The sequence below is a fragment of the Bos taurus genome, chromosome 5, assembly GCF_002263795.3.
Source record: "Bos taurus isolate L1 Dominette 01449 registration number 42190680 breed Hereford chromosome 5, ARS-UCD2.0, whole genome shotgun sequence".
Lineage (NCBI taxonomy): Eukaryota > Metazoa > Chordata > Mammalia > Artiodactyla > Bovidae > Bos > Bos taurus.
In genome coordinates, this window is record NC_037332.1 from 25,474,611 (window position 1) to 25,599,094 (window position 124,484).

Sequence of the window (124,484 nt, forward strand, 5' to 3'; positions counted from 1 at the left end):
ACATGCACTCATAGATCTTGAGCACCTCATTCTTCTCGTCAGTGTTTCAGCAACTTCCCCACTTTCTTTCTCCCCTGGTGTTGAAGGTAGAGCTCAAAGTTGGGACAGAAAAGTGGAGGAAGTGAGTGCTGAATTGGACGTAGTATTGATCTGCTAATGCCCCAGGCCAGAAAAGTGAAGTCGCTCAGTTGTCTCTGACTCTTTTCAACCCCATGGACTGTAGCCTGCCAGGCTCTTCCATCGATGGGATGTTCCAGGCAAGGATACTGGAGTGGGTTGCCATTTTCTTCTCCAGGGGATCTTCCTGGCCCAGGGATTGAACCCAGTCTCCCGCACTGCAAGCAGACTCTTTACCATCTGAGACCAGAAACCACCACCATAATAACAGACACATACACACACACACACACACACACACACACACACACACGTACTCAAAAGAATAGGCTCTCTGCTCCCAAAATTCTTATCAAAACAAAAGCTTGAGATTTGCTTACAAGCCATCGTCCTGTCTGCCAAAGAGCATGACAGGAGACGTGATCCTCAACATCTCCAAGTCAGAATGGCTCTAGACATTGGCTTTAAAAATGTGAATTCCTGGGCTGCATCCCAGACTTATTACATGCAAATGAAGGGGAAGTTTTCCAGCGGACCCTGTGTGCACTGAAGTTCAAGGCTAACCAGCCTAATGCTGCTATCCTTCTAGAAATGGCAATCTCCAATAAGCCACTACCCCTGACCCAAGAGGGTGTCAGAGCCTGAAAAACAGGAACCCTAGAGATCCTTGGAGATCCCTTAGGACACTTCCTCTCCCTGCTGGAGGGGAGAACGAGGCCTAGAGACGGGGAGTGGCTGGCCAAGGGCCATACAATGAAGTCATGGCAGATTGACCCTTGGACTTGGGTGTGCCGACTAAAAGCTAATTTTAAAAAACAAAATAGGCTTTTCCAAGTTTATAAGATTCATTCCAGTTACATCAGCTGACACTGGCAGGAAGGGTGATCAGGAAAGCATCTCAGCAGGCCCTGTAGAGTGCTGTGCTGGGGTGGGCTGTGAGCCCCTCCAGCTGCTCCGGCGACACTCGACACTCGTCGTGCCGAGACATCAGCCCCAGGATGGATATGTCAACCTCCCTCTGTCTTGTTCGCATCTCTCTGCCTCCCCCTTCCTCCTCTGCAACTACCGCTTTTACATCTCACTGAGTTTTCATTCTGTCTACCTCACATTCAGAATTCACTGAGCAGGATCTTGTTGACTTGGTTAGAAACCATCCTGTATACCATCCTGTATACCTGTGTACCAGAAGTGGACACGTCTCTCACCCAGGTATCCTCAGAAGCCACTGGTCTTCCTTATGTCCAGCCAGGTGATAGCTCTCTCTGGATAAGACCCAGGCTTCCTCATCAACTATGAGTGGCCAGAGGAACAGGGTCATCTGACACAGTCGGGAACTTGTGCGTTAAGAACCACTGTGACCTCTTTTCTCAGAAGGAAGCTGCAGGCCTGGCACCTGGACTTCACTTGGGTCCATTGTTCCCCTGCCTGTGAGCCCTTAGGCACACAGGACAAAGCTCCAGCTAGAAGGGACAGGTGGCAGAGGGTGGAGGCTTCTCTGGAGTCTTGGGGTAGGATTGCCAAGCTTGGCCAACGAAATACACAACACCCAGTTAAATGTGAATTGAAGAAAAATGATAAACAACTTTTTAGTATGAGCTGGTCCCATGCAATATTTGAATATATACTTACACTAAAAAAATTATTCACTGCTTATCTGAAATTTAACTGAGCAACTTGCATTTTATCTGGCAATCCTATCTAGGAGAGCAGGAATCCCAGAAGTTTTGCTCACTGTTGAAGCTCAAGTATCTATCACATACAATTCTTGTTGGAAGATTCAATTATTAAAGAAGACCTCTCAGAGGTCCCTCCCTCCCCACTAACAGCAAACATATCCTCCAGGGGCCAACTTTGAACAGACAAATTGACTCATTCAATTTACCAAACTGGAGCACTTAGCAAGTGTCAGGATCAGTGCTAAATAAATTGAGATACAGAAATAAACTATGTCTCCTGTCCTCAAAATGGTAATTGACCAGTGGGAGCAATCCATCAAAGCAGAGAATTACAATCAAGTGTGATAAATGCTAGACAACAAAGGCCATTAAGCCAGCACCAGGCGAGTTTGCTCACCACCATATTGCCAAAAATTATAACACAACAGGCACTCAAGAAATAGTACTGGGATGGAATCACAAAAAGACGAAGATGTGAACTTTATCATGGGGACCACAGAGGCGTGGCGATTAACTGAGGGAATCATCATGGTGAGAAGGTGGGGTTCACTCGAGGGAGGAGGTATCATTGATGTGGATTATGGTATAGGAACACAGCTGGCAGACAGAGAAGGAAGAGCGTTCCTGACAGAGGGACAGTTTGAACAAGAAGAACACTCCAGAAGAACAGTCAGTGAGCCAAAGGGCCAAGAGATAAAGTTAGAAAGGTGGAGCACCTTGAACACATGCCCAACGCGTTTGGACTTTACCCTATGGATGGTGGATGGTCATTAGACACTTTTGAGTAGGGAAGAGGGCTTAATCAATCCTCCAGCATTAGCACCAGAGTGGAGACAGACTGGACGCCAGAAGGGCAGTGAGAAACAGTGAGAATTAGCCTAAGCTGGAGATGGTGGAGGCCCGAACCTGCCAATGATGAAGTGTGTAAGGAAACAAGCCCGCAGGGCTACAAACGTGTGCTGGAGAACACAGTGAACACCCTCCTCTGTCCCTGAGTCTGTTCCAAGGTGCCCTCTAAGCGGGGAGGTGGCCCATCAGCCAGGGGAACTGGGGAGGAACGGGAGGTGGGAGGCAGCCCAAGACACACTGCCTTCACTTCACAGCCTCGCTTAAGGAGAGAGCAGCGCCCAAGCCATTGCAGGGGGACTGCTGGCCCCCTGGGCTCTTCCCTCCTGCAGCCAGAGAGAAGAGAAGGCCCTGGCTGACACAGCTCACAGCTCTCTGTGGTCCACAGGTGGGACCTTACGCTCTGTGGGACCCCTACGTGCCCAGCAAGCCATGCTTCCTGCTGAGGACAGGAAGTTCAGTCATAGGGACAGCAGCCCTCACCTTCGTGGACATGATCCAAAAACAGGCTCCAGAGGGATCATCAAATCCTCCAGCCAGAGGAGGGCACAGGAGGTCAACTGGTTCAGTCCCAGGCCCAGGAACAGGCCTCAGGCCCTAGGCGCATCCCCCACCACCTCTCCAGATGCCTCTCTGGGTGTCCAGCTATTCTATCTTGTCTGCTTCTAGAACTACCAGCCACTGCATATATAAGACATAGGCTCTAGAGTGAGACTAACATAGGTTCAAATTCACCCAGATGTGTGACCTTGTGTAAGTTGCCTCACCTCCATGAATGTGTTTTTTTGTTTGATAAATAGCATATATTTTAACAACCATCATGATTTAAATAAAAGATCCCATGTACACACACTCAAGACAATGTCTGGCATATAGCTGGAATCCCTGGGAAAGCCCTGGGACTTCCCTGGAGGTCCAGAGGTTAAGAATTTGCCTTCCAATGCGAGGGATGTAGGTCCAATGCCTGGTGGGGAAACTAAGATCCCACATGCCATGGGGCAAATTAGGCCTGTGCACCGCAACTGGAGAGTCCATGTGCCACAGTTGTAGAGTCCGCATACCACAACTGGAGTATCCACATGTCGCAACGAAAGATCCCGCATGCAACTAAGATCCTGCAACTAAGACCCAGTGCAGCAAATAAATAAATAAAAATAAATTAAAAAAAAAAAAATCCTGGCCCTTCCTTTCCTGAATGCCTGGGAAGTGTTCATCTGTAGCCCCAGAGGATAGCCTAGCCCTTTCTTTATTCATTCACTCTGCTCGTCTAATCTGTCCCTACTCTCCTGGGGAGATAGATATTAATTTAATGATCACTTAAACAAAAATAAAATTCTACCAGTAATAAGTACCGTGAAGGAGGGAAACTCACACCCTGGTAGTTACTGTGAACATGTTTTTTTGTTTGATAAATAGCATGTATTTTAACAACCATCATGATTTAAATAAAAGATCCCATATACACAAAATCAAGACAATGTCTGGCATATAGGGAGCCTGGGGCTGGCTCCCTCGGCACATTCCAGGCCAGGAGGAGTGCTGGGATCTTGCTTTCCTGTTAACTGGTTTCCCAGAAGTTCCAGTTCCCCAAAACAAATGTATTCAGAATAGGGAAATAGGGAGGGGAAACCTGGTTTGTTCCCAGGTCCAATGCTGAACCAGGTTCCCAGAGCCGATCCCTGACCTCAAATAAATAAGGCCCCTGCCAGGCAGCAGCCTCCTCACCAGCACCAAGCAGCCTGCCCGGGGAAAACGGATGCTGCTACAGCCCCACCATGAAATTCCTCTGCGTCCTGCTTCTGGCCAGCTTGGCCGCCACCTCTCTCGCCATCCTTAACAGTGAGTCTGGCTTCCATCAACCTCCCCCCTGGCCCCTGGGGTCATTGAGCCATGGCTGGAGAGACCTCAGTGCTCCAAAGGCCTTTCCTTAATCCTTGTGATGTGTTGTGTGAAGAGGTCGGGAGATGCGTTCAGAGCCAAACATTCACACCTGGATAAACTTAGGGATGGAGGCAGGGGGCTTAGGACACATGACCCCAGGAATCCTGCACCCTAGAAAACCTGCGGCTAGGGCCAGAGGGCCAAATGGAACCCAAATCAGGGCAAACTACGGGTCAACAGAGATTCAGATTAGATTCCAGGTTCAGATGATGCTGGAAACCCCCGGTAGAGTCACTACCCCACCATGGACCTTTCTGCTTTCCTCTGTACAGTGAAGCCAAGACATAGACACACATATATTCAACAGCTATTTATTGAGCACCTAATGTATGCCAGACACATAGTTCTGGATGCTTGGAATACATTCTCAAAATACAGAGATCTCAGTCATCATTGAGATTACACCCTAGGGGAATAAACCAACAGTAAGCACATTTACGGAGAAGGCAATGGCACCCTACTCCAGTACTCTTGCCTGGAAAATCCCATGAACGGAGGAGCCTGGTACGCTGCAGTCCATGGGGTCGCTAAGAGTTGGACACGACTGAGAGACTTCACTTTCACTTTTCACTTTCATGCATCGGAGAAAGAAATGGCAACCCACTCCAGTGTTCTTGCCTGGAGAATCCCAGGGACAGGGGAGCCTGGTGGGCTGCCATCTATGCAGTCATAGAGTCGGACACGACTGACGCGACTTAGCAGCAGCAGCAGCAAGCACATTAAATAAAGGCCAGTGTGTTAGAAGAGCGAAGGAAAACATAAAATATGGTAAGGGAGAGAAGAATGCTGGGGCAAAAGGGGCTGCATAAGAGCATCTCACATGTTAAATGTCTTCAGACCTTCAGAAAATGTAACCGTCTTATTTTTCAGAGCCAGAAGATGAAACCCACCTGGAGGCTCAGCCCACTGATGCCTGTAAGTCTCACACTGGCATCCTTTAAAGTAAGTCAGTGGTGGTAAAAGATTGTTCAGTGAGTGACGAACAACAAATTCTCCATCTGAGAAAGAGGTGGAGCAAAGACAATCCTTTCTGATGTTGGATCTTAATCCTTCCTACAGCACTAACTGGCCAAGCTCTAGGGGCCAGAAGCTCTTTGAACAGCACTTCATGCTGGTTATTCATTGGAGATAGGTATGGGGACTACATCTCACACCTGAATGCTAGCAGGTGAGGAGTTTCAGCTCACCCTGAGGTGAGGATGCTTCTGGGGCTCCTCGGTCCCAAGCTCCCTATCCCAAAAAAACCTTGAACATTGCAGGATTCTGCTTTGTGGATTATCCATAAATACGGTTTAGTCTCAGGCTAACTTCCTACACACACACACACACACACACACACACACACACACACACAATTTATGTGGCAAAAGCCAGAGAAGGCAGACTCAAGCAATACCCAAAATTCAGGAAAAAAAAACTGAACCCCCTCCTATGTGCTAGACAATGGGACAGGTATTTACATAATTATTCTCTTTTCATTAGGAAGGTAAATTTGCTAAAAGTGCAGTTCCTAGTCAAAGGCAGCCAAAACCAGGTGCTTGTGGATTTGGATGCTGGCATGGGACACCAACCCTGCTCTATGATAACTGGGCAATGACTCAACCCTGGTGGCCACCAGTGTTAAGGGAGATAACAGAGCACTGACTGGCTACTCCTCGTGTGCTCTTTCTCTGCCCTCACCTCCTCCATCATCTTGTTCCCAGCTGCTCAGTTCATCAGGAACCTCCAGATCTCCAATGAGGACCTTTCTAAGGAGCCTTCCATCTCCAGAGAAGATTTGATTTCCAAAGAGCAAATTGTGATCAGATCTTCCAGGCAACCACAGAGTCAGAATCCCAAGCTCCCTCTGTCCATACTAAAGGAAAAACATCTCAGAAATGCTACCCTTGGATCAGAAGAGACTACAGAACACACTCCCAGTGATGGTAGGAGATGGGGAAAGTGGGAAGGGGCTGGGCAAACAGTAAGCAGCAAAAGGGGGTGGAAGTGGTTGGATTAGAAAGAGAAAGGAAGCTGTAGCAAAAAGGAATGAGAGAGGAATTGAGAGAGTAGCATTGAAATATATACGGTACTATACAAGTGGACAACTAATGGGAAGTTGCTGTACGACACAGGGAGCTCAACCTAGTGCTCTGCGACAGCCTAGAGGGGTGGGATGCAGTGGGAGGTGGGAGGGAGGGAACATATGTGTACCTATGGCTGATTCATGTCGATGTATAGCAAAAGCCAATACAACCTTGTAAAGCAATTATCCCCCAATTAAAAATAAATGAAAAAAAATTTTTTTAAGAAATGAGAGTTAAAAGCAAGTCAAAGAACCCATTAGTTGCCTTTGCCAGCGCTGTGGAAAGCTGTTGCTGGAGTGTGGGGGAGCAGTGAGGGTGAAGGGCAATAGCTCTACCCTGACTTTTCTCTCCCGATATTCCCCAGCATCCACCACAGAAGGAAAACTGATGGAGCTCGGTCATAAAATCATGAGGAATCTGGAAAACACAGTGAAAGAAACCATAAAATATCTGAAAAGCCTATTCTCTCATGCCTTTGAAGTCGTGAAGACGTAGTAAGGGGGATGCCCACAGCCCAGGTGGGCCGCTGCAAGTGCCTGCAGCACCCACACCACTTGCCCCATCACCACCATCTCTCAGCTCCTCAAGTCCTTTATTAAAGCATTGCATCCCAAGCCTGGCTCTGCGTTGGCTTTGTAGCACCAGGAAGGAAGGCCCAAGGCCCCCACTCTACCAGGACTCTTCCTTTAGTCACCCCATTCTTTTGATTTTAAACTCCTCCTCCTCCACCGGCTTCCCTGGTGGCTCAGTCAGTAAAGAATCTGTCTGCAATGCAGGAGACCTAGGTTCAGTCCCTGGGTGGGGAAGATCCCCTGGAGGTGGGCATGGCAACCCACTCCAGTATTCTTGCCTGGAGAATCCTTATGGACAGAGGAGCCTGGAAGGCTATAGTCCATGGGGTTGCAAAGTGTTGGACACGATTGAGCAACTAACACACACTTACTTACTTACTTACTTACTTCCTCCTCAGTTTACAAATGTGTTCAAGTCTCCATATCCCAAAATATTCTTTGTGAAGTCTTGGCCCTTCTCTCCAGCTTCCCCTCCACCTCACGCACCACTGCCCCCAGGCTCCCTCACCCATGATGCCCACCTCACTGGCCTGCAGTGTGCCTTGCCCCCCCGCCACCAGCCTGCAGCAACTGCTCTCCCAAAGCCCACTGAGCCCAGTGAATCCTGTGCCTGTTTCACAGTCCTGATGCTCTTCACTCTGTCTGTAGAACTGGACAGAACATTCTAGAATGTTCTTCTCAGGGAGATGCTGCACTGTCCTGGTTCTCCAAGCTCCAGGTTCAGGTCCCTGCACATTCTCTGACTGCATGCTGTGCTCCCAGGCCCCATCCAGTGCCTTCTCATTCCTTCTTCACTTTTCTTCCTCATCTATACCCTCATCTGCCAAGACTTCTGCTTCAACTCAGGGTGGGCGACTCCATCTATACACACAACAAACATCCACCAAGTGCTTCCTACGTGCCAGATTCACCTACAAATGTGTGCCAATCTCCCTCAACTGCAGCCAGTTTTCACTGTCAAGGCATATGGAACTCATTGTGGGGGAAAGAGTATGGGAAAATAAAGTAATAAATCTCTTTTTTCTTGCAACTGGAGAGAAGACTCTTCAGGACAGATAGGATGACAGGAAGGGAGACATGAGATAATAGAAAATGTGTATATTGGTCTCTGCCCCTGGTTCTTGGCACAGAGCTCCTGAAACCCTCATAACTTCCTAAGTGATGACCACATTTAGGAGCATCCCTTATTCTAACATTTGGTCTTTGGCCCCATCTATGACACAGGGCCCCTAAAACCCTTGTAAATTCCTAAGTGATAAGGGCACTAGGAACATCTTTCGTTGTATTGAGGCAGCTCTGGGTGAGCTCCTGGATGGCAAACCATGGTTAGAAGCTGGGAATTTTCAGCCCCTCCCCCCACTTGTCCAGAGTGAGGGCAGGGCCTGGAAATGGAGTTAATAATTGATCATGCCTATGTGAGGAAGCCTCCATAAAATCCCAATAGTGCTGGATTCAGAGAATTTCCAGGTTGGCAACACATCCACGGACCAGGAGGGTGTGCAGCCCAACTCCACGGGGATGGAAGCTCCTGCCATCAGGACCCTCCCAGACCTCACCCTGTGTATCTCTCCACCTGGCTGTTCATCAGTATCTTGTATCACATCTTTTAATAAGCTGATAAATGTGTTTTCCTGAGCTCAGACATTAGGGCCATTATGTGTTCAGAATCTAGTGCATGGCTATTTGTAGGGGTTTTTTCAGGGCTAGGGTGGAGGCCAAGAAACTCTTAGTGAGAGTTCAGGGTGCAAGAGAAAGATATTGTGGAAATGCCTCATGAGTGCACAGAGGCTCTCTAGTGCTGCTGCACCTGCTGCTTGGGGAAGAGCCTGTCTGGTTGGTGCTCCTCTTGAATGTGCTCTTCAGTGGGCAGCTCATGGCAGAACAGGGGCAGAAAGCTAGCTTACTCAGTCAGGGCAGAATACAGTTGGAACACAAGAGGTGATGGCCAGGCATCTCCACGAGTTTCCTCCTGACAGGTGGGGGCACTGAGCTCAGCCAATCAAGTTGCCAATGCTTGCACCGCACATAGGAGAAACTCAGTGGTATCTGAGAGAGTAGCACCTCACCAGGATGCTCTCAGTCCATACCATCTCTTTCCCAACATGTGAATTTAAACTCCAACTGAGAGAAACCTCCAACTGTTACGGAGTCCAAGCTCCCTCTGCTAGCCACATGATAGGCCAATGAATCGGAGACAAGGTGTTGAGTCAGCTCACCAAGAAGACGGCAGACTAATGTTTCAAAATAACCACCTTACCAGGGTCTGGATGCCAGGTTCTTTTGCAGATCAGAGATGGGGGGAGATGAGGAAACAAACCATGCTGCTGCTGCTGCTAAGTCGCGTCAGTCGTGTCCAACTCTGTGTGACCCCATGGACGGCAGCCCAACAGGCTCCCCCGTCCCTGGGATTCTCCAGGCAAGAACACTGGAGTGGGTTGCCATTTCCTTCTCCAATGCATGAAAGTGAAAAGTCAAAGTGAAGTCGCTCAGTCGTGACTCTTAGCAATCCCATGGACTGTAGCCTACCAGGCTCCTCCATCCATGGGATTCTCTAGGCAAGAGTACTGGAGTGGGTTGCCATTGCCTTCTCCAAATAAAGGCCATTAATCTTGTAAATATCTCCTAGAATGGCAAGGGGAGGGTGAGGGGAGGAGAGAGGGATGAGTTAGTTTCTTCCTTCCTGCCATCTATACGTAGACAGGGTTCTGAACAAAGGCACTTTAGTTTAACAGCCAGGCAGAGTGGCCAGATTCTGAGGAAGACCATTATGTATGATTATAATAACAAAAGCAATGGAAAGAAAGTTAAAGAAACAGTTCCATCCTGGAGTCAGAATTGGCTTTTTTCTGCAACACAATGGAGGATTGATTTGGGTGTTTATTTTGCCGTAGAGGGATGAGGCCATGCCTACTATGCCTCCTCTCAAAGAGGGGCACTTAAGATATTTTGTCATCCTGCAATACATAGAACTTTAAAATAATTCTGCCGGTAGTCCCAATTTAACTCCGAGGTAACCACATCTATTTCTTTCCTGACTAATTCCCCTTTGTGTATGTTTCATCTTCTCAGTGACTATGTGTCCTGACGCCGCAAATTCCTGGGTGTGGGCATGGGAAATGTACACACCACTCAAATAACCGTGTCCATTCAAAAGTTACCTACCTAATGACACCCACATTGCTCCTACCAAACCACCTGGTCCTTTCCTCCCTCTTGCTGGGCAACTGTCTACACTAGTTTCCTGGGTCCATGCTCCCTCTAGCGGCCTCACTCCACTTTGCATTGTCAAATCTGCCCATTCGTCCTCCTTGATCTAGAAATGAATATTGTGCTCCTTTCTAGTTCTGCCCTTAAAATCATTGAGGTGTGAAAATATTTCCTTTTTCTCTTCATGCATCCCAAGCATACTCTCTAAAAACTCAACATTTTTCTCAAGAAAATCTTCTCTTTTCCCCTAGTTTGAGCAATAGAACTTCCTTCTTTTTCTCCTTCCCCTTACTTGCTGACTTTTCTCAATACGAGACTAAGACTTGTATCTCACATGGACCCCATGCCGCTTGATTTCCTGAATAAGTCTGATTTCTAGAGACAGAATGTTCCAGGTACAAGCTTTGTTCATTTCTCTGTTATCTTTCAGTTTGTGATAATTCCAAATTGAGTTTTTTTTCACTTTCACACACATTAGTATTTTCTCCATAAGAGGGGTCCTGGCCTTTTTATCAGTATGAGGTCCACCACACGTCTGTGGTTAATCCCACAGCAAGTTGAACAATGTCTGAATACACAGGGCCAACTTGATAAAGGTACAACTCCAAGCCAACTTGAAACTGTGTAGCAGGAAATAATTCTAGGAACCTGGGGACAGGCCATAAGCAAAACCCCTCCATGGTTCCTTCTGTGACCCTAAGTGAAATTCATAAGAGCATAGATAATCGGGATCTGGGACACTCAATTGAGCATCACTTACTCATGCTCCTACTAAAGATAAGCACAAATAATCTGAAGTAAAATTAAGTTTTGTGCTCTGTACCCACATGGAACTGTGATAATTTCTTTCCAGCTTCAACTGTACCTATAAAGCTGCAGGCCAGAGGTAACCAGAGCATTTTGCCTTTTTAAATCCACTGTACTGGGTCCTCAAAGACTTCCCCAGTGGCTCAGTTGTAAAGAATCTGCTTGCAGTGAAGGAGACTGAAGAGATGGGAGTTTGATCCCTGAGTCGGGAAGATCCCCTGGAGGAGGCCATGGCAACCCACTCCAGTATTCTTGCCTGGAAAACCCATGGTCAGAGGAGTCTGGCAGGCTACAGAGTCCATAGGTCACCAAGAGTCAGACACGACTGACATGACTGAACACACAAACACGCAGGTACTGGGTCCCCAAAGGCCAGTCCTTGATTTTATCATCAGGGCCATAGGAAGGCCCACCATGTTGTCATCCCTCCCCACTCTGAATCTGGTCAGTGGAGAAAGCACCCAGAGAACAGAGGGCAGAAGGGAGGCAAAGTATCAGTTTATTAATGACCGTACCACAACCCACAGCACTCTGACCTCTCTGGCCAGCTGAGCTGGAGAATACAATTGAGACACAAGACTGAAGGGGGCCTCCTCTCCTTCCTGCCTGCCTAAGCCACTGCCCAGAGAGGGAAACAGCAGACATTCACAGGGGAGAGGCGGGGCGGGGAAGCCTATCCAAGTGTGTATGTTTGCATTAGGAGACGGCAGCAGAGAAAGAGACAGTGCTATTCAGGAACGTTCCTGTTTATGCATCAACTCCACTCCTGGGTGAAACATGGTCCGAGAAATGTTCTGCCTTACCAGCTGCCATAGAGTCTCATCCCACAGCCACTGAGAGAAAACTTTTTTCATCTTTTATTAGTTTTCTCTTTTTTGTTGAAGCATAGTTGATTTACAATGTTGTGTTAGTTTCTGGTGTGCAGCAAAGTGACTCAGGTTTATATAGAGAGATATGTATGTACATCAGTTCAGTTCAGTCGCTCAGTCATGTCCGACTCTTTGCGACCCCATGAATCGCAGCACGCCAGGCCTCCCTGTCCATCACCAACTCTCGGAGTTTACCCAAACTCATGTCCATTGAGTTGGTGATGCCATCCAGCCGTCTCATCCTCTGTCATCCCCTGCTCCTCCTGCCCCCAATCCCTCCCACCATCAGGGTCTTTTCCAGTGAGTCAACTCTTCGCATGAGGTGGCCAAAGTATTGGAGTTTCAGCTTCAGCATCAGTCCTTCCAATGAACACTCAGGACTGATCTCCTTTAGAAAGGACTGGTTGGATCTCCTTGTGGTCCAAGGGACTCTCAAGAGTCTTCTCCAACACCACACTTCAAAAGCATCAATTCTTCAGCACTCAGCTTTCTTCACAGTCCAACTCTCACATCCATACGTGACCACAGGAAAAACCATAGCCTTGACTAGACGGAGGTACATATATACATATATATACAGCAGCTGCTCTTTGCTGGAGCAGCCGTGAAGAGATGCCCCACGTCCAAGGTAAGAGAAACCCAAGTAAGACAGTAGGCGCTGAGAGAGGGCATCAGAGGGCAGAAAGACTGAAACCACAATCTCAGAAAATTAGCCAATCTGATCACATGGACCACAGCCTTGTCTAACTCAATGAAACTAGGCCATGCCATGTGGGGCCACCAAAGATGGACAGGTCATGGTGAAGAGGTCTGACAGAATGTGGTCCACTAGAGAAGGGAATGGCAAACCACTTCAGTGTTCTCACCTTGAGAACCCCATAAACAGTATGAAAAGGCAAAAAGATAAGACACTGAAAGATGAACTCCCCAGGTCGGTAGGTGCCCAATATGCTACTGGAGATCAGTGGAGAAATAACTCCAGGAAGAATGAAGGGGTGGAGCCAAAGCAAAAACAATACCCAGTTGTCAATGTGACTGGTGATAGAATCAAGGTCCAATGCTGTAAAGAGCAATATTGCCTAGGAACCTGGAATGTTAGGTCCATGAATCAAGGCAAACTGGACGTGGTCAAACAGGAGATGGCAAGAATGAACGTCGACATTCTAGGAATCAGTGAACTAAAATGGACTGGAATGGGTGAATTTAACTCAGATGACCCTTATATCTACTACTGTGGGCAGGAATCCCTTAGAAGAAGTGGAGTAGCCATCATAGTCAACAAAAGAGTCCGAAATGCAGTACTTGGATGCAATCTCAAAAACGACAGAATGATCTCTGTTCGTTTCCAGGGCAAACCATTCAGTATCATGGTAATCCAAGTCTATGCCCCGATCAGTAACACTGAAGAAGCTGAAGTTGAATGGTTCTATGAAGACCTACAAGACCTTTTAGAACTAACACCCAAAAAAGATGTCCTTTTCATTACAGGGGACTGGAATGCAAAAGTAGGAAATCAGGAAACACCTGGAGTAACAGGCAAATTTAGCCTTGGAGTACAGAATGAAGCAGGGCAAAGGTTAATAGAATTTTGCCAAGAGAACGCACTGGTCATAGCAAACACCCTCTTCCAACAACACAAGAGAAGACTCTACACATGGACATCACCAGATGGCCAACACTGAAATCAGATTGATTATATTCTTTGCAGCCAAAAATGGAGAAGCTCTATACAGTCAGCAAAAACAAGACTGGGAGCTGACTGTGGCTCAGATCATGAACTCCTTATTGCCAAATTCAGACATTTAAGTGAAGAAAGTGGGAGAACCACTAAACCATTCATGTATGACCTAAATCAAATCCCTTATAATTATACAGGGGAAGTGAGAGATAGTTTTAAGGGACTAGATCTGATAAACAGAGTGCCTGATAAACTATGGACTGAGGTTTGTGACATTGTACATGAGACCAGGATCAAGACCATCCCCATGGAAAAGAAATGCAAAAAAGCAAAATGGCTGTCTGAGGAGGCCTTACAAATAGCTGTGAAAAGAAGAGAAGCAAAAAGCAAAGGAGAAAAGGAAAGATATACCCATTTTAATGCAGAGTTCCAAAGAATAGCAAGGAGAGATAGGAAAGCCTTCCTCAGTGATCACTGCTAAGAAATAGAGGAAAACAATAGAATGGGAAAGACTAGAGATCTCTTCAAGAAAATTAGAGATGCCAAGGGAACATTTCATCCAAAGATGAGCTCAATAAAGTACAGAAATGGTATGGACCTGACAGAAATAGAAGATATTAAGGAGAGGTGGCAAGAATACACAGAAGAACTGTACAAAAAAGGTCTTCATGACCCAGTTAATCATGATGGTGTGATCACTCACCTAGAGCCAGACATCCTGGAATATGAAGTCAAGTAGGCCTTAGGACACATCACTACGAACAAAGCTAGTGGAGGTGATGGAATCCCAGTTGAGCTCTTTCAAATCCTAAAATATGATGCTGTGAAAGTGCTGCACTCAATATGCCAGCAAATTTGGAAAACTCAGCAGCGGCCACAGGACTGGAAAAAGTCCGTTTTCATTCCAATCCCAAAGAAAGGCAATGCCAAAGAATGCTCAACCTACCACACAATTGCACTCATCTCACATGCTAGCAAAGTAATGCTCAAAGCCAGGCTTCAGCAATACGTGAACCGTGAACTTCCAGATGTTCAAGCTGGTTTTAGAAAAGGCAGAGGAACCAGAGATCAAATTGCCAACATCCACTGCATCATTGAAAAAGCAAGAGAGTTCCAGAAAAACATCTATTTCTGCTTTATTGACTATGCCAAAGCCTTTGACTGTGTGAATCACAATAAACTGTGGAAAATTCTGAAAGAGATGGGAATACCAGACCACCTGACCTGCCTCTTGAGAAACCTGTATGCAGGTCAGAAAACAACAGTTAGAACTGGACATGGAACAACAGACTGGCTCCAAATAGTAAAAGGAGTACGTCAAGGCTGTATATTGTCACCCTGCTTATTTAACTTATATGCAGAGTACATCATGAGAAACACTGGGCTGGAGGAAGCACAAGCTGGAATCAAGATTGCCAGGAGAAATATCAGTAACCTCAGATATGCAGATGACACCACCCTATGGCAGAAAGTGAAGAGGATCTCAAAAACCTCTTGATGAAAGTGAAAGAGGAGAGTGAAAAAGTTGGCTTAAAGCTTAACATTCAGAAAACTAAGATTATGCATCCAGTCCCATCACTTCATAGCAAATAGGTGGGGTAACAGTGGAAACAGTGGCTGACTTTATTTTGGGGGGCTCCAAAATCACTGCAGATGGTGACAGCAGCAATGAAATTAAAAGATGCTTACTCCTTGGAAGGAAAGTTATGACCAACCTAGACAGCATATTCAAAAGCAGAGACATTACTTTGCCAACTAAAGTCCGTCTAGTCAAGGCTATGGTTTTTCCAGTAGTCACGTATGGATGTGGGAGTTGGACTATAAAGAAAGCTGAGTGCCGAAGAATTGATGCTTTTGAAGTGTGGTGTTGGAGAAGACTCTTGAGAGTCCCTTGGACTGCAAGGAGATCCAACCAATCCATCCTAAAGGAGATCAGTCCTGGGTGTTCGTTGGAAGGACTGATGAAGCTGAAACTCCAATACTTTGGCTACCTGATGCGATGAGCTGACTCATTTGAGAGAATAGCATTGAAACATGCATATTATCATATGTGAAACAGATTGCCAGTCCAGGTTCGATGCATGAGACAGGGTGCTCAGGGCTGGTGCACTGGGATGACCCAGAGGGATGGGATGGGGAGGGAGGTGGGAGGGAGTTCAGGATGGGGAACACATGTACACCTATGGCTGATTCATGTCAATGTATGACAAAACCACTACAATATTGTAAAGTAATTAACCTCCAATTAAAATAAATAAATTTTTAAAAAAGAAAAGAAAAGACCTTGATGCTGGGAAAGATGGAGGGCAGGAGGAGAAACGGACGACAGAGGATGAGATGGTTGGATGGCATCACTGACTCAATGGACATGAATCATTGGGTGGACTCTGGGAGTTGGTGATGGACAGGGAGGCCTGGGGTGCTGCAGTTCATGGGGTCATAAAGAGTCAGACACAACTGAGTGACTGAACTGAACTGAACTGACTGGTATACATACATATATATCTGTTCTTTTTCATATTCCTTTCCATAACAGTTTATCAAAGGATGCTGAATATAGTCCCCTGTGCTTATACAGTAGGGCTCTGCTGTGTATGTATTTTATATACAGCATGCATCTGCTAATCCCAAACTCCTAATTTATCCATCCCCTACCCACTTTCCTCTTAGTAATCATAAGTTTGTTTTTTATGTCTGTGAGTCTGTTTCTGTTTTGTAAATAAGTTCATTCATATCCTAATTTAGATTCCACATATAAGTGATACCATACTACTGTATGTCGTCCTCTTTCTGACTTATTTCACGAGGTTCATCCATGCTGCTGAAATGGCATTATTTCATTCTTTTTTATGGCTGGATAATATTCATTGTGTGTATGTACCACATCTTCTTTATCCATTCATCTGTTGGTGGACATTTAGATTGCTTCCATGTCTTGGCTATTGTGAATAGTACTGTTATGAACACTGGGGTGCATATATTTTTTCAAATTAGAGTTTCCTCTGGATGTATGCCTAAGAGTGGGATTGCTGGATGGTATGGTAGCTCTATTTTTAGTTTTTCAAGGAATCTTCATGCAATTTTCCATAGCGGTTGCACCAATTTACATTCCTACCAACAGTGTAGGAGGGTTCCCTTTTTTTCACACCTTCTCCAGCATTTGTTATTTGCAGATGACGGCCATTCTGACTGGTGTGAGGTGATACTTCATTGTAGTTTTGACTTGCATTTCTCAAATAATTAGTGATGTTGAGCATCTTCTCATGTGCCTATTGGCCTTCTGTATGTCTTCTTTGGAGAAATCTCTATTTAGATCTTCTGCTCATTTTTTGGTTGGGTTGTTGAACTTTTTTGTTATTGAGTTGTAGGAATTGTTTTTACATTTTGAAAGTTAGGCCTTTGTCGGCCAATCACTTGCAGATGTTTTCTCCATTCTGTACATTATGTTTTCATATTTTTTATGGTTTCTTTTGCTGTGGAAAAATTTATAAGTTTGATTAGGTGCCATTTGGTCTTAGGGTGTTTATTTTTGGTTTTATTTTGGTTTTGATTTTTCTTCTATGGCTTTGGGAGACTGATCTGAGAAAACACTGGTACAATTTATGTCAGAGAAAGTTTTGCTGAGTTCTCTTCTAGGTGTTTTATGGGGTAATCTTACATATTTAGATCTTTAAGTCACTTTGAGTTCATTTGTGTGTATGGTGTGAGGGAGCTGTGTTTGTTTTCTAATTACAAATGACCACAAATGTACTGGCTTAAAACAACACAAATTTATCATCTTGTAGTTCTGGAGTTCAGAGGTGCAAGATGGGTCTCACTCAGGCTAAAACCAAGATGTCAGCAGAGCTACATTCCTTTTTGAAGACTCCAGGGGAGAATGCACTTTTATGTCCTCTCCAGCTTCTGGAGGTCACCCACATTCCCCGGGTCATGGCCCCATTCTCTCACTTTCAAACCCAGCAACATTCAGCCAAGTTCTCACTTTGCTAGCAATCTGTTTCTCTGTTCTGAATCCCTCTTCCGCACTTAAGGTGCCTTATGATTTCACTGAATCCACTCAGATAATCTAGGATAATTTCACTGTTTTAAAGCCAGTTGATCAGCAACCTTAATTCCATCTAAATCCTTATTTCCCCTTTGCCACATAATCTCATATATTCACAGGCTCTGAGAAATCTCCAGTTCAAGAATCTCACCCTCTATCTACAACCTCCTGACAGTCCATCTCCTTTACTCTAGAAGCCCACATGCATTCACCTTGTCCAGACCTCCAATCTACTGATTCTGCCATGATTTCCATGTAGCTAATGACTACATTTCCCAGACTTCCTTGCAGCTAGATACGACCCTGTGACTAGACTGTGGCCAGTAGGGTATAAGCAAATATGACAAAGGCAATTATGGGCGAGGTCCTTGACAAAGGAGTGTGTCCTCCCCTTCTCTCTTCTCCCCTTCCCAATGACTGGAATGAGATGAGGGGTGGGAGTTGGAGCAGCCATCATAAACCACTAAATAGAAACCACATTAAAAAAAAAAAAAGTAGCAGAGACTTCCCTGGTGGTCCAGCAGTTAAGACTCAGAACTCCCAATGCAGGGGACTCAGGTTTGATCACTGGTCAGGGAACTAGATCCCACATGCCACAACTAAAGATCCTGCATGTGGCAACTAAGACCCCACACAGACAAACTGAAAAAAAGAAAAGTTGCAAGACAGAAAGAGCCTGAATCTTGACTACTGCAGAGCCACCACCTTACCCCTGTTTAACTTTTGTTAAAGCTGCAGTATTATGACCTTATTACTGCATCTGAACTAGTATCTTAATATACTTGGCCACTTCATCTTGCTAGCTCACTAAATATAACCTCCATATAATCAATTATTCAAGCCAAAAACCTGAGTCAGTTTTGATTCGTGCTCTTTCTTCAATCTTCACATCAATAAGGCTTTGAATTCTATCTCCAGGATATATCTTGACTTCCTCCCTCTCTCACCTTCTCCTTAGTTCCACCACTGTGATTCATCACTTAGATGTCAGCAACAGCCTCCTGACTAAACCTCTCTACCTCTACTCTTACCCCTTCCAAGCCACCCTCCCTTCAGCATTTAGACAAGTGATATTTTCAAGGTATATATCTAATCAGGCCAGCCAGTCTGCTGCTTAAACACTTAAGTGTTCGTCAGTTGCACTTTCATGTAGAATCCAAACCCTTTCCCTGGGCCAAATGCTCCCAGCTATATCCCCCCAACCTCATCCCGCCCCACTTTCCTACTCCACACCGCACAGCCATGCTGGCCTCCTTCATGGGACACAGTGTTTTGCCCAGCTCAGAGCTTTCACCCTCATGGCCGCTCCCTCTGCTTAGAACCCCATTCTTCTTGCTCTTTGCTTAGCTGACTCCTGCTCATCCTACAAGTCTCAGCTCAAACATCTCTTCTCAGGGAGAGCTTTCTCAGCTACCCGACTCGGTGCCCAGCCCCATCTCCCTTTCCACCCGTTACTTCTGTCACCTCACCCTGTTTATTCCCTCATTGCACTTACTGTGCTCCGACATTATTTATATACTTGTTTACTTGTGTATATGGTTTCCACCTCAGAAAATGTAAGCTCCATGAAGCCTGAGAACTTGTCAACCATTAGCATTCACCATTTTCTCCCTGGTGCCTTGAACAATAATAACTGGGCAAACCGTTGGAGTCCAACGAATGAATTGACTTCTTGAGTGAACTGAATGAATGAATGACTGGATGAATGAGTAGTGAATTTAGCCACTCCTTTCCTAGGAAAGAACAAGTAACAAACCAAGAGAAGCTAGATGTGTTCACTCAAAATCCCATCCCCTGGGGAAGAAGGGAGCAAAGCCATCTAATGGAAAGAGGCACGGGGACACGACTGAAGATAAGGGTCTCCATCCCTGAGAGTGGTTGGGAAGAAAAGATCCCGGGAAGGGCTGAGAAGCCTTTGCTCAGAGATCCAGTGCTCACTTCCCCAGCCTCTATAGGATTAAGGCAGATACGAGACCACCTTCCCAGAGAACAAGGTGCAGCGTCAAATGTACAGGCTCTGCAGCGCGGAAGCCTGAGGTTGTGTCTTAAGAAGGGCTTCTCAACACATTTACAGATAGTTGTTGTTGTTTAGGCTCTAAGTCTTGTCCAACTCTTTGCGACCCCTTGAACTATAGCCCACGGGGCTCCTCTGTCCATGGGATTTCCCAGGCAAGAATACTGGAGTGGGTTACCATTTCCTACTCCAGGGTATCTTCCCTACCCAGGGATCAAACCTGCATCTCCTGCATTGGCAGGGGAATTCTTTACCATGGAGCCGCCAGGGAAGCCTCTGTACAGGTAGGGGAACCCCAGAATTGGGACTTTCTTTTACTGGGGGTGAGGGAAGGGCCTTTAAAAAGAATATCCCCCACTAGACTTCCTACATAGAATATGCAGTTCCATCACGGGGAGACAGTAGTGGGGACAGAACAACCTCCACAGAGCCTCCTGACTGTACTCCCTCACCCAGTGAGACAGGAAAGCTAAGGCTTCTTTCTGGGTGTCTGGCCCAGGACCAGGACAGACACTGGTTCTCTCCACTGTTGGCTTCATCTCCCCTGTCCCAGAGGCCCTTCTCCTCCAAGGGGAATCACGGAAGCTTCCATTCATAGACTCCAATGCACAGTTTCAGAATAACCTAGGATCCCAAAGAAGAGTCCTTAAAGGTCCAGCTCTGCCCAGACAGCCTCCGGGTACTTCCAGAGACTGAGATCTCCTTACACACATGCAGCTTCTTCCAGGTTTGGGCAGCTCTGCTTATTAGAGGTTCTTTCTCCCAGCCAGCTGAAATCTTTCTTTCACACCAGCATCACTAGATCAGGCTGGTTGTTCCCATGTGACAATCTTTGAAACATCTGAAGGCAAGTATCATTCTAATAATAAATGCTGCCATTTAATGATGCTTACCAGGCACTGTGCGGAACATTTTATGTATATTATCTCATTCAATCCTTGCTGCATCCCTATCTTGGAGGAATTATTGGTCCCATTCTGGAGATTAGGGAAAAAGCTTGAGAAGTAATCAGCCCAGGGTCACCCGGGTATTGAAAGAATTGGGATTTGTTCCAAGGCCGATCTGACTCCATGCCCCCGCTTCTCCTGTTATGCAAAGTCATCCATCCCTAACAGAGTCGTCTTTAGTCCTGGCTAGATGACAACAAATCCTTCAAACGTTTCTTCTCTGAGAAGCTCAGGGAACCCATCTCCCCATTTGCTCAGAGAACTTTCAGATTCAATAAAATCCTTGCCATATCTAGCCCCAGACCCTCTTCTGGAGACTGGAGAGTGGAAAGGGAAGCTCTGCTTCTGTGACAGCAGAAAATGGGAGTCTTCCCAAGAGTCCCCCACTGGGCCCCAGTGCCCCCTCAGTCCTCAAACAGCCCTGATGACCCACCAGTTTCCACCACCCCCACTTCCCTTATCACCTATCAACTCCCGTGTCTCCCAGGATTTGTCAGTCTGGCTCCTCCTTATCTCATGCCTCTTCTACCCCAAAGGTCCACTCATCTTTAAACAAACCCAACTCCAATTTCCTCTCCTCCGTGAAGCCTTCTCCAGCTCCTTCCCCTTCCTCAGTGCTCCCAAAGCCCTCACTTTTCCTGTTTCCAGCTTCACGGAGATATAACTGACATATAACACTGTATACACTTAAGGTGTACAATGTAATGACTTGATATATATATATATATTATGAAATAAGTACCACGATAATTTTAGTTAGCACATCCATCACCTCACATTGCTACAATTGTATGTGTGTGTGCGTGATAAGAACATCTGAGATCAATTCTCTTAGCAACTTGCCAACACACAGTACAGTATTGTGAACTGCAGTCACCATGCCGTATGTCACAGACCAGAACTTTTTTATCTCACAGCTGGGAGAAGGCACCTTTGGATCCCCTTCATCCATTTTCGCCTCCCCCACCCCTGGCAACCGTTAGCCTACTCTCTGTTTCTATGGATTTGATACAAAGCCCTTGTTTCTGCCTCTACAGCAGCAGTTGCTCTTCTGCATTGCATCACGTCTCCTGCGGCTCTGGCTAGGCTTCTCTGGGGCAGAAAGTGTGGCTTTAATGACTAGTCCCGATACAGAGTAGGTGTTTGCTAACTGGATGCTACTGTCAAATGCAGACTGACATCTTTGATCCTTCAACTGGAAGAACAGTGGTTAGACTGCAGAAAGTCAGAAAGCAGGGCCAACACTGAAGAAGCAGTTGAGATACCAGAAGAGTGAGCCCCTCCACGTGGCCCAGCACCTGGGCACCCCCTGGTCTCCAAGAATTGAATGAAAGAATCCAGCCTCAATGAGTCCAAGGAGGGAAACAGGGTTTGAAGCAAGATCTGCTTTCCCCTGGTGACCATTCCACCTCAGGGCTATGTGCTTGATATTCTTTCCTTCCTGACACAGAGAAGATGCTGGTATGAATTTAAAACCTAATGGCCCTTTCTCCAGGCACAATCTTAACTGTCCCAAATGATTTTGTAACAGAATATTAAAATCAGAATTTCAACTGGGCACCAAGATACAATAGATGACATTTCAAATCATCATATGAAGAATTTCAAAAGAAATGTTTAAGAACTAGTTTCTGACCCCCAGATCAAAGATACAAAAAGAATCAAGGATACAAAAAGGCATCATTTTAGGGAGAGGAGGTATTAGCGAGACAGTAACAAGGAAGTGTGTGTATGTTTAGTCGCTCAATCGTGTCTGACTCTTTGCAACCCCATGGATTGTAGCCCACCAGGCTCCTTCATCCATGGGGATTCTCCAGAACACTGGAGTGGGTTGCCATGCCCTCCTCCATGGAATCTTCCCAACCCAGGAATCGAACCCAGGTCTCCTGGATTGCAAGCTGATTCTTTACCATCTGAGCCACCAGAGAAGCCCAAGTCGTTAAGTCATGTCTGACTTGTTGGGACACCATGGAATAGTCCATGGAATTCTCCAGGCCAGAATACTGGAGCGGGTAGCCTTTCCCTTCTCCAGGGGATCTTCCCAACCCAGGGATCAAACTCAGGTCTCCCGCATTGCAGGCGGATTCTTTACCAGCTGAGCCACCAGGGAAACCCAAGAATACTGGAGTGGGTAGCCCATCCCTTCTCCAGTGGATCTGCCCAACCCAGGAATCAAGCAGGGTCTGCTGCATTGCAGGCGGATTCTTTACCAGTTGAGCTACCAGGAAGGGATGGGGTTAAACCAGAGTATGTCATATCTTACAGAAGTAGAATACCAGGCAAGAAGAGAAATTGTAACATGCACTGGACAAACTTAAGAACCAGAGCATACATTTCAGAACCCTTCTGTGTTCTCTTTACTGATGCTTAGGAGAAAGGTGAACTATGACCTCCCAGGTCTTCAGGTGGAAAGAGTAAGTCTCAGTAATTAATGATTTTAAAAAGAAAAAGAATGCAGAAACAAACAACTATTTTCAGGAAAAGAAGTAACCATAGGAAAGATAATAAATCAGTCTAAAAACATCCAGTTCAGAGACTCCCTTGGTGGTCCAGTGGTTAAGAATCTGCCTTCCAATGTAAAAGACATGGGTTCGATCCCCAGCTAGGGAACTAAGATCTCACATGCCGCTGGGCAGTTACTGAGCCCGGCACCACAACTAGAGAGAAGCCACAGCAGAAAATCCTGCACGACGCAATGAAGAACCCTCTAGGTACAACTAAGACTGGCACAGCCAAATAAATAAATACATTTTTGAATAGTAATAATAAAGGCACTCAATTGTGTTTCAAAGGTAAAAATCAGCCTGAAGCACAGTCTTGAGCTGTTCTGCAGGATCCAAAGCCCCTCAACCACTCAACCAGCAGATTCACTGCAGCCCAGAGAATGAAGATGCTGACCTTGGCTGACCCTCATGACTTCACTCAATGAGCTGCCTGGATTTTGTCAACTTAGAACATCCCGTGCCTCATTTTAATGCTAAAATTCCCACTCCAAGGGCCGGAATTGCAGCCATTTTTGAACATGCAACCTATGTTTGAACATGTCACACTGCACATGTATGTCTGGAATTCCACGTCTACATGGATGATCACATTCACCCTTTCGTGAATATGCAGGCATTTTAGCTTAAACTTCCCTGATCCTGCTATTATGAGAGACAACCCTTGAGAATTATCTCCATGTCTCCTTACCTGTCACAAGTAATAAATTCTTCTGCTTTAATCAAAAGTACTTGATGTGTTCATTGGCTAAGCACCCCAAGCAATGGACCCATTGCATCCAGTAACAAAGGGAGGATTTTGCAAGGAGGAAATGCATGGAGGAAGCTGTGCTGTGAACCCCATCCCCTCTCTCCCAGGGAAAGGGAGGGGACCTACCCCCTTACAGCAAACCTAGCGGATGCTGGCATGGTTACCCCAACAACAGAATATGTGGCCCCTAGAGTGGGGGGTGGAAGAATCCTGGGGCATGGATGCCTTCCAGAAGTTCAGAAGGAGAGACAAGGACGAGGGACCAGCCTGTGAGCAGGCTAGCTAAGCTGGTGCCTTGTGACAGCCTGGGCTCCCAGAGTTTGCCTGGCCAAGGAAGAACCGAGTTCCCGGTCCTGGGAGAGAAACAGATGTGTCCCCATACATCCATCTTGGGTGCTGCCCAACACGGCTTCCTCAAGGGACAGAGACCCTAGCAGCTGAGGAAGGAGGCTCAAGTTCCCAGGATAAGGAAATACAGGCAGACAGGGCTGCTCACAAAGCTCTGAGGAGCCAGGAAAGCACCCTTGAGAGAACGGTCAGCAGAGAACATCCGAGAGGAAGGGCAGGAACACTGCCAGCTAAGGGAGGAGGAGCTTGAGTGCCAAGCATGTAAAAACTCACCTACCCCTTCCAGTCTGCTCTGCACCACCCCCACCAGGCAGGGCTGGGGCATGGGGGCAGGGGAGGAGGGAGCCGAGAAGCCAGCCACCGGCCGCCAACTGCAGCAAGGCCCAGAGGTCCACAGAAGAGTGGTGCTAAATAGAATATTATGCTTAGTGAAACGAGTCAGAGAATGACAGATACTAAATGACATCACTCATGTGGAATCTGAAATATAATAAAATGAATCTATATGCAAAACAGAAATAGACGCATAGACATTGAGAACAAATTCATGGTTACCAAAGGGGAGAGGAAAGGAGAGAGGGACAAATTACAAGTGTGGGATTAACAGATACACACTACTATACATAAAACAGATAAGCAACAAAGATGTACTGTATAGCACAGAGAATTATACCTAATATCTTGTAACAACCTATAACAGAATGTAACATGCAAAAAAAAAAAGAAACAAAACTGAATCACTATGTTTTATACCTGAAACGAATGCAATATTGTAAATCAATTGGACTTCAATTTTTTTAAAAAAAGACTAAAAGAATAGCGAGCCAAAAAAAAAAATTTTTAAGTTTCAGGTTTTGGTTCATATACTGATTGATGCGGTCATTGTAATTTCTGAATTGAGCCTGTCTCTTATCTGAGAGCAAGCAGAACAGTTAGAAGGCTTTCCTGGGTTTTCTCCAAGGAGCAAGCAAATAAATTCTCCCTGCCCACCAGCCCGATAAAGTATAAAGGATTGCATCATGAAATCAAACTCATCAGGTATTCAAAATGCAACTTTATTCTTTTATTACACAACAAGTTGTGGGTTTCATATAATATATATGACATACACAGTAATACGTGTAATATAGAATATGTACAATGTATAATGTAATAGGGGTTACACTCTCCCCTCCAACGGGACTAAATTACAGGGGCCCAGGGTTTCCCCTTCAAAGTCCCTTCAGCCTTCTTTCCTGCAATTCAGAGCACCCCTACTCCCATCCCTTTGTCTCTGTACCATCAGTAGCCTTTCTTTCTAGGCTTCTTGAGAGCCAGTCCTCCCCCACCCGTGGGTCCTGAGCACTTCCTCTCCTCCTTGGGGACGGGAGAGACCTCCCGGACCGCTCCAGCACAGCCTCCTGGAGCACTCACCACCTCCCTGCCCCTCCAGGCACTCTCACCATCTGTCGTCCATTGAAGAGAGTCTCAAAAAAGTTCATGTCTACCTAGAACCTCAGAATGTGAACATATTTGGAAATAAGGTCTTTGCAGATGTAGTTAATTAATGATCTTGAGTGGAAATTATCCTGGATTTAGGGCGGGTCCCAAATCCAACGACTGATGTCTTTACAGGAAGAGGAGAGGATGCAGAAAGACATACAAGAGGGAAGAAAGCCATGTAAAGAAAGAGGGAGAGACAGGAGTTACATTGCCACAAGCTCAGGAATGCCTGGGGCCATCAGAAGCTGAGCGAGGCAAGGAAGGATTGTCTCTGAGAGACTTCAGAGGGAGCAGGGCCCAGCTGACACCTTGATTCCAGGCTCCTAGCCTCCAGAACCGTAAGAGAATAAATCCCTACTGTTTTAAGCCATCCAGTTAGTGGGACATTGTGACAGCAGCCTGAACTAACACACCATCTCCCCCTGTTCTTCTGGCTGGAGCCGCATTCAAGGGCCAAGCCCTGGCAAGAGGAATGCCAAGGCTTGGGCTGGGGCCCAATGACCTCTGCCAAGCCTGGGAGGAGTGGGGGAGGAGGATGGGCTGTGACTTTCAAATGACCCCTTCCATCCTGCTCTTGCTGAGCAGCCCCAGGAGAAACCAGGCATCTGCTTCCGAGCCATCCACCCTCAACAACGCCCCATCCCTCCTACTCCTAGTAACCTACCTCAGTCCAGTCCTGTGACTGGGGAATTTTCCATCCCACTCCCAAGTCAAAGTCATTAGATTTAATCATTAACAGGGCGGGTGTTAATTAGCAGGACAGGGTGATCATCCATGCTGACGAGGACACAGCTGGCCATCAAGAACAGCTGACCAGACAAGGGTGCAGAGAGCAGGCTCTGGCTAAAAAGGGGCAGGGGGTGTTCTGCAGACCCCTTCCCAAAGCTCCCATTTCTTTTTTTTTTAATTTATTTTAATTGGAAGATAATTACTTTACAATATTTTGATGGTTTTTGCCCTACACCAGTATGAATTGGCCATAGGTATACAGATGTGCCCTGCACCCCAAATCCCCCTCCCACCTCACTCCCCACCCTATCCCTCCAGGTTGTCACGGAGCATCGACTTCGGGTGCCCTGTGAAGCTTCCATTTCTCCATCCCTGCCTTTTCCAGAGTCAAAGGAGAAAACACTAACTAAGATGAGCTCCTTGCTACTCATGTTCATTTCTCAAGAGCTTGATGGGTGCCAGGCACTGAGCTAGTCACTCCTGTGGATATCACCTCATCCCATCATCACTAGGATAATAGAGGCATTAATACCTGTTGTTTACAGATAAAGAAACCAAGGCCCAGAGAGGGTAAGCATCTTGCCCAACATGGCAGAGCTGGGATCTGAACCCAGGAGATTGTTATCTGAGCAATCAGAGGTCACATTGACCTTCTTCCTTCCCCGGATGCACCTCATTCTTGTACTTTCACTTTGCAATATCTATCATTTATAATTGCTTAGTTACCCTACTCCACCCAGAGCCCTGCTAGGCCGTAAGATGCCAGTGGACAGAGATTGTACTTGTTTTGTGCTCCACTGTATCCCCAGCACGGAACACAATGCCTGGGACACACGAATACCTGATAACAATTTGTTGGAAATATAAATTCAACCTGTTAGAGAGTTGAGGTAGAAGGCAAGACATTGGGTCTTCCAGACTGGTGATGATCACAGGGCTAAATCATATCTCAGGAGGTCCTGGGGTCTATGCCTCTGTTTCAGGTCCGGCTGTGGCCCTGCCATAGCCTTCAAATCTGGGGAAAGTATGGCCTCGGGTTTGAGTCCCTGAGAGAGCTGCGTCTTCTCTCTTGGCCTCAGTTTCCCCTCTTGAGCTCAAGGGAGTGGGTTTGGCTGATCTTTAAGTCTCTTCCATCTCTACCAGTCTTGTGGTTCAAGAAGAGGCAAAGCACTTGGGAAATGAGCATCCCTCAGTTTGAATCACCAGCTCTGGCCCCATTCCCAAGAGTGCCAGCTGCAAGGGGGTGTGCACCCAAGCCTGGCAGAATTGCAACGATGGGCTTTTTCACAGGCAAACTAGGACCCATGCAGTTGGAGGAGGCTGGGCCTTCTAAGTCATCCCCCGAGAGGCCACACATCTACCCCAATGGTGCTGCTGGGGCTCACAAGAAGCTCTGGAAACTTCTCTTTCGGAGATGCCTTCTAGATGGGGCTTGGAGCCCAGGGAACAGACAGTTTCACCACAGGGTGCCCACACCTCACCTCTAGGTCCAATTCTGCTCCTCACCTGGTTCCCCTCCTTCTTCATAAGGCACAACCCCTAAAGACTCTCCCTCATTTCCAGAAGAGCAGAGCCACCCCAAAGGAGAAAGATTGGCTCCCCAGTAAGGATTTACAGAGCAGATGCCACACATTCTGAGCTGATTCCAAAAGAATTTCCAGAGATGTTTGAGAAACTGCAGCAAATTGGTGGGAACATATGGCTTCCCAGGGGGACCACTTGGCTAGAGTTCTTACTCCTACGGGTGTGTAAAGCCTCAGCTGAGTGTGTGCAAGTGTGCACGCATCATGTTTTCAACGGACAGGAATTCCGCCCTGCCACACTGGCCAGCAGGGAGACACAAAGATAGAGGTAAGGGCTCCACCTCCTGGGTTCTAACCCTAATTCTGAGACTTCCTGCCTGTGTGACAGTGTGTGTGTTCAGTCGCTTCAGTCGTGTCCGACTCTTTACAACCCTATTGGATGGTTGCCCACCAGGCTCCTCTGTCCATGGAATTTCCCAGGCAAGAATACTGAGTGGGTTGCCATTTCCTTCTCCAAGGGATCTTCCACACCAGGGATCGAACCCGTGTCTCTTATGTCTCCCGCGACAGCAGGCGGCTTCTTCACCATTAGTACCACCTGGGAAGCCCTTGTGTATGCGTGTTAGTCGCTCAGTCACATCCAACTCTTGGCAACCCCATGGACTCTAGCCCACCAGGCTCCTCTGTCCAAGGAATTCTCCAGGCAAGAAGACTGGAGTGGGTTGCCATTCCTTTCTCCAGGGGATCTTCCCAACTCAGGGATCGAACCCAGGTCTCCCGCATTGCAGGTGGATTCTTTACCATCAGAGCTATCTGCGAAGACTGCCCATGTGATGAGAGCAACCCTAACTCAGAATGACAAAAATTAGAACAGGAAGAAACCTGCACAATCACCTGGTCTTCCTCGTTTTACAGATGAGGAAACCAAGCCCAGTGTGTGTGTGTGTGTGCGTGCGTGTGTTGGGGAGAAGGGCTAGTGATTACTCCAGGGTGGCCCAGAGAGTTGGAAGCAGGGGGAGGAACTGAACTCTTACCTCCCAAATCCCAACCCAGATAGACCTTCCCAGCATCACCTCTCTACATGCCCTTGCTTTTGAAAAGTAAAATAAAGATCATAATTCTGCCCTCCTTCCTGGTTGGGTGTGGGGATTAGTGAAGTAACATGGGAGAAGGCTAGTGAGGAACGAAGAAGACAGACAAATAAATGCAGAAAGTGCTGAGAGCCACAGAGAGCAGCCCCCATTAAGCCTGAGTCGGAACGGAGGGAGGTGCAAAGTAATTGCATGGCCGCCACATCCCTGTAACCTTAAATATTTCATGGACCCAGAAGTACACCACGTGGAACAGCCACTGCTCCTCCAGTGGGCCAGGACTGCAGCAGGGATGTGAACGCTTGCACACACACACACATTTACACCTTGCACAGACACATGCAAGCGGGGAAGGGCTGGGACAGGGCAGGCGCTGACTCTCACTCATTCTAGGAAGGGCTCCAAGAGCAGGCATGGCAACTCCCTGCCCCGTGTGCGAGCGACACACGTTGTCTTCTTCCACCCACAAGCAACAGACACCCACAGTCACCCACCCAGCTCTGGGCATTAGAAAGGTCAAAATGACATCACCCAACACCCTCACAGACAGACACCTTCTAGCTCCTGCGGCAACCCCAGCACCCAAGGCTGCAGCCAGCCACACTCCCCTCCCCGCTCCCCATAAGCGCTTGCCCCCGCCATCCCCAGCCTCCTCCCTGAGCCAGAAGCAGGAGTTGCCTCTCCTCCCTCCCGCTCTCGCCTCCTCTGCCTCCACCCCAGCACCGGCTGCTCCCAGGACCCCTCTTCCCACGCAACCCCCATCAGCCATCTCTTCAAAGCCTGAGCGCTCTGGGCCCTCTCCTGACCTGAAGCTTCCAGGGAAGGGAGTCTGAGAATCTGAAGCTTGAGAAGGGAACACGAAGGGTGGATGTGAGGTTTTGAGAGGAATTTCCACGACCAAACCCAAGTTTGAAGGGCATGTAACAAGCTGGGTGACAGAGCCTGGAGAGGTGACTCCCCTAATTCTGCTGTCTGCCAGGAGATAACACGACTAATGGTGTGTGTGTGTGTGTGTGTGTGTGTGTGCATGTGAAGTTGCTTCAGTGGTATCCGACTCTGAGCAGTTATCAGTTAATTGAGGGCCTCCTACATGCTAGATACCTTACCTCCTATGATTGTCAATCCTATCGTAGGGAAAATTCTGCCCATTTTAAATGTGGAAATCAAGGCTCAGTGAGGGGCATCTGAGGGCCTAGATGTGTTGTTGTTGTTCAGTGGCTCAGTCGTGTCCAACTCTTTGTGATCCCATGGAGGGCAGCATGTTGGGCTGCTCTGTAGGGCTGTGGGAATCCTGACTTCAAGTTCTAGGTTCCAGGGTCCTGGCAGAATAGGTGAGGGGAGGGGAGGGACAAGTCACCTATTTAAAGGACACTTTGGCCTTGGTTCTGTGTATGTGTGGTTAGGAGAGAGGTGAGTGGAAGGAAAGCCAGGGAGTGCGTCCTGTTGAGCCCCTGTGTCTCCCACCCTATCCTATCCTCTTCACTTCAGTGCCTGCACATGTACTCCCACCACGGCCACCTGTGCAGAGGAGAGAAGCGACTGGGGGAGGCGGGTATCTGGGGTTCAGAACCAGCTGTTTTCTGGGCTGGCCCTGCTACATCAAAGAGAGCACAAAGGGACCATACAATCATAGGTTGGGTGTAGGGGGTCATTCCTGGAGCAACAGCAAAACAGAGGCTAGTTCACAGCAGACAGAGGTCTGGCTGGCCTACTGGGTCCCTTATAACCCCAGCCTTGCCCTGAGAAAACTGAGCCAGGCCTGTGGTGTGTAAAGGGATACGGTTAGGGGGAAGGCCAGAGGTTATTTTGGGAGGTAAGAGGGAAAGGGGCAATGTGAAATCCAGGCCAGGGAAGGGCTGCCCGGGAGAGGAGGCAACTGAGGATTTAGGCTGACCCCTTAGAGGGGAGGATGATCCCAGGGTCCCCAGAGGACCAGGCGTCAATCTGTGTAGAAGGAGCCAGTGGTTTGGTTTAAGGTTAAAGAAACAGATCTCTGGCCCAGGCCCCTGCTCAGCCCCTCCCTCAGAACTCCCTGTCCGGGCTCCCTGCACCCAGTTCTCCTCCTTGCCTAAAGAGGCATCATCCAGCCTTGCCCGCCCCCAGTGCCCAGCACCTCTTTTCCCTCTACTCGGTGGCCCCCGCCCCTGGCAGAGTGCCCACCAGGTCTGGTGAATATTCCGTCTGCCTCACTCATAGTATTGGCATCTTGGTCCTACACCAAACTAGTGAGTTCTTCGCACAGTCTCACCTCCATCTCCTCAATTACGGCAGATCCTTTTCATTACTCTGCCAACAGTGGAACTTGACACCAAACCCCATCTGTAAACAAGCCACCCCACCAAAGGCGTGTCCCTCTCCACCAGCAAGGAATACTCTCCTCTGGCAGGCCTTCCACCTGCTTTACATCCCCAGAATTTAGCAAGCAGAAAGAGAAACCTATTTCACAAGCATTCCTGGCTCCCCACCCGTTTCTCCTCCTACTGAGTCCCAGATGGTCCTCGCTCCCTGAGCCCTCCACCCACTGCCATCAAGAAAGAGGCTCTGGGGACCCTCTAAGATCTTCGTTTCCCCCTCCTGCCACAGAGTGAAACCAGACCTGTGCCCAGACCCCAGACCTCCCCTCCAAGCAAGCTTTCACCTCCGCGCCAGCGTTTTCCTTTCAATGGAAAGTCCCTCTCCTAGTCTAACTTTAATCCCTCCTGCTGCAAGCCCAGATTCCCTTTCTTTTCTCTTTGAAGCGACCCCTTTAAGATCAGCAAGGAAATCTTCCTCTCGCGTTTGCAGCCTCCTCTCTGGCAGCGCCCCTCCACCTTCCCAGCCCCTCGATTTTGCCCCAGGTTGGAGAAGTTCTTCGAGACCCCTCCGCACCTCCACCCCCCGCCACCTCCCTCCACCCCACTAGAACTCAGGATTCCCCGCCCGAGCCGTGTCTACTGCAACCCGGGCCGGGCCACACCCGCCTCGCCCTTCCGCGGGGCGGTGACCCCCGGCAGCCGGCGGCGCGGCCACGACGGGGTTAAGGCTCCGGGCGGGGGGAGGTGGAGGGGGCCGGGAGGGGCGGGGGCCGAGCCAATCGGCGGCTGCGGAGTCCCCTGGGCCGCGAGCCGGGACCGCTGAGCCGGGAGCCGGGAGCCGAGCGCGCCGGGCTGGGGCCGGGCCGGAGCGGAGCGGAGAGGCAGCGCGCCCGCCCCAGCCCCGAGTCCGCCGCCTGCCCGCCCGCAGCCGCCGCCCCCGCCATGGAGCAAGACCACAGCCCCCGGAAGATCCAGTTCACCGTCCCGCTTCTGGAGCCGCACCTTGACCCCGAGGCGGCCGAGCAGGTGCGGAGCGGGGCGGGGCGGCAGGGGTCTCGCCCGGCAGAGGACGAGGGACCCCGGACTGTGCGACCCCAGACCCCCGCTCAGTCCTCCCTTAGCGGTGCGCCCCTGCGAGGGCCAGCGCTGTGTTGGGGGGGGGGTCTTCTCTCCCCTCCCCCACCGTGGGAGCCCCATCTCCCCATCTGTGCTTCTCCGAGATAGACAGAAGGACGAACGCCTGCCCTCGAAGCCAGTCCTCACGAAAGTCTTTCCCTTCCTTCCCCAGCCCTGGGGGAGGGGGCTTGCCTGAGGACACGACCCCTCCCCCGCTTCACCAGTCTTGCATCCCCCACCCAGTCAAACCCCGCCAGAGTTTCTGAGCTCGGTGGGGACGCCCAAGGGTGTTGGAGGGGTTAAGGGAGAGGACAGGTAACCGAGGGAGTTGAAAGAGGAGAAAGAGCCCCCCCAGCCCTCTCCTAACTGGGGGCGACCCTGCTAGAGTCCAGAGAGTGAGGACGAGAAGGGGTTGAGGAGAACTGCGAGGGCTGGGGCTTTGGGGAGAGGAGTGGTCGTGCGTGCAGGCTGGCTCCCCTCTCTGCAAGTCTGGGCACGTGGGTCCTTGTTCCCAACTCCTGCCCTTTGGATCGGTAGTGGGGGGTGGGGGGTGGGGAGGGCATGGGAGAATGGCCTTCGGGAGGCCGAGGCGGGGGCTTTCTAGGGGCTAGGGTCCAAGCCTGAGCGGAGACACGGTGAAGCACTGTGCTGGCCTGGGCTCAAGGGTGGGAGTCCAGGGCCGTGGCCCAGCCTCCCGTCCTGGCCTATTTTTAGCTCAGAGCAGCCTGGCAGAGGCGGCAGTGTATGAGAGTGTGTGAGCAACTGTGTGTGTCAGGGAGAGTGAGCATGTGTGTGGAGACGGTGACCACCCGCGGTGGCTACTACCACCCATTTGCCAAATATTTGCTCTTTGCTCCATCGCTTTTGGTCTTCTCTGTCCGTTTGCCTAGACATCCCTGCTCCTAAAGAATATTCGTTTCCCACAAGGTCTCTGCCCTGCTTCCCCACCTGGCTGCAGGGGCTCTGGCTGGGCCTCCCCACCTGAAAAAGCTCTGAGCTCTTGGGATGGGCTGGAGAGCGTGTTCTTCCTGCTGCTCCAGCTGTTTGGGGAAATAAGGTCTGGATGTGAAGGTTCAGTACACTCCCTGTAACTTTAGCTTTCCAGAGTGTGGGGAGGGGTTAGGGACCTGCATCTCCATCCTCTCCCTGGCCTGGTGGAAGCCACATCTCCAGACCTCAAAGGTGTGACAGCAGGGAGGGAGGGTGGGGAGACTGCAGACCTCCTGAGGATGAGGAGTGTGGACAGCCAGGAGCATGGGGAGCATTCCTTTGGGGTCAGGAAAAAGGCTGTTATGCCAGGAGGCAGGAGACTGGCTAAAATAACCTCAGATCCAGGGAAAGGGGCCCAAGAGTGTGAGTGAGCCAGGGGCTTAGGGGTGAGGTTCCAAGCAGAAATGCCTGCCACTGACGCAGCAAGTGCCCATGCCTGACACCTGCCTCTGTTTGGTGTTAGAGGAGGCAGGTGGAGGTGTGTGTTGAGAGGAGGAAGGGGTAGGCCAGCTGGCCTAGAGGTCTGGGGGGCAGGGGAGGGGAGGAGGCCATGGTATAGAGCCAGAGAGAAAAAGAGGCTGGGACTTCAGCCTGCTTTTCTCTCCTCTTCAGAAATCTGTGTCTGCTCCACCTGAAATTCTACCTGCAGTCCAACTTCAGCCCCTCTTGCCGTTACCCAAATGTGTAGGCAAAAAACTCCAGGCTTGGCAGGAGCACCTAAGCCAGATCGACCTGAGAGGGTGGCAGGGTTGGAAACTCTGAGTTATGGAGCACAGAGTGGCAGGGCATGGAGGGGTGCCCACAGCTACCAGGTCCTTGGCGTAACTGGTTTGGAAATAAATCAGAGGCAAAGGCACCAAGCGTCCTTGAGAGCTAGAATTTGTGATAGGGGCAAGGAAAATGAAAGAGACCGACACTCGTTTCCTAGTAGTTCAGGGACCTGGGAGTACTTCCAGGAGTCTAACTTCCCTCCTCCTGTAGGACATCAAAATTCTCAAGGACTCTGAGTGCTTAGAAATCTTGTCCAAGGCAAGGGATCTGGTTATGGAAGGGACCTGTCCAAGGTCAGAGTCCTCCTGCCCTCCCAAGGCCCTTCCCATCATACTTGCAGTGTCCTTCTCAGGCTCCCAACTCCCGCTCATCCCCACCCACCACACCCTCTCCCTGCCTCAGCACCCCTCCCCCAGGGCGGGATGAGTTCTCTCCTAGGAGAATGGCCCCACTCCACATGCAGGAAGCACACTTACCCACCTGAGGGCCCCCAGCACGTTTGCACCAGGAATAGCCAGAGGTGGACTCACAAATAATGTCTGTGTAGCACATGCATGTATGTGTGCACGATCACACACGCACATAACTGGTATTGCAGGGACCTTAAAATGTCACCCCAAACAGACACTGCTAGCTTCTCCTGAGAAAACAGTGCCTACCCCAACCTACCCCTATTCTACACACCCATTTCTTCTTTGGGGAGCCTCTCAATAGACTAACCCTGCCCCCTGCTTTGGCTGATACCCACTTTCTGGGCAAAGAAAAGGGCAGGCGTCTTTCCACTCCCACCCCCACCCCTTTACCCGACTCCGGTAATGATTCTAAATAATGGACACAGAGAGATAGGGATGTGATCATTCAGTGTCCTCAGCCTCCTCCTCTCAGCCCTGGATAATTTTAGCCTCTTTCCTAGTCCCATTAGTCTTCCTTCCCCTCCTCTGCCCTGGAGGGAGTTGCAGGGACTCCAACCCCAAGGTTCCAAACCTCCAGAGAAAGGGGAAAAACTACACGCCCCAAGAGTCCTTGGACTGGCTTCTTCAACAATCAACTTTATTGGCAACAAGACCGAAGAACAGAGGCGGGGGAAGAAGGGCTCAGAGGCCTAGCAGTCAATCAGCTCTTATCTGTTAATTTCTTAGACTGGGACCTGGGAGCCCAGGATAAGATTTTTCAGCTTAGCTTTAGTCCCTGGCCATGGTCCTGCCTCAGGCTCCTCCTCATATGATATTTACCATGACAAGGATTTCTCCAGACCGTTATTTCCTGACAAATCAGAAAGGCAGTGTGTCCAAAGATAGAGAGGAAATGAGGGAGGGAGGGGCACAGGCCAGAAGAAGGCGCATTCAGATCAGACCTGCCTTCTCTGTGCTGCCCTCCCAGGCTGGGTGGGGCCGGAGAGGTGCTCTCCACTGGTGCTGGCCCACAACAGGTTCATGTCCTTTTGGGGAGTGGGCTGGGACACTGAGGGCAATGCTTTCTTCCCTCTCGGGTTATTTCTGACCATTGATCCAGGATGGACGGAAGGACAATGGGCTGGAGATCAATGCATTAGCACAGATATAGATGCTGAGATGGAGAGCTGGGCCAGGACCTGGGGAGATACAGAGACAGAAAGGGGGCTGGGGGGAGCAGCAAAGAGTGGGGGAGGTCTTCTGGGTCCCCGGGGCAGAGGGAGGGCCCAAGAATGCCCCCCAGGGATCGAGGGTTCAGTGTAATGTGGCGTGCTAAGTGGGTGGTGTGGATTATGTTGCTGAGTGTGCGTGGGGCCATGACGCTTCCACATGTACTTGACCTCTTCTCTCAGATCCGGAGGCGCCGCCCCACCCCTGCCACCCTTGTGCTGACCAGTGACCAGTCATCCCCAGGTAAACCCCAGGATGGGTCACTAAAGGGAGTGGGGGCTGCTGAAGACAGCTAGGTGCCAGTGAGAGAAGGTGGGTGCTAGATAGATAGCAGGGCAGGTCTGAGGAGCCAGAGGTCTGGTCGGTCCCGGAGGCACGAAAGTAGCAGCTGGATTAGCAGGAGGGTATCCTCTGCTTTGGAAAGACTGAGCAGGAGACCACTTGGTTCCTAAGCCCCCCAGCAGTTGGGGTGGTCAGTGGAGTGCTGGTTGCTGCGGCAACAGCCTTCCAGGTTTCTCCAGCAACCAAGAGGCCGCTGCCCCCATCCCCAGAGGCGGTGACAGCTGTGAGGGGGAGGGACTGCCTCCATCAGCTATTTTCACAGCCCCCAGAGGGGACGGGAAGGTTAGAAACAGCTTAGGGAGCAGCTGGCATTCTGGTCACCAGTGTCCCCATCCAGGTCTGGAGAGACAGCAAGGTCTCAGAGAATGTCAGGGGCGCTGGCGGGAGAGTGGAAGAGAGACAGTGACGCTCAGAAGCCCAACTGGCAATCTGGATGCCTGAGCCTCCAACTTCCCTCCAACTACTTAAAAGGATTGTCCTGTACAGGACAAGTTTGCCGTTCTCTCCTCTGCTCGGTCCAATTCTCGATCCAGGGTAGGGAGAACGGTTGGAAGGAGGCAGAGATGGATACTTCAGGAGGAAAAGAGCAGAAGGACCACAAAGCCTGCCTTCAGGAACCTCCAGGTTTGAGGCAAGGATGTAGATGCAGGCTAACTACAGAGACAAGGACCAGACTAGAAGCAGGAGATAAAGCCAACCGGCAGAGCAGGATGGGGCTGGAGGGAGGAGGCCAGGGCAGCCCATCAGGACCAGCTTCCTAGGGGCAGATGTGAGAGACCAATCACAAGGGAGGTGATTGCAGGGGCTCCTCCCCTTGAGAAGTCAGACTGCCCAGGGCCCCTCTGGATCTCCCATCCCCATCACTTTCTCCTCTCCCTCCTTCCCTCAGAGGTAGATGAAGACCGGATCCCCAACCCACTTCTCAAGGTGAGCTGGCCCCTCCCGCTCAGCCCAGTGCAGAGAACCCCCAGACTTATTAGAGGATTATGCCTCCAGCCACTGCCCCCCACCTGCAGGACCTTTTGTCTCCCCGCTGCTTGTGCCCTTCACATGTTCTTCTTGAGTGGAGGTGCACACTCAGTCCCCTGCATTCCCCCAACACAGTCTTCTTGCTCACCATCATGGGCAGGGTAGGGGCTGGGGAAGCAAGAGTTTCCTTCCCCCCACTTTCTGAAGCCCACGCCTCCCCAGTCTCCATCTACAAGCATGGCAAGGCAGAGGGGAGGGCGAAAAGGGTGGGCGCCCACCTGTGCCCTGCGCCCTTCACAGCCCACTTTGTCCATGTCTCCACGGCAACGGAAGAAGGCGACGAGGACCACACCCACAATGAAAGGTTCGGAAAACCCTTCCCCGCCACACCTGATGCTGAGCAGTAGCCAGGACGACATCCCTTTGGAAGGATCCTTGGGAAATCATTAAACCTGCCTTTGCGAAAGGAGAGTTGCTGGAGCCTGGGGGACGGGGGAGGCGGGGGGAGGCGGGGGAGGTGCTGCATTCCAGCTCTGCCACCGACTAGCTGGGGAGCCTGGGAGAACCCGCTTAACCTCCAGGGCCCCTGAATACTACCTCACTTTGGCCATTAAGTAAAGTATGTGAAGTCACTCAGCACAGTGCACAGCAGAGAAGGTACTCAAATTTTTCTTGAATCTAAATGGAGTCTTTTCTCCTGCCCACAGGGAGACTAGGTATCCCAGCAAGTCAGGAGGATCTTTTGTTCTTAAAGGCTCTCCCCTTCCCCTCTCTCAGCTTTGAAGAAAGTACATTTTATTGTCTAGCTTTAGTCCCTCCTTATTGGCCAATGAATGTCCTTCCTTGAACAGGAAAGTCAAACCACACAGGCCGTGTGCACTGGCCCTCTAGTGGAGCTGTCGAAGCTGAGGGTCCACAGAGGAGACAGGGCAGTCTCGTCCAATGCTCTCCCCCTTTCTCTTCGCCCCCAGAGCTCCAGATGATGGTTGAACATCACCTGGGGCAACAGGAGCCGGGAGAGGAGCCTGAAGGAGCCGCTGAGAGCACAGGGACCCAGGAGTCCTGCCCACCCGGGATCACAGACGCAGCAGTGGAGTCACGGCCGGGCACCTCTGGGAAAACACACAGTACGTTCAGACTGGGGAGGGACCAGCCCTGGGAGGCCAGCATTATTGGCTGTGGGGAGGGGCCTAGCAGTAGCCAGAAACTGTCTTGAGAATATGGATCCTTTGCCTAACCAGCATGTGTTTGCATCTCTTCACCTTTCTTACTGAATGACACCATCCCCTCCCACTTGGACTTCCCAGCTCCCTGATATGTGGTGGGTGGCGGAGGGGTGCCTGCTAGAATGGAAGCAGCTTCCTGGGCTGGAATTCTGGCTCTGCCACTACACCAGCCCCGAGGCTTTGAGCTACTTACTTAACCTCAGTCAGCTAAGTGATAATGATGGCGCCTATTGCATTGGGTTGTTTGTGAAAATTAAATGAGACTGGTCCTTAGCTCGGCAGCGAACACACACAAAGCATGCAAGAAATGGAAGCTGCATGTCCATGGATCCTTATCCCAGATGTGGGCCAGAAGTCAGAATTTTTCCAGCTTTACCAAGGTGACAACGGAATATATACTGTGTGTTCCATCATACTCCCAGCAAAGTCCCCCTATAGTCAAACACATGAATATTTCTGCAGGGAAATGAATGGGCACACTAAGTGGGATACATAAGCTATCAAAAGCCTCCTGTCTGTTCAGGTCAGGTTTAGCCACACATTGAGACCATACCCAAATTTTTAAGCTTTTTTTAGAGGGTTTTTTTTTTTTTTTTTTTTCCTGATTGCAGACTTCAAAACAATAGCGAACCTAAGTAGTCATTATGACCAGAGAAAACTTTGTGGGTCTTGCCCCCTTGCCCTCAGCTGGTCTTGGGCTCTTCTCAAGGGTTGTTGGAGTATGGGACGGGGTAAGCAGAAGCAGCTCCCTCTCTCCAAGCCCTGGTGAACTCTAGCTCTCCCTGCTGCCACCTGCTCTCCCTTCTCAGAGCCTGCAGAGTCCATCCCTAACACTCAGGAGAGGGGCGGTGAGAAACCCAGCACAGAGGGACCCTCAATCCAATGACCACCGCTGGATTCCCAGGGAGCCAACGTGGTAAGACCCCCAGGCTGTGTGCCCAGTCTACAGGGGAGCAGGCTATGTGAGGAGGGCGAGGGCTGAGATCTAGAGTCAGGGAAAGGGAACAAAGGACCGACTCCCGCCTCTGAAAAGCTGTCCCCTATGGCCAGAGGATTTGCATCTCCCCTGATGGACAAATGTGCTTCCCAGGTGGCTCAGTGGTAAAAACTCTGCCTGCCAATGCTTAGGAGAGGCAAGAGACGCAGGTTAGATCAATGGGTCCAGAAGATCCCCTGGAGGAGGAAATGGCAACCCACTCCAGGATTCTTGCCTGGGAAATCTCATAGACAGAAGAGCCCGGTGGGCCACCGTCCGTGGGATCGCAAAGAGTCAGACACGGCTGAGCACGTACACATGATGGATAAAGAGAAATGGGAGTCAGCTGCCGTAGGGGCCACTGAGGTTAGACTCTGAGGACTTCTGGCTCCTGGAATGGATGGTGGAAGTAGACCATGGGTTTTCTGATAAAGGGCATTTGAAACCCAAAGGGAGAGCCTCATCTGTCCAGGCTGGATGACCGCTCCAAGACCGTTCCAAGTGGTCTTGCCTGGAGTGGAGACATGGATGAAATGACCTCATGAACTCTGACAGTCTCCCCTCCCCTGTGTAGACGGGACGAGGGGCCAGGGGCTGGTATGGGACGTCACACTTAGATGCCTGACTAGCGGGATGGCTGGGCACACCAGCAGGGCAAGGGACCGTAGGACCTCAGGCCTCTCACTCACTTTCTCTTTCTACCCGCTTCCCTCGCAACAGGTCTGAGGGTGAGGAGGCGTCTTGGAATCAAGACCACAGTTGAGAATGCATGGACACTGGATTTTGTTTCTTATTTCCTCACTTTGGGGGAAAAAATCTCTTGTTTTTAAAAAGTGATAAATTTGGTGTTAAGTCCTTGACATTTTCCTTCTTTCCCAACTTGAAGAATCTTTTCTCCCTCCCCTCTTGTCCTGCCTTTTCTGCAGCCCCCTCCCTTCTGCCCAACTGCCTCCAGGAAGGAGGAAAAAAGGGAAGCTGGGCAGGAGCCTTGAGAAGGGAGGTGTTTTTCTCCAGCCCTACCCTTACTTGCTGGGAGAAGAGAGGCCTTGGAACCCTAAGGCCCGGCCAGCTGTGATGGTGCTATGGGCGCCCTCTGCTGGACAAAGCCAGGAACTGCACCCTGGCCCTTGGCCCTTGGGAAAGAGAGGGTGTGTAGCTTCGATGCCTCCTTGCCTGCCCTCTGAGACTTGGTGACTCCCAAGCTTCAGGATGTGTTCTCTCTGCAGCTGGGAGGAGACCACCACCCAGATTCCAACCTGTTAGCCAAGCTAGATTGAGGCCACGGGGGCCATTCACGAAGAGGCCCTTGCTGGGAACTGGAAAGGTCACCTCTCCCCTTGTCCTTGACACTGGGGGGCCAGACAAGATTCACCCCTCTTTAGAAGAAGTAGTATGCTGGAGAGAATAAAAAGCACTTCAGAAGAGAAAGGTCCCCTTCTGCCAGCCCTGCTGTGCACCCTCAGGCAGAACCTCACCTCTCTGGCCTCCGTATATAACAGGGCACACACAGCACCAGGGTTCTGTCAGCTTGAAGAGACTTTGCACGTGAAGACGCCCAGTGCACTTTCACCCGGCAAACAACACACGCAGCCAGGCCTGGTCTCCCTTCTTTATTGATCTCTGGCTATAGCAGGGCTCCGAGAGACCGAGGACAGGGGTCAGTCACATGCGTCTCTACCCCTCTCTGGGTGGGGTAGGAGGGACGAGTGGCAGGTGGCAGGTCTGAAAGACCGTGGATACTTCACACGCACAGGGCCCACTGTACAAATGCATGTCTGGTATTTACAAGGAAGGAGGAGGGCAGTCACTGGACTTGGGCCTTTCTGGGACAGAGCGGGGCCGGAGGAGCCTGAGGAGAGGAAGGGGCGGGGGCCTGGCTGGGCTGCTGGCTGCCTTCCACCCGCCACTCCCCACTTGTCCACTCCCCACTTGTCCGAGGAAGGGGCCTCCTGGGCCAGGGCTGGGAGGGGAGGGACCCTCTCTGTCACCCTCCCCATGCGCCCTTGACCCATCCCAGCTCTCCTGCCTGTGCTCTAGGACGCATCCTGAAGGTGCTCTGCTGGGGAGACCTCAAAGCACTTTACAGACATTGGTCGGATGGGAGCCTCCCGGCCCCAGGGGAGGGGAAGGAGGCGACAGGTTCAGGACAGGTGACAAGCCCCAGGGCTGAGACCCGTCCCAAGTCCTTGAGGACCGCCCCCCCTCAGCCCCTGGTGGCTCTGGCTCCTCCTCCCCCATTCGCCATTCTAGAATGGGGGAGAGGGGAGACTGCAGAGTCTGGGCGGGGGTGGGGGTAAAGCAGTGCAGGTCTGGGGTACAGAGGATGCCCCCATTCCCAGGCCCTAGAAAGGTGCCATGCCCTGAAGGAGCCCACACCCCGCCCTGTGCAGAGCTCTGAAAACCCCCAGCTTCCTATCCTGTTCCAGCCCCTCCCAGGGGAGGAAAAGGGGGACCCAGACCTGCCAGCTAAGATCTGGGGTGGGGGCTGAGGAAACCCCCAAAATGTATTGCTTAGAAACTTGGAGGCAAAAAGGATGGGGGAGGGCCCAGGGGGCTGGCATCTCTGACCCTCCCCCCAAGCCCTGGGAAACCTCCAGGAAGCTCCCCTCCAACCAGTCATCTGGCCATGGGGAGAGTCCAGAGGCAGGGGGATGGACACAGTGACCATTGGGAGCCCGAAGTTCCCCAGTCTTGCCACCAGGAGAGTAAAGTGCACCCCAGTGGGTGTCAGGTGGGGAGGGGCCCTTCCCCCAACCCCACAATCTCTAGCATTCGTCCTTCGGGTGGGTTTTCTGTTCCTTGACGTCCATGCTCCCTCGGAGCAGATGGGGGAGCCAGTCCCGATGGATGGTGCTGATGACATCGAACACTCAGGACTCAGTGAGGACCTAAGGGAACAGAAGACCTCAGTGCTCTGATCTCTGCCTTCATCTCCAGCCTGCCTTACCTTCTTCAGGCCTGCCCCCACTCAGCGCCCTGCACGAGGGCACGGGGGGTGCTGGAATGAAGTCACGCCCCGCTGAGCTCCAGAGCCTGGGGCCTGGCTGTGCCTCTCCTGACCCTCACTCAGAGCTGCTCAGCCCCACCCCGAACTGGGGAGCTGCCCCCTCTCTTCCTGGAGGGCCTGGACCAAGAAGCAGGACACCCCCTGCACCCCACTTAGGTCCCAGCTCAGGCCTCTGTGTTCACTTCCTCCAGGTTACCGCCTGGAAGGAGAGAGGGAGAACCTCGCCTCTGCTGAAGCCCAGAGATGCCCCTTCCGAGAGGCCTGTGGGAAGCCCGCCTCGCCCTCCTGCCCGCCCACTGCCATAGGCTCACCTGGGCCAGGCCCCGCTAGTCCAGATTCCCGTTCTGGTTGTGCTCGTCTTCGGCAGGGGAGGCTGGGGCCTCTTCCTCACAAGGGGACAGTTCGTCAATGGACATCTGGTTGGTGATGCCTGCAGGAGAGCGGGAAGGAAGCTGGGACCAGACTGAGCAGTATGTTTTCCCCAAACCCAAGGAATATGTGGAAAGAAGGAAGCGATACTCACACACCCCCCCTTCCTTCAAGCTGAGCTACATTCAACCTGTGCCCACCTGGGGAGAGGCTCCCCAGCCTTGCTAAAATGCACAGCCCTCAGCCCCACGTTAAGGAAGAGATGCCTCAGCCAGGGCCACCAGGTTACCACAGCCTCAGGGCAGTACCAACAGACCGCCCGTGTGCACAGGGCCCCTTGGGCGGTGGAATACTGCTGTCCCTATCTACTCTCCAGCCCCCATTCTAGAACATTCCAGGTGGGTCAGCCTGTGCCTGATTCCTTTTCCCAACTTGGGGAAGGCGTCGGACAAAGGGCTGCTCAAGGCGCTTCGGGAAAATGGACCCACTGCTGCTCAGGCTTCCCTGGTGGGTGGCTCAGGTGGTAAAGAATCCACCTGCAACGCGGGAGACCTGGGTTCGATCCCTGGGTTGGGAAGATCCCCTGAAGGAGGGCATAGCAACCCACTCCAGTACTCCTGCCTGGAGAATCCTCATGGACAGAGGAGCCTGCCGGGCTACAGTCCATGGGGTCGATGGACTGAGCAACTAAGCACAGCACAGTTGCTCCATCAGCCGCCCTCCCAACAAGGCCTTATCCTCCCAGTGGACCCACCGCTCGCCGCCCGTTCCTTCCATTTCTGCTTGTTCTCCTGAATGTATTTGGTCCAGGTGGAGCGGAAGCTGACCACGTCAGGGTTGGGGTCTCCCACTTCTACATCCAGAGAAGGCTGGCGCCACTGGAAGCTATAAGCAGGACCCACCCACATTGTGGAGGTGAGACCCCGCCCACCCCAGGATGGTCTTCCCAGCCCTCAAGAGTAGAGGAGATGGAAGCCTCATCCTTCTCTTTTCCCTCTGCTGAGTACCCCCCAGTCCCCACCCCTCTCCATACCTTCCCTTCCGCTAGAAGGAAAATGAAAACAGCATTAGCCAGAAAGGCAATAAAGACAGCTAATAGGAGAAATTAAAATATGGTGGAGGGGGCGCCGGTGCAGGCCACACCCTCTGCGCCCATCCTTTCACCCCCACGTGTGACCCACAACAGAGGAGTCGCTGTTTCTCACCTCCCCCACCAGTCGGTTCTCTCTGTGGGCCCTCTGGCCACCCCAGCCACCCTCACTCACCTGGGCTGGTTTTTAGACTTCGAGTCGTCGTCCCCGGTGGGCTGGACACTCTTCTCAGCCACATCGGTGAGCACAGAGAACGTGGGCTCCACAATGAAGTCGATGAAACCTGCAGTACAGATAATGCAGGGAGAAGCTGACCTGGGGAGCTGCACAGAGGACTTGGCTGGCACGCCGGTGCCCCCAGCTGCACGGAACAGTCACCTGGGGCTCAAGAGTTCCCAGTGGGGGCAACCTTTGTGATGATATCTGTGTGACCCCAGAGAACTCCACCCCAGCCCTCCACGCTCCAGCATAGCGGCTCGCCTTGACGGGAATGGGGACTGGGAGCCGTCCCGACCCAGCCCAGCCAGCATCCTTGACCTTTCCCAACCCTCTCCTCCCTGCAGGAAGGGACACTCACCAATCTGGGACTGCGCCACGAGGGTGGAAGTGCGGTCACAGAGCGGAGAAAAGGGCAGGCCCAGCTCAGCCTCCTTGTCACCCTGGGGAGCAGACAGGGTGGGGACTTATTTCAGTCTACCCGGTTGGGGTGCAGCTGCGGGTAGAGGGGCTGCCGGGGGAGAAGAGGGAGCTCTGTGCCTTTGACCTGGAAATGAGCAGCATGCAAATGCCACTGCCAGCAATGACTGTTAAGCTTTTCGGAGATGACATTCTATCCCATGGGTCTGGGATCAGGTTGGCAGCTGCAGACAGCTAAACAAGGAGCTGGAGGAGGAACAGGGAACTTGGAAAACATGGAGGAGAGAAGGCCCCGTGGGCAAGGGCAGACAAAGATGCCCCCTACCTGGCGGAAGAATTCCTCCATGAGGGCCTTGGTCCAGCGGCTGTGAACCGACCACTGCTTGGTGGGGTGGCTGATGTCAGCAGCATGAAGCAGCAGAGAGAGGGCCTTGGACTTGTCAATCCTGTCGGGGCAGGTGGCAAGGGAAGGGAGACTGATCGTTTAGGAAAAGGAAGCCTGGACCATTCCTAACTTCCCATCACACTCTGTCTCTCAGATCTAACGTCAAATACCCTCTGAGACAAGATACACATACACACACGCGTGCACACACACACTTACATATGTATAGGAAACAGCACAAGCTCTCAGAATCAAAGGGCCCGGAATCAAATCCCCACTGTATGTTTCACACACTGACTGTGTGATGTACAGCAAGTTACTTAAAATTTCCATATTTCATTTTCCCCAGTCCTAAGCAGAAATCAAAACAGGATCTGCCACAGAGAGTTGTTCTGAGAACTAAATGACATACAACATATAGGTATTTAGAATAGTGTCTGGCACCTAATAAGTGCTCAGTAGACATTACCTATAATTATTATTATAATAATTATTATTATGATTCGCCAACAATGACACGCTCCGACCCTGCCCACTCTCCCACACACAGACACCGTACATTAACACACACCTTCAGGACACACACAAACACAGTCTGTTCTCTCTTACATTTATATACTCCCACCCACTTTTTTTTTTCCCCACCCACTTTTAAGCAACATTAGATGTAATTAGGACATTTGTTCTGTGTTGTTTTTTTTTTTTAACCTCACACAACTCTCCCAGTAGCCCTGTTAGAGTGGGGGCTGGCAGTGAGCTATTGTGGAGGGGGGCATATCATTTTCACTTCTCACACATAGGGAAACGAGTCCAGAGGGCTGAATGATTTTCCATGACATTCCAGAGTATACCTGTCCTGAAGCTTCCCTGAGGACACCAGTCTCAGACCCCCACCTCAAACGCTCTGCAGTAGTCCAGGTGCCTGAGTTGTCCACACACCCAAAGCCAGGTGCGCATCCATCACACACACCAGATACCCTCAGATACCTGGAGCCAGGAGAGTTTCTACATCCTAGTAAGGACTGGGCACACCCATTGCCCTGTGGATGCCCTCCAATTCACATAGCCCTCACTCTGGCCTCTCCCCAGCCACGCCCCACCAGATGTCACCTCTCCAGCTGCTGCAAGGCTGTCTTCATGGACTTCACTTGCTGGAAATGGCAGGACATGTCTGTGGCCAACACCATCTCAATGACCAGAGCCCGCAGCTCTCTGAAGGGACAGAACCCGAGGAGTGATCAGCACTGCTAGACAGGAAGCCTAGGAAGCAGGAAGAGGGGGCTGGGGTGCGGGGTCTCCAGGGATGCCCACGCCTGGCTTCTGCTCACACAAACTCATCCTTGGTGAGGTTGATGAAGATGTTCATCTCGTCGTCCTGCATCATTCGGAAAACCGAGCTGATGTGGTGATTCTCCAGCACTGAGCGGTCGTTGTACAGGATGGCGCATTCCGATCTGCAAAGCACAAGGTCACCACATCCAGCCCCCTGTCCCGCCACCGCCCCCCGCCCTCGCCTGCCGCATCCCCACCCCTCACTTGGTCTGGATGTGGAAGCTGTTGGTAGTGCCAGTGTGCTCATAGTCGTGGATGGCTGCAGCAAAGATGATGGCCAGGACCTCAATCTCCGACAGGCAGTGCTGGGAGAAAGACAGACAATGAGAGGGGGCTGACGCCCTGTCGACTACCCAAAGACCTCCACACACAGGCTGGACCGCTCATCCCAGCCCTTCCATTCTTCACGTCCAGCTCTTGGGCTAAATGCAGTCAGGCTTCTCAGCTCCCAGAACTGCCAAAGACCCTCTTCCATCCCTACTAACAATATTCCCTCTGCATCTGGCCACACAGCCCCAGCGCTGCCCAGGAAGTTACGGTCCACCCAGGAATTCTCTAGAGTGAATAAGTCCAATCCAACTCTGTAAAGACTTTGGGATGCCAAAGAAGAGGACCCGAGGAGAGAAAAACGAAATGAGTGTATCAACTGTAGGCTGGACTCGCCGAGTCTGCAGCCATAAGACCCTGAATCCCAGAAGAGTGACCTCCAGGGTACCTACCACCATCCCTGTGCGGAGCAAGAAGCAGTGGACCGTCTGGGTGACGTCAGCTGCGTGGATCTGGTTGTGGTAAGGGTTCTTGTACTTTCCGTAGCCTGTCTCCAAGGCATCCAGGAAAGTCATCAAAAACACAGTGGGAATCTGCAGTGGGAGAGGGGCAACTGAGATTTGTGGAGGATGTGCAAATGGCAGGCCACCGAGGACAGAGGTCAGTGAGGCCCTTTCATGAAGAGACGGCAGGGCTAGGGGAGCACTGGCCCTGCAGTGAACCGGGCTCGCATCCTGGCTCCACACCCGCTGGCTGCGTGACCTTGGGCAAGCCACGCGCCTCCCTGTGCCTCTGATGCTTAATGGAAGAGTGAAGATACTACCACCTACCTTGAATTTAATGAGATAAGTACAGTACAAGGTACTTAGCAAGTGCTCTCCCAAGAGTAGCTATAATTATTATTATTTCCCTGGAGATTTTTAAGAAGAGGAAAGAAAATTTCCTTCCAATCACCCCACCCCATCCCCAAACCAATACCATGGAGAGGGGCTCAGAAGCAGGGGAAAGAATAAGAAGACCTGGAGAGGACCCTCTAGCCAAGGTAGATCACCCCTACCACTGAGAAGCCTTCCCCCACCCTCTGTCCACTAAACACACACACACACACACACACACAAGCACCAGGAGCCAGAGCTCTATCAGGCTCAATGCTGTCCAGGTCTCTGCATATGCCCTGGGGCATGTTCACCTCCTTCAAAGGCCCAAGGCCCCCAGAGGGCAAGGCTGGTGTCTGCACCTGCCCCTGGATCTCTGAGGCTGCGAGGAGAGCAGGGTTCAGGGCTTGGGGAACCCTCTGTAGAGATGAGCAGCGGTGGCGAGACACAGAGGAGGTGCCCTAGTCAGTCAGACCCTAACATCCCCCGCCCCCACCCCTGGAGGGCTGTGCCCCAAATTCAGGGAATTTTAAAGGACTGTTTCCATGACAACTGCCCTTGCTTTTGCGTTGCCATGGAGTCCCTGGAGGAAGGGAAGGGAAGGGGAGGGGCAGGAGAGGGGCCGGGTGCCCAGAAAGGGAATGTGGAGCTTAAAAGAGCTGCTCCAACTGGGGTCTCTACTGGGCAAGGACTCTAGAGCATGAAGACCCCTCTCTCTAACTGCCTTAAGGCAAGGCAATTTGGGGGTGGGCAAAACCCAACCTGAGGTAGTGACTCTTGGGGTCCCCCAGAACCATCCTTCCTTGGTGTCTGGAGGAAGTCTGAGAGCCAGTTTGGAGAAATGTGAGCTGAGAAAAATCTTAGGAAAAAGAAGACCCTGCTATTCTCTGTCCTGGAGAGGGCAGGATTGCAAAGAAGAAAATGAAATGGCAGAACAGGCCTTAGGGAGGCCTGAAGAGAATCTCAGAGCATCTTACCAAACTTCTGGGAACTCTCTTGAGAGTTGTTGTAAAAGGAGGAGTCAAGGGTCAAGGAAAGGCTCTCACACACCAATACTCTGTTATAGTGAGGTGGAGGCAGAGGGTGGCAGAGGACTTTCCAGAGCCCTCTGGGAGGGCCTTCCTACTGGACTCCTTTGACCACCCCTCAAGCCCCTCCATGGGACGTGGCAACCCATGTCACCAGTATTCTTACCTGAAAATTTCCATGGATGGAGGAGCATGGTGGGCTACAGTCCATGGGGTGGCAAAGTCAGACACAACTGAGCGACTGAGCAACTGAGCACACACCATGCATCCCCCTCAGAACACACGCTTTCTTCTCCGATCTAACGTCTACTGTCACTCCACCCAAGTGCAGACCTAATATCCCCCTCATCCTCCAACTGTGGTTTCTCCACAAGGAAGTGATTTTTTTCCAGCCCCTGTTCCCCAAAGACGCTCTCTCCTGGCACAGGATCTGAAGATTTTAATCCCATATTCTTCCAGGCCAGCCAAGCTGAAGAGCAATTCTCCAGCCCTACCTAGCCTTGCCAAGAGCTGATCCTTTCCATAAAATTCCTTGGACAGAGCCAGAGGGGGAGGGGAGGAGAGGCCCCCCCCCACCACCACCAAAAAAAAAAAAAACAAATGGAGAGACATTAGTCCTGCAGAGCACCAGCTGACAGCCTCTGGACCCCAGGCCTCCAGTGTCCACGGGCAGAAGGGCTGAAACAGGGGGCTGAATTGCAGCCAGGCTGGAAAGGACAAGTTAGGGGACAGAGCAAAGGAGAAGAGGAAAGAACCCTGGGCTGGACAGCCACAGGCTAGAACCTTCCCCTGGAAAGCAGTACCTGAAGCCAGAGGCTGGGACTGCAGCAAGCGGAGGAAAGGCCAGACTGCGGTGGGCACAGGGTGACTTCCCCGACAGTGAGACCGAGCCAGAGAGCCCGTAGAATGTGCCTGTGGGAGCAGGGTGGTGGAAGTGGGGAACCCTGCCCAGAGGCAGAGGGAGGAGGCTGCCCGACCTTAAAGCGGCTGATGAGGTTGTGCCGAGTCAGCAGCTCAAAAACGATGGTCCTCAGGGCGTGGTCATCTGCTGCCCGGTTCAAGGAAAAGACATCAAAGCACCAAAGGTCCACGTTCTATGGAGAAACAAGGAACTAAGCAGGGAGACTCCCAAGACGGACATCCCAGCAGCAGCAAGGGCTGCAGTTAGACTTCAAGGAGGACTTCCCAATGATTACAGACACATGGGAAGCAGGAAAATAAGTAGTAAACAGGCCTCTTTCTTCCTGGATATCATTCAGTATGGGAGAGACAAGAAGTCAGGAGTTTGCCTCTTAAGTGGGTCAAAGTTGTTTTGAGAACCAAGGAAATGACAATTAAAAAAGGAAGTAAAAATCACCCCAGAGGAGTCTGAAAGTCCTGAGGACTATTCCATCCCCCACCCCTAACCTTCTCCCTGGGATCACCTTGAGACAGTTGAGGACGGCAGTGGAGTAGGTGGGGCCCACAGAGGTGTACGTTCTCCTGAACATCCTGAGGGAGAAGAAGGAAAGGAGCCCCTGAGTGAGGTCTGATCATGGGGTCTGATCAGGCGGGGCTGGGCGGTTGGGCCAGGGGCACATGGGCTGGTGATACAGTGGAGTCCTGGAAGACACCCCTGGGAAAGAGGGCCACCGCCAGGGGCCGAGGGAGGCAGGACGTGGGGAGCCTCACCGCTCCACAAAGATGCCAGCCTGCACCGCGTGCACGATGCTCCGGAACTTGGGCTTCTCTTCCGCTCGGCGGCCTTTGGCCCGGGTCTGCTGGGTGAAGGTGGAGGCCAGCCAGTCCCGCACCTCTGAAGGCACCGCATCAGACCGCAGCTCCTGCAGCTCATCCTCCGTGTCCAGGATTTGCCTGAGGCCCCAGAGTGGGAGTCACAGAGGAAAGGCTGCAGGCGCTTCCACAGCCTGGAGACCCTGGGCCCAGCCACACCCCACACCCCGGAAACTCTCACACCAGCCTCTCCCTTCGCTGACCCTCCCTTGACTTTCTTTTGCTAAGCCTTTTTACTTCTGTTTCTGTATCTGATGTTGCCAGTGATGAAACAGGTCACTATGTGAGAGTGAACACCCCAGTTCTGGAAGCATGCAAGCAGCCAGTGGCATGGATATCACCTGTCGAGGATGCTCCAGACCAGCAACACCGTCCAGCAGAAATAAAATGCAAGCCATATATAACTAAGTTTTCTAGTGCTTGTGTGCGTGCTAAGTTGCTTTAGTCACGTCTGACTCTTTGCAACCCCATGGACTGTAGCCCGCCAGGCTCCTCTGTCCATGGGATTCTCCAGGCAAGAATACTGGAGTGGGTTGCCATGCCCTTCTCCAAGAGATCTTCCCAAGCCAGGGGTTGAACCCAGGTCTGCTATGTCTTCTGCATTGACAGGCGGGTTCTTCACCACTAGCGCCACCTGGGAAGCTCAAGTTTTCTAGCAGCCATATTCAAAAGGTAAAATCTCCTTAAATGATAACTTTCCTTTAACCTAATATGCTCAAAGTACTATCATTTCAACATGCAGTCAATATAAAATATATTAATAAGACATTTTACATTCTTTTTTCCAAGTCTTTGAAATCCAGCATGTTTTTCTACATATACATGTACATCTCAGCTCACACTTGCTACATTTGAAGCCCCACTAGCCACGTGTGACCTGGGCAGACCAGGTCTGGAAGGCCTCTGCCCTGGGAAGAAGGTGAGGATGCGATGAGCTTTAAGGTCCCTGCCAGCTCTGGAAAAGTCTTCTCCTCCTGATAATCTGTGTTTGTCTCTCTCTGCAAGTCTGTTCCTCTCCCTCCTTATCTCTGCTGATAATTCTACCTATAGATCTATCTGTCCTCACTCCCCGCCTCCCTCCTCTGGCCCTGTCACGCGTGTCTATCCCCAGCTTTCTGTCTGACTCCCCGTCCCTGGATCACTGTGTCTGGCTGGCATCTTTCTCTTCTGTGTGTGGGTTTTCTCCCCGCCGCTCCGCGTCACCACTCTCACCGAGTCTCATCTATATAGACGGCCTCCAGCAGAGAAGCTGTGTACTCCAGGTTTTTCTTCAGCTCCTCAATGTTTACCTCCCCGTTCTCCAACTGCTTCACCATGTAGCGCAGCCTGTGAGGGTGCGGGTACAGAGAACCTGCTTAGGCGCCGCTACCTTGTCAAGAGAACAGGATACCTAATAGGATGCGTGTTCCAGAAACAGCCACAGCCTTCTATAGCGCATTAATCTTTCTAACAGAATAACAGCAGCTAGTGTTTTTCATCACAGGCCATTGCCACCGCCTGCACTAAGTTTATCTACCCCCCCAAAGTTAAACCCCAGGCTCTTCCACAGTCCCCGCCCACCTCTGACCTCTCAACACCTCCCCTTTAGTCAGTGTTTCCTGAGAACTCCCGTTTAGATTGCCTGGGGCCCAGCAGAATTAGGCAGGTACAAGCCCCTGGGGTGATGTTTTGAGGATGATCTGTTTCAAAGTCTGAATAACCAAGAGATGAAACTGCCTATTTCCCTCTGATAGAGGACTTTGGGAACAACAGCCATCAAAAGGGCCCCCAGCATTCTTTCATTATGTCTCTTGGTTTGGGCAGGGAGGGGGTACATGTCCACAGCCCCTCTGTCCCTGGCAGGGATGGGGAAGACACAGAACAAAGACCAATCTGAATGCTTTCGCCGGGCCTCACTCCATTCAGGCAGAGCTAATGGATTATGATTCCAGAATCCATCAACCGGGACAAAGCGCAAGATTAACCCCTGCCTCCCTGGTGTCACTCCAGAGAGAGCCTCTGGCAAAGAGTGACTGTACCCCTCCCCTATCTCTGCCGTGAGGCAGCTTCCCCCAGAGCCAAAGTGGTGAGGGTGGGGTCAGGGGTCTCACTGGATGCTTTGCCTGAAGGGACCATCCCTCATATTTTGCACTCACAAATTCTGGGGGATTAACTGGGTGGTTTCTTAAAAGTCTGCTTTATGACTGCCTGAGACCAGCCCAGGCAGTCATAGGTACACAAAGCTCTCTGATTTTAGGTGGTGATTTTAAAGAAAGCGATGAAACATTCCCCTCTGGCTCCTTCTCGCAGCTCTGCCCCACCCCACCTAAAAGCAAGGTGAGGTGAAACAGTGGCCAGCACAATTCCCCACTGAGAGGGGCTTCAGAAACCCAAGGTCACCCTATGAGTCAGGGAGAAGAGTATGAGTCAGGGACCAGAGGCTGAAATTAGCATCGATTCCCAGGGATGCTGGGGGAGGGAGAACAATGGCATTCCTGAACAGAAGCAGCTCTAGAATCCTGGGGTCTCAGCAGCTTTGGAATGGGGCGCCCAAAATAGCCAGCCCCAGGAAGCATCACCGGCCAACTCTCACCCCAGGGACCAGCAGTCCTGGCCAAAGACAGGTCTGAATTGCAGATGAGGCAGAAGGGAAAGAGGGAAAATGGCAGGGAAAGAAGCTGGAGGGTGAGGCTGCAGCCTCCTCAGTGGGCTATCCTCAAACTGCACTCCCAGCCTCCCAGCTGCTCCTCCTCCATGTGAAAAGAGCAGGCAGCTCCATGAGGAAGAGCCCTGGTTCCGTACAGCCCAGCCCCAGCTCAGGCTTCACTAGGGAGGAGGCGTAGAGGCTGACAACATAAAGGCTTTCCAGCCAATGAGCTGGAAAGTAGCGACTGAGAGCCGACCGGGGATCACACAGCCAAGAGGTACCGCTGTCTCTAGGGCCCAGCCACAAGCTGGGGCTGCCCTCTCCCGCTCAGTCCCCATGGCCAGGGACCCTCGAGTCTGGGGACACAACCCAGGAAGAAGGAAAGGCCCCTGCTCCAATCCCAGCCCTAATCTTCCACTTCAATCAGCCCTTTTTACAACGGAAAACTCTGCCCACTAGGGGTCAATGCCCACCTCCAAAGTTCTGCCTTCTTTCTTGAGCCACCCTGGGAAACACACATCCTAGCACAAGCTCCAGAAGTGAACAGCCAAGCCCACGGGTGCTCATTTGCATGTATTCGCATAATCTCTTAACAATGCTGCCAGCTCTACATTTTAAAAAGTGCTTTCTCCTACGTTATCTCCTTTTATCCTCACAATGGGCCTAGAGGGTGGGGGGGTGGGGGGGTGGGAAGGCTGTGCAACCTTATTTCCAGTACGGAAACGCAGGATCCCAGCACAGCTCTGGGAGGTAGAAATCCCACATTCAAACTTTTCACTTCCTGGATATGAGCCCTGGGCAAGTCACTACTTCTTCATCAGTGTCTACCAAAGTGTGGCCTATGGACCACTGACATCAGAATCACCTGGGATACTGGTGAAAAAAATTTTTCTGGGTCTCCCCACACACCTACTTAACCAGATTTTCTAAGGTTTGGGTCCAAGGACCTGTGTTTTTAACAAACATCCCAGATAATTCTAACTCACCCTAAAGTTTGAGAATCTTTATTTTCAACCTTCAATTCCTTCATCTGTAAAATAATGAGGATTATAATAAACTACCTGCGTTGGTCACGTGGGCAGCACTAAACCACCCGTGAAGAGCTGCTGTTCAGTCACTCAGTCATGTCTGATTCTTTTGTAACCCCATGGACCTCAGCCTGCCAAGATCCTCTGTCCATGGGGTTTTCCAGGCAAGAATCCTGGAGTGGGTTACTATTTCCTTCTCCAGGGGAACTTCCCAATCCAAGGATGGAACTCGCATCTCCTGCCTTGGCAGGTAGATTCTTTACCACAGAGCCATCAGGGAAGCCACCTGGGAAGAGCTGTTAATAAGAGAATTAAATGAAATAATGCATGCAAAAGGCCTGGCATATACAATGAGGCTCTATAAACATGATTTGTATTAAAATTAACTGACCAGCATCATGCCTGCCCTACCCAGCTCACACCTCACTCCCTTCGAATCCAGCAAGCACCTGTCTTCTTGATCCCAAGTCCAGGTGAAGAACGGTGAGCCTAATTTGAATGGAGGCTGGTAATTAGGAAGCCCCCTAGCAGAAGAAATGAGAGGATGATAATGACCATGATCTCTCCTTTATAATTACATACCACAATCACCTTATGGGGGTGGTTATATGACTTGTCACACAGCTTGTCCATCTCAATCAGGTTGGCCAGCCTAAAACTCATTCTACTGGAGCCTAACTGTGCCCCAAACACCAAAAGTGAGGCTGGACCCCACTGCATCATAGCTCCTTCAGTGTCAGTCATCTGTCCTTCATGGGGTGATGTTGTCTGTGGACACCATCAGACTCACAGGAAACTGGGGGTGTCTCGATCGCACTCACGATGACTTCTTGTCTGTCCTGGCAGCTGTGCTCAGAGCACACAGCATGTGCTCAAATGTTCACTGAACAAAATAAAAGGGAAAGGGGGCAGATTAATCAGGTGGGGGGCTATCTGCCAGTGCTCACAATTGAGATCTCAGCCTAGGGAGAAGAGCGTGGTTGTAGCTGGCTTTCAACACACCCCTCCCCCCAAGTTCCTCCCGCCTCCACCTCTCGATCTTGTCCAGAAGTTCTTTTACAGCTCCTGTTGAAATCTGAACCCAACATGATCCAGATACCAGAAGGAGAGGGGAGGGACGGAAAGAAAGATTAAAGAATAAATTTGACAAGCGGGGTGTCTAAGGAGGGAGCCTGGACTCGGGCAGCTGGAAGGATTCAGGTGCTAAACTTCCCCCTCTTGGAGTTACATAACTTTCCCCACGACACTTCCTGGCCTGGTGGGGGGCCTCTCGGATTCCGACGCCCTTTAGAATTAGGATCTCCCCAGACCCACCTCGCTTAAGGGGACCTCGCCATTCGTCTGCTTGGATGGGTAGGATGCTCACCCCTGTCCAGTCCTCATCCAGACCTAAGGAAAACTGGAAGCTTCCTCCCAAGAGTCCTCCCACTCCACTCCTAGCGCTGGTTCACCATCTCCACTTCTTTCTCCTTGACCTTCCCCACACCATGGGAAAGTCTCAGGTCCTGACCCCTGAAGGCCTCAGTCTCTCCCAGCTCTAAGTAGCCAGCTGGAAAAGGTAGCTTCTGGGCAGTAATAATCCCAATGCCCCAGACAAGTGCAGCTCCCCAGCCCCCATCAGATGATCTGGTGATTTCCAAAGCCCCTTCCCGCTACTTCCAGCACACACACTCCCTGAAAGATCACCATAAGTAGAGAGCTTAGGACAGAGTAGCCTCAAGCTAAGGGACCAGGAATTGAAAGAAGAATCCTATCTCCCTTTTGGATTTTTAAGACCAGATGAGGAGATATTGGAGGAATGTGAGGTCTTAAGAATGCTGGGGTTCAAGAGGGAGCGAAAGAGGGAAAATACTGCTAAGTCACCTGCCACTGCTTAGTCACACACACACACACATACCCCCATATGGGACTGTCAAGTCTTGATCCTGCTCTTCCACCAAACTACAAGTAGTAGACCCACAGCAGCCTGTCCTCTGGTCCTCTTCCTCCCCTCTCCCTTCCTCCCTGGAGCCTACCTGAGGATAGGACCCTGGAGGTGACTCCTCTGCACAGGAACAGGGCTGGCCATGGGAATCAAAGTTCTCTACTTCAGAGTATCAAAATGCTGCCCCCCAGGCCCCTGGGCCCCTGAGGGGAGTGGCTCCCTTTTAGGCCCCTGACTTCCTTCTCTAGGTCTCAGCAAAAGTGACCGACTGACTGAACAGAGAGAATTTAGGGGAGGGGAACAGGAGGAGCCTAGCTGGAAGGAGTGATGAGGCAGAGACCCAGCCCACAACTGGGTGAGAGGCCGCGGGAAAAGTTTCACATCTGAATCAGACTAAAAACAAGAATCTGTTCTCAGAAGAATCCCAGAAAGGACAGAAATAGCATAAGCCAGCCCCTTGCTCTGAGGAGGTGGGGCTCCTCTTTCGGGGGAAGGAAAGGGTTAGCAGGAGGCTTAAGGGGACAGGGACAGGGACAGGGAGCCATCCTGACTTTGTCCTGAAGAGGAAGTCTGCAGTGGAGTGGAAGGAGCCCTCCAGAGCGTCCCAGCTAGGCGAAGGCAGATTTGGCTCCCTCTCAGGGTCTTTTTTCCGGGGCCACTCTTCAAAATGAGCTTTAACCCACCTGCAAGGACGGAAGCAAGACAGGAAGAGAACTAGAAACTGCAGAAAAGGGGCTTGCTGAAGCTAGGGATCCGGGTATCCTTACCCAGAGACCCGCTCAACAAGGAGGAAAGCCCCCACCCAAGCAGTGACTGAAAGTCAGGAGTTGCTCATCGAAACCGAGAGGCTAGGCGAGTTGAATACTCCCAGCCCCAGTTTTCTCATCTGTCAAACGGGGACTGGGAAATAACCGTAAACTGACTGGAGAGGTCTTTCCAGCCCAGAGGGCGAAGTGACGGGACAACCCACGAAGAGCCTGCGGGACCAAGGCCCCCTCTCTCTCTTCCAGGCTTTGGTCCCGCTCAGGTTAGGAAGGGAAGAACCCGGGCTCTGCGGTGCGGAATGGATGTGCGCAAACAGCCCCAGCCCGCCTCCCGATTGGCTAAGGGGTGACGTCACCAACACAAGCGCATGGGGGCTGCGATTGGTCAGCGGAGGGGATGGGCGGGGCTAAGGAGAGCCCGGGTGAAGCCTAGCGCAGCGGGTGAAGAGGGTTCCGCGTAACTACGATCTACTTCATCGAGGTCTAGGGTTGATGTAGGGATGAGGAAAAGCGACTAGAGGGGATGAGTATGACAGAAGAAAGAGAAAAGAAACGGGCTAAGAGCCAGGATTTTATGATGGGAAGTCTTGCTTCATCGCCCACCGCACCCCTACCCACCAAAAGCAGGGAGAAACTAAACTACTTTGTCACTGTGCTATAGCCTTGAAGGATTATAACCAAATGAAGTTTGGGAAATTACTGGGACGAGTGGAAGTTGGCTTCAGCAGCAAAGAGGGACGAAGGTTAAATGTCTACAAGGTTGTGTGGACTCTTGGTAGCCATGAAGCAAGTGTTTTTAGAGAGAAAGGACTAGCCCTGGAGTCAGAGACCTGGCACTCCCCTCGGGATGCGGGACAAGTCATCCCGCCTGCTCTGTAGAAAAGCTCTTTTGGAGAGATAGAGACGGGGTGGGAGTGGGGGCAGATGGTACAGCAGCAAACACCAACTCAGGGCAGTGCCCCCTCCTCACCTGACTCCAGGCCCAGCCCCCAAGCCAAGTCGGCACTAACCCCAACCCTCCTACTGGAAGGTAGGGATTTCTTAGACTAGAAAAGCTCCAGAGAGGATATCTTGTCCATCCCTCTGCTCCCTTGCCCAGCAGAACCAAAACTAGTTGGAGAAATAACGGCTTACCACATCACCCCAAGTACTTACATGCTGCATCATCCCAGCGTGCATCCCACCACGCTCATCTCACCAGCCTGTTATTAACTCTTCCTAATTAGAAAGGACATTGATCAACCACCATCCCTTCCTGGGGAGAAAAATTTCACACATACCCACTCACCCACTCATCTACACACATGCTACACTCTACTTCTGTCTGAGTTAAAGAGACTGAGAGCAAGAGCATAGATGTGATGACCCCAGAGTGAATTTTCCTCTAGCCATTAAATGTAGTTTTAAAATAGCAAGCAGTTCAACTATCATGCCTCCCTCCTTGGTCCATCCCCACCCTTCCTCACCTGCCCTGAAGAATAGGAGTTGGGATAAGGAATGAGCAAAGCATAGGTGACTCTGCCCTTGCTCAGAAAAGAGGGGTGTAAGGGGTAGTGGCTGGAGGGCTGTTGAGGAATGGATTAACTGGCTGATCTAAAGGCTTAAAAATCTCAGAAACTGAAAAAAAAATCAAGGAAATCATCTAAATCCAATAGAAAGAGGATATTAATTAAGATCAGGAGATTTTGCCTGCCTTTTAGCACTATGTATGACCTTGAACAAGACACCCTGGGCTCCATTTTCCTTGTCTGTAAAATGGGTAAGTTCAAGCTTCATGCACTTCTCACAGGAGATCATACAAGAGCATTTGGGGAACTATAAAGTGATGTGTATATGTGAAAGATTACCATTTAGTTTTTGTTTTTGTTAATTCAGCAAAGGTTCATTACAAGTGCTCCATGAACAAAGCCCCCTGTGCCCACCCTTTACCCAGGGCCCCTGAAATAGAAAAGCCTGTATCCCCACCACCACCATTCCAGATGTCAGGGGCTCCTCCCTGGCTCCTTATTCCACAGAGACCAGGGAAGCAGAAACTGGGGACTTGCAGAGCACAGAGCTCCAGAAACCGGGAAGAGCCAGACCCCCACCTTTCCCAAGCACTGCCACTCCCCTCACTCCCCTGGTTTCACATTGCTATACAGGCAGCCCTGGTTCGGGCAGCTGGCTGGGCACAGTGGCGGAGGTGGCTCCAGAGATAAAAATAACCCCCCTAGTGACAGAGCTAGAGTGCCATCCTTGGAGGCAGCAATCCTCAGGTGGACACGGCAGCAGTGGTGCGAGCTCTCTAGGCACTGGACAGAGGAGCTGGACGGAAGGAGGGTGGAGAGCGGATGGGCAGCACCTGGGAAGGCGGGTGGGTAGTGGGGGAAGGAAAGAAACCCAGCAAGTGGAGCGAGATGGGGGAGGGGCAGGAGAAAGGGGCAGGAAAGGAGATTTGAAAAGTGCTGCAGAAGAATGTCTGGAAAACACTGAGGAACAGGGAAGGGGGTCAACTCACACACACACACACACACACACACACACACACACACACGTGTGTGTGTGTGTGTGTGTGTGTGTATGTGCAGGCAACTCCCCCTCTGCCTCCTGCCTAGAACCGTTTCTAACAGGTGTTCCTAGCAACAGCCCAGCGCAGCTCAGATCAGTGAGGAAGTGGGTAATCTAAGTAGCTAGAGCCTTAGCCCAGAATAACAAGAACCCAGACATCCCAGCTCCCTGCCCAGCACACAGATGAGTCACCTCTCCCTCCTGCTTCAGCCCCTGAAAGACGGAGGAAAGAGGAGGGTGGGCAGGAAGGTGAGGGGAAGACTCAGAACTCTGAACTTTGAACCCAGCTCAGAACTCTGGCTCTGGTTCACTTGTCCACACCTCCTCTCCCTCCCTGCACGATTTAATTCTGCTCATTAGCCACCTCCACACAGACCACCCCACCAGCCCTCCGAACCACATCCCAACAGATGTTCCCAGCAGATGCCCTGCTTCTGGGGAACCTAACAGATGTTGAAGGTGGCCTGAGATGGGAGAGTGAGTTGGAAGCTTGGCAAGGGACTGACTGCCACTGCTATGGGAGTAGCTCTAGATTCTGGATCAGCAGGATTTGAGTCTGGTCCCAGCCCTGCCCCCACTTTACCAACTATTTCTGGGCATCAGTTTCCCTCTCTGTAACACATTATGGTTCTCAGATTCAGTGCCTGGGTTGGAGACACTAGGAAAATAGGGTGCCTGAGTAGGAGTTTATCTTTTTTGACTGGCTCACTGCTTCACCCAACTTAGCCCAAAACTGATGCTTTAAAGGAAGAGTGTGGCTTTCTTCTTTATTATAGGGAGGTTACATTCTAACCTCCATGAACTTTCTGGGAAGTTCTCTTGCATGTCTATCTTCAGTCCATCTTGCTTCAGTGAAAAGAACAGCATATTTTCTTGGCATTTCAAAGAGTAGAAAGGAAGAGAACAGTCAGGACAAAGAAGTGTTTGGGATGAGTCTGGTGCAATTTGATTTATTATAGTTCTCTCAGACTGGGGTTGCTAAAGCTACTGCTTGTAGACAAGAGGCTGGGGTTTAGGGAGCCTGGCAACACTGTCAGCATGCGTGCACGCTCAACCCAAGAAGTTTCCAAACAAGGTGGGCACAGAGGCGAGAACTAGGAGGATGGTGCCAAGTTAGATGTGCAAGAGCTGATAAACAGGGAAGCAGAGAAGCCAAGGAATAGGAAGGAAAGAAGCTTCTCTGGCCCCCAGGTCCTGCCTGCCAGAGCATCATTAAGCCCCCCTGGAAGGCAAGCTCCCTTCTCAGCCTAAACGGTGCCAACACCAGCTGGCCGCCTAATCATCCCACTGCAGCCACTGTGATTATTTGCAAGTCTGACTTCTCCTTGCAGCTGTGGACTCAACTGACCTGGGGACTTGGCTGAATCCAACATGGTACCACCTGAGCACCTGCTTTCCAGCTTTCCTCCCAGCCCTGAGCGCCCAGGCCTCTCCCTGAATATGTCCTTTTCCCCACCACACCTGCTTAGCCACCAAAACCCCATCACAGCTCCCCCGGTGGACTTCTGCCAGGTCTGGGATGCTGAAGTTATATCCTAACATGCTCTTTTCTTCCCAGACAGGGAGAAGATGTAGTAGAAGATGCTGCGGGGAGAGGAGCCACTGTAGGACTGGGGACATGGGGGACAGAGGGGCGAGGGCTCTGGCACTAGGGACCTCCCTGCAGTGGGCGGGTCACAACTCACTTTTCTACTTTTCCCTTCTGAGTAGCCCTTCTTCCCCCTGAAGTCTCCTCTTGGCCTCACTCACTGTTCCCAGGATTCTCTCCCAGTTCTCTTGGACCATTAAGTCTTCCTCCCTTAGGGGATAATCTCATTATCTAACAACTTCCAGTCTCCCAGTGGTCTCGCCTGCAGCCCACCTGCTGCCCTGGTTCTGTCCCCCTTTCTGTGCTGCTGTCCTGGGGACAGCTGGAAAATAGCTACTCAACTTCTGTACCTGTGAAAATCAGTCCCCTGAGACCCAAAGGCTTTCTCCCTAGAGGAGCTGGGAGGATGAGGTCACTGAGAAGAGAAAAGAAAGGCCTTGTAGAATACAGGAGTTGAGGCTGGACTCCTAAGGTGGCCTCAAATGTGCCTGCAGCAACCTTGCCCTGAACCATCACAAGGACACCTGGGCCTGGAGAAGCCCCACCCCCGGGGTGGGCAGGGATGTTTCCAGACTCCTGGCCAGGGTGAGTGGGGACTAGGAGCACTGAAGGCCAAAGGGTAAGCCAAAGGGAATAGGGAGAGAGAGGAAGAGGGACTCGAGAGGAGAGCACCATAGTGCCCAGCAGAGAAAGAGAAGCCAGAGAGAGATGGAAACAAAGGAGGGAAAGGGCAGAGGAAAAGATGCAGGAAAAATTAAAGAGGAAAACAGAGGGAGCAGAAAAGCTGAAAACAAGTCCTTGATGATCCCTTTAAAGACACAAATAAGAGGAAAGATCTCTCTCAAGTTTCCTAGCTCCTCCATCCCAGTCTGATGGGGGTGTTTGAAAAAAAAGAGGGGAAGATGTGAAACAACCCCTGGCTTGCATTCAGGAGCTCCCTGCACAGGGGGCAAGTGGAAGGGGTCTAGAGACATCCACGCTTCCCTCCCCCTGGGTCTCTCACCTGGCCTTCCAGTCCCAGCTTCATCCCCAACCTATGGCACCCTCCTCCTGGCAAAAGTGCTAAGTGCAACCTCAAATGCGGGATCTCCACCGTCTTTTTAACCAGCCTCCAGGGCAACCAGAGTGGTATTTGGGTTCTAAAGGACTCCACAGATTCTTTAAAATAGAATGTGTCATAGCTGATCATATCACCCCAGGCCTAGAGACTTAGGATAAATGCCAGAAGGGAATTTCCCCAATGCTTTTGGAACTCACCAACAGCAGTCCCTAGGCGCCCTGCACCCACTACATCTTACAAGGGCAATTGTTCCGTCCACTTCTAGTTTGCCCAATTGAAAAAAAGATGATAGAGAGTAAGTCTGTCATCTTTTCTTTTGACCTTAGAGGACCACACCTTTTGTGGGACAGCCCTCCTCCTAGCCCACCCAGCCTCCTATTCTCTAAGCTCAGTCACCTGCCTCACCTCCTCCAACCACTCATCACCGAGACTCTTCCAAATCAGGCCCCAGACAGCAGGACTCAAACCTACTATATCATTCATATTCCTGCCTCTTGAATCTTGATTTTTCTCATCATCCAAGCCAGTGACTGCCCATTTATTACTACTCTGCTGCCTCTTCACCCAGCAAGCTCTCCCAGGCTGAAAGAGCATCAGAGTTTATCATTTAAAAACCACTTTCATATGGATGATACCAAATAAAGAATAGGGACACAGAGAGACTATGTGACTTCAAGATCATGCAGCTAGCCTTTGGCAGAGGGGGAGCAGGAACTCAAGTCTCCCAATATTCCCTCTGCTCCTCCACTGCCATCACCCTGCCTCCCTGGTCTCTCCCCTGAAGCCACCTATTGTGACCAGAGGTTTGTGAAGTTCTTCCACTGGTCGGAATTTGAATTCCCCCTCTCTCTGCACATCCCCCTCAGCTTACTGCAGGAATTTTCCACACTCAACCATCAAGAGATGCCTCATTCAAGACAAAGTTGACGGGGAAAATAGAAACCTCTGATGGGAGAGGGGATATAAAACCCAGGGAGGAGGGATTCCCTTTGCCAGGGTTGGAAGTAAAGGAGGAAAAGGCAGTCCAGGGAGGAAGGAACTAAAAACCATTCCCACCAAGGCCTCAGAGAAATGATGCTCCTTCTTCTCCAGAGGCCCAAGAAGCCACAGTTTATCCCGCAGTCTTCATGGCAGCTCCACAGCCATGTGCAGAGAAAGGACAGCAGCACAAAAAGAGCCATAGAAGCTTATTCCGTGGGGCAGACACAAAATGAGGACAAAAGGTAGAAGACATCAATGAGGCATTCAGTCCTTTCCTTCGGCTTCTTTCTCCTGTGCATTTGCTCTCCCCAGGATTGTCCAAAAATCTGAGTTGTCACAAACACATACACAGATCACACATATATATCATCCCATTACCTAGACACACTCACATACACAAATACATCATCTCATTCATACATAGGACAATTTCAGGTATTCAGGTAAGTGCATATTTATTATCAGACATACTGTTTCTAAACATACAAACAAAGAAACATCATTATGGAGCTCTGACGTCACCAACTGTCCTTGTCACACACATCAGCCTTTACCTAGATACACCAGATACATGCGTATACATGTCAGGCATTCACAGTTTCATTCTGATACATCTTGTTCACATTTCCAGATTGTTTCTGTAACTCCTTCAGTTCCAGGCTCTGTTCGGAGGTTCTCAAACCCCAGCACTTTTGAGCATCACCCTCTAAAAACAATAACAAAAACAACCTCTCCTTTTCTCCAATTCCCATGCCTACTCCCCTCCCCCACTGCACACAGGAACACACGCACCACAGAATCAGAGACGGAACTGGGCTCTGTGACATATACAGGTATATTCATTCATTTGTTCATTCTTTTGTTTAAGAGCAATTATTGAGGGCCTGTTATGTTCTGGGTAGCACACTAGATTCCGATGTAACAAAGATGGGCAAAAATAATCCCCAACTGTGTCCTTGCTCCAGCTCCCCTGAAATGACCTTGAACCATAGCTTAGGACATTGAGTCTAAACCATGGAAGCCTGAGCGTGCACCACGTGGAGAAAGGAAAAGAGAAAGGGATTGTTTTATGCTATGCCAAGGAAGAGGGAAGTCTTGTCTGTAAAATTTCAGAAGAAACTGGAGCAAAGAGAAGAGTGAGGCTTGTACTATCCTGGGAGAGAGAGAGAGAATTCATATATGTGCTTGTACTGTGTATAACCCCCCTCCAAAGTAAGCGATGAAGCAGAAACCAGAATGGTTGGATTTTACCACTTGGGTGGGTGTCAGAAAACAAGGAGCAGGGGGCCTCCCCTACTCTCCACTCTCTTTGATGGAGTTAAACCATATGACAGGCTCCATAGGATCAGGGACTGGGTCGATTTTGCCCACCACCATATCTCCAGCACCCAGCACATCATCTGTCCCACAGGAGGCACTCGATTAAGAGTTGTTGAAGGAATGAATGAGCTAAGGATGGCAAACCAATCTCCACTCATAGTTTTTCTTGTTTTGCAAAAGACACCGAAAAACCTTTCCATTTCTACTGGCCGTCCCCCACATTCCTCAAGGCTCTCTGGTCTCAGAGAAGAGTGGGCAGACTAGCCCAGTCCTTCATCTTAATGTTAGAGATGCCGAAATTTGTCCTGGTTCATCCATTATCCCTGAAGTGCCTGGCTCAGTGTCTCCCATGCCTCAGCTTATGAGTCTGCTTACTTAGGAAAATTTCCCCTAGGTAGAGGTGAAATCCGACAGCTAATATGTTCCAGATTCTGAATTTATCTTTGGCAGAGTGCTAGTATGGAAAATAGAATTCCTGGATACCCTTCCCAAGAAGAAATTGCCCTGCACAATTATATTCATATGGGCTTTTTTAGCCAGAAGAAAAAACACCAGGCCCAGTTTCCCTGAAGAGACCCTCAATGTCCCAGATTAGAAATTAAAAGGGTAGTTAGGATGGAGGAGATAGGACATGTTGAGCAGCAGAATATTCCATCTGTCTTCATTTGACTCTGTGTGACCCCATGGACAGCAGTCTGCCAGGCTCCTCTATCCATGGGATTCTCCAGGCAAGAATACTGGAGTGAGTTGTCATTCCCTTCTCCAGGGGATCTTCCCAATCCAGGAATCGAACCTGGAGTCTCCTGCATTGCAGGCAAATTCTTTACTGTCTGAGACACCAGGGAAGCCCATTCAGTATCTAGTCCTGAGATAATCATGCCCATCTCCCTGTTTCCAGACTAAATAGCTCCTTCCCACCTGGGCCTTTTTGGGTACAGGTGGTGATTGGGGTGGGGGTGGGAGTTTTATTTCTATTTAAGGTGGAAATGCCCTCTTTGCTCACCTCTTCAGAAACCACTTCACCCTGAGAGCTGTCTCCCTCTCCTACCCAGAAAAATCCTCAATCCTTTGCTTTCTCTTCATCTGACTGGCAAAGCCTCCCCAGGATTCAAATCCAGGGCCAAATCCAGTAAGCTATCAACTTCAGATCTACCTTGGTATCAAGATCTTCCTCTGCTTTGAGACTGGGAATCTATCCTTGGTAATTAATATTGAGGAGATGGTACTTCTCTGGATAAGTTATGACATGTAGCTGGAGCTCTTAAGGACCAGATTGCTGAAGTGAGTGAAAACCAGAACAATCTCATCAATAAGATTAGTGATCCTTGTCCACCATGATCTCCTGCAAGGATGTCTCAGCTAACAGGCTCTGTAGGGGCAGCTGCCTCCGCTCCCTTCCTCCCCTGGGTTTCAGTGCCTTCTTCTGAGGGTCCTGTTTTCTTGCCATAGATCACTTCTCACCCTAAAGGAAGCAACTGCAATCTGCTTCCAGAAAAGCTGTGTGGTTAGAAAGGTGTGGGAGAGAGTGAATGGGTAGACCCCCCTCTTTTGCAGGGCCCCTTATCTGGAACAGAGGCAAGGGGAAGATATGATGAGCCACTCGTGCTGTGGGAAGGCATCCTGGGATGCTTGGGTTGTCCTGTTTCTAGACCCTGAGGTCCCTTCTTTGCCTTTCAACCACTTCCCTACCTACCTTTCTTGCCAGCTTAGTTACCATCAACAGAGCAGGGTTTTCTATCAAGAATCACCCGGGTGCTCCTCCCAACAAAAACTGATTCAACCCGATTTTCCATTTCTTCATCCCAGAACCTCATTCCAAGGATTCATGGAGCCCGCAAGTTGCACTGGCCAGAGGCAGCAAAGGAGGGGACCGAGAAGCACATTTGGATTTCAAGCCTTGTTGCCCAACGTGCCTCCATTCTCCCTAAGGCCTTTCTAAGCAGCTGGTATGTAAATCAGACCCACCAGCCCAACATAAAGGCATCATCTTATCGCCACAGGTGAAGTATTTTTAAAACAACACAATCATAAGCATCTATCCATATACAATCCCCATCTCTCCCTCTGCCGGAACCTAGAAATGAAAAGCTTCAGTGCTCACAATTGAGAATATTGGGGAGCAACTGCGTGTTGAGGCTGTGTTCCCTGTATTTCCTCACCAAACATCTGCAGTCTCTCTCCTAGGGCCATGGGGAGTCATAGCAGGGAGAGCAGCACTTTCTTTTGTTTTCTGGTTAAGGATCAACAGACTGCAGAGATTATCGGGTGGCAGCTGACAGATAAACATGGTACATGGCTTGTCTTTGAACCAATCCTCTTCTTCTCGGATAAGCAGGAAGAAAACTTCCTCTCCTTCCCTAGAACTGGAGTATGGGACACCTGAATCTTTCCCTTTCCCATTTATTCCTCTCCACATCCCCTCTTCCTGCAAAAATAAGAAAAGATGCCTTGGTGTGCTTGGAGATCCTTGGGAGACCCTACAGTGACAAAAAGGCTTTGACAGTTACCTTGCCCCAGTCAACCAATCTCCCCTCACCACCACCCCAGCTCCCAGGTTGGGGCTCCACGCCCTCTCCTCCAGGACAGGGTTCCCCCCTTCTCTAGATCCTAGGTGGGTCCCCATCATTAATATGTATGCAGAGTGTGTTTCCAGGCCCCAAGAGAGATGAACAGCTCAGGAACGGGGCAACCCCCTCCGCTACCCCCACCCTCTGTAGGATGCAGGAGGCAGAAACCACCAATCCCAGCCGAGATACGTATGACCCACAGGTTGGCACAAGTATCCCCATGCACTGGACCTGCATCTGTGTGCAGTCACTCTACAGACCTCTCTGTGACCCTGGGACACTCATGTACACACATGTGATGTGCCTCACATCTACCCAACCCTGCACATAAGATACGTGTGAGTCAGCCTGGCACCTCCTGAAAGCTGCCCGTCCGCAGCCCTGCCAACACCGCAAATATTGTGCCGCCTCTCTGCGCCGCATGTGTCACCCAGGGGGTCAGCAGGCACCTCGTTAGCTCTGCAACTCCTAAACCCGCTCCAAGCGGCCGGCTTGCGGTGCACATGCCTTGCACATGTGGCCTGGCCACGCGTGTCCGGGAAGCTTATGTTCTCGCACCTGCCAACATGTGTGCCCCAGTGAATCCACCGGCCCGGCTTCAGCTACCTCCCGCACCCCTTTCAGGCTCCCTGAGATCCCTTCCCCCAATCCCCCCTGGCCCGGAGACTCACAGAGACCGGAGCTTAATCCACATCTTCTTGCTGGGGGCTGACTTCAGCTCCAGGGGTGAAGGGCAGTCCGACTCTAGCATCTCGGGAGGGCTGCGGGGGGACAGCTCCATGCTCAGCCTCCGTCTACGGAACCGAGGGAGGAGACAGCACCGCGGTTCAGCTCAGCCCCCCGCTGGCAGACCCGCGCCCCCCAGCCCAGCCCCTTCCCACCTGCGGCTGGCAGGGACCAGCCAGGCCGGGGTCTCTAAAGCTCGGCCCAAGCTGGCAGAGCTGCAGTTCCTGCGGCTCCTCCTCTCCCGCTGCCCAGCCGAGCTCTGGGCTCCCAGTCCGAGCTCTCCGCGCCGCCGCCGCGCGCTGCCGGAGCCGCCTCCTCGCTTCTCTCCTCCTCCCCGGGCCGGCTTCCCCTCCCTCTCTCCCCCTCCCTTCTCCTCGGCCTGCCGGCTCGTCTCTCACTCCTCGCAGCCTCTCCTCCCCCTCCCGGAGGAACGCCTGGCAGCCAGGGGCACACGAAGACGGCAGAGCCCAAGGGCGAGCGCACGCACCCAGGCGCCGGGTGCGGGAGGCTGCGTGAGCCTCGCGCGGGTGGATATGAGTGCGTGTTGACAGAGCGCAGCGCAGGCGGCGGGCGGCAGGACTTCGCTGTGGGCGGTGGTGTGGGCTCCCTGGGAGTGTGTTTTGAGTTTCTGTGGATGTGCCTGTCGTTTCATGTATCCCCGCGTGCCTAGCCGCCGGTGCGTCCCAGGCGTGAGGGAGAGGTTGGAGAGGAGTCCTGACACTCGCTGAGTGAAGCCACCTACCCCCAGAATCCAGCCCCAGACGGGACCCTCACACGTGTGCTCCTGCCTTTGAACGGAAGAGTACAGCGTCTGCTCTCAGTGGCCATGGTCACCCACTCCTCTCCCCGGTTCCCTGAGCTGGTCTTCCTGACACTCCTCCAGCCTGTGGCCTTCTCTCTGGTGCCTCGAGCAGGGGGTAGTTTCTCCTAAGCCTAAGGCTTCCCAGAGAGAATCCACCAGAGCAGGCAGCACCCTGTCTTGACTTGGTTATAGGTAACTCCATAAGGGCCAGGAGATCATTCCTGTCTTATCTCAACCCCTGCAGTAGGCAGCCTTTCCTCTTACTCTGTCTTCTCTGAAAGAAATCCAATGGCTAAAGGCCCAACACAAAACAGTTTAGCTGCTTAAAACATCTGTAGAATAAATGCTCTGGAATCTGAACTAAAGACTTGTAGCAGGGCAAAGTCTCTTCCATCAAAGTGAGTCCTACCTAGGACTCTGGCAGGAAATTAGGATTCCTTTAAAGCCTCCTCCTTAATGGCCACCTACTTTGGCATTGGCAGAAATCTTTTGTGAACAGAAAGTGGATGTGTATTCACTAACTAATCCATGATCCACTAACTAATTAGAGAATGTGAGCTTTAATTTCAAGAACTCTGGAGGCTGGAAGGATGAGTGATGAGGAGAAAGTATGGACTCCATTCTAAATATCAAGTGGCAGCTCCCTCCTTCCCAAGCAATGGAAGAGAAAAGCACAGAAGTGACGTGACAGGGTAAAGATTCTCAACATAGAAGGATTGCCTTTTAGGCAGTTAAGTTAGGTCAGGCCTTCAGATCTGACAGGACAGAGAAGTATCAGCAGAATCAGCTTCCTGGAAGTACAGGGGCTGAAGGTGACAGCAAGCCAGAGATGGAGACAAAATCAGAGAGAACACTGGACTTCAGCTGCCCTGTCCATATAACTTTAGCACACACCATTTTCTGTCCTGGCCAGAGAAACTGTCCTAACCAAAACATGCATGCCTCTGAGATGTGAACCAGATTCCTTCACAATTCGGCCCTCAAAATTGGAGGGCAATCACCTTCTTTCTTATCAACTGAGAAAGAATGGGCTGAAAAAGAATTGTGAAATAAAATTAGAGCTAAAGAGCTCTAATTAGGAAATTAGGGTTAAAGCTAAGGAACTTCCCAAATTGGGCAGATGTTTCAACCAGAAGAGGTGGGAAAGAGGCTTCCATTAAGAGAGGGATCTCTCAATGTTTCTTCTTTTTTTCCCTCACTGTTTCTTGTCAACACGGTGACATATTTCACCTCTGCCTTCCCAGGCCCCCAACTTCTAACCTATTTTAAGAAAAGGAAAATTCACACACACACACACACACACACACACACACACACTCACACACACACTATTCATCTAGTCTAATCCCATTTATTTAACAAATGGGAAGGAACTTCCCTGGTGGTCAAGTGGTTAAGAATCCACCTGGCAATGAAGGGGATATAGGTCTGATCCCTGGTGCGGGAAGATTCCACATGCCTCCTGACAACTAAGTCCGTGTGCCATGACTGCTGAAGCCCACGCGCCTGGAGTCTGTGCTCCACAACGAGAGAAGCCACCACTATGAGAGGCCGGTGCACCACACCCAGAGGGTAGCCCTGGCTTGCGGCAACTAGAGAAGGGTCCACGCATAGCAACGAAGACCCAGCGCAAAAATAAAATAAATAATTTTCTTTAAGTGGGAAAACTAAGCCTAGAAAAATTATGTGGTCCCACGGAAATTAAGAGACTGATCACCTACACACAGAGAGTAACAAAGCCAGGGCCAAGTCTCCTAACCCTTTTCCATTCTGTGTTGCTTTCTTTAATCACCAGTCCTGGCTTTTCTTCTCAATCTCATCCGTCTTGTTTTAATCCAATCTCATTTCTGCCTTACTCTACCCCTAGAGAGATAAGAACAGGATATGTCTGCTCCATTCATTGTCTCAAAAGACCACCATTCTTCTCTCCCTGTCTTTCCCCTTGTTCCCCACCCCCAGCTTTCCCAGGCTTCTCCCAACCTCATCCCTCTCTCTTCAGCTTCCAAACTGCCCCTGCCTCTTGGAGACCCTTCCTCCTCACTCCCCTAACCCCACAACCCCTTCCGACAATCTCTGAGTTTGATAGAGACCAAAAAAAAAAAAACCGATGCTTTGGCAGCGGGTGAAGGCTGGATGTGATCTGCCTCCTACAGGAATGCTATTTAAAGGGGCGGCCTCACAATCCTCTCCCTCCAAAGTGACAAGAGAAAAGCCTGCTCCTCAATCTCTCCAGAGCTGCAAACTCAGCTCAAGTTAACTTCTGACTTCCTCAACCTGCACCCTGGCCTGCTGCTCCTTTTTCCTATTCAGGTGGGAGGGAGAGGACTTGACAACTGAGGTGTGGGGGCTGAGGGGAGACTCATCTTCGTCTCCTTTGATGACAGGTACTTAGGAGGAGCAGGAGGCCCTGTGGGGCGGAGGACTGGAAGAACACTCTTCCCCCAACCACGTGAGTGACTTCAACCATGTGCCAGCTTCTTCTCAAAGTCGAACTTTGTTGGAAGAGAATTGATCTAGGCAAGAGGATCTAAAGTTCCAGAACTCTTGTCCCTAGCGGGGACCTCCTTCCCCTCTGGGTGTCCATGCTTAAACCACGGGTGTTCTTTTCCTCCCAGGCCAAGTGCCAAAGGGTGAGGCCCCCTTGGCCAGGCCCAGGGATGTCCCCCCACCCCTACCCCCTGCACATGAAGGCTACCCTCACCCACTCAGCCGACAGAACAGCGTGGTGAGGGAAACACTGTCTCTACTGCCCAGAGGAACAGGGGCTCCCCTGCAGGCATCTTACCCCCAGGTCTGGTGGGAGGGCTAATTCTGTCTCATTGCCGCAAACAAGTTAATGGAGTTTTTAATGAAAACACTGCACTAATGAAAATGCTGAGGCTAGAACCTACTCTCTGCCTGCAAGACAAAACAATAGGGGTCAGAATTTCTTCTTGATATTCATTCCGCAGTTCCTTTTAGGCCTAAAGTGAGCTGGGGATCTGAGCATAGAAAGCGATTCATCATGGACTGTGTCCCAGATTGTTAGAGGTCAGAGACCCTCCTGGCTGAGGAAGGAAACTGCCTAAAATGCTGCTGCTGCTGCTGCTAAGTCACTTCAGTCGTGTCCGACTCTGTGTAACCCCAGAGACGGCAGCCCACCAGGCTCCCCCATCCCTGGGATTCTCCAGGCAAGAGTACTGGAGTGGGTTGCCACTTCCTTCTCCAATGCATGAAAGTGAAAAGTGAAAGTGAAGTCGCTCAGCTGTGTCCGACTCTTAGCAACTCCATGGACTGCAGCCCACCAGGCTCCTCCACCCATGAGATTTTCCAGGCAAGAGTACTGGAGTGGGGTGCCATTAAATGCTGATGGGTCCTGTTAACTCAGCCATCCTTCACCTCTAGACAGTCACCTTTTGTAAAGGCGGTCAAGGCCACATGTCCTCACCCTCTTCTATTTTTCTCCATCTAGGGTCTCTGGATTCTAACAACTAACTCTTCCCAGATAAAGAGGCAGTCGGGGCAGGTAGCAAAGGTCCAGGACTGAATGTCATCTTTGAGTCCCAGTTCCGAATGTACTGATATGCATGTGACCTTAAGTCATTTAACATCTCTGAATCTGCTTTCTGGCCTGAAATAGGAAAGCCTTCCCTGGCTATCCTGCAGAATTGTCTTAAGGTTGTGAGAGCACTTTGAAAAAGTATATGTGATAGAGAAGTGTGTGTGTGTGTGTGTGTGATGATATGTTTATAAAAAGACATTATATCACATGACAAAATTTTATAAAAGGAGAACAGATTTGCGTTGCCAAGGGCTAGGGAAGGGAAAGGGGATTGTGGGAGGGACATAACGGAACAATATGAGGAAGGCCCTGTAGTGATAAAACCATCCTATATCCTGACCATGGTGGCAGATGCCTGAACCTACACATGATAAAGCTGTACAGAACTAAATACACACAGTGAAATGAGTATAAATAAAACTGGAGAAATCTAAATAAGATCAATGAATTATGCCAATGCCAATATCCTGGCAATAGGGACAAGGAGATTTGGAGATTGGGGTTGATAAAGTGCTGTTGGCAACTTGTCATAAAAATATATGTATATATATATAAACATGAAAAAAAACTCCTGGCATAGGAGTTTTTACAGTGGCATAGGATAGTTTTGCAAGATGCTACCTTTGAGGAAAACGTAAAGGCACACAGGATCACCCAATATTATTTCTCAATAAAAACTGTAATTTAAAAAAAAGGTATTATATGTCTACTCTCTATTCCCCTGCAGCAACTTGTCTTGCTGTCCTCTGGGACGTTCCTCTTAAGCATTCCTCATGCATATGGAAAAAGGATCTCTTGGCTCCTCAAACAGAGGATCCCAGCAGAGATATGAGTGAGTGCAAGGGGAGCTGCTCAGATACTTCTGAGCTTTCTCTTCTTCATCAACACTTCCCTCAGTCTCAGGAGGTCTGACCCCCATCACTCCTTAGAACCTAACATTCTTTCCATAGTGAGGAAGGACAATTAGCTGATGCATGGAGCAGGACCCTCCGAAGCTTCTATCCTAAAGAGTAGATAATCGTTGCTAAGAAAAACTTGTGTATTAATTATGGGTGCCAAGTTTAATAAGTATTGACTAAGCCTGGGTCTCAAGAAATAATGATCAAACACACACACATCTAAAAACAGCTAACAAATAGCTTTAATGAACTCCGGATGGATTTGCTGAAAACCAAAAATTGCTTCCCTTTTATCCTGGAAGTATAGACATGACCCTAATTAATCAATTGGTTACTTATATTTGCCCATTCCAACCACTCCAGACCTGTGATATATATGATCTGTTGCTCCAGTCCTCCCTGGCACAGAAGTGATGGGTGGGGGGGGCCAGTGTTTCCTGCCAGGGAGTTAACTAAACCTCGCTTAATGCTATCTTAAATGCCTGGGGCTTTGTGACACTTGAAATTCTAATTAGTGCAGGAAAGGGCTAGGTTGAAACAGCTTGTACTCCCTCAAGTATACCCACTCTCAGGGCCCTGTAACCTAATGAGGTCTGTGAAATTTAAGATCCAGAAGAGAAATCCCTGCCTGGAGCAACAGCTGTACCCAGGATGACAAGGGGATTTGGGTTAAGTTAGTCCCTCCAGTTAGGAGGGAGAATACCCCCAAATGGTATGTGACGGAAACTCGCGTGACACTGGTCCAATTGGTTGTCCTAGAATTACTCCGGACTGACCCTCTGCTCTGGTTTGTGGCGATGTCAAGGGAAAGAAGGAGGGGTTCGAGTTAGAGATGTGAGAACTTACAGTAGGGCAGGTGAGGTTGAGGGGGGAGAGTTGGGGCAGTGAAAATCGGGATCCCAACAGCACTTCCTCATTGCCCCTGCAAGCTGGAGAGCTGGAGGCAGACAAACAGACCTACGACTCCTAAAAGAGCCCCCACAAAGGAAAAAAGGGTTCCTCTGCTACTACTTGGCAGTGCAGTAGGAGCGGGCTGAATGCTTGCTGAACACATTTGGAAAAGGAAGAGAGATAATCGTCCTAATGAATGTGCAGGAGACAATAGCAGCTCCAGTGGGAGGGTTATAAGCTCATTATGGTTTAATATGATGATTGATCATCTCTGCCCGCCAACATTATCCTAGAATAGTGATGAAGGTCGGAGAGACCCATGCCAGTCAGAGCTCAAGCTCTAGTCCCCAGGAGATAGAAAACATACTTGAGGGTCACTTTTTTTTTTTTTTTCATTGTAAAAATTCATACACCTGGCCCCAACACCATAACTCTTTCCATGAAAAAAGCCCTCCACCCCCTGCCCCAGTTGGCCCCAGTTCTCTATGATTTCTCAGCCCTGGGCTGTTTCTCCATCTCCCTCTTCACCAGTCTGGCTGATCCTCTCCCTGGTGACCTCACCTCATTCCCACCCTCTGAGAAAATAGCCACAGCTTCCAGTGCAGCATGGGTTTAGGTAGGTCCAAAGACCTTTCAGTGGGTACTGGCCGACACTCGGTTCAGGTGGAAGGCCCGGGAGACCTCCCGATAGGCATTTCGAAGCAGCACGTATGGGAAACAGGACTCCAGCATGTCCAGGGTCAGGAAAGAGGACTCCTCCACCACCTGGAAAAGAAAGGGCCAAGAGAGATGAGGATCCCCAGTAGGGCATCCACTGTGACACGCCGTTCCTCCTCATTGGGTTCCCTGGGCCCTCTGAGGCCCTCAGAGTTACAAGTAAACGGGGTACCAAGGCACTGCCACTTGATTCACTCTCAGAAAGCAATGTTCCCTTCAGCTCCATTATAACGACCCCTGGGCCCCTCCTCGGGGTTATATGCAGGGCTCAGAAGCAGAAGGCAGGAAAGAATCACTTCTCTAGGGCAGAAAAACTCTCTTCTCTCTCATTCTGGATGCTAAATGAGATGTGAGTGGGCAGCACAGATGCAGGTAAGAATGCATAAACGTGCTAATGACAAAGCTCTGCGGAGAAAAAAACAATTACCACTGCAGGCCAAGCAAGAGGGGCCCGGAACCCACATGGTTTAGGCTCCTCCCTCCCTTAGTACAGTGCTTGGGGAGCAGTACGGATGCTGTATAAAGGAGCAGGCATGATTAATTAGTTTAATTAGAAGGCCTGTGTGCTGTGGAAATCCCTGCAGCCCCCACAGCCAAGCAGAAAGACAGATCAAGACGCCTGGGTAAGACGGAGGGCAGGGGGCAGGGGGATATTACCGCAGAGCCGTACAGCCTAGCCTTGGGCCAGAGGGTTTCCTTCCCTGAAGAAGGAACGGGGTGTCTTTCCTTCCACACTCTCCTCATCCAAGAGGTTGTGGGACTAAAAAACACTCTGGAGAGAAGTATCCCATATCCTCTGGCATTTCACACAGATGGGCCACCCCAAATATGTCTGGGGTTTCAAGTCCTGAAAATTCACTCAGGAAAGAGATCTACCATCTCTATTCTAATGTTTTTCTCTCTCTGAAGCCCTTTTCAATTTTTAAAATTTGTAAGGTACTGCAATACTCAAACCATGCACACTCAGTACACACGACAGCCTCAGAAGAGCAGACATCACAGGCTGAAGGAGAGAAAATCCACCCGTAAAACTGCAGCTCTGATCTCAGGTTGGATGGCAGAAAGGATTTCTTGGTAAGCAAGATTTTCAAAACCTTAAGCCAGTAAAGAGATAAGATCTCTTTCCCAGGATATGACCCTCGGGTACGGGGAAATGAGTGATGGCTTCAAGAAGGATCCACTGGTCCAAGACTTCTATTCTCTGCTCTGTTAAGCACAGAAAATCACAGGGCTCCCAACTGGAGGAAATTCATGGCAGTGGAAACAGCTCGGGAGTGAAAGCCAAGAAACGGGTTCTAGTCCCAAATCTGCCCATGTATTTCGGGGAGACCGTGGATGTTATCTTTGCCTCCCTCTCCTCAGTGTCCTCGCCTAGGAATGGTGAGGACTGGACTGACCACCAGCGTCTGATCTGTTTCTGACACTTAGGATTCCATGAGTCTATGAGAGTCATTCCTTGCCCCGTGAAACCCACACCAGGAAGTCTGCCAATAGTGGGGGTGGGCACTGCCCAGGCTTGACAGCCAAGACAGACCCCAGGGAGAGAAGTGCCTGAACAGGATTTGGGGCTACATGAGTAGCCTCTTTACGCAGAATACAGCTCCTTCCCTTCAGTCATTTCCAATTTCTCTGTGGAAACATTTGCATTTAAATTGCTTTGCAGCAGCTAGTCCCTCTGTCTCTTCCCTCCTATAAAAAAAAGTGCCGGGTCCTAGGGCTGTTCCAGCCACTCTGCAGGCCAGTGACGCCACAAGGGGCAGACACCTTGCCACACTTGGGGGGGTGGGGGGAAACGCAAAGCAGAGGGAGGAGGCAGGGCTGAGCAGCTGTACAGAATCCCCTCCAACCCCACAGAGGTGGGAACTGTCCAAGGACATGGAACAGGCGTGCCTAAATCATCCAGGAACTAAACTGAGCAGCAGAGAGAGGGAGCATTTGTTTAGCATCTATTATGTACCAGGCACTATTATATAAACTGTCTCATGAACCCTCACCCCTCTAGCATAAGGATGTGAAAGTGAAAGTCACTCAGTCCTGTCCAACTCTTGGCGACCCCATGGACTATACAGTCCACGGAATTCTCCAGGCCAGAATACTGGAGTGGATAGCCTTTCCCTTCTCCAGGGGATCTTCCCAACCCAGGGATCGAACCCAGGTCTCCCACGTTGCAGGCAGACTTTTTTACCAGCTGAATCACAAGGGAAGCCCAAGAATGCTGGAGTGGGTAGCCTATTCCTTCTCCAGCAGATCTTCCTGACCCAGGAATCGAACCAGGGTCTCCTGCATTGCAGGCGTATTCTTAACCAAGAATCCCTGAGCTATCAGGGAAGCGCATCATAAGGATAACTGCATGCTTTTAAGGCTAAAGAATCAGAGTCTCAGAAAGGTTAATTAACTTGCCCCAGGTATGTTGGGTTTCCCAGGTGGCTCAGCAGTAAAGAATCTGCCTGCCACACAGGAGCCACAGGAGACTTGGGTTCGATCCCTGGGTAGGGAGGATACTCTGGAGGAAGGCATGGCAACCCACTCCAGTATTCTTGCCTGGAGAATTCCATAGACAGAGGAGCCTGGCAGGCTATAGTCCACGGGGTGGCAAAGGGTCAGACACGACTGAAGTGACTTAGCGCGCCGCGCGCACACACACACACACACACACGCACGCACGCACGCAGAGGTCATGCTGCTCTGAGACTGTGCTCTGTCGCCCTCCTTCGGCCCTCCTCAGCCTCCCCTGCCCTCTCACCTCCTCACCACACCCCCACAGCCTCATGTCCACATTCTCTTCTCTGCCTCATCATGACCCTTCATCAGCCCAACCTAGGCCTTTTCGAGCTAGAGAAACTGAGACACAGCACTCAGGGTCTGTGTATTCAAAGAAGGAGACCCAGAGTGGGTCCCAGGCACGCTCACCCCTAATTCTCGTGGGCCTGGCCGAGCGTGCAAATGGAAGCCCATACACCACATGATAAAATATTATATTCTTTCTTGCAACGTGTATTCATCCCTCAATATCATGGGGTACTGGCAGGGAATTGGTTCCCAGACCACCTGTGGAACCAATTCAGGGGAGATACCAGAATCTGTAGATGCCCAAGTAATTTTTATAAAAAAGCATAGTACCTGCATATACCTATGATATCCTCCCATATTCTTTAAATCATCTCTAGATTACTTATAACACCTAATACAACATAAACGTTATGTAAACAGTTATAAATACCATGTAAAGGCTATGTAAATAGTTGCTGTTGTGGGCAATTTGAAGTTTTGCTTTATGGACCTTTCTGGAATGTTTTTTTAAAATAGTTTCAATCCATGGTTGGTTGAATCCATAGCTGAGAACCTGTGGATATGGAGGGCTGAGTGTACCTTTACAATTTCATGGAAGACAGGTTTGAATTAAGAATTGTTAGACCCCTCAGAGTTCTGTACCAGAGAAGGGAGAAGGGAGGGAATCAGCCTCCAGCCTGGCACCCCTTCTCCTCCCACCCCAGTTTGGGGGGTTTGTAGACACACATAATCTTCCTGTCTGCACATCTAAACTCCAGCCACACATTCTATGGGCTCTAGAGCACAGTCTGCCTCAGTAGGATGGACTCGCATGCAGTACAAGCTCTACATGTGGGCTGGAGCTGCTCAGGAAAGAATTCTGAGGCCCGAGAAGTCTTTAGCGGGGGCTCTGAGGAGGGGCACAGGCTCAAGGTGGGCCTGTCCTCTCCCACAGGCCAGAGGAAGGGTCACATAAACCCAGGGTCCAGAGCAGGAGCCCCTCCTGCCCACCTTTAAGTGCAGAGCTAACCTGGGGAATCAAACTTTAGAACAAGAGTGAGTAAGCACGTTGAAGAGGGAAACAGGATCAAGAGTAAAAGATTTTTTAAAAGTTAACTGAGTCAGAGTTCCCAGAACTTTCTACCAAAGAAGGGGAAAGGCCAGAGCTTGGGAAACAGAAGAGATAGTAGGAGCTGCCTGATTCGTGTCCCACCAGGTTCCCTGCCTTACAGCTTTTCAGCTAAAAATCCCTTCCCTCTTCTGGGCTCCCCTCCTCCTCCCCCAGTGGAACTCCCCAAGTTGAACCTTCTTCATGGTTCTCTTAAGGACAAGAAATACAGCAGTAGGAAGTGGCCAAGTAAAATCAAAGATGCATTGGACAGGTAGTTATAGATGAGGGACATCCCCATCCATGAGCTCATCCCCATGGTAGGGGTGAGCTGTTCCATCTTATCACACTCAAGAGCACTGCAGGGAAAGGGGCCCAGTCAGCTAGGGGCCAGGAAGACACTGTCCTGCAGAGAAATCCTCAAAGACTCTACCTTGGGATGACAGGACAAATCTAGAATGTTAACCAGAATGTGAGGATTGGACCCCTTCAGGCAGAATTAAATTCTTGGTTAATGTTTTTGGGTGATAACCACTGTAGGGAGCCAAGGACCCTATAGAGGATCCTCCCTCTGGCCCTTCCTCTACGACCACCTTAGAGCAGATACATACCAAGCGCATGAGCAGAGAAATGGACTCCCGGTTTCTGGTTTTAAGCTTGTCAGTCTCTTGGCCCAGCTGCAGGAGGCTGACAGAAGCCACCTGTAAGGGAAAGATTTGTAAGGAAGCAGATTTTTATGAAGGTCAGAGTAGGACAGCCTCAGGCTACAGGAAGTCATGAGAAGATCAAGGAGGTGAGTTAAGAAGTGCTGGGAGGCTTGGGGTGGAAAAGCGGTGACTCCCCCAGGCTTCAGAGACACACTCTGCCTCCAAACTAGCCAGTGCAGGCAACAGCCGGTTGCCAGGGATGCTGGAGGAGAGGTAGAAAGAGGCCAAGAAAGAAACTGCAACAGAGGCAGGTAATACTGTATGCCAGGAGATTAATCTCTTTTCTGAGGCGGCCTCCAGACACCACTGTCATCAGACTGTTTACAGCTGACTCCCCACCCGACTAGAGACAGAGCTGGGCCGCTGACTCAGACAGTGCTTTTGGTATTCTCCTTCTGTCAACTCCCGAATGGCTGTCCTCTCCATTCACCTTCAGGTCCCCAGTAGATCAAAGAGAAAGAAAGAAATGTGACTAATTGCATCCCAGACCCAGATTACCTGTATTTAGCAAACGAGAGGGTAGAAGAGGCTCTACCTTCTTCTGGGGGTGGGGGTGACTCCCTTCTCACCCCATCTTAGAGATCTGGTGTGAATCCTCTTTATATCTCAGATGCTCGGAGCCCATTCTGTCTGGTCTGCTGTCCCAGTTTAAAGAGAGACCCTCTCACTAAGCTTCCAAGTCCCTGACATGTACTTCTTGGGACCAGGGTGTGACTCCCTAGAGAATATGATCTACTGTTTCCTCCTAAAAGGAGACAGATGAGGCTCTAGTTTTTAAATCAGAACCATGCTTTGCAAAAGAATAAGCTCCCTTCAAACTGGTGCTCTGTTAAAACCTAGAGGAGTAGGATGGAATGGGAAGGTGAGAAGGAGGTTCAAGAGGGAGGGGACATATGTACGTCTATGGCTAAATCATGTTGATGTATGGCAGAAGCCAACACAATATTGTAAAGTAATTATCCTCCAATTAAAAATAAATTAACTTTTTAAAAAAAAAGAATAAGCTCCCTATTGCTGAGAATGCTCAAGCAGTCAGCGGGCACTGGACTACATATCAAAGAGTATGAAAGAGATTCCTCCACAGAGGATTTAGAATGGAAAGCTCTGGGACCTCTCTGAACAGTGGAAAGAGATTACTTATTCTGTGTTTTTCCAGAGGCAAAGCTTAGATCAATAGTGAGAGTTGCAGGGAGTCAAACTTCGGCTAAAAATTTTTTTAACAACTTCTTTCAAACAAATTGAACATAACCTATAGTAAAATCAGCTTCCTGACTGTAAGTTCCAGTCCCTAGAAACCTAGACCAGGGGGCTCTCAAAATAAGATCCCAGGATGGGCAGCACCAACATTACCCAGGAACTTGCTAGAAATGCAAGATTTTCCAGCCCCACCATTAATCTACTGAATCAGAAATTCTCCATGTGATTCTGATTCACAATGAAGTCTGAGAATTTGAAAAAAGTTTGACTTTTTATCAGTATTAGAGGTGAAAGGGGCCTCATAGATGATAAAACTCAGTGTCTCGAGTCTGTATTTTAACAAACTCCTCAGGATATTGTAATGGACACCAAGGACCAAATCATGGATTTGGTTTAATATCTCTATTTAATAAATGGGAAAACTGTGGCCTCAAAAGTTTGGCTTTTCAGAGACCACGCAACTTCTCAGTGGCAGATCCAAAACTAAACTCAGATTTGCTAACTCTTAGTCCAGTACTCCTTCCAAATATCGGGTAGAAGTTGAAATACCAGCTGTTAGGGAGTTTAGAAGAAACCCCTGCCTTTCACAAAGCCGTCTCTCACCACTTAACGAGCAAGATGGGAGGTTAGACTCTGAGGCCTGCTCAATAATAACTGTCTATGGATTTAAGTCAAACCACTTGCCCCCAGACTTCACAATCGTCCGTCCATTCCTTGTAACCTAGACCCACTCACCACGAGAAATTCCTTGAGGTGAGTTTCAATGTTCTTGTTGTAGACTGTGAAGAGGGCAGCAGATACCTGGATGATGGCTTTGGTCAAGCAGTGAATATTGTTGCTGTAACCTAGATTATTATTGACAGAGGGGGAGAGAAAGGAAAGGAAATTGAACCATGCCAGGTGACCCCAGCTGGTAACTTGCCATTTTTTCAGTCTGGGCCAGCCCTATGTGACACCAAAGGAGTAGGAGCCATTCGAGGATTAGGAGAAAGATAGACAGTCTGATGAAATTTCACCTGAATTTAATTTTACAGATTGTTTATTCTCAAGAGCTTTCTGAAACAGAACTTTGCATCTGAGTCCGAAGTCTGTATTTTCCAGATAGATGTCTCGGTCTCATCTCCCGCCCCCAGGACACTAACCTAAACCTACTCCTTACTTACCATCCTTCTCAATGCTGTAGAAGGAGGCAGCATCCATGGCAAGCAGCGGGAGGGAAACGGCCAGAAAGATCAAGAGCAGGCAGGCCACCTTATATTCTTCCTCAGGGGATGACAAATCTGGGAAAAGGAAAAGAGAGTAAGGTCATTAAACAGGAGCTTTCTTCCATGGGGTCCTACTTCACAGAATTCCTAGGAGGGTCCCATGAGAAAATATCTGTGAAAAGACTTTGTAGAGCATTATAGGCAAGTCATTACTGCTGCTAGTGAGAGGCCTGAGTCCTGGAGGCTTCCACTGGTGACTGAGCAGAGCTTTTGGCAAAGGGCTCAGCTGACATGCAGGCTGAGGGCACTCTGTCAGCTGCCTGATGGAGTGGAGAGGCGGGAGGGAGAGCAAAGACTTTCATCAAAGCCGAGAGAGAAGAGGGAAAGCCAGTCTGGCAATTCGAAAAGGCTTCATACCAACCCCCTGGTTCCATCCTATTCAGAGTGTGTGCAAGTATGAACGTGCTAATCAGAGGAAATGTGTAATGGAAATATAAGAGACAAGTGTGAGACCAGGGGAAGAAGTGAATGGTGTCAAGGTGATTAGAGGGGAGGGAGAGTAAGATCATTCTGGGGAACTGGGACACTATATACTATATAACTAGGCATGAAATCATGTCTGTTTCCCTCACTGTTTCATCTGCATTAATCTTATTTCCCCAACAAGACTGTAAGTTCCTTGGAGCACTTGCTGAGCACCAGACTCACTTAATACTTTTTAGCTGATTGACAGATCAACTGGTTGGAACCTGACTAGAAATCGAAATTGCCTGTGGAAGTATTTTCTGGGGATTAGGGACTGTGCTTTAAGTCCTTCCTTAGCTCCCAGTTTCTACCCTCTGAATTCATAATCCCAAATAAAGACTTCTTTGACATTGACATTTTCCCACCCCAAAATACGGCCCAAGCCCTCCGTCACCCCGTTCCCCAATGGTACCAGTTTTCAGATTGGCAATAGCAGCCACCAGGGCTGGATCAATGTCACAGTCCACCCCCGCAGCAGATGCCAGCTCAAAGATGCTCAGGGTCACCTGGTGGAGAAGAAAACAACATTCTGGAGAGTACTCCCTGGAGAGAAGTACTTGGCAGAAGCTACAGGTGGCCAAGATCCCTGGATCACAGATTTTAAACTTTTGGTGTACTATCATCTTTTCTAGGTATTCCTTTCATAAGTCTCCCTAACCTGCAGGGGAAAAAAAAAAAAAAAGCCCAAGGCTTTGGCCTGGCCTTCAGATTCTCCACAGCACAAATTTACTTTTCCAACTTTATTTCCTCAAACACTTCCTACAGGCAATGCAGCCAGAGTGATATATTCACCATTTCTAAACTACAACTTACTTTCTTCTTTTCATACTCCGGTTCCTGTGCGTCCCTCTTCTGGAGTGTCCTTTCTTCTTGAGAGACCATAGGAAATATATTGGTCCCTGCCCCTGGTTCCTGACACAGGCTCCTAAAACCCTTATAATTCCCTAAGTAATAAAAACAGCATTTTTTGTTCCTATGCAGCAACTCTGGTTGGGCTCCTGGCCAGCTCCTAGATAGAGGCTGGTCACCTAGAGACCAAGGCTTGATTAGAAGCTGGAAATTTTCAGCTCCACCCTGCGCCCCCAACACACACACCCACTTCTACAGAGAGAGGAGAGGGCCTAGTAATGGAGTTAATCATGCCTATGTGAGGAAGCCTCCATAAAATCCCAACAGTATAGGGTTTAGAGAGCCTCCAGATAGGGAACACATCCACGGACCAGGAGGGTGTTCAGCCCAAATGCAGAAAGTCAGAAGCTTATGTCATCAGGACCGTCACAGGTCTCACCCTGTGTATCTTTCCATATGGCTGGTCTGAAAGTAGGAGTGAGTGTTAGGCGCTCAGTCGTGTCTGACTCTTTGGGATACTATGCACTGTAGCCCACCATATCTCCTCAGTCCATGGAATTCTCCAGGCAAGAATAGTGGAGTGGGTGGTCATTCCCTTCTCCAGGGGATCTTCCCAACCCAGGAATCAAACCCAGGTCTCCTGTATTGCAGGCAGACTCTTTACCTCTGAGCCACTGGGAAATCCATATGGCTGTTCTTCTATATCCTTTATCACATCCTTTAATAAACTGGTCAGTGTGTTTCCCTGAGTTCTGTGAACAACTCTAGCAAATTAATGGAACCTAAGGAGGTAGATGGAGAAGGCAATGGCACCCCACTCCAGTACTCTTGCCTGGAAAATCCTATGGATGGAGGAGCCTGGAAGGCTGCAGTCCATGGGGTCGCTGAGGGTTGGACACAACTGAGCAACTTCACTTTCACTTTTCACTTTCATGCATTGGAGAAGGAAATGGCAACCTACTCCAGTGTTCTTGCCTGGAGAATCCCAGGGACAGGGAAGCCTGGTGGGCTGCCATCTATGGAGTCACACAGAGTCGGACACGACTGAAGCAACTTAGCAGCAGCAGCAGCAGCAAGGACATAGATATTGGAACCTCTGACATATAGCCAGTTTGTCAGAAGTACAGGTTTGCAACTGGCTTCTGAAGAGGGGGCGGGGGTAGGTGCAGACTTGTGGAAGTGAGCCCTAAACATGTGTGATCTGACACCAACTCCAGGTTGATAGTGTCAGAACTGAGTTAAGCTGCAGGACATCCAGCTGGTGTCACAGGGAATTGGTGTGGGGACATCCTCCAAACACTTGGTGACCGGAAGTGTCAGAAGTGATGTGTTCTGTGTGAGAGTAAAGGAGACTCTCAGCAGAGAATCACACAGTAGGGGAGAAGTGGGTTTTTCCCTACATAGGAAGGGAAAAAGACAAGTTTTTCCCATTTACTTCTCCTCTGCTTATATCCAACTGACACCCACCCTTGAGGCCTACCTTGAATCTCACATTCTCTGTAGAGCCCTCCCTGTTGACTGCAGCTCATGCTCATCTTTCCCTCCTTAACTTGGCACCACTTACTCGCCACTGGTCACAGGCAGCACCTGGTATCATCAGTTATCTTCTCAGATTGGAGGCAAGACATTATGGTGTATCTCACCAACGAGATTACAATATGTTTTTAACCTCATGGCATAGAGAGGGGAGAGAAAGTCCTGTAGTGAGAGGATCTGGGTTCAAATCCTAGTACCATCACTTACTGATTGTGTGACCTTGGCTAAAAGTTACTTAACCTCTTGGAGCCTCCATTTTCTCATCTGTAAAACTGGAATAAAAATACTCACCTTACAGAGTTGCTGTGAAGATTAAATTAGATCACATATGTAAAAGGACTTCTCTAGTAGCTCAGCTGGTAAAGAATCTGCCTGCAATGCAGGAGACCTGGGTTCAATTCCTGGGTCAGGAAGATCCCCTGGAGGAGGGATAGGCTATACCCACTCCAGTATTCTTGCCTGGAGAATTCCATGGACAGAGGAGCCTGGCAGGCTACAGTCCATTAGGTCACAAAGAGTCTGACTTGACTGACTTCCACTTTCACTTTTTACATATAAGGCATCTACCCCTAATTGGGCTTCCCTGGTGGTTCGGCTGGTGAAGAATTCGACTGCAATGCGGAAGACTTGGGTTTGATCCCTGGGTTGGGAAGATCCCCTGGAGAATGAAAAGGCTACCCACTCCATTATTCTGGCCTGGAGAATTCCATGAACTGTATAGTCCATGGGGTCACAAAGAGTCAGACACGACTAAGCAACTTTCACTTTATTACTCTAATGACTCCCAGCATCACTGAGAGACTAATAAACCTTGTCCCTTTCACTCTGCTTCCTTTCCCTCAAAGCCAGGAGCTCTGCATTGCTTTCATCCTCTCTAGGTTTGAACGCAATGCTAAGCACGTAGAAGGCATTCAGTTAATGTTTATTGATTGACTCCTGAATTCCTCATTGTACTTAGAATCAGGTTCCCAAGATGTAGCTCCAAACACCCACACCCACAAAAGTACTTGGACTTTTGCGGTTAAGAGAAAAAGACTTCAAAATGTTCTGAGAGGACAAAGATAACTGTTTCAATAGCAGATAACTAAGTACATACATAAGTACTTTGCATAAGTACAGTATCTTATGCAAAGAACCCCACAGATATAACAGTAAACACACACCACCTACCATGCTAGACACAGAAGGTAAACCTCAGCATTCTCCTCTGCCCTGTTTAAATTCCCTACTAACTACATAACCCTGCAAGTGGCAACCGTGACCTAGGAGATGGGGGATTTGGTCCATAATCTGTGGTATTCTGGAAGAAGAAGGTGATGGTTGAAGGAAACGTCTTCACCTTTTAACCTTCTTCTCTTCTCCTCATCTTCTTGCCCCTCGGAGGTAGTAACAGAATCTCTGATGGACAAGGCCAGCCCCATCTCCACACACCTGTTTATTCTCATAGGCAGGCAGAGCCTAAAGCTCAAAGCTGCCAGGAAGATACCAGCTAGACACACTCCTGACAGACCAGAGCATTCCGCCCCAACATCAACAGCTGCCAGAAACCCGGGGCCCACAGTGAAATCCAAGCCAGGGCCTGGAGCAGCCATCCAGTGAAAAATCACCCCTCATGGCCCGTGACCACTTGGCCCTCATCTGATTTCAGGCAGAGAGAGGGGAAATTTTCACGATTCTTCTGACCTCAAGGTAAGGGAAATGGTTTTTTCTCTTAGCATCTACTTCCCGTGGGGTCGCAAAGAGTCAGACACGACTGAGCGACTGAACAACATCTTCCTGTTAACCAATTTCTTCCTCTCATAGACCTCCCTCCATTAATGGAGTCAGTTATAAGAGAAGTGCCCTGCCCTGTGCGCTGTGCAGCTGTATTTCCTGCGAAACATACTTGTTTGCTCCAGGTGATTCAAAAGGCAAGCTAGCGTGAGGAGGGCGAGGGGAAACGGATGTTTAGGTTGGGCGCTGACAGAGGCCCCTCCCCCTTTCCCCATGCCTACAGGAAATGACGCGCACACAAACCAGACCTTTTCAGAGCTGGGAGGAAGACCAGGCCAGAAAAGGAAAGGACAATCTGAGGACAGGCAGGGTGGGTGGGAATGGAAGAACCAACTTTTACAGAAAGTTCCCAGGCTCCTGACTAAAGAGGGGACTTGTCTGCACATCGTTCAGAATCTAATTTGCACATCTTAGGAGAAAACCTAGAGATACTGTGATCCTTGCCCTTACTGCTCTCCCTCCAGTAACGTTCCCCAGCCCCCAAAGGATCTCCCCAGGGCTCCCCTACTCTGAACTCTCTTCTCTGACCAAAATTCCTCCCTCCACAAAACCTCCCCAGATATTTTTCTATTGAAAACCTGGCTCTTCTTCCTGTGGTATTCTTCAGAACCCTCTCCTCCCTTCCAAGATCCTAGCTCTATCCTTTGTCAACAACAGAAATCTCCTGGTTGGATTCCACTTTGCATTCCCCGATACCTTGATATCTGTGTCTGGCGTGACAAACTCCTTCAGGCATTCGATGGGACCCATGAGAAACGGGCAGTGGGAGGAGAAAACCTGGAGGAAATAAGACAAATGAGTCCAAGGACAGAGGCCAGCACTTCAAACATAGGTGGAAACAAAAAAAGCAAAACAGGGCCTCAGCTTAGAACTTAGCCAACTTTCTGTGTTACTTCCCTTGTCACACGTCCAGATTTCTCCAGTTCATCTGTCCTCAGAGATCTTCCAGGACTTCTACCGGATTAAGCTCCTTTCTCCACAACGCTTGCCAACAACCCTCTCCACAACTTCTCACACAAGCCCCACCCAGCGCTTTATTCTGTTTATCCTGTGGCAGCCCCCCCAGCCCCCACTCACCTCTCGAAGTCCCTCTTGGGCCATGGCCCTGAAACTGAGGATAACTCCAATGATGGTCATGCGCTTCAGCACATTATCAGCCCCTGAGGAGAAAGAAGAGCATGAGAGAAGAGAATGTGGGAAAATGGCGACGGTTTTGCTTCTTCAGACCCAGCCGAGGCCTCATAGCTCCAACAACCCCTTGTGGTCCACAGTGCTTTTCCACAGTTCCTTCTCCCTTTAGGGGATGTGCTCACCTGTCAGCTGGGGCAGCAGAGAAGCCATCAAGTCCGCCTTGTTGAAGTTGGATCTGATCTGAACAAGTACATCCATGTTTTCTACCACCAGCTTCTGCAGTCAGAACAGAGACATTAAGCAAGAAAAGACGAGACCCATGGTACATCTCTCCCCAGTCTCCTAGGCCTACCCCGCTTCCCCCGAGGCTGGACCTTCTTCCCGGGGCCTTGCATCCACAGTACCTTCAGCTCCACAATTTGCGAAGTCACATGCCACATCAGGTTTTCACTCAGGAACTTCATGCCGTACGGGCCCAAGAGTTCAGCCAAGGCCCGCATCTCTGGAATAGAGTTGCAGAGGCCCCAGGTAGGACCCAGAGGGCACTGGTGCATTTGCACAATAGCTATAGGATAGTCTGAACATGTCTAATGTTTTTCAGCAAGGAAAGGAAATGGCAAGGAAGGGAAGTAGGGAGCAAATGTGGCCTGAAATCCTGCATTCATGTGACAGGTCTGGCCTGCCTGTAGGACAGTTAACCTTCTACCCACTGGCACTCACACCAAGATGTACCACAAGTGATACCTATTTACTTTTCATTCTTACAGGAATCTGGACTTTGCCAAGTCCCTTTACCTGGTACCTGGGCTTTCCTCTTGCTGTACTAGCTGCACTAGCTTTATAAGATGTAAGACCATCTCTGGGCCTCAGCTCCCTTCTCTGCAGAATGAAGAAATTAAAATCCACCCTGAATACCTCACAGAGTTGCTACTGCTGCTGCTGTTGCTAAATCACTTCAGTCGTATCCAACTCTGTGCGACCCCATAGACGGCAGCCCACCAGGCTCCCCCGTCCCTGGGATTCTCCAGGCAAGAACACTGGAGTGGGTTGCCATTTCCTTCTCCAATGCATGAAAGTGAAAAGTGAAAGTGAAGTCGCTCAGTCGTGTCCGACTCCTAGTGACCCCATGGACTGCAGCCCACCAGGGTCCTCCGTCCATGGGATTTTCCAAGCAAGAGTACTGGAGTGGGGTGCCATTGCCTTCTCCACACAGAGTTGCTAGGAGAGCATAATCAACACACATCCCCATTATCCCAACTGTTTTCCCTCTAAACCCTTCCTTCCTCCAGTCTGCTCCATTACCTTATCCCTCCCTAACCAGCCTGCTTCTGACACTTTGTGGATTAAATAAAGCCTGGCTGGGGAAATCCCATGTTGCAAACCTGAGGGACAAACTCAGACAGGAAAGAGCTCCAGCTTTGATCTCTTGCTATGGACTATCCCAGCAGAGAAAACCATAAAGACCAGAAGTAACAAGAGACGAGGAGAGGAAAGGTGAGTTTAACCTAGTTAATAAGAGTTCAGAGGGAAAGGGAAGTTGAGGCCCCCATACTCAAGGGTTTCAAGGCAGGACCAGTTGATCTCCACCTCTACCACTGACAAAAGCAGTGGAGCTGGCCACAGCAGCGGACATGGAGTCTCATGTGGAATAAAATACTAGACATTTTTAGAGTCACCTATTTATAATAGGAACAACTGAGCTGAGAACTAGGAAAGGATTTCCTAACTGGTCACCTTAAATAATGCTAAATGCTGACAGAGAGGCAGAGGGGCTGAACTACCCTTTCTGGAGAAAAGACACTCTGATCCACCAGTTTGGATCCACCTTACTCTAGTCCTCTCTAGGCTAGTAACCCTAGGGCCTCCTTCTCTATCCATCTAGCTATTTTTGCAGCAGCATTGCCCCATCACCATGGTAACCCTGGGAAATTGGGGTGGGGGTGGCAGAAGGGGAAATCAACATTGCCTCCTGCTGCTCGTCAGTTGTCAGCAAGACCTAAAGCTGATTTTAGATGCTGCCTACAGCTTGTGGGAGGAGTTGATGAGAAGGGGACATCTGAAGCCTCCAGCAGGTAGGGAGTAGGGTCAGCTCACTGATGGAGTCAGTGTGAGGGCAGGAAGAAGGCAGAGCTGGAGAATAGAGCTGCATGCTCTGCCCTCCATAACACCCCCTCCAAGGAAGGGGAAGAATGGAGAGGGCAGCATCACCGAAGCATCTACCTGTCTCAGATCCCATGCGGGGTCCATGAGAGGAAGGAGGAAGCAGCTGGATAGTTCATGAATCAGTCAGTCAAACAAATCTATTAAAAAGGATCTGCACGGCTTCAAGCCCTCTTTAAAAAGAGAATAACTTCCCAATTCATTCATGACACACTCATCTGCCTGCCTTGAGACACTAAAGCACTTTTGTGCACTGGGAAGCAGCACGACAAAGTGATTAAGCACCTGGGTTCTGGAATTTGACTGCCTTGAGATGAAATTCCAGTTCTACCATTTATGAAAGTGCAAACTTAAGCTCCGTCACCTCTGGTGTCTCAGTGTCCTCATTTGTAAAATGGGGGTAATAACAACCTCAAGGCTCTTGTGAGGAGTGAAGGAGTTAATAAATGTGAACATTCAGAACCTAGCCCACACTAAACGTCATCGGTTATGTCATCATCATTATTAAATATCAGTTACCTAAAATGTATCCCTCAGGAAGAAGATGCCACAACATGAGATCACTATTTAATAATTCCAAACATCAGAACGTCCTTACATTTATCCTTTATCCTTCATCATATGTCCTACTCTCTACTCTTTGTGGAAATGGAAAATAACCATTTACTACCCTTTGAGTGCCCCTGCCTAGCTCTTAACTCCCTTCATCCTCTCTCTCCACCATCAACCCCCAAGCCACTTCCCAATTCTGGGTCTCACTTGAAATCTCTCCTATCGTCCCTAAGGTAGAGTCTAGCAGAGATCTAGAAGAGTATAGAATGAGGCTCTGGGAAGGCAGGAGAACAAAGATGGGGTCCGTCAGTTGGGATATTGTACCCAGGAGAAAGCTCGGCTCCTTGACAGGAGACCAGACTCTGAGCTCACCAGAGACGTCAGAGAACTCCTCTGCGCTGAAGTTCTGCTCCCCCTCTCTGGGGAGGCTGATGAAGGCCTGCATGGCTGGCGAGAGGATGATGGTCCCGCTGCTCGCCTGTCTAAGCAGACTTTCTAGGTACCTGCAGGGTTGGCCAAGAGAGCACAGAAGATGAGTGTTCACTCCCTCCCTCCTACCACCACCACTGGGCTCAGGAAGAGGAACTCCACGAAAGGCTGGGGTTGGGGGAGAGACTGGGGCGGGGAAGAGGAGACAGCACAGCGCTCTAATAAACATCCCAGGCTGCTGGTTCAGAAACAACCGGCAGTGACGTGACTCCGCTTTGCCTCTCACCTGCTGGACACGGGCTGTGCTGTCAAAGGTAATGGTGGACATGCCCCAGCACCTTTTCCAGCTACTGCACACCCCGCACTCTTGGCCCTTCTCTGTCGGGTAAGACAAACCTAAGCTGACAAGACAAAAATTCCTACTAATTGGGCTCCTCCTAAATATACTTAGCCTCAACCTCCTCAATGAGAGACTAAGAGCCTAGGAGCCTGGAAGTGAGTCTCAAGTCAAACCTCCTGAGCAGAGAGAAGCCCAGTGAACACTTGTCATCCAGTCTCCAAATATCCCCTCCTGACCTCTGGGCAAGCTAAGAAGGCTTCCAGCCAATGACAGCAGAAGGCTGGGTAACCCCTGTCACTCACCCAGGCACTAGCTCTAGGGCTAGGTCTTACAGAAGTCACAAGCTAACCCGGGTAGGTCAAAACCAGCACTCAACGTGTGTTTTTTTCCCTTTTAATTTGAATTCGCTGTCAAATTTTTTAAACGGAGATTTTATATTAAAAATAATAATTTAGTGAGGCAGCAATCAGATGGTACTAAGTGGTGGCTGCCCCTTTAGAAGGGCATGCCCTTACTACTCAAAGTTCCCACCCAGCCCACAAGACCCATTTCCCTTACCTGCCAGGCCCAGCTTGATGTATGTATTGCAAACCCCATCTCAGGCTTACCCGCCTTCTCAGGGGGTTCTTTGCAGCCTGACTCATACTAAGCTGATATTGGATTAAGAGCGCCACCCAGTGGCTTAGGGAGGTAGGACTCCAGCTCCTTTACATCCTTAAAACCTCAAAGGAGGTTTGCTGATGCCTGCCCCCTCCAGTTTGGGGGAGGAGGCCCCTTTCCCTATGAAAAACACTCTACTAAACGTAATATGGTCACATTGGAAGATGAGGAGACAGTGCTCTGGAGAGAAGGTATGAGACAGAATGGTCTTCAGACGGAGAAGCTGGATGAAAAGAGAAATAAGAGAACTTCAGAAAGAGGAAGAAAGATCATTTGAAATGAAAACAGTTAAGAATCCAGAAAAGAAAGGTCAGGAACTGCAGATGAAGAGGAAAAGGGGGGTCAGTGGGTGTCACATGGAAGCTTGGAAAGAACCCTCATGGTGGAAAGAGGACATCTGAGTTTGCCCCAGCTTATAGCTCTAGTCCTCGGGCAGAAACAAGCCTCTGTTTGGGGGTCTGTGACCCTAGGAGCTGAAATGCCTGGTCCCGAGGTCCTGCCCTTAAAGGAAAAAGTGCTAACAAAAAGAGTAAGGCAGAGAGCAAGGATAAGCAACACTGACCAGTTTGTGTAGAGAGTGGTGATAGTCTGCTCCCCACTCGAGTCCAGTGGCTGAGTCTGCTGCAGGAGGGCGTTGCGGATGATTCTGGACACATCTGCACCCAAAAACTGGGCCAGTGACTGTATGAAACTGATGTAGGCTTTGACTCCTGCCAACAGCTCAGAAGGCCTGGCAATCTCCTGGGTTGTAGCATTGTAGCCAGCCAGCCACACAATGGCTCTGGGTGACAAAAACCATAATCACAGCCATAATGTCAAACATAGTTATCACACGTATACTGTGTTCTAGGTGCTGCACTACGATTTCACTACACACATTATCTCATGCAAACCTCATAGCAACCCAAAAAGGTAGGTACACTTATCATCCCCATTTTACGGTGAAGAAACCGAGACACAGAGAAGTTCAAGTGACGGAGCCAGGACTTGACTCCACTAACATTTGATTCTCAGTCACCATGTTCTTCTGGCTCCTCTAGGGAAATTTAGATCAGGTGGTAAAAGATCTAGGGTCCCAAATGCCATCCATCTAACTGTATGAGCTGTCTCATAACCTCCTGTATTCTCAGGGCCAGTGTTTGTCTTTTCTCTTTGGAAAGAATTAGTTCCAGTCACTGTCAGAAATGGAAAACCACACCCAGAAATCCTTAGATGTGCAGTGCAATGCTGAGTGGCCATGGGATGCCAGGTGGAGAGAGTGCGCCTGGCTGGCACACAGCTCCAGCCAACCTTAGAGAAGGAAGAACTGTCAGCACTGTATTATTTCAGGGGCACATCAGCAACACCGCCTCCCTCTTGGACTCCCAGACCCTTCCAAAATACCTTCCCCGGGAACCTGAGAATTCATAGTTGGACTCAGTCCTCGTCCTTCAGACTTTCTTCCCTGTTAAAATGTAAACAGGGTGATCCTGTGTTTAAGAACCTGCCTTGCAATGCAAGGAACACCAATTCAATCCCTGGTCCGGGAAGATCCCACATGCCGCAGAGCGACAGAGCCTGTGTCCCACAACTAATGAGCTCTCACTCTTTAGCCGTAACGACTGAAGACCGCATGCCTGGAGCCCGTGCCCCGCAACTAGAGAAGCCTTCACACCGGAACAAAGAGTAGCCCCCGCCTGCTCCAACTAGAGAAAGCCCACGCGTGGCAATGGAGACCAAAAATTAAATAAATAAACAACTATAAAAACAACGATAATAAAAAATGTAAACAGTAGGAGAAAAAGGAACATCAGACCTTGTCAACACTTGCTTTTGTCAGTCATCAGCACATTAATATGAATGAGTCCATCAGGTCCTCCCTAAAGCCACAGGTGTTTGGGAGTTTTGTTTGTTTTGCATTTTTGGAAAAATGTTTATGGGGCGGAGGAGGGGAAGAGGAGCACCTGCTTCCCGGATGAAAAGGAGAAGGAAAACCATTTGAGGGAAAATACTATGGAAAGGACAGATGCAAGCCTAATCTATTTTAGAGTTCTCATTGAGGCCAAACCTTTAGGCCAACTTCGGGGCTTTAGGAGCAAGAGTGTCAATGAAGAAAGAATTAGAGATGTTCAGGAAAAACTAAAATATCAAAAAAAAAAAAACCTAAAATATCACACCTATGCTGCTCCAGGGCCTAGAAACCACTGCCAGTTTCTGAAGGTTCGCACGTGGGTGATTATCAAATTGTCATCTTGACATTTTATATGTGCCTGAGGCACTTACTTCCATGTAGCTAAAGTGTAAGGTATGAAAACAAATTTTACTGTCACCAAGGCAAAAACCTAATTGAAAAAACAAGCCTGCATCTCCTACAATCCAGGTACGGACTCCTGACTATTCTCCCTACTTCTATCCTTGCCCCTGCTCAAAGCCTGCCGAGCCTCCCTGTCTCACTCAGAATCAAAGCCAGAGTCCTGAGGGTGGCATAGAGGCAGCTGAGCCGTCTGTCTGCCCCTCCTCCAGCCTCTCTGACCTCGCGTCCTACCAGTTTCCCCCCTGCTCGCTCATACTGGCCTCCACCATGCTCACTGAATATACCAGGCACGCTCCCACCTCAGACCCTTCACACTTGCTGCTTCCTCTGCCTAGAATGTTCTTTGCGCAGACAGTCACCCACTTAGCTTTCTCAATTCCTTCAGGGAGTTCGTTCAAATGTCACTTTCTCAAGCAGGCCTTCCCTGGCCACCCTACGTAAAATTCTACCACCGCCGCCACCGCTATACCCTTCCTATCTCCTTCTCCTGCCTTTCTAGCGCTTATCATTTTCTAATCTAATACTCTATATCCGATGTTCTCATTTTGTCTCTCCCATTAGAAGGAAACTTCACGTGGCCAGGAATCTTTATTCCTTTTGTATACTGCTGTATCAACAGCTTAGGGAACGCTGCCAACAGACAGTAGATGTTCAATAAATACTTGCTGAATGAATGGGTGAATATACTAGTATACATATTGTAAAAAGAAACACAGAAGACTAGCAGATTACTCATAAAAACTTCTTCCCCTCATTCCCTAATTTGCTGACTATAGTGCCCAATTTCAATACAAGGAATGTTCCTGCAAATTTCGGGGGCAACAGAATGAGAGGCAAAGTTGGGGGAAGGGAACTTATTTCGTTGAGGCCTATATATGTCACTCAAGATTATCTTTAACGCTCTACCGATTCTCAATTACAGGTAATTCTCATAACAAGGTAAATATCATTATCTTTACTTTATAGGGTAGGAAATTGAGGCTCAAAAGATAGATAACCTGCTCTGGCGTCTTAGTGAAGAGCATCAACACAGCTCTGCTGACTGCAGAGGCCCCATTCACTCTACTAAACCATTTCTGGTTGTCTATCAAAATAACCTATAAAGGTTTGGGGTTCTCTTCATTTATTTGTTTTAAATAGAGATGCCTAGGACCTATGCCGGATTAGCTGCTTCAGAATGACCACCAAGATGGAGCTAATGCAACCCAACTTTGAGCACTACCATACTAAGCAAAGAGAAGACAAGGAAAGAGTGATACCTGTTGAATCTGGCCTCCAGGTGGCTGCTGAGATACTCAGAAGGGAAGATGGTGTGTTCAAACACAGAGAAGCTCTGTACATGATTCATTGTCAGTGCCAACTCCGTCAAGTTCAGGTGTAGCTTGTCCATGCTGGGTAAAATTAAGAAAGCAAAATGAGCCTCATTACAGGTCTGGCCCTGCCTGCTAGTAGCTGGGGAGGATCTGTCAGGCCCATCACTCCTGGATCCCTTTCATCTTCTCAAAAAACTCATCCTAGAACAGTACACGTTAATGCTGACTTCAAACGCAAAGGAGAAAATTCACATTGAATTGCTTTTCCATATCTGCCATTCCCCACCACCACTTCCGCTCCCCTTTGCTGGCATCACTTTCTCTCTTCCCTGCCATCCCTTCCTTGAGATAGTGCTGGCTGGCTCTTCAGGGCGCAGGGCCTCACTTGGTGACAACGCTGCGGTTTTTCCGGTGGCTCTCCGCTCCTGGCTTGTCCCTCTCAGGCTCTCCTTTTCTGGGAGCCTGCCTCTGCTTCATGGTTTTCTTGTTCTTGGCCTTGCTGATGGTGGTGGCACAGTGCTTCGGGAGAAGCTTTAGAAGCAAACACACATGAATGGAAAAATGAGATTCCTTCCTCAAACTGCCGAGTAGTCCACCTGACAGTTACAAGCAGGTCCTTCCACTATTGCCTGTTCTTTGCTTGCTCTGCCTTTCTCTCTCTTTCTGTCCATGCATCTCTTTCTCTATTGGGGGCCTACCTAGCACATGCTCACCTCTGTTAGCTTTCATTAAATATCTACCCATGTTTAGCTTCAGAGTTTCAAGATGGCAACTTCCTTCAGGGACCAGATCATCAATTCCCCCATCCACTTCCTGAGAGAAAGTCTTTCCTAGTGGAAAATTTCTAGTAGAAAGAATCTAAGAGCTCCACTCAATTGTGCTTTCAGGGGTCTTCCAACCTAGGAAGATGGTCTGTTTTTTTGCTAGTGTGGAACTACCATCTCGCTTGCTATATTCCTTCATAGCCTGTCACATGGATATGGAACATGGACAGACACCCCCACTACCACAACCCTCCAAAGACTCAGAGGTCACAACGTGGCCAGCACTCTTTCCACTTCTTTTTTTCTATAATTGTATGTATTTATTTTTGGCTGTGCTGGATCTTCATTGCTGCACGGGCTTTTCTCTAGTTGCGGGGAGTGAGGGCTACTCTCTAGCTGTGGTGCGCAGGATTCTCATTGTGGTGGCTTTTCCTGTTGCAGAGCACAGGCTCTGGAGCACTCAGGCTCAGTAGTTGTAGGGCATGGGCTCAGTAACTGTGGCTCCTGGGCTCTAGAGCACAGGCTCAATAGCTGTGGTGCATGAGCTTAGCAGCTCTGAGGCATGTGGGATCTTGCCAGACCAGGGATTGAACCCATGTCTCCTGCATTGGCAGGCGGATTCTTTGCCACTGAGCTACCAGGGAAGCCCCTACATCTTCTTTTAAAAAAAAAAAAAAAAAAGATACTACATTTCTTGTTACTTAAACATCAATCCTGCATCTCTTCTCTTTAACAAGATACCCCCATTAGCCATACAGAAAATATAAGATAGAATTATATATTCAGATCTCTCCTTCAAGGTAATCACTCTGGAATTCTCTCCATTTAGTCCAATGACACTGAGTATGTGCCGAGCAAGACTGGAAACTCCTCATTTGGAATTACTCTTACAATAGGATAATAGCCATGATTAAGCTGGTTTTCTTACTTTATAGTCACAATTGGTTTTTTTTAAAGTTCAAGTTCCTACTATTTCTAAAAAAAATCAGGTCTACCATGATGGGCAAAGATGTGTCAACCCTGAAATTATGCAACAGGGTCTGTGGGTAGATTCTGAAAGTAATTCCAAAAAATGTAGCTCCATTAGTAATGCAACATCATTAATTATTTATTCAAAATGACAACTTTGGAGGGGCCAATATCCATTTGCAAAAGTTTTGTTGTGTGTGAAAATAATACTCACATTATGTTTCAGTCACCCCTGACCCAGCACTGAGCAAGTATCTTTAACTGTGTGCTTTTGCGTGTATAGTAGGTATTCAAGTTGAGTGATGAATATACCCATAATTGTTTACATATCTTCTTTGCATTAATTATTTAAATGTCTTTCAAACATGTATTTGTACTTCTTTTTCCCTTAGACTGGAACATTTCCCAAGGGCCAGAACTGTGTACCTTTCCATCCCAAAACCCCAGCACAGGCCTTAGTGCCCAAAAAATACCAAATAATAGAGCAGCTAACATCTATTGAGAATTACATACCAAATACTTAACATACTCTATTTCATTTCATCTTTATGCTACTTCTACTAATAAATTATTTTTATCCACATTTTACATATGAGAAAATGGGAAGGTTCAGTAATAATATAACTGGGCATATGTATACACACACACACACACGCACACGCTCACACACACAACCTGACTCCCCTCCTACCAAAGTTGCTACAAAGCCTGACTCAAACCCAGGAAGCCTGGGTAGTCTAGGAAACCTGAAGGACTCCAGGGCAACAGCAGAACGAGTCCCTCATTTTCAAATGTTCTATAAATTTAGGTTGAGCTAATCATGACCAGGTGCTATGAGTCAGTCAAGGGAGGGGAGGGGAAAACAACAAAGACATAAAAGCAACCCTGAAGATAAACACAGAGGAGGTGCCTGAAAATGTTCAGATAGCTGCAGATTAGGGTGCAGATGGACAGTACAGTGAGACAAGACAGGTGATCTGGGGGCCGTTGTTCTAAGTATGTGTATGCAGGGCAGAGAGAGGAGGAGAAGCAAATTAGAAAGTTAACTCATCTCTTGAAACTCTTCAGATGAAAGACCAGATTTTGCTGAAGTGCAACTGTTCAAATAAGGGTATTTTTAGACACTTCTATCAAGTCCCAAGGGAGTAAAGATTAAAGGGATGACACTAAGAAAAGAAGCCTGCCATAAACTCATGCATACAAAAGCCCTAGCCCTACCTGAAAGGCTTAGAGAACTTGGTATTTGAGAAGAAGACAGAGGTAGATAGCAAGAAGGCATGGTGGAGTAGCAGAGGGGAGACTGAAACAGAGAGAGGGCTGAACCCACCTGCTCACTCAGGTTTCGCTGTTCAGCACAGATCTCCAGGACGCAGTTGCTAGTCTGCTTGGCCAGCTCTTCCAGGAAGGAGTTGCAGTGATGAAGGCCATGGTTCTTCAGGTGAGGGTACTGTGGGAAAGAGGACCCAAGCAAGAAAGTGTCATCACCAAGACAGCCGTGTCTTCCACATAATACTGTTCTGACCCCAGCCTGAGCCACCCACTTCTACAGAAGAAGAAAATGAGACCCAGAGAGAGGACACCCTGCACATAAAGCTGAGACATTCAGGGACTTGCACCAGATATCTACGGGGCCAAAAGATACCCAGGTATCTATGGGTACCCTTCCTGGGGCCAAAATCAACCCCTGAAACTGCGTTTTGAGGGAATAATAATGAGACATGGTTAGAGGGATGACAGGGTTTGGAGCTCAGGACACGCACCTCCTCCGGGCACATCTCATGCGTGCAGTGGACAAAGTGAGCACAGATGAGGGGGAAAGCAATGGCGTAACGGAACATGGCGGGTTCCTCCAGGGTCACAGCAAACATCTTCTCGAAGGTACGGAGATGAAAGCTATGGAACAGACAAGGAGACTCAGGACCAGGGTTTAGGAGCTGCTTCCTCTGAGGTGGAGAGAATATTGATTCTTTCAACAAAAGTTTTTTTAAAACTTTTTACTTTGTACTGGAGTATAGCCAATTAACAATGTTGTGATACTTTCAGGTGGACAGCAAAGAGACTCAGCCATACATATACATGTATCCATTCACCCCCAAACTCCCCTCCCTGAACAAATATTTATTGATATTCATCCCTCCCTCTTTAAATTCCCTACTCTTAAAGCAGAGAGAAAACCAAGAAACTCAACCCTTTCAGTCTTTTTTTTAACTGGATCCCAGGGCAGGCTAGTAATGTCTCCTTCCCTTTTCTTGTACAAAATTGCTATTCTTTCCCCAGAACCCCTGCATGATTTGAGCCCTGATTTAGAAGCCTCTCAATACTACTAATCTATATCCGTCCCAAAATTTGACACTTAGGCTCCAGAAAACTTTCTCAGTAATTCCATGAGACTGATCTTTCCCCAATCCTGTATCCTCTCAATGGCATGCATATTTGCCATTATTATGTCCTTTTCACATGTGGGTATTATACCTTCCTAACCATGCAGGATGCAGACAGCAGAGCCAACATATTGTATTGTATGTTTGATTCCTCAAAGGGTAGAGTTATGCACAACAGTGGTCACTGAGTAAAGGCCAAATGATACCTAAGTAAGACAATCATGTGCACTCTCTAAAGGCCCTGTTCCCCAGCCCTCCCAATTATTTTCAGTCATCTCCACTAAACTTCCACCTTTTCCATGTCTCTTTTAAATTACAAGGTCCAAAAAAAAAGATGCTAAAGAAGTTTCCAAAGATAACAATGAAGAACAGACAATTGATGAATTATCCCAGAGAAGTCAAGACTGTGTGGAGTCCAACTGGCTTCCCTAAAGAAAGCCAGCACAAAAGGGAATCAGCTTCAAATTCCTACCATTTGATAAGAACTGGAATGAAGAAACCGTGGAGTTATAGCATCTGCCTCTAAAGAGATCTCAAAGAAAACAAGTCTTCCCAGTGTCTGGGGGAATTAGAGTGCTCCACAGAGGCCAGGCAAGAGATTAGGTTAATTGATAAAGAGCTCAGGACATACCAGAAAGTAGATAAATCAGAAGTTTCCACCAGCATATTCTCTACTGAGTCCAGCATTCGGGAGTGAAAGACAATGAGGTTCATCACCTTGGCTAAGTCTGGGTTCTCATGCAAGTGCAGGGGAGCCTTAGCCACACTGGTATATGCCTATGGTTGGAGGTGGGAAAAGGGGGGAGAAGAACAAGACAAATGAAAAAGACTCCCCAGTCTTGGGACTACAGTTTGACTGAGATTTGTCCCATCCAATCAGCAGTTTTTATTCCATACAGCAGAACTTTGGAGTTAAAAAGAGGAGGAAGGGGAGTTTCCTGGTGGTTCAGTGACTCAGTGGTAACGAATCCATCTGCCAATACAGGAGACACAGGTTTGACCCCTGGTCTGGGAAGATCCCACATGCTGCACGCGGAACAACTAAGCCCATGCTCCACAATTATTGAGCCTGTGCTCTAGAGCCTGGGACCCACAACTACTGAAGCCCACGTGCCCAAGGACCCATGCTCTGCAACAAGAGAAGCCACTGCAATGAGAAGCCCACGCACCACAACTAGAGAAAAACCCATTCAGCAATGAAGATCCAACACAGCCAAAAAATAAATAAAATTCTAAAAAAGAGAGGGGGGGATTGTAAGTAAGGAAAAACCTTAAGAATGGGGGACCATTCTCAGAAGCAAACCTACCTGTAGACGGAACCAGTCTAGTCTCAATCCAGAAAATTCAAATTTTTCTCCATTATCAACTGCAAGAAAAACAGAAGTTTCAAAGGAAATAATAAAACAGCACCTCTATCCAATTGCACGAAATGGTAGGTCCTCTTCAAAGTCATCTCGGCTACTCCCTGGCTCAAGAGACCCATATTTCTAGAGAAAAAAATGTTCGCCTTCACTCTTTCTCCCCCTCTTCCCTCCAGTTACCTTGTTTGAGATTCAGAGAGGAGAGGGTACTGACGAATGAGGACATTATGATGGACTCCTCCTCAGGACACACGGACAGGTTCTAAAAGAGAAGGTGGAGTCAAGGGGGCATAAGTTTCACCAGGAGAGAAACGAGGACCACAGGGCTTGGCCAGTATATGAAGGTAGAAGGAACTGCCAAGTGTCACAAACAAAAAAGAGCCAAGCAAAACACAGCAGAAACTCCCTGAGTTCAATGCTAACATCCAACTGCCCTTTATTTTCTCTCCTGTTAGCATCACTTGGGAGGAAAATTACTAAGATTACTAGTCCTTTTTTTAAATTTTAACAAACGTAAAGGAGGAAATTGGGCTTTTGACACACAATCTACAGAGCATGAGATTCAGTCAAGGTGACCCCCAGAGAAAAATGACCAGGGATCACCCCCAAATTTCCAAAGTATCATCAACTAAACATACTTGAATGATGTCACTGAGCACAAGAGCATCAAATCTGGCCAGGTACTGAAGGTGGTACTGCTGAATCACCTTGACATGTCTTCGGACCAGAGCCCTAACCTCCTCCAACAGGAAAAGCAGTTCTGCAATGCTCCTGCAAAGTCGAGGATGAGAACAGAGGGCAGTGTGAGACTGAAAATATGACCTGAGACAAAGACAGTGGCAACAGGGCAGAAACTGAGACCTCCCGAGGTCATCTGATGCACCACTCCCCGTCCCTTTTCCCAGTCCGTCTAAAGTCAAGATTCTTAACTATGCCAAGAACTAACGAGTCAACGTAGTCCTCAGGCGTCTTCGTCTTGGTGACATTTTCTGTGTGGCGAACCAGCCAAGTGACTTCATCACGAATGAAGGACAGGGCCATGAAAGCAAAAAGGGCCTATGGAGGGGACAGAGACTATGAGGATTTTCAACTTTAGAAATGGATTTCAAAGCACAGAGAAAACCATCATGAAAATGTGCTTATAGATACAACTGTGTAGCCATACCAACAACAGTGTCCAACATTAAACACAGAGACCCACAAAAAAAGCATCCTACGAGAATCAGACCTATATATACGTTGACATGAGCTCACAATACCACCTTATCAAATTAAATTTTAGAAATATTTACTAGGTCAATACCACCTTATCAAATTAAATTTTAGAAATATTTACTAGGTCAATACCACCTTATCAAATTAAATTTGTAAAATATTTACTAGGTATTTATGTGGTTTAAAAAAAAAAGCAAGCTCTGTCTTTAATTAGCTCACACTCAAATAGAGGATAAGGCAAGTATGCAAATAACTATAACATATGATACTGTATGATAGTGCCCAAAAGAGAGATACAACAAGTTTTAGGGTACTCCAAGAAGATTCAAGGGAACCACACACTCAAACAGAACAAAAAACTTAGAAATGCAGAAACTCAGGAATGCCAAATCATGCTTCCCTTCCTCTCTTTCTCTTGCCTTGGGACCCAGTAGTCCTGGTTCATCGGTTAACACAGTCTCCAGCTCCTTCACAGCTATTCGCAGAAACTGGCGCCGTTGAGAGTGAAACTGGCCACTGAGGAAAGAAAGCAGAAACTAGAGAATATTGCCTCTCCTACCCTCAAAAATCCTCCAAACGCAGAGCAGACGAGATCTACCTTTAGGAAGGGGTGTCAGCCAGGAGGAAGGTTCAAGGCCACAATTAGAAAGGAAGGAAACACAAGACCCTGTGGGGCAACAGCGAGTTCTTGGGTTGAGACAATAAATCTGTACAGAAATAGGGGTAGCTTGGGTAACAGCAAAGGTCAGGAGAGATGCCTATTCCATCCCTTCTGGAAGAGCTCATTCTTTGCCTTTACCTGTTTGCAATTGCATGTTCCTTGCTTTCCTTTATGTCGGCCACTCGCTTGCCATACCTGAGAATTGATACAAGCACAGAAGGGTTGGCCACACCTCCAGTTAGAGTCCTCGTCCCACCTTCCCAGTCCTCGGAGATTCCAAACTACAGTCTGCAGGAAGCATGGACAGCGCTCACCATCAGAATCTTTCTAAACACTACTTTTAACCCCAGCCTACTAATAAGAGACTCATGTCACTTCAGTTCAGTCAGTACAGTTGCTCAGTCACGTCCGAGTCTTTGCAACCCCATGAACTGCAGCGCACCAGGCCTCCCTGTCCATCAACAACTGCCGGAGTCCACCCAAACCCATGTCCATTAAGTCGGTGATGCCATCCAATCATCTCATCCTCTGTCGTCCCCTTCTCCTCCTGCCCTCAATCTTTCCCAGCATCAGGGTCTTTTCAAATGAGTCAGCTCTTCACATCAGGTGGCCAAAATATTGGAGTTTCAGCTTCAACATCAGTCCTTCCAATGAACACCCAGGACTGATGTCCTTTAGTATGGACTAGTTGGATCTCCTTACAGTCCAAGGGACTCTCAAGAGTCTTCTCCAACACCACACTTCAAAAGCATCAATTCTTTGGCGCTCAGCTTTCTTTATAGTCCAACTCTCACATCCATACATGACTACTGGAAAAACCATAGTCTTGACTAGACGGATCTTTGTTGGCAAAGTAATGTTTAAATATGCTGTCTAGGTTGGTCATAACTTTCCTTCCAAGGAATAAGTGTCTTTTAATTTCATGGTTGCAATCACCATCTGCAGTGGTTTTGGAGCCCAAAAAAATAAAGTCTGTCACTGTTTCCATTGTTTCTCCATCTATTTGGCATCAAGTGATGGGACCAGATGCCATGATCTTCGTTTTCTGAATGTTGAGTTTTAAGCCAACTTTTTACTCTCCTCTTTCACTTTCATCAAAAGGCTCTTTAGTTCTTCTTCACTTTCTGCCATAAAGGTCATGTCATCTGCATATCTGAGGTTATTGATATTTCTCCCGGCAATCTTGATTCCAGCTTGTGCTTCATCCAGCCCAGCATTTCTCATGATGTACTCTGCACATAAGTTAAATAAGCAGGGTGACAATATACAGCCTTGACGTACTCATTTTCCTAGTTGGAACCAGTCTGTTGTTCCATGTCCAGTTCTAACTGTTGCTTCCTGACCAGCATATAGGTTTCTCAAGAGGGAGGTCAGGTGGTCTGGTATTCCCATCTCCTTCAGAATTTTCCACAGTTTATTGTGATCCACACAGTCAAAGGCTTTGGCATAGTCATGCCACTTAAAGATTATCTAGTTCTCATCATTATTTTTCAGATGAAGAAAATAATACCTAGGAAAGAAAAATGGCTTGCCCAAGGTCACATAGGGTTTAAATGAGGAGGTAGAGAATAGATTTCTTGTCCTGTGCTCCTGCCTTGACACCTTCAGGCTAAAGGACTTTTCCAGGTTTGAAGGCAATACAAAGAAGCAGCGCATCAATATGACACAGGCCCTGCTCTCAAGTAAAAGTAGTTATTCCAGCTGGGTCCCCTTCCCACCTCCTCTTAGAATTTAACTTCCTCAATTGTCCTTTGATCACTGTAATCCTCCACTCTCCCCACCGGTTTATTCTCTTCTCCCAACACGTCTCCCTAAGAATTAGGACCCTCAACTGACCCTGACCATCTACTGAACTCTGCCCATTCCCCTTATACCACCAATCTCCTCCAGAGACACCTTTATTCTTTTTCACCTCACCTTTCACTGACCCTTGAAGCCCATATGACCTCAGACAATAAACAAATTGCTCTCTTTAAGGTCACCATCAACTTCTGGATCACCACATTCAATGGCCTTTTCATTGTTCTTTGTTTATCTGCAATATCTGACTCTCTTAACCATATCTCTTTTTCTCTCCTAGTGGCCCATGCTCAAACGTCCCACACCACTGTAGGCTCTGTGTTCTCTATGTCCCTTAGATCTGTTTTCTCTTGTCCTGCATCTGTTGCCACCATGTTAGTCGAATTTATTATAATCTTTCATTTCTCTTCTCCAGACCACCTCATTACTGAGCTTAGCACAGAATCAAAGAAATGTAGAGTAGGAAATCATAGTAGTCAAATCAGGATTCAACTCCACAGCATTCCTGGTGGGTAGTCATTTCATCCTCTACCTGGTACGATGGAAAGCAAGAGGATTAAGAGTCAAAAAAATCTGGAATGATTTCCTAATTCCATCTGCTACTAACCAAGTGACCTTGAGACTGAGCCTCCATTTTCTCATTTGTAAAAGAAGATATTGGGACTTCCGTGGCAGTCTAGGGGTTAAGACTCCGCCCTTCTACTGCAGAGTCTAGATGCAGGTTCAATACCTGGTCAGGGAACTAAGATCCCGTATGCTGTGTGCCATGGCCAGAAAAAAAGAAAGACAATATTAATATATATGCCTGAGTATAAGTAATGTGCAGATCAAATTAGATCATTTATGTCAAAGAATTCCCTAAACAATAAGTCTTACATGTTACTGTTGTTCTGAATGATGGGAAACTAAATACCCTTCAAACATCCCTTCCAATCCCTAGAAGCAGGAATCATTAGAGAGTTTTTCTGCATGTCAGTATCAATTTACCTCCTGTAACTCCTAATTATTAATCTTAGATTTACTCTCTCAAACCTTGAAATGAGTTTTAATGATAATACTCAGTTGTTGAAAGTATGAGGAATAAGTATTCTCACAGACTGTTGATAATACATCTATTTGGAGGACAATTTGGCAAGAGGTATTAAAATTTGAAATATGCACATCCTTTAACCCAGAAAATCCACTTCTAAGAATTTACCCTATAGAAATGTTCACAAAGATACATGTCTAAAGATACGCATTACAACAGTATCTGTAAAGGCTTTTTTAAAAGTGGGGGAGAGGTATAGTTCAAATGTCCATCAATAGTGGATTGGATTAATAAATTATGTTACAACCACATAAGGAAATACTATTTGACTCTTAAAAAGAATAAATGCCTATAGACTGATATGCAAAGATATACAAAATACAGTAAGTTTTTTTTAAAAACTTCACAATATAATGTAGAATATGGATCCATTGCTTTTTATCAATTGCTTATATAAGGCTAAAAATAAACACACCCCTCTATATGTTCATATATATTCACAAGCATCTAGAGGATATGCACCAAAATATTTGGGGACATGAGATTGTAGTCAACTCCCTCTTGGTATTTTTTACATTTCTGGTGTTAGTTTTGCAACTACAAAGATAATAAAGGTATTTGACCCCTTCCTTAATCCCTTACCTTCTTCTCATTATAACCCTGTCTCTATTCTTCCCTTCAAGGTCAAACTTCTTAAAAGAGTTACTTACTAAATTGCTCATCTCCTATTTGGTCCTAAACTCACTGCAATCCAGGTTTTGATCTCAATACTCAATTGAAGTTATCCATATGCAGGTCAGGAAGCAACAGAGAACTGGACATGGAAAAACAGATTGGTTCCAAATCGGGAAAGGACTACGTCAAGGCTGTATGTTGTCACCCTGCTTATTTAACTTATATGCAGAGTACATCATAAGAAATGCTGGGCTGAATGAAGCACAAGCTGGAATCCAGATTGCCAGGAGAAATATTAATAACCTCAGATATGCAGATGACACAACCTTTATGGCAGAAAGCGAAGAACTGGAGCTTCTTGAAAGTGAAGAAAGAAAGTGAAAAAGTTGGCTTAAAACTCAACATTCAAAAACTAAGATCATGGCATCTGGTCCCATCACTTCATGGCAAATAGATGGAGAAACGGTGGAAACAATGACAGACTTTATTTTGGGGGGGCTCCAAAATCACTGCAGATGGTGACTGCAGCCATGAAATTAAAAGACACTTGCTCCTTGGAAGGAAAGTTATGACCAACCTAGACAGCATATTAAAAAGCAGAGACATTACTTTGCCAGCAAAAGTCCACCTTGTCAAAGCTATGGTTTTTCTAGTAGCCATGTATGGATGTGAGAGTTGGACTATAAAGAAAGCTGAGCACCCAAGAATTGATGCTTTTGAACTGTGGTGTTGGAGGATACTCTTGAGAGTCCCTTGGACTGCAAGGAGATCCAACCAGTCCACCCTAAAGGAAATCAGCCCTGAATATTCATTGGAAGGACTGATGCTGAAGCTGGAACTCCAATATTTTGGCCACCTGATGAGAAGAGCCAACTCACTGGAAAACACCCTGATGCTGGGAAAGATTGAAGGTGGGAGTAGAAGGGGATGACAGAGGATGAGATGGTTGGATGACATCACCAATGCGATGGACATGAGTTTGAGTAGGCTCCGGGAGTTGGTAATGTACAGGGAGGCCTGGCGTGCTGCAGTCCATGAGGCTGCAAAGAGTCAGACATGACTGAGTGACTGGACTGAACTGAACTGAACAAGAAGGGGACTAAGACCATCTTTACAAATAAATTAAATAAACATTTTCCAGTTCTCATTTGACCTCTCAAACATAGATAATCAGTCCTTTCTTCTTGACATGTCTTCTTCCCTTGCCTTGGTTATTCCTCTCATTGATTTCTCTGCCTCTGCTGGCCCTTACATTTCAATGTCTCAGAGGTTCTATCCCAGTGTTTTCTCACTTCACACATTCTCTGTGAGTAATCTCACCTACGCCCAAGGCTTTGATCACCATTTTGCCAAACTTAATCTGAATCCAAATATCTCTCCTAAATTCCACAACCAAAAGGTAAAAGGTCTAACATACATTTATCTTCAGTGTTCTACAAATACTTCAAATTCAAGCTGCTCAAAACTGAATTCACAACCTTTTCCCACAAAATAGCTTTTATCATGTATTCTCTATCTTAAGGAATGCCAAGTATCCATTCCAGAAACTTTGACTTCATCCTCAGTTTCTCCTAATTCACTTCATTAACCTCTGCCTCTAGTTTTTTCCATCTGACTTCTTTTCTTCCCTGCAGCCAGAGTGACTTTTTCTAAAATGTAAATATGGTTGTGTCACTGCCCTGTTTAAAAATCATTCAATGACTCCCTATCCCTTTTAGAATAGGCTCAAATAGAATAGATGCCAGGGCATCCGAGGCCCCAACTTACCTCTCCAAGTTTGTCTTGACAACTTCTTCATTTCTGTAACCAGAGCTACATGAATTTCTTAGAAAACGCTATGCTCCCTCTTGCCTTGAAACCTTGACAGTTTCTCTGCCTAAAGTATCTTTCTCTGCCTTAAGCAACTTCCCTGCCTCTCCATCCATGCCCCCACAACTCCTACACACACACACATACACAATTCACTTGTTTAACTCTTCAGGTCTGTCCCCAGGTTTTGCTGGATCCTCCAAAGCCAGTCTAAAGCAGTTTGTGTTTATACATCCTAATCCCTTACAATATCACAACAGTTTATCTATTTTTCACTAATTTGCAAGCTCTGTGAGAGCAGAGATTCTGTCTTTGTTTAAAAAGCACATAGACTGCATTACAACATACCAAACACTTTTCTACATGCTTTATAAGTAGTTACTCTTTCATTCCTCCTAACAACCCTAGGAGGTAGGTCATAGGGAAGTACTATCATTTATAGATAAACAGCCCTGGCATAGAGAAGCTAAGTAACTTGCCCAAGATCACATAATCAGTCAGGGCAGAGCTGGAATTCAAAGTCAGGTAATCTTGTTTCAGGGTCCATGATCTTAACCTCTATGCTAACTTATTAGTTACTCTATCGAGTGAAGTACTTAGTAAATAGTATGTATTTCTTTGATAATTAGAACTATGTCTTAATACCTATACTCGGGACACTCATGGAAACTACAAAAGGATGTTAGGAGGGGCTAAAAATCCCCAAAGATTAGCTTGGCTCTCAGGTCTCACCCTTTCAAACTGCTAAAGAGGTCCTCGGTGACTTTGTGCACCTGGAGTGCATCCTCCCGGATGAGGGTGATGTACAGGGAGCCCTGCAGACACAGCTTCCACAGCTTCTGGCAGTCAGCATTGGAGTTGAGGCACCCATGACAAAGAAGAAACCCAACTGCAGGTGTGTAAAACAGTGCAGAGGAGGACTTTTAGGGCTTGATCTCCATGTGACATGCTGCTGGGTCTAGTCCCACCTCAATCCACAAAAAACTTACTGACAATCCAACGCTCCATCACTTCCACGGACAGGTACTCACAGGCCATCTATGAGAAGGGAGGCAGAGATGCTTTAACAGCTATTTAACTTGGTCTAAAGACTAAGGCGGTCAAGACAAAGGCAATCAAGCTAGAATTTGAGTATCAAACACAACTCTTATCTTACCAGACTGGATCAGGATACTTTGATAAGCCAATACCTGGGAAAACTAGAAGTGGATTGAGGGGAAAATATATTTGAGAGGGGGAAAGGAACTTAAGCTAGAAGTCAGGACAAATGGTTTGACATAACTTCTCTTCAACAGTTCAGGAGAGTAATACTCAAAATCTTATGATTTCCCCCTCCCTTGGATTCTTTCACCATGTAAAATATAAATCACTTGTCTGGTGCTTCTCATACATCTTGTACCATCAGTTCTATTTTTATGACCACATGGCCTATCTTCCTACTAGACGAGAAATTCTTTGCAGCAAGGACCTTGGGCCAATAGTAACTGAATAAAAACATTTGTTAATTAATTGACATCTATGCTAAAGTGCCTACTGGGCTAAATAGGTGCCTAATGACTCAGTTTCATCCATTAATTCATTCTGTGAATATTTATTAACTTCCTTCTATGGGCAGGCACATCCTAATCCTGATCCAAAGAAAAGCTTCAACCTAACCATGATTTTTTTAGCCACATAAGATGATCAACACAGAAGCATATCCTAGCAGAGGGCTAAAGCACTCTTAGGGCTGATATTTCCTGAAAGGAAGAAGTCTCTACAGAAATGACCTTGGAAAGAGCATGCTTCCGCTGACAAGAGGAAAAGAGAACTCACGGTATCTGAATTAGCAGGGTTAATCATGGCTGAGGCTGTGCCAATAAGACTCAGAAGCTGGACACTGCGCCACTGCTCAGCTCCTTGGTTCCTTCGGACAAAGAGGCAATGCAAAGAGAGGAGGGCTTCACTCACAGCCTGTGAGGGGAAACAAACGAATCCTTAAAGTCAGTGATGGGGACAACTTACTTCTGCCTGAGAAATCCTCCAGTCTCTCAAGAAACTTGCCTTTGTGTGAGGCCCAAACTCCTCTGTCAGCTTCTTCAGAGGGTGGTCATACTCCAAGACCATCTGACCCAGACGGGCAAAACTGGAGTCACTTGAAGAAAGCACAGGGAAAATGCTTACAGCCCTCCACTAAGCATGATGTAAACTCTCATGTTTGCATATAGGTTAAAGGTGTGTACATAAGCTGGTACTCTCCACCACCTACAAAGATACTAAACTGTAAATTACATATAAAGATAACCCACTCTAGGCCCTGGAATACTAAGACAGAATCACATGATTTGGGGCTGGTGCATGAAAGTTTCGTCCTTACAAGAAACTGAAATAGGGTTGAACACACGATAGATACTCTACAAATTTGTGTTGATTAGTTATTGCTGGACCCAAATCTGTATACAGACCAAAAGTATATTTATACGCACACACACATTCAAAGCAAATGTAAGTCACGTGCCTAGGTACTCATGCAGGCACGTAGGAATATACATCATACATAGCACAATGTTCAACAGCCCACTCTGATCTCTCTGGTCTTCACTTTTTTCAGCCTTTAAATGCTTTTATTTGCACTAACAGAAAGGCAAAGAACTGTACATAATCCAAAATCCATTTATATTTGGCTTCAAATGTATTATCATACATTACTTACCTCTAAAGGCTTTAACTTTACTAATATTATTCCTACTAATATTAAAAAATGTTTTCTTTGCTTTCTGCAATAACCTGAAAAGGAGAGTGGCAGCAGCCAGCCCAGGATTAAAAACTCACTAGAGATAATGCAGACTGGATAGCCCACTAGCAGATATTCAAGAGTTAACTGTATATAAAAGTGCACGTCTTAGTGTATGCCCTTGTAAGTATTCTAACTTGTTTTATTTTGCCTGTGTCATCATGTAGATTATAGATTCTCACATGAAAAAGCATGCCATCTACTTCCTTTGTACCCACTTCTACGTCATAGCAGCATGTATGAGATTCATCATCTTGTATACATCTCCTTAACTCACCTGTGTCCATGCAGCATCTCATGGGCACAGTTGAACATGCCAATGAGTACCCGTCGATCCTCAATCCGTGACAGAAGTAAAATAACTGAGGTGTAAGTCACTATCAAGTCCAGGTAACTCCGAGTGAAGTCAAAGTTGAGATTCTACAAGGAAAATACATAGAAACCCCAAAACGGCAAGGCCTGTTAAACTCGATTTCCCCAATCATTCCAGACAGTGCTAACCAGACTCTGGAAAGGTCTATTTAGAAGAAGAAATTGGGGACTTCCCTGGCGGCCCAGTGGCTAAGACTCTGAGCTCCCAGTGCAGGGGGTCTGAGTTCGATCCCTGGTCAGAGAACTAGACCCCACATGCCACAACTAAGACCTGGTATAGTTACATAAATAAATATATATACATTAGGAAAAAAAGAAGAAATGGACAAGACTGCAAATTCAGAAGAAAATGGGAACAAGTTCAGGGGCTAAAAATGAACTCAAAATATAAGAAGGCCAGGAAATTAGAGCTGACCTAATTAGGTGTTGGATTTTTACGTGAATTTTATATTTAAAAAAAATCACAATACTGATCTGCTTAACATGTAAATGCACTTTAACTTCCACATTTTTACAGAAGTATAGTCCTGAATTAACAGCCATTTATTCATTATACAGTATATATTATATTATAGTCCTGGAAGAACAGCCATTCCTCTAGTCCCATCTCACTCGACACTGTTCCAACAGAGACCATTTCCATGGCTCTAGGATAGAAGAGAATTGCAAAGAATCTTACGATATCAAAATGGCACTGGCAGGCATCAATGGTGTTGAGAAGTTCATACACATGATCCTGGGGGTAGAATTGGAGATGAGAATCAGTGAAGAAGAAAGAGAAGATGACGTGTACTATCGGAATCTGAGGGAAAGGCTCTCTTCCTTGGAGATCCTAAGGAGCCACCGAATAACATACAGGAGGCTTCCTGAGTTCGAGAAGTTCCTCCTCCATAAGCTGTTGGTGGGCCCCTGGCAGGCTACCCTACCGGATGCCCATGTCTCCACAGGCACAGGTCCCTGTTACACTGTGCACACCTTCCCTCATCTTATTGTCCCAGTGCCCTCTTTCTCCACGCACACACACACACACACACACGCGCGCGCGCGCGCACACACACAAAAGGTTACAAAATGCAGGTTATCTGATCATTTGTTTCTAAAATACCAAAAATCAGGACCGCCCCTTTTTTTAATTGATCAATCTCAAAATCAGTCTGTTCTTTGATTCTATCTCCTATTCTCTTTAACAAATGGGAATACTACCAAACTTTCTACATGTTTCTACTTACTGATCACCTACCACAATATGTGCTAAGTACTTACTAGGTTATTTGCATATACTTCATTTAACCCTCATTCCAGTGTGAGAGGGATTCTTTTCTTTTCATACCTAATTTTGCCTAAATAATAAGCAGTTTTACTATGGATACTTCTCTCCTCCCTCACATCAGCACCCACTCTACATCCTGTCCAACCTTCAGGTAGACAAGTTTAACAACCTAGTGTGTCCTTTGTTAATTTTCACCCTATTTATATAATCCTGTGCAGGCAAGGAGAAACAAGAGAGAGGGTTTTTTTGAAAATCATTTGTGTTAAAAACTTGAGATAATGTCACACTCTTATTACCATTTTACTTTTTTTATTCAATCATACCTACTAAAAGTCCTCAAGTCTCTGGTAGAGCCCTAATGCACTTCTTTTTAATGGCTGCATAGTAGTCCATGATACGGCCAGTTCATTCCGTCTTTTCCCAACTGATGCCCTAGTCACTGCACATAGATACTGTCAATTCTACTCAAGTTGAACTACTAGATCAAAGAGTATATATATTTTTATTTTTAAAACACATTGCCAAAAGATTTGGATAGGCTGTTTACAATTAAAAATATAAAAATGGTATGGCTCAGTCCCTTCACTGTTACCTGAAACTCATAACATTGTTAGCCTGCTATACCCCAACACAAAATTAAACGTTTAAATATATACATATAAATGACCAATAAGAACATGAAAAGATGTCCAATAATACTAATCATCAGGAAAATGCAAATTAAAATCACAAGAAGATACCACTACATACCCAGTGCAGTGCAGTGCTCAGTCATGTCTGACTCTTTGCAACCCCATGGACTACAACCTGCCAGGCTCCTCTGTCCATGGAATTTTCCAGGCAAGAAATACTGGAGTGGATTGCCATTTCCTCCTCCAGGGGATCTTCCTGGCCCAGGGATTGAACCTGCATCTCCTGCATTGGCAGGTAGATTCACACACCCATTAGAATGACTAAAATTCAGGAGTCCCCTGGAGGTCCAGTGGTTAGGACTTGGAACTTTAATTGCAGTGCCCCAGCTTCAATCCTGGTCAAGGAACTGAGATTCTGAAAGCCACTCAGCACAGCCAAAGAAACAAAGAATGACTAGGGACTTCGCTGGAAGTTCAGTGGTTAAGACTTTGCTCCTAATGCAAGGAGCATGAGTTCAATTCCTGGTCAGGGAACTAAGAGCCTACATGCCACACAGCACATGGCCATGAATGACATAAATAACTGAAAGCAAGTTTGATGAGAATGTGGAGCAACAGGAACACGATATATTGTGGATGGGAAGAGAAAATGGAACAATGACTTTGGAGAAGAGTTTGGCAGTTTCTTATAAAATTAAACATAAACATACCATGTGATTTAGCAATTCAACTTCTAGGTTATTTATCCAAGTGAAATGAAAAATATGTCCCCACAATTATTTGTACTCAAATGTTTATGGCAACTTATGCATACTGGCCAAAAACTGGAGACAATCCAGAAGTCCATCAACAGGGAAATGGATAAACACATTGTATCCATACAATGAAATAGTACTCAGCAAAAATAGGAAATGAATTGGAGGTATGTAAAACATAAACAAATCTTAAAAATATTATGCTGAGTGAAAGAAGCCAGACACAAAGGAAAACATGGTGTATAGATCCTAATTACATGTATGAACCTCTAAAAAAGAAAAATCTAATCTGGAATGTAGATCAGTGGTTGCCTGGGGACAGGATAAATTGGGATTGACTAAGGATAAAAAGGTACAGGGAAGCTTTGTGTTGATGAAAATTATCCATATTTTATGTTGGCTGTTACACAGGTGTATACATTTGTCAAATTTATTAAATGTATGAGAACTTCCCCAAAAGGCTGTATCTAAATTTACATACAGGGAAACTGAGGCTGAGAGCAGTTAAGAAACTCACCACAGATCACAAAGCTAGTAAGGACCAGAATTAGAATCCAGAGCCCACGATATTCTGTCTGTACTACGTGACCTCAAGACCTCTGTCAGGTCTATGCTGCCTCCTTTGCTGGGAGGGCCAGTCTACAACTCCTTGCTGCAACCAAATTCCCAAGGGATAATATAACTGAGGTTTGCTTCCAGCCACTCACACAACCAATGTCACTACCCAGATTTTATACTGTAAAGATAGAATCAGAAAGGAATAGGTTTACCATCTGTTGGCCTATTACCCTATTATACACTAAACACTGTGTTAAGTGTTTTCAATGTGTTGTCTAATTTAATTTTTACAAATACCCCATGTAGTAAATCTTACTTCCCATTTTACAGATAAAGAAACTGGGATTCAAAAAGTTTCTTACCAAAGTCATATAGTTTATAAGTGATAAAGCTGAGAGCTGAAACCAGGTCTGTCTGATTCAGAGCCTACCTACTTCACAACACACAATACCTGTATCTCTATTTCCCTACCAGCCCTGAATGAGCTGTACTAAACTCCTTGGGCTCAGAAGTTTACCACTGCAGCAACCAGAAGGTATCTTTTGGACTCCTAGTGAAAAATGTTTTTATATGCTTCCAGCATTCTTCTACTGTCTCCACCAGTGCCTACCTTCTTCCTAACCATTACTCTCAATTCCAAATGAATAACCTCTGATCTGACCCTTCTTCAGAACTTACGATCTTCTGTGTGCCCCCTTCTATCTTCATTGCATGATCTGATGACCAGCCTGGATTAGCTCCCTAGGACACCCAAGGCAGGGCTCCATACTCTTGTACTAGCTGAAAAAATACTGTAATACCATTACAAACTTACATGGCTCAAATGACTAAAATTTGTATTATTTCTTGAATATATAATGTGTTCATTGTAGAAAAATCAGAAAATACAAACATAACTTTAACTCATTTTTAAAACCACTCATAATCTCACCATACAAAGAAGTTCTAACCTTCTTCATATGCATTTTTGTCTATGTAAATATACATTTTAGGGATATCTCCTCTGTTAAGCTACATTGTAATTTGCTTTTACACTAAAGAACATGTGAAGAGCATTTTTCCCATGCTAAGTAATATAAATATGTATCATCTTTAGCAGCTGTATAATATTCACTTATAGACACATACTCTGGGCTTTTAATTAAGCCTCTAGTTATTGAACATATCAAGTTGTCATTATCATAAATAATGCAATAGAAATGCAAGAGAGTACATTCTTATACATATACCTTAGCACTTCTGATTGTCTCCTTGAGATAAATTTCTAGAACTAGAATTATTACATTTAAAAATATATATATTTTTTTAAATATATTTTCTAAGACTTTTAAAACATCATATCAGGTTGCCCTTCAAAAACAAAGCACTAAATATTTTTTTACAGTTTATGGCTACAAAATAGTACATATTCATTGTTTAGAACTCAAATAAAATATCATCCATATATTATGCTATCAAACATTATTAATAATTAGATAAGCTCAAATTGAGAGAAATTCTGAAAAATAATTAGTCTGAACCCTTCAGAAAAGTCAGTGGCAGAAAAGACAAAATAAGACTGGGAATTATTCTAGATTAAAGACTAAAGAGACATGACAACTGAGATATAACATCATGAATTCAATGTATGATCCTTGAGAAAAGTAGAGGAATGTGATTATGGGCTCTAACTATAACATTGTAGCAATTTTACATTTCCTGAGTACAATAGCTGCATTAAGGTTATGTAAGAAAATATTCTTGTTCTTAGCAGATGTATGCTAAAGTATTTATGGAGAGAAATGTCATGGTGCCTGCAACTCAAATGGTTCAAGGGAAAAAAAAAAAAAGATAAGCAAACATGGCAAAATATTAAAAATCAGGAGATCCAGGGGGAATATAGACAATATTCATTGTACTGTTCTTGAAATTTTTTAGTAGATTTGTAATAAAATTTGGGGGAAAAAATACTTAAAATTTTAACTCAAAGAATACAAAAATATATAATGTAATAAATTAAAGCCAATCATAATAATCCAGCTCCAAAGTCAGGTATTTTTAACAGCTTAGTGTATAATATCCCAAATCTCTCCTACATATATAATAACACTATGTGTATATAAATTTATGTATCTTTTAAAACAAAAATAAAACTGTATCATACAGTATTCTATAACTCACTTTCGCTTAACAATACAACTTAGACATCCTTCCATATCAATACATCTGATATTTTAAAGAAACAATAATAAGGAACATACATGAACATCCAAACACTGGGTACTTGGGCTAGAGAGAGCTCACCCGAAATTCCATAACATCCACAAATGACTGGTAGTAGTTGGTAAGGTATCGAATTATCTCAGATTTTTCCCGATGCACTGGTCCTAAATGTTGCTGAAAGAAACAAAGTAAGAAGACAAGGGATCAAAGCAACACAAGAGAATAGGGGTTAAAACACCCTTAAAGAGGGTTAAAATATGCAGACAGGGGAAGTTGGAAAATCTCCAAATTCTGAAGTTTCGGAGAGAATATTCCCTATCTAGGCAGGATGGTTGCATGTAATCCTGACTAGATATAGAGTCTAAATGAGAGGAAATTTCAAGGTCTCTTTCAGCCAAATGGTTTACTATTCATATCTAAGTCAAAAGTAGCTGAATGAGAAGATGTCGTAAGTAAGATGGTAAGAAATCTAGGGGTAACAGGTAATAAGGGAGAAGTAAGGCATATGCCACTAGATGCATAACTCTAAGGCAATAAACAAGAAAACACTGAGTGGAAACAGGAGCAACAATAAAATATATGCAACTGCTGCATCAATAGAGCTGTCCTCAGTGAGAGCAAAGTGTTCTTGTGAATAGGGTCAGTGTTTTGCTCCAGCTTACCCTTAGGAGAATCTCATCTTATCTCAGAAATCTCAAGACTACCACAACCTGAAGCCCTGTGGTTTAGCTTAGGAAAACGAAAAAAAAAGGCCACTCCATCCTCTGGCAAGTTCAAGAGAGGCCATCAAAAGACAGCTTGAACCATTCAAGCACAGTTATTTTGGAGAAAGGACAGAAGAGGGACACGTCTTACCGTGCTGTTTCGGACATCTATGTTGGGAAATTTCTTGTTGATGTACTTGAGAGATGATTCCATGGACTTTTCCAGTAAGAAAGGGGGCTTGGATTTGGGGTCTGAACAAGTCTGCACAGATAAATAACATTATGGTTATCAATCCTTTCTTCTGTTCCTCGGAAACATACCTCTTCCCACATTGTGCATTCTTACACAATCTCTCTTAGGGAAAGGGGATCTGAGTACTAATTATAAAAGAATAAGAGTAGGTCAGGAAAAAGTTCCAGGACATTAAGCCAACCATCAGAAGAGTTAAATAACCTGGGCATCTCATCTTGCTGGATAAAGCTTAACGTCTGCTTGGGCCTGACACAAAGAGGAAGCTCTCTCCACCCCTCAGCCGAAGCCGGAAGGAGTGAGAAAAGCAGCTAGCTGCTCAGGAGTTAGACTTCGTGGGAGAATTAGTGTCATAATTATGTCCATTATATAAGCATCTCATCCCAAGGGCATTTATAGTAGGCATGGAGATGAAACTGTGTCCCAGTGATTTGTTTTACTATGAAATGCACCGAGGTCCCCTCCCCCAAATCCCCCATTTTCTGTCCCAGAAACCCCACTCCCACCCATCTTTATTTCTTAACTTCACTAGGCCCAGCACTAGCCCACCTCCTGTCACCAGCTTCTCCCAATTCCACAGTTCCTATCCTAAACACACATATATAAGACCACAGTGAGACCTGTCTCAGACTCGAAGTAACTCAAAGGTAGTTACTCTTTTTTTTTTAACCCAAATGTCTTATCTATTTTTTTCCTTTCAGGGAAAGTATTTCCATTTAAAAACTTTTGCCAGACACCCAACTCGATTTCTTCAGAGTGTGGGGCCAGCGCTAAACAATAAGACCCAGAATTCTAGACCCAGACTTTTATCCAGGCGACTCGGAACACAATTATTTCCCATCCCACCATTACCCCCAGCAGAAGGCAGACGTTCTCTTTGGGGTGAGAATCATACTCAAAAAGGCGGAAGCCCTGAAGACAAGCCTCCCCTTCTGCCTCCCAGCACCAGCTGTCCTATATAATCTGAGGGACTGAAGGCCAGAGAAAAGAGAAGGGAGTCTAACAGCTGGACCTGCCGGTCTCAGGGGTCCCCGCCCTACTGCTGCTGGAATAGTTAGTGCTAGTCCAGTTGCCCACACTTACCTTCTTGATGTTATACATCCGGATGAGGACCCCCTGACCTCGATCATTCAGGATAGTGAGCTTCTCTGCTAATTTATGCTGGTATGCAGAAGTCAAAGACATGATGGCCACTGAGAGACAGGAGCATCCAGACAGCAATGCCTGACCTCCCCAAACACTTTCAGCTAGGGTGGTGACACCCTCTGGGCGGAGGCACCCAGCCTGGTTGGTGCGCTGGTCTTCCTGTTACCTCTACAATTGGCTCGGGGCTGAAAGTAGTCATTACGCCTCATAGGCCCTCAGAATCTTCTGTACTTCCTCTTGCACACTCAGCAGGGGAGACTTCCTCTTTCTAGCTCTGCAGTATTTTTGGTAAGACTGTGAAATGAGTGGGGTGGGGGAGAGGGGCAGGTTTTCAAGGCTCTTCATAGTCTGGCACCAACCTTTTGGGCCTTAGCCTTCCACTAGTGTCCTATAAGGGGCTTCCCAGGTGGCTCAATGGTAAAGAATCTGCCTGCCAATGCAGGAGACTCGGATTCAATTCCTGGGTTGGGAAGATCCCCTAGAGAAGGAAATGGCAACCCACTCCAGTATTCTTGCCTGGGACATCCCACAGACAGAGGAGCCCAGTGAGCTATAGTCCATGGGGTCGAAAAAGAGTCGGATATCACTTAGCAACTACACAACAACAATGTCCTATATAAAGCTCCACAGCAGACAAACAAGTAGCAACTACCCGAGTCCCATACACCTTTATACTTTCCCTCTTCTATATCCCCATCAAGAATGCCTGGGCTTCCCAAGCGGCACTAGTGGTAAGGACCCAGCATCCCAATGCAAGAGACATAAGAAATGCAGTTTCGATTCCTGGGTTGGGAAGATCCCTCAGAGAAAGGAATGGCAACCCACTCTAGTATTCTTGCCTGGGAAATCCCATGGACAGAGGAACCTGGTGGGCTACAGTCTACAGGGTCGCAAAGAGTCAGACACCACTGAAGTGACTTAGCACACATACACACACGCAAGAATGCCTGTTATTCTCTCCTGAACCTTAGGACTATCCACCTGTCAGGGCCCAGATTAAATCCCAACTCCTCCAAACTACCCTATTCAATATCAAACATTATATATAACATGTATTCCTTGTTTTATTGTTAAGTGTATGTCTTATCTCCCCAACTACATCATAAGTTCCTTAATGACAGGAATTCCATCTGATACTCCTTCACATCCCTCATAATGCTCTAGCATAGTGATTCTCAAAGGGTGGTCACATTAGCATCACCTAAAAACTTATCAGACATGCAAATTCTCAGGTCCTAACCCAGACCTTGGAGAAGGCAATGGCAACCCAGTCCGGTATTCTTGCCTGGAGAATTCCATGGACAGGGGAACCTGGCAGACTACAGTCTATGGGGGTCACAGAGAGTCAGACACGACTGAGCAACTAACACACCCACCCCAGACCTACTAAATCCAAAGCAGGGGTAGGGTCCAGCACTCTGTTTTAACAAGCCCTCCAGGTTAACTTCAATGCTCTCTCAGGTTTGAGAATCACCACTTAAGTACAATGATTCTTAAGAGTACTTAAGAAAGATCAATCCCTGTCTCCTGAGATTCAGGATTGGTAGGTCTACAGTGGGGTCTAGAAGTCTGAGTTGACAAGTACCCTAGGAGGTTCTGGTGCAAATGGTCCATTGGACACATGTTAAGAAACACTGATCTAGACCACCTCTTAGACACAGTAGCCATTCAATAAATATGCTGATTTATTTGCTGAATTATTAAGACTAAATTAGGGGCTTCCCTGGCAGTTCCACAGTTGAGAATCCACCTTGCAGTGCACGGGACACCCATTCGATCCCTGATCCAGATTCAGTGTGATGCAAAGCGACTAAGCCCATGCGCCATGACTACTGAGCCCAAGGGCCTAGAACCAGTGCTCCGCAACAAGAGAAGTCACTGAGACACAGAAGCCTGAGCACCGCAACTAGAGTAAGTAGTAGCCCCCACTTGCCACAACTAGAAACGCCTGCACGCGGCAACAAAGACCCAGTGCTGCCAAAAAATAAAATCTATTTTATTAAAAAAATAATAATGCAATAACTGTCATGAAAAAAGACTAAACTGGGAAACAGGTCCCCTGAAGAAGAATGAAATTAACTGAGATTAATGAGGGAAAATTAATGACAGACTTTAAATCTTAGAAGACTAGATAAATTTTAGCACTAAAATATTCTTGCCATTCCAAGTTAGGCCTTATCAAGAAAATCAGCTCCCTTTCAAGTTTCTTTCATAGCAGAAAGCAGAATGTCCTCAGAAAATTCTAAATCAAACAGAATTGTCTTCATATCTACCTCCTTTCCAAAACCTTTTCAAAGAAACAAGAAGATAGAATAAAATTTCAAGTATCTCTAAGGTAGGCTTTGCATTTTCAGAATGTAGAATCTGCCTTCTAGTTTATTTACTGCAATTGAGTCCCTAGAAGGCTATGGGCCTAGTGGAAGGTGATAGTGGCCCCAGATATCTGAATCACTTGCTGTTACCAAAGAAACTCAGTTTCTCTAAAGAGATCCGTGAGGTTTCTATTGGTCTTTCACCCTGATGGAGGAGAATAAAGGGCAGGCAGAAAGACACCAATACCTAGGGAGCTGAACAGCAGTATAACAGCCCCAGCCTCCCTATAGGTTAATATAGTTCCTATTGGATCTTTCTCACTTGCATTTCTTTTTTTTTTTAATGTATTCATTTTGGCTGCACTGGGTCTTCACTGCTGCACGCAGGCTTTCCCTAGTTGCAGCGAGCGGAGTCTACTCTTTACTGCAGTGCACAGACTTCCCATGGCAGTGGTTCCTCTGGTTGCCAAATATAGGCTTTAGGTGTGTGGGCCTCAGTGGTTGTGACTCGGGATCTAGAGCACAGGCTCAATTGTGGTGCACAGGCTTAGCTGCTTTGTGGCGTGTGGAATCTTCCCAGACCAGGGATCCAACGGGTGTCCCCTGTACTGGCAGGCAGAGTCTCGTTTACTGTACCACCGGGGAAGTCCTCGCACTTGCATTTCTTATCCTCATCTAAAAATGTTATTGAAGACCCTCCATGCCAAGCTAATCTTGTATTCCGCTGTCCCCTAGTATGTCCTAACTTAATGGAGACCGAGTTCTCAGTCTATTTCAGTGTCCTATGCTCATTTTTCATTTCTGCCTTTCCTGTTTATCTATGCTTTCCCTCTTGCTAAACTGAATTCCTAGTCAGTCTTCTGGAGCTAACACAAACAATCCAAAGTCCAGCCCTTGTTGAACTCCTACAGCACTTGGCCTACATCACATATTTTACACCTAAATTAGTTTTCACCTTTTAATTGCCTATTTTGTATTATACTGCCACCTCGGATGAACTGTAAGACTGCTAGACCCTGGAGACACTTACATGACTGTACTTGACATATGGGAAAAGTCTACACTGTGGCATCAGACAGAAATTTGAGCACAAAGTAACTGAGTACAGTGGACCGAGCCTTAGGACTAGGATCCCAGGTTCTGGAGCCAGGTAATTTGAGTTCACGTTCCAACTCTATCACTTAGCAGCTCTGATCCAGGGTCCCTGAGTGCAAAATGGAGATGATATTGATAATAGTTCCTACTTCTTGGGTGTATTGTGTGCATTAAATAAGTTAGTGCATGTAAAGTGATGACTTGGTTATTTACTATGTATCAGGTCCTTCAAGTGCTTGACAAGTATTACATCAAATAATATTAATAATGATACTTAAACACTGGTTTTGTAACTTTGGGCTATCTGTCACCACTGAGTTGGTTTCCTAATCTGTACAATGGCAGCAGCCCCTCATACAACTGCACAAGTAATTGTACAACATGGCATATGTGCATATTTGGCTCAAAACCTGGTAGCTGGATTAGGAAGACCAAATATAAATGTTTTTAACATGGAGTGAGCTTATGTTGCTGTCTGCAGAATTCTATTTTGCACCCACTAAAGAAAAGGGCCAGGTTTAAAGGTGAGACTAATCATGCCAACAGGTAATCTTTAATGCAACTCACTGGAAACATTATGTGGCAGTTTCTGCTGGAAACTGGTGGCACACTTTGAAGGGTAGTTTAATTACCCCAGAGCACAGCCTAGTAACCCTGGCTACAAATCAGAATTCCCCGTGGAACTCTTTTAAAGCCACAGTTAGCCAGATCCCATTCATGAAGATTCCAATCCAATAGTTCTGGGATGGGGTCAAAAGCTCTGTCACTTTAAAACCACTCAGTGATTCTCATGCACACACGACTGGGATGGAGAATCACTTCTCAAGATTTAACTATGACATCAAAAACTTTGAAACCTCTGAGAAACCACAGTGGGAGTTTCTCAGAGGGAGAAGAGGAATTGGGTAGCTAGAACAGAAATTTGCTTCATATCACCTGACTGAAGGGGCCTGTGCTTTCCCTCTTGTCAAACTTCAGCTATCTGCCTTGTTTTGCCTTACAGAAGGGTTTTCCTCTTCAAGTCACGCTGTCCTTTGGATTTTTGAGAGACACTGTTTTAAGAATGAGGTAGGTCTACAGAGCCTTTAGACTACGTTTAAGTGTCAAGCTAGCATCAAGATTGGAATGTTTGCTGAGTCTGACATGCGCTAAACCAAATGGCCTCCATCATAGTGTTGGTCTCTCTCTGTGGGATATTCAGCTATCAATAATTAGGTGAGCGATAAATGGCAGCCCACTCCAGTATTCTTGCCTGGAGAATCCCATCGACAGAGGAGCATGGTAGGCTACAGTCCATGGGGTTGCAAAGAGTCAGACACGACTGAGCAACTTCACTTTCCTTTCCTTTCCTTTCCCAGGCCACCAATTCTCCAGGCCCATTCTGAAGCACTCTTTGTTCATTAAGACCAGCCTTATCAGTCCAGTTAAACTTCAAACTTTTCTCGGCTGCTAAAAATAAAGGTTTGGCAGGGCCTCTGTATCAACCTAGAGGGGTGGGATGGGGAGGGAGATGGGAGGGAGGTTCAAAAGGGAGGGGATATATATATACCTATGGCTGAGTCATGTTGAGGTTTGACAGAAAACAACAAAATTCTGTAAAGAAGTTATCCTTCTATTAAAAATAAATTAATTTAAAAAATAAGGGTTTGGGTTATCTGACAACTACATTCAAGTATTAAAGCTCCTTTTCCATATTCTTGAAGAATCTAAAGACAGCTATATAATACTGGACTATATATACTGCAGCCTTTACACTCAGGGAGCCAATGCACCTCACAATTAGTTTTCATGGCTCTAATATAATCATTAATATGCACTGTAAGCTTTAAAAAAAAAAAAAAAAAAAAAACCTTGCCTTGGGTTCCTGAAAGGTACCTGAGTTTAACCTGAGTTTAAATCCCTAGACTTAATCACCTAAATGCTCTCAGGAAAATCTGACATTTAACAGTCTAGCTCTGTGCTCTTTACCTATGCCCTAGGCATGATGCAAAGTAGAAATGAAATGGGCTATTCTAGGCACTTTTCTATCCCTACTGCCTATACCAGTCTGCCTTGATCTTTCTCCGCACCAGCCCCCCTAATCAGACTATGCTGTTTCTGCTTTGCAGAAATCTCAGCTGTAGCTGTTGCCTGGAAACTTGGGAGTCCTTGAAGTGCATGTCTGAGTTGCTAAAGACAGCTAGCCATAAGGGAAAGTAGGCCTCCTATTGGCAGTAAAATGCACCAGATTTGAGACAGTGTATTCTTAGTTCGCTTCTAGGAGTCTTCATGTGTTAATACCTACGACTTTAGAGATTTCACACTGGCGTTTCTCATATAAAGTAGCCTGAACCTAAACATGGTAATGTTCTTTCTTCCAAATCCTGCTCCCCAAAAGTGGTTAGGCTAACCTATCTGACAAGTAGTATCTATGTCTGGAAAAGAGCTTCATTCAGACAGATTTGGTGGAGAGATGGAAGAGAGCAGTGCTGAACGGTAAAGGAACCAGCTGCCCCAGCCCTGCTTTCTCCAGGACTTTCTAGCTTACGGTGTTAAACTTCATTTTACCCAATACTGTGAGTTTTCTAAGAATCCTGCCAGTTTAGTTAATACTCTATTGAAAGGTAAAAAGAAAAATTATTTAAAACAAGTTATATAATATGTGTACAAATATTAATTTTTGGCCTTTCAAGGCATATAAGAAGTGAATTTGTCCTGTAATCCTGTTATCTAACTAGCTAGGCTAGGGCTTATGTTATCCAAAATTGTCATAGGTAAGACTTGAGATACTCATATCATTTACACCACTCTTTTTCTGAGAACAGAAAATAGACTTATGTCAAGATTACCTGATCTTAAATATCAGTATTTTCTTTACCAACCCATGCTTCCTGCTCTTCAGGCGTCACGGAGTCAGAAGCCTTGAAAGTATGTCCTTATGACCCAAACCACAGGGTGTCAGCC

General features: G+C 47.9%; 4 protein-coding genes across 17 annotated transcripts; 2 read left to right on the forward strand and 2 right to left on the reverse strand.

The window, feature by feature from the left end:
* The first annotated feature begins 4,355 nt into the window (after window positions 1-4,355).
* GLYCAM1 (glycosylation dependent cell adhesion molecule 1) lies at window positions 4,356-7,260 on the forward strand. The gene is given in 4 exon segments (NM_174828.2): window positions 4,356-4,478; window positions 5,451-5,495; window positions 6,284-6,505; window positions 7,011-7,260. Coding segments are annotated over 4 exon segments (462 nt in total). The 5' UTR covers window positions 4,356-4,414; the 3' UTR covers window positions 7,142-7,260.
* Window positions 7,261-32,326: 25,066 nt separating this feature from the next.
* Window positions 32,327-40,944, forward strand: PPP1R1A (protein phosphatase 1 regulatory inhibitor subunit 1A). Of its 5 annotated transcripts, none has more exons than NR_197969.1 (8): window positions 32,327-32,530; window positions 36,186-36,246; window positions 37,235-37,272; window positions 37,615-37,678; window positions 38,286-38,441; window positions 38,815-38,920; window positions 39,350-39,456; window positions 40,237-40,944. NR_197969.1 is itself a non-coding variant. In NM_001434778.1 (8 exons), the coding sequence occupies exons 1-7, from the start codon at window positions 32,447-32,449 to the stop codon at window positions 39,424-39,426; spliced, it is 552 nt and encodes a 183-aa protein (NP_001421707.1). In that variant the 5' UTR covers window positions 32,327-32,446; the 3' UTR covers window positions 39,427-39,456; window positions 40,237-40,944. The 5 variants fall into 5 exon arrangements, 3 of the variants coding, with proteins under 3 accessions (NP_001421707.1, NP_001421705.1, NP_001421706.1); XR_003034615.2 differs by having other exon boundaries at window positions 37,648-37,678; window positions 40,237-40,376; NM_001434778.1 differs by lacking the exon at window positions 38,815-38,920 and adding an exon at window positions 34,223-34,294.
* A 163-nt stretch (window positions 40,945-41,107) lies between these two features.
* PDE1B (phosphodiesterase 1B) lies at window positions 41,108-67,756 on the reverse strand. Of its 10 annotated transcripts, none has more exons than XM_059886110.1 (17): window positions 56,409-56,774; window positions 54,724-54,816; window positions 53,892-53,935; window positions 51,492-51,605; window positions 50,178-50,360; window positions 49,931-49,997; window positions 49,484-49,600; window positions 47,056-47,196; window positions 46,541-46,641; window positions 46,333-46,458; window positions 46,115-46,216; window positions 44,945-45,065; window positions 44,561-44,642; window positions 44,158-44,266; window positions 43,647-43,777; window positions 42,835-42,953; window positions 41,112-42,404 (listed from the first exon to the last, which is right to left on the reverse strand). In XM_059886110.1, the coding sequence occupies exons 3-16, from the start codon at window positions 53,933-53,935 to the stop codon at window positions 42,850-42,852; spliced, it is 1,542 nt and encodes a 513-aa protein (XP_059742093.1). In that variant the 5' UTR covers window positions 54,724-54,816; window positions 56,409-56,774; the 3' UTR covers window positions 41,112-42,404; window positions 42,835-42,849. The 10 variants fall into 10 exon arrangements, 9 of the variants coding, with proteins under 9 accessions (NP_776840.2, XP_059742093.1, XP_005206154.1 ...); XM_005206097.5 differs by having other exon boundaries at window positions 55,949-56,774; NM_174415.3 differs by lacking the exons at window positions 53,892-53,935; window positions 54,724-54,816; window positions 56,409-56,774 and adding exons at window positions 67,356-67,478; window positions 67,566-67,664 and having other exon boundaries at window positions 41,108-42,404.
* A 5,119-nt stretch (window positions 67,757-72,875) lies between these two features.
* NCKAP1L (NCK associated protein 1 like) lies at window positions 72,876-118,173 on the reverse strand. Its single transcript, NM_001143876.2, has 31 exons — window positions 118,072-118,173; window positions 116,890-117,000; window positions 116,116-116,208; window positions 111,297-111,353; window positions 110,523-110,665; window positions 109,516-109,606; window positions 109,288-109,425; window positions 108,462-108,510; window positions 108,205-108,361; window positions 102,297-102,353; window positions 101,917-102,013; window positions 101,229-101,338; window positions 100,921-101,053; window positions 100,463-100,544; window positions 100,229-100,287; window positions 99,553-99,698; window positions 98,301-98,433; window positions 97,868-97,987; window positions 95,193-95,338; window positions 94,754-94,885; window positions 91,764-91,982; window positions 90,145-90,275; window positions 87,465-87,562; window positions 87,243-87,336; window positions 87,007-87,089; window positions 86,626-86,706; window positions 82,184-82,277; window positions 81,205-81,321; window positions 80,777-80,886; window positions 78,749-78,838; window positions 72,876-74,308 (listed from the first exon to the last, which is right to left on the reverse strand). Exons 1-31 carry the CDS (start codon window positions 118,171-118,173, stop codon window positions 74,177-74,179), a joined length of 3,405 nt encoding a protein of 1,134 aa, NP_001137348.2. The 3' UTR covers window positions 72,876-74,176.
* Between the last annotated feature and the right edge of the window lie 6,311 nt (window positions 118,174-124,484).

What these genes read in the sequence shown, in the direction of transcription:
- PPP1R1A (NM_001434778.1), top strand. Translation starts at nt 32,447, where the DNA reads ATGGAGCAAGACCACAGCCCCCGGAAGATCCAGTTCACCGTCCCGCTT. An exon ending in TCTTGCCGTTACCCAAATGT is followed by an intron (nt 34,295 to 36,185) that starts GTAGGCAAAAAA and finishes CTCTTCTCTCAG; the next exon opens with ATCCGGAGGCGCCGCCCCAC. An exon ending in CACCTCTGGGAAAACACACA is followed by an intron (nt 38,442 to 39,349) that starts GTACGTTCAGAC and finishes CTCCCTTCTCAG; the next exon opens with AGCCTGCAGAGTCCATCCCT.
- NCKAP1L (NM_001143876.2), bottom strand. Translation starts at nt 118,173, where the DNA reads ATGTCTTTGACTTCTGCATACCAGCATAAATTAGCAGAGAAGCTCACT. An exon ending in GGATGTATAACATCAAGAAG is followed by an intron (nt 117,001 to 118,071) that starts GTAAGTGTGGGC and finishes TTATCTGTGCAG; the next exon opens with ACTTGTTCAGACCCCAAATC. An exon ending in GAACATGCAATTGCAAACAG is followed by an intron (nt 102,014 to 102,296) that starts GTAAAGGCAAAG and finishes TTCTTTCCTCAG; the next exon opens with TGGCCAGTTTCACTCTCAAC.
- PDE1B (NM_174415.3), bottom strand. Translation starts at nt 67,465, where the DNA reads ATGGAGCTGTCCCCCCGCAGCCCTCCCGAGATGCTAGAGTCGGACTGC. An exon ending in CGTGGCGCAGTCCCAGATTG is followed by an intron (nt 44,267 to 44,560) that starts GTGAGTGTCCCT and finishes TCTGTACTGCAG; the next exon opens with GTTTCATCGACTTCATTGTG. An exon ending in AAGTCTAAAAACCAGCCCAG is followed by an intron (nt 43,778 to 44,157) that starts GTGAGTGAGGGT and finishes TCCTGCTTATAG; the next exon opens with CTTCCAGTGGCGCCAGCCTT.